Raw genomic sequence first — 144179 nt, 5'->3', positions numbered from 1 at the left:
ATTTTCCTGAGAGGAAACCCTACTCTGCATTAGTGGCCGTTTTCCCAGTGAATTCACTTTGAAGCCAGGGTGACCAATACCCGAAGGTCAGCCTCCACCCCAGAGCATGTCTGTCTCCATTCACTTGGGCAGGTTTTAGAGGGACCAGTGATAATGGGGTGGGGGAATGGGGGTAGCCTAGAGCTGAGAGTTCTTCCCTGTACCTTTCCTGCCTGACATTTCTGTCCTTCAATGGTGACAGTGACACTGTCTTTCCATCAGCAGGGAATGCAGTCGGCTCGACATTCACTCTGGAGAGCGGAGAACGTCACACTCCTCATTTCCTTGTCTTCTCAGCACAGCTCCAATGCACCTGTGTTCAATTTTAGCTTCAACATCTGTCCTTGCATTTCTGTGGGAAATTCATGACTGTGAGAGGGAGACCCCCAGGTGAAGGGATGATTCACCCTTTCCCTTGAGAATCTCAGTCTCCAACCTGCCAGTGAATGGGTCTTGATGTGGCTAAAGTAAGCAATTGAATATTTGTGCAGACAGTCATTTAGAGTATCTTGGTTGGGAGTAAAATAATAAAGACCCCAAAACAACTCCAAAAACCAAACAAAACCCCAAAGCCTTGTTTTGGACCACGACCCGTGCAGACCAGACAAACTGGGTTTAAACGGGCTGGTTGTGACATTAAGCTAAGAAGGCGGCGGTGAAAAATCACACAACACAGAAAGTAGTATCCAGAAAGTGGAGCAGGACGGCTCTTGACCTTAAGGGTCAAACTTTCATGCTGGAAAGAGGGACTGTGTGTTCATTGTCTAAGGGACATCAAAGGCAGGGACAAGGTTTCAAGGGCAGAGTCTTGCATCCTGATGTCTTGTGGTCAGCAGATTGATGGACGTCTTTGCAAGTCACACCCATCTCAGGTGCTGGGTGGGATCTTAGGCAGAGCCTGAGGGGGAGGTGCACCTGCATCCTGCGGTCAATCCCTGAGGGGGTGCTTCAGGGAGTTCACAAACCCATCCCCTCATCTGGGTGCCATGCGCCACAGTCCACACAGAGCCCCAGGACAGCTGTGACACCTTGTGAAGCTGCACAATAGCCCATCTTTACCTGGTTGCTAGGAGAATCAGAGTTGCAAAATGCAAAGAGGACAAGCACTGAGGTCCCCTGGGAACTCCCGGGAGTCCAAAAACCACAGCCACTGGCGAAGGGCCTTGCTAAGCCTGAAGCCACTAGCACCTTTCGCTGGGAGGTGCTTGCCCCTCTGGCTGTGTCATTCCACTCCTATCTTCCTGGCTGGCTGTGTGTCCATGTCCTGAGTCTCCTCTTTGCTCTCTTGCTCAGGGGCCACCTTCTCTTCTTCTTGGTCGTGTTTTCAATTTGTGCAGCTCTGTTTCTGACCTTTGGCGTCTCTTCCTCTTCCTTGCGTTCTTTGCACACAGGTGTGTGTATATCTGTGCAAGGCATAAGCCTTTTAAGAAACCCAATACAGTCGGCCCAAAGCCCCAGAGGGGCTTGGAGACAGATGAACAGCCTTGGCCCATTATTTGAGATTTGGTACCTTGCTCACGTTGCCATCCTATAAAGTATTAATAGACCCATTTTATGGATGAGAAGCCAAGTTCCCAGAAGATAGGTAACTCGCCCAAGGCCACACAGGTGACCTACTGTGAAGCCCGTCCAGCTGTAAGCCTTCATCCCTCCAGCACGGTGCCTGGGGAAGGGTGGCCGTGGGGGATGTGAGCTGGGGGAGGAACTTGGTCATTGGAGGCAGCACACCTGGGCTTGTGACTTGGCCCTGGGAGTCTCAATAGTGGATCTCTGAAGGCTTTTGCAAGGATTAGAAGCAGCAATGGAAGTAAAAGCACAGTGGCTGGCGCACAGTGAGTGCTTGGCCTGAGACCCTGGGTCACCCCCAAGTCTTCTCTTCACCTCACACACCCCCCCCCAATCCATCAGCAGGTCCTGCCAATCTTACCTTCAAACATATCCAAACTTCATCGCTCCTTACCACCTCCTCTACATGTAGGTTGCCACCTTTCACCAAGTGACAGACTTCTAACTGGCTCCCAGTGTCCGCTCTTCTTCCCTTTCAGCTTATTCTCTTCACACCAGCTGGGGGATCCTCAGGTCATGTTCCTCCAGTGCTCGAGGTCTCCATTGGTATCCCACCTCGCTCGCTGCTCAAAGCCAATAGCAGAGGCCTCACCATGGGCCCTTCAGGCTGTGTGAACTTCCAACTACCTATGAGCCAAGATCTTTCCAAGATCTTGGGAAGATGCAGCTCTGCCTTGGTGCCTCTGGGGTAGAACCTAGGACTCTGCATTTCAACCAAGCTTTCAAAGGATGCTGATGTTGCCAGGACCATCCAGAACTCATGTGGTCTGCACACCCACTTCCCCCCTTGTCTCTTTGCCCTTGCTAAACCCACTCACCTTCACTGCCCTTCTTGCGCCTCAAGACATCAGGTAAGCTCTACCTCAGGGCCTTTGCATATCCTGTTTCTCTCTCTCTGGGACATTCTTTCTCCAAATATTCAATTGGCTCACTTTCCCTAGGTAGTGGCTCCAGTGTCACCCTCTCAGCAAAGGGTCACCTGTCTTCTGTTCATGAAATTATACTCCACCACCCCCTAGTGACACTCTCCATCTCCATTAACTGTTTTATTTTATCAGTAGAACATACATCTGTCTAACATCATACATCTTACAAGTTTTTTATTTTTATTTTTGGCCAATCTTTCCCAGCTAGAAAGTAAACTTCAAGAGGTCACACGATCTTTTTTGTTCACCGCTGTATTGTCTGCTCCTAGAAGAGTGCCTGGTACATCACGGCACTTAATAAATATTCCTCAAATACATTAGTATTTGAATTTTGTTCTTGTTGTTGAGAAAGTGCTTGGTTAAGGTCAGTAAAAAAAAAATCCCAAAAGCACCTCAAAACAACAACAACAAAAATCTTGTGGCTAGATAGCTCACAAGAGATTCAGCAATTTCTTTGTAAACTGGGAATAAGGGTGGCCGTGGGGGCTGCGAGCTGGGGGAGGAACTTGGTCTTTGGCAGGTGTCTATGGCAGGGGTTCAGGTCCTGGAGCTGTCCTGAAGCAGAACGTGGTGGTCTGGAGCACAGACTGGGCGTGGGGTGCAAATGACCAGCACAGCTGGGGTGTAGGCTCAGGGCCGGCTCTTGCACACCCAGCGTGCTCTCATCCTCTCCTTGGTTTTGCTCCTTTGTTGCACGTTCAGGTTCACTCTCCAGGTTGAGCCTGAGTCCCTGCGTGTGCAGGACGCCCTTGGACCTGTCTGGTTTCTCCAGATCCTGGCCCCTGAGTAGGGATCCGTCATCAGGGCAGCCCTTCGACCTCCTCCGGGAAGACAGTCCCCAGTCTCCCTCTCAAAGGCACAAGTTAGTGCCCAGCCTCTTTCTATCGTCTTGCTGGTGAGTGTTGCCTCCGAGCGTCCTTAACTGCCAGTTCTGAATATTTCTAGTTAATGATGTGGCCTCCCTAGCCGCATCATGAGCCTGTTTATTTTTGATCATCTCACTTTGGATAATCAGCTTCCTCTTCCTTTTGAATTCATATCTCATTTGAAGTACACACACGCACACACACACATACACACACATACACTCTCTCTTACACACACATACACTTTTTCTCTCTCTTTTACACACACACACACACACACACACTCACACACACATACACACTCATGCACTATCTTGGTATAAAGTTTCCCAAGAGAACATGCATTGGGGTTTTTCTAGATTGGTTTGAGCCATACTCTGCAATCCTAATCACCATAGTCCTGAATTTTGAAATCCCCAAAGATCAAAATCCCCAAATACATACTATCTAGAAAGAATAATTTAAAAAATATTTAAAAGACATTTATTTATATTTTAAGAGGGAATTTATTTGAGAAGCCTATAAAAACCTAACAGAGCACTTTATAGGCCACTTTACACATTAATAATGTATTTTTGCAAGCACGGGTATTCTAACAATAGTCACATAGGTATATACAATATATGGGCAGATGAAATGTATTTACAAATAAATAGGTCCAAAATTGAAATATACAGACACATATCACTAGGGTGGTAATTGTGTGTCTCCAGCTTTATAACTGTGGTCATATAAAATCCTATGTTGAGCAACCTGAGATTTTTGATGAGATTGGCCCCCAGCCAGGATGGGTCACCACTCTATATGGAGTTGTCCAAAGAGCCAAGACCTCCAGAATTTAATTTCCATAAATGTGTGTGTATGAAAAGGACATCCCCTCCTTTGCTGAGGATAATTCAACATTTTCACATACATGCATCCTGCTTACCCATAAAGGTGACGTTGTGGTAATGCACTTTCACAAAAATAAATCTAGAGCTCTCTAAAAGTCTTTATGCAATTTACATGGCCAGTATTTGAAATGATGCAAAGATATTTTAAAGATTATATATGTATATAATATTATATATATCATTATATATAATATATCATATATATCATATAGTGAATTGTGAAAAATGATACTAACAATTTAATACTAACAATTTAAAAATTCGTGGGAAAAAAACTAAAAAAAAGAAAAAAGAAAAGAAAAAGGAAGAGAAAAAGGAAACAAAACAGAATATTCTCCCCCCAAAACAAAAAAAGAAAGCTTGACATATGAAAAAGTGTATCTCAGGGATAGATGAGGGGCAGGTGTATGGAGGGGGTCCTTGCAGGAGGCCAGAGGTGGCTTTTGCAGTCACATTAAGTATATTCTGAAGCCTTGCATTACTATTTTTACTTTCAATGGCTCTCTCCTGAGAGAACACGTTCACACTCCTGTTCCATATGGCAGACCTTCCCCACCTGGTCTGCTCAGATTTACAAACTAATCCCCCTTCTGGAAACTCCCTTGCAAACACCCTCAAAATAAAGCTTTCTGGGTTGCTAGGTATTTGTTCAACTCCAAGAGGCAGCTATCCTGTGTCCAACAGAAGGTGCACTAATCCCTCCTCCAAGATTCAGTGCTCCACCCTTCTTACAGAGCTTCCCACCTCAATGGGAATTGATTTTTAGGATTTCAACATTTGGGATTATTCCATTTGGGATTGTGTCGTTGGGGTTTATGACCAGGTTTGACTGGACACTGCAGTCTAAGTGTTTATTGGTCTGTCTTCCCCCATTTCTGTCCAGAGGGCAGGGCCATGGGCTGATCTCTCTCACCAGTGAATTCCAAGCACACAGCTCAGCACTTGGCACATGATGCCCTTCATGAACCGGTGGAGAAGGAAGTCATGCATGGCAGCTGAGAATGGTTCTGCTTTGCAGGGTGATTAGCGCTGGTCTCCATTCTCCATTACTTCAGGGATGTTTGAGCAGGGACCTTGCAGCCTCCATCCGGTATAGATCTTCAGCTCAGATCTTAGCTGTTGGATTAGCTGCCAGCAAATGAACGAGTAGCCTGCTGCCCCTTAATGGTGAAGTCCCCGGTGCCTTCTAGGAAGGCACAGCCAGAGAACCTCCCTGCAGCTCCTGGGTGGTCTCCACACAGGAAGTCTGCGCTCACTCCATGTCCCTTGGAGCATGCTGTCAGAATCAATAAACCAGGGATGGATTTGCAAAGACCTGTCATTTCACGTATTACGAGAGCAAACCTTTAGAAAATGAAGATTCCTTTAGACTCAGTAAACATCCGCAGGACAGGCAGAAACTGGCATTTAGAAAAAATCCAGCTGAGGCAGAGGGGGTGGGGAGAGCTGGGTGTCTGTCAAGTGAATGTCAGGCTGTCACCTCCAGACAGCTGGGGAGTTCCCCGAGTTGAGTGATCTGGTGTAACTTGGAAGATCATGACAGATAAAGAGAACCCTGGAATGGGAGTTGGATTACCTGGACAAGCCCTGGAACTTCATTTCATAATCAGAGTCCTTGGGGACCTCCTTGGATTTTGAAATAGGATCGTCCCAAATCTCCAGTTCTACAGCTTGAGTGTCTAAAGTCCTTGCGGAATTTATGGAAACCTAGGAAGATTTTTTTTTCTTGGTTCTCCCTCTGCCTTCCTGTGGATGCCGACTCCCTTTCCCTGTGCAACAAACTGGACCCCAAACTCAGCATCCTTGGTTGTCTCTCCCCCTCCCGGCCCCCCATGGAACTCACCCATTCTCACAAACATCTGTAGACCATGGGATGCTTCATCGGTGAGGCCAACAGCTTCATCTTGTTGCCATGGCGAGCGTGTGAGGTCCACAGTCAGCCTCCAGGTGTGGCTGAGGTGTCTGTGAACACAACACTGTAACCTCCAATGCCACCTCCCGTTACCCATCGCCAGTGCTGCACCTGAGACCCTGGGACTCCTGAGGTGCCGAGGCTGCCCAGACCTCCGCTCTGCCACAGGGGAAGTTCCTCGCTGCCTTTTGCACTCACCCCCTTGGGCTCCACTCTGTGTGCACACATCTTTCAGGCCCCTGAAACACTGGCGCTGGAGAAAAGTCCACTGTCTACCACGAGGTCCTGCGGGGGGTTCTCTTCCCTCTGACCACACAAGCAGGACCCGTATGTCTTCCTCTGCTCCAGGGCATGTTCATCTCAGGAGGTCCTTCAAGGCTGAGAGGTCTGATAAACATGGTTGTGGACAGTTTTGATCTCTGTCATGCTGGGGGAAACCTGGGGTGGATACAGCTCAAGGTCACCCCGGGGCCTCCCTTGCAAAAGAACAAGTGAACACCTGGCTTAGCTGTCAGGAACCCGATTCCAGAACAAACCAGCCGCGTGATCTTAGGCAGGCCACTCACCTTGCTGAGCTTTTTCCACTTAAAGTGGCCGTGAAGTCATGGATTCTCTTTCTTTCATGGGTTGTGGGAGGCTCAAGTGAGCTAAAAGAGCGAGGTCACAGACTTCGGTTTACAAAACATGATCTCATGATAAAGTGTTAGGAAAACAAAAAACAGACAGAAGGAGATTGCGTCCTAGTTTTTAGATTGGGGACTCTCCCTAGAGTCTGCCCAGAATGGAGGTGTGCTGGGGACGAGCTAAAATTTTGCCATTTTTTATTGAGGGATCCCAGGAGTGAATTCCAGAATCGCTCATCTAAGCAGGGAGCATTCCTTACCTTTGTGAGTGTTTAGTCGCATTCTCATCAAAGAAGTGTTTAAACAGGTGACTGAACATCAGGTTTATTTATTCTTTTTAAAGGTTGAAATGTGCACCTGGTGCTGTTTTGGTGACTCTGTGTCATGGGGGCCACCTCCTTTCTTTCTCGGCTCAGGCTGTCTGTGCACCCAGTGGACAGCATCTGTGCAGGGACCCTCACAGTTACCCGTAGTGACCAGTCCACGTGATGTAGCCAGATAATCAGCAGGAGGTTTGACCCAGATTTCCTCAGAGTTGGGGTGCCCATGCTGGCACCCCAGACAGATTTTGTTTTCTGACTCCCAACACGAGCTATTTCCTCCTCTGAGATCTGTCACCAGGAGGGTCTGCAGAGCCCCCCTCACTGTCTGCAGCATAGCGATTCCACTTGTGTCTGTGTTTCTCTTCTTTCTTCCCTCTGGTCTTATGACAGGAAATGGAGATTTGGTTTAGCAGCGAGGTGTCCCCTAGCCATCCACGTAGAGCAGGTAGTCGGAGGTAGCACCGACGACCTATTACCGTGTGATAAATTACCCATAAATGTAGTGGCTTAAAACAGCACACAGTTAGTATCCCACAGTCTCTACAGGTCAGGAGTCTGGGTGAAGCCTGGTTGGGTCCTGACCTCAGGTCCCTTCCCCAGAGCACGCCTGACCATTGTCTCGTAGCTTATCTGCTCAGGGCTCAGCTTAAACAGCCTGGCTCAGGGTCCCACAGCAGGCTGCCCTCTGGAGCCATGTCTTATCTGAAGGTTCTACTGGGAAGGAGCTGTTTCTGAGCTCCTGTGGGCAGCTGCAGGCTCATGGCTTGTGCCAAGTCCTTACTAGCTGTTGGCTGAAGACTGTCTTCAGTCCCCTGCCATGTGGGCCTCTCCATGGGGCAGCTCACAACACCAGCTTCCATCAGAGTGAACAAGCAAGAGAGAGAAGCCTCATCCCGAAGCAATCCAGCCCCCACTGGAGAAGATGCATGAATAGCTGAGCACCAGGCACAGGGGACCTGAGGACTGATTTTTCTTTTTCTTCTCCTTCTCCTTCTCCTTCTTCTTCTTCTTCTTCCCAGAAGTGCTTAACCCAGCCCTCTATTTAGAAGCAGGGTCTCCCCAAGTTGCTTAGAATCTCACTAAATTGCTAAGGCTGCCTTTGAACTCTAGATCCTCCTGCCTCAATCTCCCGAGCCACTGGGGTTGCAGGGGTGAGCCTCTGCGCCTGACTGGGGGGGCCCATCTTAGAAGCTGCCTTGTGCAATATGCACGGTTGGTGTCCCGGGGAGGGTCTGGGCTGCACGCAGACCTTGGGCTGTCTGGGTCAGATCACCTAAGGAGGGGATCACGAGGAGTGAGTGTTCAGAGAGGTGCTCTGAGCCCTGAGCGTAGGGCCCCCGACCTGGAGAAAGCAGAATCCAGGAAGGAACACAAGAGCGAGAAAAGGAGGCCCACAAGTTCCCATAGGTGGGACAGGCTGGGAGGAGCGCTGTCAAAGGGACAGGAAGTGAAGGCATCCAGACAAGGGAGCACAACCGCCCTCTCTCCATCTTTGGGTTTTAAAGAGGTGGTTTTCTAAGAAGAGGAGTCCTCAGATTTCTACAGGCCTTCCCCACCCCCAGACTGCATAAAGAGTCCATTAGATGGCCGTCCTGCCCTCCTGGGTCTCCTCTAGCTTCTGGCTGGTGGGGGAACAGGAACAGCTCAGGCAGAGGGCGGCCTGTGCACAGCAGACAGCCTGGGCCAAGGGAGTGGAGGCCGGCTGCGTCTGCACACCCCTTCCTGGGACCTTGCTCTGTGTGGCCTCTGGGCTGCTGAGTCAGTGCCAGAACTGCAGGAGCAAACAGTCTGACTGCGCGGCTCCCCCAGCTGAATTCCCAGACAGGCAGCCAAATGAGAAAAGGTGCAATTTAGCAAACAGAAACAAAGAAGAGGGGGAACGGCAGGCAGGCAAGGAATTAGCTACAGTGTGGGTTGTTTCCTCTCTTCCAGGGCATTCCCTTAGCTTGGTGTATACAGTGTTCCGTTATTCATCTAGTCAGTCGGATTTATTTTTTTAATCTTTATTTTTTTATTGGTTTTATTTTTTAAATACATGACAGCAAAATGCATCACAATTCTCATTACACATATAGAACAATTTTTGCATATCTCTGTATATAAAGTATGTTCACACCAATTCGTGTCTTCATACATGTACTTTGGATAATGATGTCCGTCATATTCCACCATCATTGCTAATTCCCTGCCATCTCCCTTCCCCTCCCACCCCTCTGTCCTATCTAGAGTTCATCAATTCCTCCCATGCTCCTTCTCCCTACCCAACTATGAGTCAGTCACCTTATATCAGAGAAAACATTCGCCATTTGTTTTTTTGTGTTTTTTTTGGCACTAGCTAACTTCACTTAGCATTATCTTCTCCAACTGCATCTATTTACCTGCAAATGCCATGATTTCATTCTCTTTTATTGCTGAATAATATTCCATTGTGTATATATGCCATATTTTGCCTACCAACCAAGAAAAGCCTAGGACTGGACGGTTACACAGCCAGAGTTCTACAAGACCTTTAAAGAAGAACTGATACCAATACTCTTCAATTTATTTCAGGAAATAGAAAAAGAGGCAGCACTTCCAAACTCATTCCATGAGGCCAATATCACCCTGATTCCAAAACCAGGCAAAGACACAAGAAAGAAAGAAAACTTTAGACCAATATTTCTAATGAACATTGATGTAAAAATTCTCAATAAAATTCTCTCAAATTGAATACAAATACATATCAAAAAGATTGTGCACCATGATCAAGTAGGATTCATCCCAGGGGTGCAAGGTTGATTCAACATAAGGAAATCAAAAAATGTAATTCATCACATCAATAGTCAGTATTGAAGAACACTTTTGATGCCTCAAATCCAGCATAGATGCTGGGATATCATGAGGTCTTAATTTATCTTTTTGTTGCTATAACAAAAAAACCGAAACTGGTAGCTTCTAAAGCAAATAGGTTGATTTAGATCATCGCTTTGGAAGCTGAAAGTTCAAGGTCCAGCAACTACATCTGGTGAGGACCTCTTGATGCATCATAACATGAAGGGTGGCATCACATGGAGGAAACACGTGCAAGAGTGAGATGGTACATGGTCAGGGCAGAAGTAAGAGAGCAAGAAGAGAAAGCCGAAGGGTTTCTTCAGCTTGTGGTAACCAACCCGTTTCCTGGAGCTCTAACCAACTCCTTCCTGCAAGACACGCATTAATCCTGCTGAGGTGGTGTCCCCCATGATGCAATTACCTTCTACTAGGCCCCACCTCTTAAAGGCTCCACCGTCTTTTAACACCCTATGCTGGTATCCCATAATATACCAGTCTTCCAACACATGAAACCACGCCCAGATCATAGCACATGGTAAGCAGAGGCAGAAGGGCCCTGTGAACAAGGAGCTCACGGTGTAGAAATGAAGACAGAATTTCACGGCCACACAAATACATAAACATAGAGCAGTGGCACTGACAACCTTAGTTGGGCTTCTCTGTGCTCTCTCCTCAGCCAGGTATGGAACTTAGATCACGCGCTGGGCTCCTCTTCTGCCCTTACTGGGCCTGGACCACCCACTCTTTGCTATAATCCCGCTAAGTTAGTCTGGTAGGCGTTCCCTGCCCCTTGATATATGATCACCCTCCTCGTAAGGGATCAAATGCTTCATCCCCACTCACTCCCTGATTGCCCCTGTCTGCCATCCGGAGAATGTTGTTCAATTGGTTTAGCAAGAAACCTCCCATTCTCCAGGTCTCTTCTTCGTCGTTTTTTTCATCTGCTCTCCCCTTAGTCCTGCTCATTGGCTGGAAGTTTCCACTTGTCCTTCTTGTTTTTGGAGGGGGCTTACTCTCCCCTCTCATGATAATCACGACTCCTTTTGCGATAATCCTAAATAAAGCCTTCCTGACCATTTTAGCAGGTGTCAGAATTGACTGACATAACTGCTGCAAGGGTGAAACCTGACTTTGTGGAAGCAAATGAACAGAATGAATCCTTCAGGGAGGCCAAAAGAAGGTGGTGCTATAGTTTGGATGTGGTTGGTCATTTCCCAAACTTGTGCTGAAATTTGGTTGTCAATGTAGCAGTGGTGGGAGGTACGGCCTTTAAGAAGGACTGATACCTTCCTCCTTTTATGGACTGATTCTTTATGAGAATTAGCTTCTTAAAATGTGTTTAGCTACTTTGTACCTTCCTCTTTTCCACGTGTGCTATGTTAGTCAGTTTTGTGTTACTGTAACAAAATATGTAAGATAATCAAATTATAAAATGGAAAGGTTTATTTTGGCTTGAATTGAGATCTAACCGCTTAAAGCAGGATGGAGAAGTTAGAACTTAACCAAAACTTAGAAATAAAGCTAAAGGATAACTGCGGGGCCTTTCAGTATCATTCTGGAATTTGTCTAAGAGGCCCAGGCAAAAGGGCCTAGCTTTTTTTTTTTTTTTTTTTTTTTTAACCCAGGGCCTTGCACATGCAAAGCAAGCACTCTATCAACTGAGCTATCTATAGCCCCAGCCTCTAATGACATAGCTTTCTAGGGAACTGTGCCTACAATTAACTAGTGAGTAGGGACCAAACAGTGCAGAGTTAGACATTAACTTGTAAAAGATTGTTAAGTTGCAAATTATTTTTTGTCCATTAGAGATGCAAACATTTCTGCCCAATAGAAAAATAGCTTAAAAGGATAGTTTTACAGCCCTGTAGGACAGTAAATCTTTTTGTCTATCTAGCTTAGCAAACTTACTTCCACATTCCTTTCCCAAGGAAACATACAAGCGCCTGTTCCACAATCCTCTCTGAGCTGGGCTTTCTAGCTGGCCCCTCGTCAGTCAGCAAAGCAAGTCTGTGTCAGGTGCTCAGTATACATTTGCATGAGAGTTATGTTTTTTCCCCATTTTTTATTTGTTCTTTTTAGAGCTACATGACAGTAAGAGTTGACATTATACATTACATGGAATATAACAATTAGGGTCCCATTTTTTATATCAAAGAGAACTTTAGGCCTTTGGCTTTTTGAGATTGGCTTATTTCACTTAGCACGATATTCTCCAGTTCTATCCATTTACTGGGAAATGCCATAATTTCATTCTTCCTTATGGCTGAGTAACTTCCACTCCTAGGTTTATATCCGAAGGACTTAGTATCAGCAGACTACAATGACGCAGCCACGTCGGTGTTTATAGCAGCTCCACTCACAGTAGCCAAGCCGTGGAACCAACCCAAGTGCCCTTCAACAGAGGGATGGATAGAGTCATGTTTTCATCCTTTAAAGCTCCCAGTTGGACAGAGGTGGGTCTCATGGCCACAGCCAGTGTTTCCTACTCAGCAAGGGTTGGGGACTGTCAGGGTCCACCTCCTGATATGGTTTAGACGTCTAGACTGGATACCCTGCTGTCTGTGCCCTTCTCATGCTTGGCTGTTTCTGTCAGGGAGGCCCCTTCCTTCCCATCCCCAGGCTCGCAACCTCAGTGTTGCCCTTCCTCCTTGGTTGGTCAGTTACTAAGCCCTGTCAATGCTCCCTGTGGCCTGTCTCTGGAAAAGAGCCTTCTTCTCCAATCCATGGCCACCACTCACTCCGGGTGCCAGGATCACGAGGACCTTATCAGATCCTGGTGAGTCCTCCCATTTCTAGGATCTTCCTCTCCAATGCATCCCCCAAATTATTGCCAAGTTCATCTTCTGTCACCACCCTGTTTAGAATCCTTGGGGACATCTAAGGTTGTAATCCAGACTCAATTCCTGGTTTCCAAAAGCTTTGTGTGGGAAGGGCCATGTGAAGGGCTGGCCGGTTGTGTTTCCTCCTTCTTGGAATCCTCAGAAGGGTCTCCCCACCTGGACCTCCCCCACCACCAGGGGCTCTGAGCATGGCTTGCCAAGCCGTGAGACTCACTATTAAACTGGTTAGACCACGAGGGGGCATCTGATTCCTAGGCAGCCAGCATGGGGCCTGACATCAAGGGCTGCCCAAGAACAGCCAGGGCTGGACGAGCCTCAGAATCAATCTGATCCTCTCCTGGGAGTCTCACTCCAGATGGGAGCACAGAGGAGAGTCGGGGAGGGGCTGAGGATGAGTCACCCAATCTGGGCACTGCTGTGGCAGTCATGGGGATAACAACAAGATGGCTGTGTCCTGAACTGATCTCCACAGTGTTGACCATGACCATTTTCTGTATTCTGATGCTTTGAGATCTGGGGCCTCACTGACCTGACAGGGACTGCTTGTCCCAAGAGTAGTCAGTCTTAGAGATGGCAATGACTTGCATTCCCCACCGCCACCCAAGCATGCCTTTCAGAAGCAAACCAACAAATCCAGAGTCCCTACCCCTACTACTCTCAGGACCACTGCGGACCTGCCCTAATCATCCCCAGGCCAGATTCAGACTAGGCGTAGCCCCTACACTCCGGGTCCCATGCGAAGTATTCGGCCTACAAATCCTGGGCCTGCTCAACTTGCATCCCCCTTCCCACCTCTGCCTTGGGCTCCTGCCCGCGGTTCCCCACCCTTCCTCTCACCCTGGTGAGAAGGTGGTCCCCAAAGCATGGCACCCCCTGTCCTCTTGGGAACTGTGATTAATAAATTAAAATCCCAATGGCCGTCTCTGCCTGATCTATTGGCTTTACTAGACCTTAACATCTCTAAGTAGCTCTATTTTAAAGCACTCAATTCTCACAGTGTGTGCCTATCTCTAGAGCTTGGTGACGTGCCTGTCCCAACTTTTCTTAGAGGCAGGGCTATGTTCTCTTGCTGAAGTACCCCCTCATTGTCTTAATAGATTCAACCCCCTTCACTTAAGGTAAGTCAAGTGTCCTTGTTGCTTGCAATCTTAAAACAAAACAAAACAAAAACAAAAACAAAAAAACCAAGGTCATCCACAGGGATGCCACGGCAGATCTGTATCGATTCTCCTACCTTTTCTTCTACTGTGTTTCTCAGACCCTTCAAATTCAGCCAGATGGACCGTCTGTGTCTTCCCCTATGTTCTGTGCTCTGGACCTTGTTAACACCGGGTCTCCCCCTAGGCATGCCCTCCTCCAGTCCCTCTGTGGGTTCCACCCCAGCTTCCTCCGAGGTCTGACTGGAGGTTCACCTCCAATCATGAGAGTCTCCTGTGATGACTTTCATGACTTCACCTTCATGGGCAATTGCCTCTTTCTGGGAACACCTGCATCATCTACCGCCCATATTCAATATTAACTTCTCAATATTCAGGAACTCTCTCTCCTCAAGGCTTTATGTTCTCTCAGTTCAGGGGCCAAGTGTTTGATATTTTGCGTGATGACAGGATGCACTTGATACCGAATAAATCTCACAGTCTCCCTTCTCGTGAGTTGTAGGATAAAATCCCCAGAGGCTGCAACAGTGGTTACCTTTAAAGCCAGGGTCTGGCCAGGTGAGGAGGCCAGGACTCTGCTCACTTCCAGTCTAGGCTGAACCCATCTGGGAGGGAGGGGGAGTCAGCCTGTGCCTAGTTTTCCTGAACTGAGAGCCTAATTCATTTCCTGTGATTCCATGACACTTGAGAAGATTTTTCTTTCTTTATCTCCTTTTCAGGCCTAGAAGGGAAGGTAAAGCACAGTGGAAAAAATGGAGAACCCCAAGAGGGGAGGGGGGCCACCAGTGAGATGGAGGGGACCATTTCCTGTGCAGAGGTTGGGTCTGGGCAGGAGGCTTGGCAATTGAGCGTGTTCTTCTCAGTTTGGTCCTGGGCTGCCCTGTTTATAATAAAAACATTTGGCTTGAATTCCACAGGCTCCAACTCCTGTTGTAAATGTTGAAGCGTTTCAGGCTGCATTTCCTTTCGTCCCCTGAGAAATTCTTTACAAAAAGCACAAGGGCTGAACCAAATAGTTCCTGGGATTGGCTCCAATCGGAGGCATCACATTTAGAGTCTGAACTATGCAAACAATTCAGATACTAAAAACCAAGCCCCGGATATACCTTTTAAATGGCAAACAATTATTTGCATCCAAATCCACGGACTGTGTCTCTTTAAATGTTCTTTCCATTCCTAGTACATGCTGTAATCAGCAGATGGCCTACCTTCCCCCACCACCCCCCTTAAAACAGACCCTCCTAATAGCTAATATCCTGCAGTGACCAAAGCCATTAGAAGGATTAGCCATTACTATCCTGTCCAGCAAACACATAATGCTCATGGGAATTGCCTTTTTCCCCTTTGCTTGTTGTTTTTATGGATGAATCAGAGCCCAATGGTGGGTTGAAAAATCAAAACGAGGAGGGCAGAGGGTTATGTCCATTCTTTCCCAGGGTACCTCCCAAGCCGACTTCAGATTTGTGATTCCTTTGTTAAAATGATGGCAGATGTCAGCCTGGTGGATAGAGCAAGCTCTAAAAGGACACAGACAGTACGCAGACCTCTGTCCCTAGTTACCATAATATCTAATACTCATCCTTTCCCAAGTGCGAAAGCAAATCTGTGCTCTGCCTGTTCACACAGTCCTATTTGTGCTGTAAAAGATGAGCAATCAGCCGCCCAACCCAAAAGCCACGTTGCAGGGCCCAGGAATGCTCTGAAACACTGCCACCCAGTGGCGCTTGGCAGCACAGCAAGTAAGCAAGGAACCCAGCTTTCCAGGCTGAAGAGGCGGCGGCAGCAGCAGCGGCAGCAGCAGCGGGCAAGGGGGCAAAACTGGCCCTGGAACAGGAAGTGGAGCTGCAGGAAAGCCCACTGTGTGGCACAAAGACACGAGCCAGTTTGGAGATGGCTAAATAGGGCAGGTGACAGAAACCCGGAAAAAGACAGCTGGCATATAAAGAGAGGAATTAACAAATGTAATGAGGTGGTACATCTGAGCAGTCTCTTTTCTAAAGGGAAGAAACACATGCTTTCTCTAAGCGAGAGCTGGAGCGAGATGATGGGAAGATGAGTCAATGGAACTCCTTTTGGAGTCGGCCTTATTTTGGATGAGTCAGTCTTGCGCATGTCTGGGTTCTTAAGGATCCTCAGTCTCTTCTGACCGTAGGGAAGTCACAGCAGCTTGGTTTCCTCACCTGAAGAAGCTGAGTTAGACCTCGAAATGAAGCCCTAACACTGTATGAATATATTATCTGAGACACCAAGTAGGCAAAAAATGCAGAGATACAGAAAATGCAAGAGCTGGGTCATTTGTGTGACTGGCAACTGCTCGAAGGGAGAACCTAAAATGATATGTCACCCATTTTCACCTCTTGGTGGTTCAGGACTTGCTGGGACAGTGCAAGGAACAAGTCACAAGCCATTGGGTGCAGGTGATTCTCAGAAAGAACCTGCCATTCAACCTTTCAGCATCAACAGATGAAGGCCCGTTCGCTCCTGGAGATCTGGAAGCTTCCAGCATATTCAGTGCATGTGGGGGAAGTGTCGAGAAGGAATTGGGATCGAAAAGGAGGTTGTACTCCATTAAAATTGAAGCTGAACCAGAAGCTAATGGGTTAGTAATTTAATACGTCACTCTTCTCAGTCATATTTTCATTTTAAAAAGAAAATTTCTGTTTGAGGGCCAAGCAATTCCAAAGAAATTAGATTCTGCTGGTTTGAAATGTAAGAATCCAGGCGGACGGTCAGGAAAATGCGTTTCTCCTTCCTTCTTATCTGATCGTCCCTGCCCTGCCTCAGTAGTGCATATTTCTTGGGAAAAAGCATATGTGATCACTGTTTTAAAGACTGTTAGAATCACTTCCGTATCCAAGGTCTGAAAGAAGATTTGGGCTCAGGCTCCATTTGAAGAAATCCAGGTTGTATTTCCCCCAGCATTTAGGGTTTGATGGTTTCTGCTTATCTAAAGTGCTCACATTGCAAACATGAGCAGCAGGGCTGGGGATTTAAATTCTGTCTTGATGGGAATTTGAACTGAAATGCTCTGCCCAGTGCCACTTTATAAGCTGGGAATCATCAAGCTAGCTACAAATACCTCGAGGGGTCCTTGCAGTTGCTCAACATAAATCAGCAAAATGACAGGCAATTGACTTTGAAGACAGCTCTCACATGGCTGAGTGGCTGGAGCTGCTGGAAGCAGATGAGGGCATTTTCCTGTAAACATGATTGTGATTAGCACCAGAGTAAACAGTGGATTGGGTTGTATCTGTCAGACTCCAGCTTGCTCTGGATTTTTCATTAGGTAGAAATCAACATGTGCCTCTGTATAGCAAAGTTGGCAACTCCAAGAAATAAGTTTGTATTTCCACACCTGGTGAATACTTCTGATTTCCCCAGAAGGGAAGCAGGAAGGTAACTTGATTCTGCCATATTTTCATGGAGAGTTAAAAAAATAGAGTGTGGGAATCAGAACCGTTAATGCAAAAGCAGTTCAGCTTGTACCCTGTACTCTTATGCTGTCTAGTGAAGTTTGGCAAAGCTCAGATTTTGGCTTAAATGGAAAGGTGCATATTGGAAAGGTTGACCTGATGCATATTGTATGAGGTCACCAACTCAAATGCTTCATAGGCCAGGAAAGTAGCATCTGTAGCTGAGTTGCCCTGAGGGGCCAAGGCCAAGAGAACGGGCAGGACCTGTCCAAGGAGGCAGACTGACCTCACTCCAGCAGGCATTGTAGCCAACCAGGGCAGACAGCCCTGGGTTGTCATATCAACTGTTTTGTTCAGAAGAAGCAGAAATTAGGATTTTCATGGGAAACACTAGGCATGCCAAACCAAATAGGTCTACAAACCCAAAGCATCCACCCTGTTTGTAACCTTGTTCAGGGTTATTTCTAAGTCAGATCCTTCCCAACTCGTTCAGTTTCTATCAGAACACTGAGGCATTTGAAAAGAGGGGAGTGGGGAGTTTTCGTTTAAAGACTCTCTTAGCAAGGGAGTGCAAAATCTACCAGCCACCATCCACCCACCCTCTGAATTTTTTTTTTTTTTTTTTTGATACCGGGGATTGAACTCAGGGTTACTCAACCACTGAGCAACACCTCCAGCCCTATTTTGAATTTTATTTAGAGATAGGGTCTCACTGAGTTGCTTAGTGCCTCACCTTTGCTGAGGCTGGCTTTGAACTCACTATCCTCCTGCCTCAACCTCCTGAGCCACTGAGATTACAGGCAATGTACCACTGTGCCCAGCTCTAGAATAAAAAAAAAATTATATATATATGTATGTATGTATTTAAGCTTAGATCTTTCATATTGCAACTTAAACTGCTTTTCAGTACTGGAAATTGAACCCGGGGCCTTGCCAATACTAGGCAAGCACTCTACCACTGAGTTATATCCGTAACTCTAAACTTCTATTTATTCTCAATCCATGGAAATGAACAGTTGCCCACCATCACTGGGATAATCATACCTAACACATGGAAATTTTAAACTCAATAGTCACTTAACAGAAAGAAGCCCTGGCAAATGTCTTGGAGGCCCATTCCCACAAGGTAGATTGTGCTATACGAAATGAGAAGAGTAGCTTCCGTGGACCTAGGATGGACAGGTTCTCTCCACCTCCAGGGATCCCCAGCAAGGAGAGCAGGATGAGTGTAGGAAGACATGTACGCCTCCTTCTGGTCAGCTCACACACAACAACCAGTGGACTCTCTCAAGGCAAAATACCAACTAGGACATTAAATTAGCCTCAGACAGTGTAGACATGGGAAGGGGTTCAGCAAAATGAAGACCCTGGAGGCTGGGAGCCAGGAACAGGTGTGTATGAGCTGGTTTTCAGGAAGCAATGAACCTGGGCCAGTACAGAGGCAAGGGAGGGGCATCTGGATCAGAGTGAGCTGGGGACCAGGACAGGACAGGAGCAAGCACTGTTCAGAAATGATAGATGACTTCAGGCAGAACTGTTGAGACGTTTTGCTCTCTTGGGGCAAAAATAATAATAATATTTCTCCACATAGGGACTTTGTTCCCCTATTGAGTCAATTTCTCTCGTTTCAAAAGCCACTCCCTTTCGTATGGATTCCATTCCTTAGCTGTCTTCTCTCATTTGGAAGACCATTTTTCCCTACCTCTTCCCTCTGAGTAACCCCCTACTCTAGAATGAGAAACGAGCCATCTGGGCTGGTTTGTGTTTCCCTGGGAGCCAGGAGGGGTGGAGGGGTGCAGAATCCAAACCCAGGACCCTGGGTGGGAGCTGCTGTCAGTTATAAGCTGTGACCAGCAAACGGTGGTACTTGGCAGTCTCCTCTGGAAAGATGATGTTGTCCTTAAATGCTTGTGGAGGTTGTGGAGAAACTGCCATGCAGGGTCACGAAGGTGAAGCCGATTGGGAACAGGGAACAGTGACATCTGAGGCGTGGGAAGCCACCGGGGTCGGTGGCCCACCGTGGAGTGAACTGGTGGCATCTGTGGGGCAGACTCAGAGGCTCTTGGGGCTGGAGTGCAAGTGCGCCTTGGCCTGTGGTCTGCTTGCTGATGGGTTTCTGCGCATGCGCGGGGAACCTCAATGAGCAGCAAAGACCCCTTCAGCGCGTGTTCAGTGCGGAGAGTACACGCTCCAGAGAGTGGAGAAGGGCGTGTGGGGGAGACCCAAGTCCTGGGAGGACAGCCGAGGCCTTGGCATCTTGGCATCGTGCTCCTTCATTCTAAGGGCATCAGAGAAGGGGCCTGGGAAGCAGAGGGGTGGTGGATGTTGGACCCCTGCAGATGGATGGAGGGAGGCTGAGATGAACGGAAAAGTCCTCAAAGGTGAAAAGAGAATGCTATTTCAGAGGGGAAAGCTCACTGGGTCCTGGAAGGCAGCTGTTGAATTTTGTTGAAAGGAGAAGGAACCTGTCAGGCAGCGCTGGAGGCTGCAGATGGGGTGCCCAGGGCGGGCGAGCAGGCGCCCTGCACCCCACGGTCGGTCCATCTTTGGCTCTGGGCAGGTGGGACCAGCCCTGCTCCCCAGGGAAACAGCGAGGCTGGGGTGGCACTGCCCAAGAGGGCCATCCAGGTGCCCGGCATGGGCCCAGAGCCCAGAGACAGGGACAGAGGACAGGGCTGCCCAGGGGGAACCTACCTGCGGGAAAGAGCCCAGCTCTAGAGGCAGCCGCCAAGCAGCACGAGCCCTTCCCAGGCCGCACAGGCTGCAGGGAAGCTCCAGCTGGTGATGCTTCAAAACAGGCATCTGCTTCTTCACTCTCCGTGGCTCCCAGGGAACTCGAGCCCTCCGAAGCCCTAACAATAATAATAGAAGCAGGTGCTGGGCAGAGGGCAGGGGCCAGGCGACCCGGGGCCTCAAAACATGCCACTTTGGTTTCTGTGCTTTGAATTTTCTCTTTCCCGCGTGAAACTGCTCAGGACCCAGGGCAGCTCCGAGATCCAACCAGGAAAATATAGCAGCACACAATATGTTGTTTTGGCAGGAAGCTATGAATTTTAGTAAGGAATGTCTGTCACAGGGGCTCATCCAATTAACTCACTTGTCGAGAAATCAGAATAAATAGTTTAGAGGAGCCGACGGCAGCGTTGGCTCAGCCCTTCCTTTCTTTCTGATTTGTTTTCTTGCTTGGGCAGGTCTGCAGTCACCAGGATGTACTGATTAAGGGTAGAGAAGTAAAGAAAACACATCTTCATGTGGGTTCTATCCTTGGAGAAAAAAAAAAAAGGGGGGGGGGGGTACTTTCCATGCATTTTGGACTAGAGAATTCTGGTGTTCCTCCTTACAGATCTGTGTTATGGAGTCAGGTGCGGTGTGGCACAGGCCTGAATTGCAGTGGCTCAGGAGGCTGAGGCAGGGGGATGGCAAGTTTGAGGCTGGCCTCTGCAGTTTAGCAAGACCCTGCCTCAAAATAAAAAGTAAAATAATCTGGGATATCCATAGCTCAGTGATAAAGCATCCCTGGATTCTAATGCCAAAGTTCCAAAATAAAAACGAAAAAAGCAAGAACTAGGAGGGGTTATAGAGACAACCCTGGGAAATTCCCTTGGGTCTCAGACTCAGGGCTGTCGTTGAGACTGAGACAAGGCCTGGGCTGACCTGAATGGAGAACCTTCCTTGCTCTGCTCTTCTTCCTGTGTTTCTCTGACTTCAGGTCCTTGCTATGGTGGAGATAAAAGCAAAGCCATTTTCAGAGTCTACACTCTAGAATTCAGAAGGAACCTAATGTGATGAGTGAGTTTTATGCAGCCAGAGGGTGGTCAGCCAGGAGAAGACTTCAGCTGCCGAGGAAAACTTTGGCCCACAGTGCCTACGTACCTTTTTCTAGCCCAGAGTTTCTGAACACTGCCTCCCCTCTAATCCGGAGGCTCCTGGCCTCCCCTTTCAAGTACTCACACCTCTGGGCTTTACCTCGGTGTTTCTCCTGTAGTGGAGGACGAGGCTGATCCAAGGCAAAAGTGTTGTTTAACTTTTGCTCTGGGAAGCAGAGTGCCTCCAAATAATGAGGACTGGAAGCAGGGGAGGACATATTCTCTGAAGCCTGCCACCTTCTCCCTAGACTGTCAGCCTGGAGTCACAGGCATAGCCTTCAAGGGCTGCAGACCAAGTTCCCCTTTGTGTTCTGAGCTGCTTGCATTTCAAAGGCTTTACCAGCGGATCTGTGAGTCATTCCTGGAACCTTCAGGAGTCTCCATGGTGACGGGGTTGAGTGGGCCTGAGGGAGACCGGCATTCACTCTACAAGTTCCTCTGTGCTGATGTTTTTTTCTTCTTTTTCAATAGGGACTGGGGCTGAGGTTTGAAGGTTTTTTTACTTTTTTTTTTTTTTAACAAATAATAAAATGGGAACTCCCCCAGCTCTTATTCTATTTTATCAAAACCCCGTTCTATATAAATATACATTCTAGTCTTTACCTGTCTCTGTTGAGACCATAAAAAAATCATGTGCTTGTTGTGTTTATTTATTTTTTTCTTTGCAAGTGTTTTAAAAAGGGATCTGCTTTTCCTGTCTCCCTCAGTGAAAAGGCTCTGGGTGAACTGCTCTGGTCTGGAATGGAGATGCCTTTGGCTTCTGCCCAGGGCTTGGAGGCCTCAATAGCCAACCTTGGTACCTGTAGAGGTTGACCTGGAATCTGCAAATGTCCACTTGTGGTCATATATTCTTACAGTCTCCAGTGATGTCCACATGTGTAGATCATGTAGAGTGTTGCTTCATGACGAGGACGTGTTTCGAGAGGTCAGTTGTTGGTCTATTTCGTCACTGTGTGAACCTCCTAGAGTACACTCTTACAAACCTATGTGGTGTGGGTCAATCACTCAACATGGTCTCTTGCTGCAGTTCAGAGACTCAGTAAATACAAGATGTATGGAGCTGCTGTCTTTGAACATGACATTCGGTTGAGTAAACACTTTAGTCAGTAGAAGTGCACTCTAAAATAACCATAATAAGTACAATAAATACATAAGCCAGTAACATAGTCGCTTATCACCATTACCAAGTATCACATACTGTAAATAATTGTATGTAATGTACTTTGATACGACTGCTAGTTCAGTGGGTGTGTTTACACCAGCACACAGCAAACATGGGGGTGATGTGTTGTGCCACGTGTTGTGTTGGATACAATATCTCTGGGTGATAGTGTTACGGAGCTGGGGGCTTTCAAGAAACTGAAGCAACTTGAAGACCCTTTCCTCAAACCCCAATTCTTGTAACCAAGTCAGAAAGATTTCAGATGTGTCACTTAGAGTACCAGGAATAAGTTTATTGAAGGGGTAGGAAAAGGGAAAGGGGACACTCCCAAGGAAAAAAGTGGGTCCTCTCACAGAGGAGAGGGACAGGGTGCCTAGCTGGCATTCCAGTTTTACTGGGGATCCCAGAGAAGTTTCCAGAGAATCCTGCTCAGGCCTACCTCTTTGACTTTGACGGACATCAGACTTTCAAGTACCCCACTTCCTTGGCAACCCTAGGTCACTTGAGCCCGTTCTAAGTAGATTCTTAACTATACATTCTTATAGGTTTTAGGGTTAGGAGGAACTACCCTTATCTCCCAGAGTTTCAGGATCTGGTCACAAAAGTCTCCTCCTTCAGGGTAACCTGGATTCCTCTTATCAACATTATTTGGGGCCTGCATTTCTCCTGCAGTGAAGGGTAGTTTGCTGAGGAATGTGACATATCCTGTCTATTGAGGCCAGACAGGGCTGAAGGTAGATTGCTTCTTGGCAAAGAAAGCATGTGGGGGTCAGCACCCTGGGCCCATTTTATAGAATTATTCTCTTAACCTCGTATTCTCACCATTCACACCTGTCTGTCCCTTAACAATAGGAGTTTTTTAGTTCCACTATAACCTTACAGGACTACCTACATATATGCCGTCTGTCGTTGACTGAAATAAATGACTCTATTTTGGGCATGTTAGGTATAAGCATTAGCATTACTATTTGGGTTACAATAATCTGAAAAATATTCTTTGGGATTTTTCAAGTGGGCCTAAATATTAAAAGTTGTCACCAATGTAGGGTGAACTGATCTGCATACATAAATATATTTGTATGATTTTGGGCAGGTTCAAGTCCTGTGTCACCTTTTATAGTGGTGAGTTTTCCAAGTATGCCCATGTCAGGGTGGTGATGAGCTCACAGTAACATTAAACCCAAATCCTGCTGATTGTGTGATCCCTCCAGGTTAAAGCAGGACATTCAACCTTCCTGATCTACCCTCGTGTTTCTGGGCGTCTCTAGGGCCATCTTGTGTGTGCTTATTTTTCAGGGTGTGGCCATATTCCTTGGGTGACTCTGGCAGGCTCTGTGTGCCAAAGCTTTGCAGTGAGCTGGCCCTGTGTGTGTGTGTGTGTGTGTGTTTGTGTGGATGTGTGCACACATAAAATGCCTTTCTCTGCTGTGTGAGCCCCTGAGAGGGAGCCGTATGCAAGGCTGCTTAGGTTTCCCTGGGCCAAACTTCTCATTTTAGCTTATAATGTTCTCCCTGCCTTGCCCCTAGAGTGGGCTCCTGGAGTAAGTCAACATCTTTTTTTTTTTTTCTAAAATAGTCTCTCTTACTACAGGTTTTTCTGGTAGTTCAAGCTCACTCGGGCTTCCTTTGCATTCTTAGGACATAATTTCTTACATTTCTGGGAGCCATGGAGACCTTTGGAAAGATGATAAAGGCCCAAACCCTCTCTCAGAAAAGTGCACACAGAGCTAACGTTCCATAGAGAGACCCAGGGGTTCTTGGCCTTCTGGTGGGAATCCTGCCTTAGGAGGAATTTTCCCTCATGGGGAGACTCATCAGTTGCCAGACCCACCCAGGAAGGGCTCAGCCCTGCAGTGGGTGTGGCCCAGGCCCAAGTCAAGGGACTCACAAGGTGAACATTTATTTTCCAATCTCATATGCATTCCCCTTGAGCTGGGTACAAGTGAGCATGGGACAGACATGATTTTCTCCTTGCCACAGTCTGGCTGGGCACAAAATCACGAGCCATTCAAGCAGGAACAAACTTTATTTCCAAGACTCCCGCGAATGCCACGCACACGGCCTTCTCCCGGGACACACTACACCAACAGGAAATCCCTCCTCCGGAATTCCCTCCTACCGCACTTCCCCAACCAATGGGAATTCTCCGGGAGTCCCATGAGAGCTCCAAAGTAGCAGGTGGAGGCGGACAGCAGGGGTCTGATCTCCAATTGAATGCACATCTTAACATAATCACTATCATCTCAACGGCTTGCTGGCGTCACCTTTCAACCAAAAATGCCATGTGTCATTCCTACTTGGCTGTGGCTCTCAGTATCTCCTCAAGGCTGCTCTTCTAGGTCTCTCGTGGAACTCTGAGAGGCTGAGTACCAAGGCTGTGGCACAGGACTCCAGCATCTGGTGTTCAAGGGTCCTAAACACAATGACTCTGGGAAAGATATTTCTGGGAGTCTTAATCTAATTAGAGTTTTTTTTTTTTAATCACACAATTAAATTTTTCTTCTTAATGTTTTCTCTGTTGTGAACTAAAATCTACCTAACTTTCCATTGTCCTGCTTGTTATCCTTCATCTTCTAGATGTTGGGATGCTATAGGTATTCAGATCCAGGGGCTGCTATAGCAAATGAATGCAACTTGGTGGCTTAAAACAACAAAAAATCTCCACAGTTCTGAGGTCACACTTTGAAATCAGTGCGTGGCAGGGCTGTATTCCTACCGAAGTTTCTAGCAGGATTCTTTTGAGTCTGTTCTAACTCTGCTGAGTCTGTCTGTCCCGTGATTGTGGCTATGACATCACTCCTGTTTCTGCTCCTCCTTCTTCCTGTCTGTCTCTATGTGCATCTCATGGAAGGACACTTGTCATTGGATTTAAGTCTTCTTGGCTAATCCAGGATGATTTCATTTAAAGATCTTTAACTTTCTTACTTATGCAAAAGCCCCTCCTTGCTTTTACTAGGATTGAACCCAGGTGTGCTCTTACCACTGAGCTACATTTCCAGCCCTTTTTAAATTTTTGACACAGGGTCTCACTAAGTTGCCCAGGCAGGCAAACCTTGGATTTGTGATCCTCCTGCCTCAGCCCCCCACGTCACTGTGATTATAGGTGAGCACCACCACCGTGCTTGGCCTAGGGCCCCTTTTCTAAGTAAGGTTACATTCACAGGTTCCAGGGATTAGAATGTGGAATATCTTTTCGGGGCAGGGGTGGGGGGTACCACCCAACCTTCTATAATATTGCTTCTTTACATCTCCGTGTCAGACACTGCCTGGCTCAGAGTCAGAGTTCACCGCTCCTTCATGTATTTGTTTCTTTCTGATGGTTTGGATTTAAACTTGGACCCAAGTGCTCTATATGCTGCATTCCCAACTCTGAATAAAGGGTGGAATGTATTTGAAATAAACTCAATGTCTTTGGCATTCCTTGACTATAAAAATAGCTGCCAGACTAATTAGAGTAAATAGTTTATTTCCCTTTGGGATTTCTGTTAGAGAGTATTTTATTTAAGTATGCAGGAATTACATAGGCATAAAGAAAATATGTTGGAAAGTCTTTTTCTTCTCAGAGCCTCAGTGTGTGAAAATAAAATTGAATTTTATTTACAAGATAGCTCTCATGTATGTATTTCATTATGTTTATGAGGAAAAGCAATACATTGTGTGTGTGTATGTGTGTATGTGGTACTAGTGATTGAAGTTAGGGGTGCTTTACTGCTGAGTTATGTCTCCTGCTCTTTCTATTTTTTTTTTTTTTATTATTATTCTGAGACAGGGTCTCACTAAGTTGCTGAGGCTGACTTGTGATCCTCCCGGCTCAGCCTCCTGAGTTGGCTAGAATGATAGACATGTTCCACTTAGCTCAAAACAATATATATTTATTTATTTATTATTTTTTTAATCTTTTTTTTTAAGAGAGAGAGAGAGAACTTTTTTTTTTTAATATTTATTTTTTAGTTTTCGGCGGACATACATCTTTGTTTGTATGTGGTGCTGAGGATTGAACCCGGGCCAGACGCACGCCAGGTGAGCGCGCTACCGCTTGAGCCACATCCCCAGCCCCAACAATATATATTTATAAGAGTACAATTATATGTTTATATACAGGTCACCTTATTTTGATTGTGCGGCTATTTGTTGACACCTAATAGTGACTTCCATGTGCCCATTTAGAAGATACATGTACAAAGATGTGACATGCTTTATCTTTCTTTAAAAATATATAGCTTGGTATCATGTTTCTAATAGAGAATAAATGAATATAATCATATTCTACCCTACTTTAGAGTACAAATTCTAAGCTTTTACATTAAAACGTACCATGAAGTATTCCTGACCTCACAATCTGGAACAGTTTTATTTGACAGGGTTAGAAGTGGCAATGAGAATAAATCTGTCTTTGCAAGCCAGAATTTTTTTTTTTTTTAAAAAACAACCTCTCCCTGTGTATGTAACTCACATGGTATGTAGCTTGCAATTTCCACACCTGGTCATATTTTATTTATAAATGTTTGGAATCTGGAACCCTCAAACAGGGAAGATCTAAATTCTTTGTCCCTTATTCAGAGTGAAAATTAGTTCAAGTTGCTTGATTTTCATTGTTTTTATTTCCTGTTCTTTTAAATATAAGTCTCCTAGGCACAGGGCTTTATTAATCATTTTTGATCGTTTTATCCATTTTCCAAGAACGCGCCACAGAAGCATCACAAAAAAGAGTCAGGGAAAAAGCGAGCTCCCTGTCTGCAGAGCTCAAAGCATACCACACACATTAGGGAATGGCTAAAACACATTCAGCCAATCAAAACACCTCATCCTGCCAGCCAAGTTTAAATGGGAGTGTGCGAGTCTTGAGGTTGAAGATGCATTAACATCATGACTTTCAACTTCCCTTAGTAATAAAACCCAGCAGCAACACAGCGTCAATCAACAAAATCAGACTTTGCTAAAAGAGCCTGCACTTCAGCCCAAGGGAGCCAGAGTCCATGTCAGAGTTGAAAGGATGGTTGGGACGGCTGCCCTCCTGTTGATTTCTCCATTCCACAAGGACTTTGCAATTCTCTCTTTTTTCTGGATGTATTTTTAGGTCATACACAAATAGCAAATTCATCAGCAAAAAAAAAGTACTAGCCAACTGATCAACCACAGAGTTAGTAAGTCTCATTGTTTCAAAGTACTTTGTGTTTTACTTTTGTGTGTGTTTGTTTTATTTTTAAACTCATTGTCAGCTGTGTGTTTTTAAACTGAGTTGTTTGAAATGCAAAAGTGGTCCTGTATAAAAATGAGCTATGACCTATGTTGTATCAGTGTGTTTTAACACTGCATTAAGCTTTTTCTTACCATCTGCTAATTGCAGATAGATGGGGAACTACTTAGCTATTAACACTGGCTTTTCTTGCATATCTTTGTGAGAGAAATTTGCAGCTTTTTTTTTTTTTAATAAAACTGGGCCCAGACAAAACAGGGTGGAGAGAAGAAAAACTGACTCTAGATTCCCAAACCAACTGTGTACAAGTACAGAAATCAGAGACCTCAGTGCTGACACATCTTTGCGGGTGTTGTGATGCAGACTTTTAAAAACATGATTTATTAAGTACCTTTAGTACACCTGAGTTTTGGACCCTTCCTTTCAATTTGCCAGATACAAGGCAGCAATATAATTTATTGTTAGCTCTTTCAATTTGTCAGATACAATTTCTAGCTAGCTCTTCCAATTTGCCAGGTACAGGATGGCCCTATCGTTTATTGACCATGCAAGGACCTTCCTGAGAGTGGACAGGGGTGATGGACAGCAGGTGTAAGCCAGCGCTTTCTTGCAACAGTATGAACCAGGACGTCTAGATATATGCAACTCTCTGATCCCCTCGGCCACTACCACCAAGGGCTTTTGAAGACTGCATAGGTTTTGGAAATGAGGCAAAATTTTACCTGCTCATTGTTCAGATAAACTCAGACATTTTTTCTTCCTGGTCCATCAACTCTTAGTAACTTCCTGTTTCTGGACCCGAGGATGCTTTATTACATCAAAGTGCTTTCTTTGCTTAGACTGCTCTGTTTGTCTTCCCCATCTCCACTGGTGGAGAGCCCAGTGATTCCTTGGGACCTTGCTCAACAGTGCCTCCCCTGTCACTTAAGCTCCTAGAGGGATGAATTTGAATCCTCCTTAGGAAATTTACCTCCTCCTATTTTGATACATTTTATGTATAGTATCGTGTTTACTACTGAACCAAGAGGAGGGGCTGACCACAAAGCCAAGACTACACAGTTCTCATTGAAAGAGTACCCCTCATTTTAACTATTTTGCATGAGTCTTATTTTAATTCTGGTGTTTTGGCCATTTTTTTTTCTAAATTGCTGTAAGAAACAAGCACACCAGAAGATTGAAAGTCTTGTCCTATTTGGCTCATGCAAGAAACAGGCTCATGCTATTAGGACTCAAATGCCAAATGTTTCCACTTAAGAGCTGTAAAGTCTTAGGGAAATTATTAACCTTTCTGTTGTGCCTGTAAAATAGGAATAATAATAGTACCTACTTTCTAGGGTTGTTACAAGGACTGAGTCCTCATGGAACAGAGACTAACAACATTAAATACTCAATATCTTAGTGATTTTTATTGTTCAGTCTGCATATTTGTTGAGGCTTTATTCACATTTTTGAATTACATTGAAGCTAAAAGAAACCAAGAGTTATCTGCATGTATAATATAATGAGGTCAGATGTCCACCTGCTCATCAGGTACACCAAATGGTTGCCACTGGGGAACTATAGCCTTGATGACCCAGAGGACACTTGATGGAACAGAATGAAGAGTTCCCTTAAATAGGAAGGGTCGACCAGACCTTCCTCACTCTCTCAACTTGAGGTCAGAGAGTCGAGGTGCTGGTTGTCTACCCTGCTGTGTTCTTATCTGTAGAACAGGGACAATAATAATGCCTACTCGTGGGCTGAAGTAAAGATGAAGTGAGATCACCTATGGCAACCACTGGGCATAGAGTCCAGTGCACGCAAAGCTCTTGCCATCTACTTGTCGTCGTTCCTAGCAACTATCCTGAAACACGAACCCATTGCTGAAGGCGGTGTGTGCAGTGTACTGGGGAAAGTGTCTTCATATTTCCCCCAACCCCTGGAACCTGGTGGCTAGCTCCACCAGGGGACGTTCAACCACACACTGAGAATGCAAAGCCTCCGCTTGGGTAAGGAGACTACCTTTCCCCTCTCTGGGAACACACAGTGTGGAAAAGCCAACATCAACAGCTGGGAGAGTAATTAGGTCAATTCTGATGCAAGACTGACCATTAGCAACAGAAATGATGGCAAATTAAGGCCACTGGCAGGCAGGCTGGAGAGAGCCAGGAAATTGTTAGTAATTGCCAAAGAAAGGATGTGAGCTCCCTGAGACCCTGCTGGGAGAGGGGGGCTGAAGGCACCCACAGTCCTCCTGGATGGGGGTTCAGAGCCCGTGGACTTTCATTAGCATGGTTATTGCCTCCTGTATCCCTAAAATGACCCACCAGATTGTAGTCACCTAAAGAATTAAGGGACACACAGTACTGAGTTACATCTCAGGGAACAAAGTTAGTTCGCTTCCAGGTGCATCTACATCTAACTCCTACCTCTGTGCTGTTCCCACGTCTCCAAGGAGGGAAATCCCGCCCCCACCTTTTGTTGCCAATAATATGTAATTTTTCTTTATCCATATCCTTATTTTTGCCTCTTCCTTGTTCAGCTGTGTTCATGCAATGATAACTAGCGTGGTTGCTCTCTCTTACAGCAAGTGCGTCTTCAGAGAGTCCATTTTCACCTAGATCTTAACCTTCAGAGTTTATTTCCACTTGGACTGTGGCTATTAAAGTAGAAACTGTGTTTTGTGACCTTCAGTCAGGGCGCCAGCTGTGTCTCCACCCTTTCCCCTGGGGTTTGGAGAACCACACAGCCTTTCTGCAATAGCCTTGTTTCTGGAATTCAAACCTCCTTCCCAGCAGGGAGTGACTAATGTTAATAGCCACCTCATGCACCAAGGGTTACTGGGCAGAGCAAGTGCTCCTTGGAGACTTTCAAACACTGACATCTGTCCTTGGAACCAAGGTTGAATATAGTTTTTTTTTTTTTCTTAAGTTCCAACTTTGCCCCAATTCCTCTTCAGCTCCATCTCCTTTACTTCTCCAAGGATGTGATGAGAAGATTTCAGAAGTGAGCACAATGGCAGTGTCCATTACATCCGGGCCAAGTTCCATGAGTAATGAATGATGTTACAGGAGGCATGACTTCAGGGTGGAATAAACTCACCATTGGCAGAAGCTGCCCACCATCACCATTTTTTGCTCTGGCCAAAGTAGGTTTCCTTGGCAGCTTAGGAAGGATCCATACTGGGGATGGGAAGGCAGTGAGAGAATCTTCTCTAGCATTCCCTGAATCTGTCAGAGCCAGCTTTATTCTGTGCTACCACTTCACCCAGAAGTCTCGGTGGGACTCCAGTTTTTTGAGGCTGCCACTGCTCCCAGGTTGATGGATTGGAGGAGGCAGGGAGCTGGACTCCCCAGCCAGGAACTAAAGAAACTTGAGACTCCTATAATAATTTGTACTGGGATCATCACAGTCTGTACCCTCTTGGTCTGCCAAAAACATGACAAGGACTTTGACCCTCGGTCAAGTGACAATTCTGTGATTTAAAAAAAATGGACGGAGAGGGATAGAAGGAGAGGAAGAGAGAAACTATGAGATGGACTCAGAATACACAGGAGAGGATGCTTTCTTAAAGTATGCTGTGGATTAGGTCCATGGATCGACTTTGGTTTTAGGAAAATTGGTAAAAGATCCAAGTTATTTTGTATGTAGGACTGTGTTTTTCTAGCAGATCCAGGAGGGGTCGAATGTGAGGGTCACACATGTGAGGGGATTATGAGCTGACTCATCTCAACAGGGCAGCCTGGGACAGTTTGTGGCCTTCCTGAAGCTAAACTGAAAGGCAGAGGAGACAGTGAGGCTGGGGCCCTGGGTGTACCCAACAGGCGGAGGTGGTGGGATGGGGGATGGCCCTGGTTTACATTCAAACTGGGTTTGTTGTTGACTTTATATATATATTTTTTTCTGCCAGGAAACCTGGAATCTTGGTTGCCTGGCTACCTGGCCGTGCTGGGGTGGATAACTTCATTTTATTGTATTCTTGTAGTTGTCTCCATTGTGGACAATTGGAAACGGGAGGGAACAATACAGGGACAACCAGAGTTCAATGTCCCTTTGTTGCTGACATCTTCCTCTTGGAAAAAGACATTGATTCATGGCTGAACAATTCCTACAGACAAAGATAAAAACATCCTTTTAGTCTCTTAATTCCTTTCTGTTTAGGGGAACTGAATGGTTTCCATAGGCTATTCAGAAAATGGCTGCTAGAAATCAGTAAAAAAAAAAAAGAAAAAAAAAGTTAATGTTTTTATTTCTTTCTCCTTCTCCCCACAGACTAGTTCAACATTCTTGCTTGAGGCCATATGGAGTGGATACGCCAGGAGGAAATGACATACCTCTCTCTGTTTCTACTCAACAGGCTTTTTACTGGGTAAGTGGTCCTTTTGAAGTGGCCTTTTCCTTACCTCGGATTCTGACATGAATAATTGTTTAATTGCCTTTCAGTCTACACAAGATAAGGAACCATGTCTCAAAATTGTCTGATTCTCTTAACTGAAACAATATCCAAACCACCAGAGCAGTTTTGGAAGAAAAGACTTCCTCACATATGTTAAGCGTTTCATTCTTTCCCAAGTGCTTTGCACCACATTATTTTGTTAAACTGGATAATGTATAGGAAAGTGCTGTGTAAATTGTATCACAGAACCAAAAAAAAAAAAAAAAGCAAGATTTTTAGGACAATTATCAACTTGATTTTCCATGTAGGACACTGAGGCCCGGTGAGGGAAAGTCACAGACCCAAGTTACAGTAGGGAGGTTCGCCCTGGCTGGGGTCTGTTTTGAACCCTGGATGGGCTCCCTCCTCTGCAGAGGATGCCCCTGACAGGGGTGTTAAAGAGAAAATTATGGCAAATCTTGTTTTGCAGGTTTAATTGGCTTTCTTTGCCATTCTAGAATCCCGCAACAGTTTGGACTAAAAATGTTTCAGAATGCTCACCACGTGGGCAGGTGGTATTTACAGTGAGAGAAAAGGAAATGAGATGCAGAAACTGAAGTGAGGTAGAGAGGGCCTGATTGGTGCTTTCAAAGGAGGGCCACTGGTGATTGGCTGAGATGGGCTACTTCTTCCGTGAGGAGCCTACATTCTGTTCACACATCCGTTAGGCTGCATAGGATTAGGCAGGAAGAAACTTTCAAACCAAACAAATCTGTAAGAGCCTTCCCCAGTGGATGGTCTGGGTCCTCACCAGAAGCTTCCCAGAGGGTGGGGCCTGAAGCCCTGTCCTTGGGGCATTTCCTGACCTGGTTTACATCCCACTGAACCTGCTGTCTCCCTTCAGACTAGTGACTTCACTTTTTAATCTAGTTCAGCTGCTGCCCATGAGTCTTCCACAGACTTATTTTTGTCAGACTGGGACAGAGGAGTTGTTGCTTTCCTGAGCGGGTGAAAATTTCATCTATCTATCTATCTATCTTTTACTTAAAGAAAAAAATATTGTCTCTGAAATGAGCTCACAATGAATTACCATATTTTTAAAAAGGTGCTAAAACCCACCTCTCTTGTGGGGTATTTGACAGGAGTAAACATCAAGGATGAATAAACAACATGGATCAGAAGAGAAACTTGTTTGGACTTGTTTGGACTTGTTTGGACTTTGCAGTAACTCAGTGACTTTTTAGTGCTGGTCACAAGATGACCAGAGAGTGTGTCTATGTTAGATAAGTGGATGATATAACCTTTTTGAGTGTGGATGATGTAACCTTCTAAGTTGTGGTCATAGGATAATAAAGTAGTCAGGCAGTATGCTTATGTTAGATAAGTTAGGTGTGAACAACTTGTAAAGTATATAAGCGCGGGGGAAACTCCATGTAATTGCTCACAACTAACTCTCGTCGCCTGAGAGTAAGATCGTGCAGTTGTGTGCCAGTCACCTCGTGTATTGCTTTGTGTGGTGTGCGAATAAACCAGCATTTCAAAAGGCAATCGAGTTCGTGCTTGGTGTTCGCGTACGTCGCGGTCCGGGGTCCAGTGCAGATATCCGGAAGGGAACTCCTGGTAACCAGACAAGGCTGAGAAGCTGCTCGTGACAGTTGGCGTAGTCGGCAGGATACGGAAGAAGAGCTCCGGAGCAGGTAAATATAACCCACATGGCAATGCACAATTTCTTCTACTGAAAACCTAGAATGACCGTGATCGTCCGGCGTCTAGGCTGAAGGTGGAATGAAAGGGGAGTGCCCCCACCAAAATCCTTAGGAGGACGGTGGTCCCTGTGCATGGGGTGGCTTAAGGAAAGGATAGAAAATTGGGCACTATATAGCTGGCATCAGGGAATAAGTCAGATACCTTATAAGATAGAAACAAACGGGTTTATTGCTTGGAAAATTCATGTAGCTAAACTGAGGATCCTCTTAAAAATAGCAACATGGGCTTCAAGGAAGTAATAAAAGGATTTAGGCAGAAATGTAGAATAGGAGAACTAAAGCTCGAGCAAAAGGAATTAAAATCTCAATCGCCATGGCGAGGTATTGAAAGAATTGTTCAGGCAAAGATGCCTGAGTTCCAGAAAGGAACCACAGTTGAGGTAACATTAAGTAATCCTCAGACCGTCCAGCCCATAATGGAGCGGGCTGACAAGAAAGAAATCCCGGGAATATTATGTAAAATTATAGATGATATAGATGATGACAGGCTAAGAGGCAAAAGGTTAGTAAAAGAAGCCCTTAAAAATGGAAGTAATAACCCATTTTTGAAAGACATATTGGACCAACTGGAAGCTCCTGATAAGGCCAGCATGCCAGTTTCAGTAATTAAAACATCCACACCCGGACGGGGACGCCCAGATGGGTTGGAACAAGTTATTGAAACTAGGGACTTAACTAGACCTGAAATGGTTCAGTTAAGGCAAGATTTTTCACAGAAAGGTCAGACCGACGGAGACTTTTTGTTTACAATTCATAGTAAGGGAGGCGAGTCTATAAGACTCGCAGGCAAGGAGATGCAGGTGGTTAATATCCAGATAGACAATCCGAGTGTTGCGGACACTTTAGCAAAGAATATACAAGAGGACCCTGACAGGGTACGCACACTTTGGGATTGGATTGCAATAGCCTGGGCAGAGGCCATCCCACATATAGATTGGGGTGCCTTTGAAGGCCAGGTACAGTGGAAGAATCCCAGTGAAGGGATTAAGATAGTAAAGAAGTTAGCTATTTTTAGCAAAATTTATAATCAGTTTCAAGGATCCCCTTTAAGTGCTCACTTAACAGCCGCGCTTAGGAGAATAATTATAAAAGGAGCACCAGAACAGCATAGAATGATGTTGGCAACCATGCTAGCTGGAGCCAACACCCTATGGGATGTAGTTGAGTTCTTAAAACAGCATCGAGAATTACAACAAGAGCACAAAATGTCATTTCAAGCTGCAATGTCATTTCAAGCTAAAGCCCGAAACCCAGTCTGCTTTCCAACGAATAGTAACGGAAATATTAAATGTTACCAGACAAATGGGAACAGTCAATGTTTCCAGACAAAAAACTTCCGTCTGGGAGGCCCGCCTGGCCAGCGGAGCCTCCCAAGAAACAGAAATATGTTGGGAAATGGCAAAGACTGGAGAAAGGTGCGACCAGGACAAGCCTGGACACAAGGAAATGTTGCTGTAAACAACAGGCAGATAGGAAGCAGAATGAAGCCACAAAGGCCGGTGCCGCGAGGAAATCAGGTGCAGGGCCAGAGAGGAAGGTTTGGTTTAACAATGCCAAGGTTTGGAACACCCAGATGGCAAAACAGCCGGACACCCGGCCGTTCATACAATTAAAATTTATAGTTGATAATCAAGAATATACAGACTCCTTCCTGATAGATACGGGAAGCGAGGTAACAATAGTCAGAGATGATTTTGTAAATAATAAACCAGCTAAGGAAAAAGTTATAGTACAAGGAGTATCTGGACATAGGGCAGAAATGAGAAAAGAATGGGTAACATTTAAAATATATGATTTGGATTATACAATACAAGTGTTGGTAGGCAAAGTTCCACATGGAGTATTAGGAATTCAGGAAATCAGGTTATTGTATGGTGAATGGTTACCTTTGAAGAGATTAAAGTGTTTTGAAACAAAAATTTTAAGTCAAGTAAAGATTGATCCAGTAAAATTGCCCCATACTCCACCAGTGTTTACTAAACAGTATCCTATTAAAGGAGGACACGAAGAGATTAGCGCCACAATAAAGGAAATGTTGGAAAAAGATATAATAGAAAAGGCATCATCATTTAAATATAACAGTCCAGTATGGCCTGTTATGAAACCTAATGGCAAGTGGAGATTGACGGTAGACTATAGGAATATAAATAAAGTAACCCCTTCTATGCCAGGTACTCTTCCAGATGTAGAGTCTATTTATGCTCAAATTAGGAATTTTTCACCTACTTGTTTTTGTGCTATAGATTTGAGTGATATGTTTTTCGCTATCCCATTAGATATTAAGAGTAGAGAATTGACTACATTCACTTGGGAATCAGTACAATATAGGTTTAAAAGGTTACCACAAGGATATAAAAATAGCCCAATTATAGCACATGTAACTTTACAAGAAACGTTAAAGGACTTTCAAGATAAAGGAACTACTAAGTTATGGTCATATGTAGATGATATATTAATTGCTGGGAAAGATATGACCGAGTTAAATAAGGTAAAGGACGAGGTAGTTACATTATTGAAATCAAAAGGATGGTCCATCAATCCTGATAAAATTCAGGGTCCAGCCACGTCAGTTAAGTATCTGGGGGTGGTGTGGACTACAGAAGGACCTAAGGTTCCAGATGCAGTGATAAATAAGATTTTGGCTTTACAGTCACCAAAAACCAAGACAGAGGCTCAGCAGGTGATGGGCATTTTGGGATATTGGAGATTACATATTCCATATTTGCAAATGATTCTGGCTCCAATACACAGGGTATGCAGGAAAGCTGCGGACTTTGTATGGGGACCGGAACAGAAAAAGTCATTAGATTTAGCTAAGAAATATGTTCAGACATATACCCAATTGTATGTACCTCAACCTGGTGAAGAAATTATAATTGATATAATATATGCCAATGACTTTGGAAATTGGGGCATATATACTAAAAGTAATAGTCAGACTAAAACAGTTGGGTTTTACTCCAAAAGATTTCCTTTTTCCGAAAACAAATACTCTTTCTTTGAAAAAACAGTGTGGACAGCTTATACGGCGGTACAGAGTCTAGGTTTTGTTTTAACTAATAGAATAGTTACATTAAGAACTCAGATACCAATTTTGGATTGGGTACGAACTAAGGAGGAAGACTTTAGAGGTTTACCCATGGAACAAAAAGTGTTGAAATGGAAATGGTATTTGTTAACTATAATTAATGATGCAACAGTGTCAGGGAATAATAAGACATTAAGGTTATCAGAATTAGTTTTTGCTCGGCCTATGGTAGAAGTACCGGTAGAGATTAAACAACCAAAGACACAACCTATTGGAAAATGGGGGGCAGTTGCTTCTCATAAAAATGCATGGTTCACAGATGGATCAAGTAAAGTAGTAGGAAATGTCACTAAATGGAAAGCTGTGGCATATCGACCAAGTGATAAAAAGATCTTAGTTAAGGAAGGCTCGGATGCCTCAGCACAGTTAGCAGAACTCTGTGCAGTAAAATTGGCCGTTGAACAATCTATCCATGAAAAGAAAAAGTATATACACGTTTTTTCGGACTCATGGGCAGTTTGTAATGGTATTGCCATATGGTCTGCAAAGTGGAAGGAATCTGATTATAAAATTAATGGAAAAGATGTATGGGGAATACATATTTGGAAATTTCTTGCGGAGGCACCTATACATGTAAAGATAGCGCACGTTGATGCTCACACAGGACGTACAGATGAAATATCCAAATTTAATAATGTGGCAGACAAATTGAGTAAATTTGACTCCGAAGGGCTAAAATTGGTGAATAAGGCCCCTTGGAAAATATCAGATAGAACAGATACAAAGATTCGGTTAAAACGTGACCCAAATTGGCATATAAAACTTCCTGAATTGAATGCTGATATTTCGGATGATGAGATCCGACAATTGCATAAGGAATTAGGACATATTGGAACACATGGAATGTTCCAGTGGTTTCAAGGAAGAAATATAAAAGTCACCTGGGGAGCATGCAAGCGTGCGATATCTGGATGTGAATTATGCGCATCCTCGGTACAACGTTTCCGGAGGAATCCACCCCATAATAGGCCGTCACCAAGAGGATTTAATGAAAAGGTACAAATTGATTATATTGGTCCTTTGCAGAATGGAAAATATGTGTGTACTATGGTAGATTGTAGTACCGGATTGGGACATGCATGTGCAAGTAGACATGCAGATCAAAGCTCTACTATGAAAACTATTTGGAGCTGGTGTGCAGCATATGGATGTCCTTGGAATGTGACTTCTGATCAGGGTTCTCATTTTACTGGTAGAAATGTTCAGAAATTAGCTAACGTTTTAGGAATTAATTGGGATTTTCATTTGGCCTATAACCCACAAGCAGCAGGAAATATTGAAAGGTTCAATGGATTATTAAAGACTAAATTGTGGCAGATAGGACAAGATGTGCCATTTGACAAGGCAATACTGATTGCAGTTTTTGAACTTAATTCTAGGCAAAGACTGCACAGGAGATCACCCTTTGAGGAAACATTCCAAAAGGACATCGATGTGCAGGCAGACGGGGACCCAAACCCAGATAATATAAGACCATATAAGGTGTGGATACGTAACAGAAAAGATAACTCTGTGATTAAAGGTGAGATTGTATCACACGGACAAGGAAATACCCTATGGGTATCAACTGGAAAAGGGGACCTCAGATTAGTAAAAAGCCAAGATGTTGTCACTAGGTAAACGTTTGTGTGTTTTGTTTAACATATGCTTTGTTATCCTGATTGTATATTCTTGCTTGTTTTTGGGTGGATATTTTCATTGTAACGAATGGCAGACAGCTCTTTTGAATGGTTCTACTTGTTTTAATCATAAATTGTTGGTACGAGATTTGTTACCCTGTTATGTACTTAATTATACACTATGTTTCTGGTAATGGCACCTAGGACTTTGTTACTTTTGCTATTTTTGCTACTTTGGATAGCCCTGCAGTTCTATTCAGTAATGGGAAATCAAACTACAACTCCCACTACTTTTACTACTACAACTCCATATTATTTTGGTATCAGGAACATTAACCTGACCAAGTATTCTTACAAAAATTGGATCTTCAATTATATTAATTTCACTCATTCACTTCAAGAGTGTAATAATTCTTGTGCAGTAATACCACAATATTGGAGAAGTAACAAATTCCTACAAAATTTTACTGCTATTAGATACCTGTTTTATCATAATTATGCATTTTGCCACCATTATAACAAACACTCCGCACCTAAGGAGTGTGACCATTTTTGGGACATCAATACAGTTGGGGTATATAGCCCAATGTTTAGATCTAGTGCGGATGGAGGATATTCTAACAAATATGAAACTAACCCCCTCCGATGTCATCTGGTACCTGGGATTATGGATATGTGGTCTTATAAGCCACATTTTGTGTATTATTATAGGAAACTTGGAGGCAAACCTTTAGTTAAAAGCTATAATGCTACAGCAGCAGTGCTTAATAATCCAAACCTTACTGTATATACTTTTGAGGAATTTACAGAAGAGAATGACTTTACATGTATAAAAGCAGCAGAAAAAGATGTTGCATCACTACCTTTTCAGGTTTGGGTGTCCAACAAACAGAATGATTATAATTTATTTGATTATGAATATGAAGAATATGACTATTCTTCATATGATGATGGAGAAGAAGGAGGTTCTGATGAATTTACAACTACAACCCCACGAACAACTACGTTGGGGATAAATTTGTTGCCATATAATGATTCTAAGGAAATGTTGGATGAGTGGAAAAGATTACCTAGACATTTACAAGGAGCTAGACCGTTGCCTAGATGGCCGCAAGTTTTAGTTGAACCCTACGGGACATGGTGTCCAAAAGAGTTACAGCAGTATCTAGATTCCATGAACACTAAACAAAGAAATATGTCTATATATATTGAAGATGTGCAAAGCAGAACTCATTTGAATTATACCCATTATGTTTCTTGTGTAGCGGATTTTCCTAATTTACCTATATATGGAAAGTTTGAGATCCTACAGAATCCTGATAGATCCTTAGAAATACGGAACCAATCTTATCTTACTATAGATAATTGGTGGAAAGTCAATACCTTAGGTACCGCCACTTGGCGATCACCTGTTGTGTTGACCGACCCTTTACCACAGCCATTTACCCATAACTTGGTTAAACCAGTGGCCACGCCTCCTAAAATAAAGGACAAAATCGGGTATGTTTGTATCCGCAGCATTTTTGGAGACATGCTTAACCGAACACAGGGACAAGCATTTATTGGTAGAGTTTGCTTCCCTGTTGATTCAACCTTCCTTAAGTGGTGCCAATATAGATATTATTATAAAATTGGTAATTATTCATCTGTAACTTATAAGATTCACACACAGGCCTGTAGGCTGGGTCCGGTTTACAGGACGACTGGGGTATTACATCCTAAATTTGGAATGTTTAATCACTCTAGATGGCTATTATTTGAAAACAAAACAAGGAGGTATGTCTTTAAAAATGCCAATAATGAATGGGACCTCTCAGAGATTGTGGATAGCCCGAAATTGGGACAGAGAGTGCATAGTCCAGGGTTACATGATTATAAATTCACCGTGGACAAATACATTGTTAACCAGACAGTATGGAAAAACTACACACAATATTATAATATATTTAATTGGACATGGTGTTATAATTTTAGCAGACAAAATTGTGTACAGAATCCTCTTCATGCTGTATATTTGAATGCCTCTCATATGCATCTTGAGGTGAATAATACGTGGCATAGGTTTGATAATCAGTCCTGGCAACCTGTATTGGTTGTCACACCTAAGGATATTTTGGAAAAACACTTATATAATGTTACATTTCTGCAGGTAGATTATACTTATAATGGATCCAAAGGAGAATCTTCAAAGTGGCCTTATTATAAATGCCAAGACTGTACCTTTAAGTTTTATGATAATTTCTTTGGGACTTTGATTCCCGTGTTTAATTTGAGTGATGACAAAATCAGAGTGAATGTCCATAATATGTCAATCCCGATGGGAGTTGATTCTAATTATGTGGACACTAAAAATGTTAGTTTAGCTATGGAAAGATCTATTTGCAGATGGTTTCCACATTCATGGCAATATGTGATTGGTATTCATAGGTCTATTATGCATAATGATTCCACGTACTATGATATTCCTCTTGATGTAAATATAACTGGAAATGTTTCCAAACATTATGAAGGTGGTAATGTTGTATTAGGCAATGAGGAAAAACAAACGAGGAATTATACTTTACATCCAACAGTATATTCTCTTGAATTTGTACCACCAGATTTGGATGAAGTTACTTTAGTGAATTACAAAACAGAAACTTACCTGGTAAATGCTGATGACTACTGGTCATTGAAGACTGGGTGCCCTAGAGCACAGCTCTGGGATACTATAATTAGATACCATGTGGATGTAGCAGATAGAAGAACTCTGAAATGGTGGTTGACACAAGGAATGGATTTCTCTACTTGGTCTAGTAAAATATATCCAGGAAAATTACCTTATTACTGGTATATGTTATTACCAGGAAGTGACAATGAATGGAATCTTTATGATATTGTAACACATGATGTTTTACATAATAATACTGATGTGTTTGATGCACATGCAGGTAATCATATTATATATAGTACAAAGATGGATATGCAGAAATGCTACATGGAACCGACCTCTTTGAATCCTTGTTTAATCGATAGAGGAGGATTTAATGGAACCAAGGGATGGGTTACTGCCCATTTCCCAAGAGCGGTCCTCTTCCCACGCAAGGAAAAGGACGGTAATTTTATGAAGACTTTAGAGGCTCCAGGATTTTTACCTTTATTACATCAGCCAGTTAGATTTTTGATACAACCACAAGTACAGCCAATTGTGTTACGATTGTCTGTTAGTGATTTGTTGAAAGGTGAAACTGTATGTCCTTCTTTTGAGTCTACTGTGTTGCCAGATTTGTTTTATTCAGTTCAAAGAAATGCAGCAGGACGAAGACCTTTGCAGTTCGCAGCGATTGGCGCTTTCCTGGCCGGAGCAGCTTTGGGGGCAGCGATCGCTGGAGCAATGACGGAGGAACTTCGAGTGGAAATTTCAGCTCTTCGAGGACTTCAGAATAAACAGAACTTTGTTATCTCACAATTATCTAAAAATCTGCACTCCGCATCTTTACTTATGGAAAGACTTTCTGCAGAACAGGAACTTTTGAAACATCATGTTGATTCACTAAGTAAGGTGATTGAGACTATGGATGCATCATGGAATGTACGTATGAAACAATTGGAGGCAACTCAGGAGTGTGAACATCTGCAAGCAATGATCACCGCGGGATTAGAAGAAATAAGACTGTTATTTAGAACTGGCATAGGCATGGAAACTGCATCAGCTATAACCATATTAGATCCTACAAAGGATTCTTGGTGTGAAACTGGTGTTTGCATGATTAATTTATGGCAAATGTCGACATCTAAGGTTGTAATAGGATATCCAACTAAGGCTATACCGAAGAAAATTGGTAAAGATTGGATAATACCGTTTGATAAGTTTTATTGGTTAAAATGGAACAATATATCATATTATGTGCCTAGTGAAGCCACTTATGCTATAGGTAAAACAACTATTATAGCATATGATCTTTTCTCAGATGAACCTAGGACTTCTGATATAACTATATCTATGCCTCAGGCTACTCTGTTCGATCTTGGGAATTTTAATATGTTGTCTTGTTATCCTGAACCTTACAAGGTTCGACGATGGCAAAACATCTCTTATAGTGATTCTTTAAGTTTGAATGCTGGTTGTCATGTACATACTAATGTTATGATGATGGAACATATGAATCTAACTGTTAAGAAACATCTATTTAGGTCTAAGAGTTTTACTGCTACGCAAAACTTACGAGTCCTGACTCAGGTGGTTTATATGTCTAATCATACTTTTGGGTTACATTCTTTTGTACCCCAACCACCTCTGTCAGAAGAATATAAAAAGATGATAAAGCAACAGAGGCAGCCAAATCCATTTATGCTTCATTGGGAAAGGAAATTGAGACAGTACATAATCAAACTACTGAACTTCTCCAAAGATTCTCAGGAGAAACTCATAAAGTTAAAATGTTAGTTGATTCTGGATATTTGATTCCGCGTGACTTTCAGTATACTTATGATTGTAGTTTTGTAGGTTTCTTTAGAAAATTAGTTCATGCAGATGTGAGTTGTATTATGAGATGGAATCCTTTCCATTGGATTAAGGAAGGATTGCTATATGTATGTTGTTTTGTATTATTAGTATTATGCATTAAGGTTTGTTTAAAGATTAATAAGTCTGCAGGAAAGAAAACTTACATTAAAATGGATAAACTTCAACATTACAGAGACCATGAAGCGAAAGGCACTAAGAAAATTAAATCCAAGAAGGAGAAGGACGGCAAGATCGAGGAATTATTCTGAACAGTTGCACTATGCAAATTGTCATCTTTGCATCGAATTTCATGTAAATACATGGTTTTTATATAGTGCATATACACTGTTTGGGCAGGAACGTTTTTCTTTTTTATGTAGACTAGTAACCTTACGCAGTGGACCATGGTGTCCGCTGGATAATAATTTGGAGGGTATTGTACCTTCTTTATGTGTATTCTTAAATCATGTTTGGAACTGTATTCCTAATATTAATTCACACTGTAATGTTTATTGTAGGTATGATGTACACTCGTGTGTTAAGGGTTTATTTGGATTGTTCACGGAAGTAATGAAGTCTGATCATGATTTGTTGACACAGCAATCTAATGCATTTGCTTTTTACATTAATGGGATTATTTCCCTTAGCTATGATAGATCATCGTTGTTTGGTGATGAGGTATTATGTAGGAGTTTTGCGCAATGCAGACGGAGGAAGACGTATAACCCTAGATCTTTGTTTGATATATGCTTAAGGAATATCTGTAAGCCTTATTTTGTTAAATTGTGGACTTATGTCGATTGTCACCAAAACTTACCCAGACTTGGTTAACGTTATAGAATTTCTTGAGGAACTATGTCTGTGGACCAGATAATCATCAGACGGATATTAGGACGCAAATTGAGGAACGACCTGTTGTTCCGGAAGGATCGCATGACTCCAATTCCGATGTTCTTGGAAAAAGATGTTGATTATCCATTTATGATAATTCACAATATGGTGATAGATTTATCGTTAGTGAAGGATTTGAATTTTGATGTTTATTCACGACTGACACATCCTTTTGTGCCACATGTGAAAGCTCCCTTTTGCTGTGAGATTCGTGCTATGCTTCATCCTTTTCTACACTCCTGTGTGGTCGGTGGCTGCATGGATGCCGTGGATTGCATCTTCCAATCTGAAGATTGGCTCGAAGGGTTGCGACAGCCCATACGTCTCCCCGAGGACGGGCAACTTCCGAATGGACGACCTAAGACAGGGGACCGTACTTGTCGCTTTGATACATCGGCACCATCAGTACCATCGGCGCCTCCGTATCAAGGGGGTGGAATGACAGGAGTAAACATCAAGGATGAATAAACAACATGGATCAGAAGAGAAACTTGTTTGGACTTGTTTGGACTTGTTTGGACTTTGCAGTAACTCAGTGACTTTTTAGTGCTGGTCACAAGATGACCAGAGAGTGTGTCTATGTTAGATAAGTGGATGATATAACCTTTTTGAGTGTGGATGATGTAACCTTCTAAGTTGTGGTCATAGGATAATAAAGTAGTCAGGCAGTATGCTTATGTTAGATAAGTTAGGTGTGAACAACTTGTAAAGTATATAAGCGCGGGGGAAACTCCATGTAATTGCTCACAACTAACTCTCGTCGCCTGAGAGTAAGATCGTGCAGTTGTGTGCCAGTCACCTCGTGTATTGCTTTGTGTGGTGTGCGAATAAACCAGCATTTCAAAAGGCAATCGAGTTCGTGCTTGGTGTTCGCGTACGTCGCGGTCCGGGGTCCAGTGCAGATATCCGGAAGGGAACTCCTGGTAACCAGACAAGGCTGAGAAGCTGCTCGTGACAGTATTCCATTCAGGTTCCTGTTTGTTGGGAGACAACCTGGGACAGCACCCCTGGTGGCTGCAGAAATCACAGCCGACTGAAGCTCCCACCACTTCCCACCCTCCCACCGCTGGTCAGGGTGGAGCCCACCCCAGGAGGCAGCAGGACACAAGGTACAGGATTTTCTTTTAAAAGAAAAAAATTCAAACACATCAAATTGTACAGAGTTTGAGAAAAGAACGATTAGAAAATCAGGCAGCCCTTAGGACCAGAAGGGGTTCACAGCAAGTCAGCTGCAGCCATATGGTAGAACAACATTTATGAACAGAAAAAGGGAAGTGAGGTACAGTACAGAGATTGGAAGTGGGGTACAGAGACTGCTAGTTGGTCCCCAGGCTTTCGCTATTGGCTGAGACTTAGCTATTTGTTACAAAAGCAAATTTCTAAGATAGGTTTTCAGTTTTTCCATGTGCTTACTCAGGTGGCAGTTCATTATGTAGGACTCTAAGGAGGCTCCTAAAGCCCACATTTACTTTGACTCAACACCCCCAAGACCAGAGAACCCTGCAGGGGATGAGACTTACCCTGGGAGAAAGGGCTTCCTCACTGGAGGTGAAGACTTAAAGAGACTTTCAAGGGCATTGAAGGACACAATCAACAGAAAGGAAAGGTGACCCATACGAATAAGAGAGAAGATATTTGCAAATCATGTATCTGATAATGGATTCATATTCAAAATATGAGGAACTCCTGCAGTTCTACACCAGCACCACCAATGATGAAAAAAAAATCAGCAAAGAGTTTAAATAGACATTTCTCCAAAGAAGAAAGCTCCCACCACTTCCCACCCTCCTACCACTTGTCAGAATGGAGCCCACCCCAGTAAATAAACACATGAAAAGATGCTTAGCATCTCTAATATTAGGGGAACACAAATTGTAACTACAAGGAGCTCTCACCTCATACCCGTTAGGATGGCTATTATAAAAATAATATTAGAAAATATTGTAGAGATAGAGAAACTGGAACCCTTGTGCGTTGTTAGTAGGAATGTAAAATGATGCAACTGCTGGGAAAAAAAAATATATATATGAAAGTTATACGTCCAAAAAATGAACCGTAGTATTCCCTATCACTCAGCAGTTTCTGTGTGCATATATGGCAGAATTAAAAACAAGGACTCGAACAAATATTTGTACACTTATGTTCATAGTAGCATTATGCATAATAGCAAAAGGTGGAAATGAACCAAATGTCCACTGATGATGAATGAATAAACAAAATGGGGACTTATTGTTTACTGAGACAGTGTTTCAGTTGGGAAATTGTATCTAACTAAAAGTAAACACTATGTAGTTTTTTTTTTTTTCTAATTCATTTCACTCAACAAAATGCTTCTGAAAACCATTCATGTTCTCAAACAGTATTAGTCACTCATTCCTCTGTATTACTGACTGTTCACTGTATGGATACACACAAAAGAAAGCATCGTGTGTGACTCCTCTTATAGGAGGTACCTAGAGTCATACAATTCATAGGGTCAGAAATTAGGATGGTGGTTGACAGGGTCTGGGGAAAAGAGGGAGTGGGGGGAATGCTTAATGAGGATAGAGTTTCGGTTTGGAATGATGAAAAAGTTCTGAGATGTTTTGGTGGTGACAGTTGCCAACAGTGGGAATGTAGCTATTGCCATTGAACTTAAAATGGTTAAGATGGTAAGAAAAGAACATTAAAAATTATTTTTAATCACAATTTAAATCAACTCTGAAGAGAGAGAGAGAGAGAGAGAGAGAGAGAGAGAGAGAGAGAGGAATTACTAGTGAGATGGAGGTGTCTGGAGGAGAGAGAGAGGCTCTGAAGTCCTCTCTAGGGAGGATGCTGTCTGGGTGCTGCTCCATCGAGGCAGAGGCTGACTTGCCCCTTGGAAGAGGAACCCATTCCTGTTCCGAGCTCTGTGATAGAAGATCCATTCAGGACCCCTTTCCAGAGGGTGCTTGGTCTGGGAGATAAAGGAGGATAGATCTGGCCATGCTCATGTCTCAGATGGGTCATCTTTCCTGACCCACTGAGATGGCAGAGAGGACAGACCATGCCCATTAGGGACTGTAAGGCCAACTTATTCACATCCTCCCTCCAGAGGATAAGTGAAGTTAACAACCTGTGAGCAAGAGAGTTGGACGCTGCTCTGGTTTGGACAGTGTCCACAAAGACTCGTGTGTTAAAGTTTTGGTCTTCAGTCTCATGCTATTGGAAAGTGGTAGAGATTTTAGAATACGGGGCCTGTTGGGAGGTCTTTAGGTCTTTTGGAATGAATCTGAAGGGGATTGTAGGTCCTCAGCTGCTCCTTTTACTCTTTTGTTTCTTGGTTATCAAGTGAGCAGTTTTCTCCACCACGTGCTCCCCACCATTGCTATCTGGCAGTACCATCAACAGCCCAAAGCAATGAGTCTGCAAGTCTTGAACTGGAAACTCCAAACCACATGCCAAAAATAAACCTTTTCTCTTTATAAATCAACTATCTCAGGTATTATATTATAGTGATAAAAAACTGATGAACACAACCACAGAGCTGACAAATGAAAGAAACTTTCCTTCCTTCCTTCCTTCTTTCTTTCTTTCTTTCTCTTTCTTTCTCTCTCTCTCTCTCTCTTTCTTTCTTTCTTTCTTTCTTTCTTTCTTTCTTTTTTCCTTCTAGGACTTTTTGAACTTAAAAAAAAAAAACACCCACCACCAACAACAACATAGCAATTGCTTCCAAATCCTCTCATACGCACAGTCATATGTTGCATAATGACATTTGGTCAATGATGGACTTCACATATGATGCTGACTCCATAAGATTATAAAGGAGCTGGAAAACTCCTATTGTCTAGTGCTGTGATGGCCATTGTAGCATCATATGCAGGACTCAGTGCATTTCTCACATGCTCATGGTGGTGCTATGTAAACAAACCTACTGTGCGGTAGCCACATAAAAGTGTAACTCATACGATTACATACAGAACCTGTTATAATGATAAATAACTAAGTTATTGGTTTGTGTATTTACTTCTATTTATTTGCATTGTTATTTTGCAATGTACTCCTGTGACACATGTGCTGTGTTACACAGCAGCTGCCTCATGCACCTGTTTACTGGTCTCTGTGTCACATCATTTTCTCTTGTGCTTCTTTATAATCATGTTTCCTTCATCATGGCCTTGGGGAGCACTAGGCAATACTATATATGCCAAATAGCCTAGGCATGTGGGTGCTGTGCCCCCGGAGCTCCTGTGTGCACACTCCACGATGCTCCCACAACTACAGAATCGCCCAATGGAGCGGTTCTCAGAATGTCTCCTCTTCACCAAATGACACAGGACTGTATATAGTTTTCCACTCCATACTTACTAGCCTCAACTGTAACTTTTGCTAATTTCTTTGCTGGCCATATTGCTGCTTCTACTACTGTTATTCCCTTTTGATGAAGTTTTCTTCAGGATGGACTATGTCTTCTCATTGGTAGGGGAGATGCTTTCTCAGATCAGATATATCCCCCTCCCCAAAAAAAAAAAACAACTTGATTTTTTTTCACACCTGAATGATATTGTGACAAGGCATAGAATCCTAGGACAAAGTCACTTTTTCTCAGCATTTCAGGAACTGACTACTCCACTGTCTTCCTGCGCTGAGTGTTGGTGATGAAGTGTGACATGAAACTGATTCACATTCTGTGGTGGTGACTTGTTCCCCCCCCCCCCCCCCATGAAGAGAGAACTCTTTCTTTATTCTTGATATTTTGACATCTTACTCCAATGTCGTTAGGGGTGGATCTGTTTCATTTTTGTTTTTAACTGCATCCCGTTGTGTCTTTCCAGGGTGCTTTCAATTTGAGGGCTTCTGTTTTAGGAAATTCTTCTCTGTCATTTCTTTAAAGTTTAGTTCTGCCCTCTTCTCTTAAATTGTTCCTTCTGGAACTCTTGAAAGAGGACTTTCTGACCTCCTGAATCCATAATTCTTACTTTTTGTTCTAACTTCCCATGTCTTTACCGCTGTGTGCCGTTTTCTGGGCGAATCCCCCCTCCCTCGCCTGTGTTCTTGGGATATTGAGTTCCCCATATCCACGATGCTACATACTGACACCATTTTCAGACTGATGGCCGAGGGGTGGTCACGGCTGCCTCATTCTGTGCTCTGTTCTATTCACAGTGACGATGGGAAGCCACCAGGGTGGCTCTGTTCTTTCTCTCCCAAATAAATACCCTGCCTCCTTGGGCCCAAGCCATCCTGCTGCTGGATCCCACCCACCAGATGGCTCACATATTGGAGGCTGTTTCTACCTTCTGCGGGACAACCCTTTGCACACATCCTAAGCTGTGTTTTCTCCTCTTCCGTGTAAATCTTTTAGTGTTTTTACAGACTTCCAGTTTTTAGTTTCCCAAGCCCTCTTTTTTCTAGTTTTCTGAGTATTGTAATGTATATTTTCTATTATGTCTGAAACCCTAGTGCTGGCAAGATGGCTGTGGTGTGTTTCAGTCATTTTGAGAAAAAGAAAGCTTCATATAAAGCCTGGAGTTCAAGGTCTAAAAGAGAGAAAGTGAGGCCTAGTGGTTAAGGCAGGGGCAGAGACTCCAGAGACCTTCTCCTTCACAGCGGCCTGTGAGGAGGTTGCAAGGAAAACCTTTAGATTTTTAGTCTGTGAGTTTATTTGCAGAGAACTGTCCAATTAAGAACAAAACCATTGGCCTGAGGCTGCATCTCTACTGTGACTTCTTATGTAAGGAACTGTCATCTAACCTGGTAAATAAACAAACGGAAACCTAACTTTTGTAACCCATAGCCAGACTCAGCCAACCACATGCAGCTGAGCTTCAGCCAGGCTCCAACAGCCAACAGATCAGACCAGATCCAAATAAGATAAATGCCCTACCTGGAACCAATCAAGTTATGTTTGCACTTTAATAAAATTCTGCAGCTCATGCTGCTGACATGGAGCTCTCTGAATTTCTTCTGCTTCTGAGTGCTGCCCGATTCATGAATTATTCTTGGTTCAAGTAAGCTCAGTTATATTAATTTTGTCTGAAGCTTTTCTTTTAATAGAACTGACATTCTCTGAGCTCAATAAATTCTCATGCTATAGCTGGCTGTGTTTACTCAGATCATCTTTCCCCCAGGTTCTGTCTAAAGACTTAGTAAGGTGGATTCCCATCCCTCCAAACTAGAGTATTTAAAACATGCAGAGAGGATCATGCCTGGGCTCTTCCTGTGGAAGAGGTGCTTTGTGATTATTTTATATGGAACTCTTCTGGCTGGAATATGACCCAGATGCCAGAAGCATGGGTGAGGGTCACTGTTGTCTCATGCTCATGTAATGGAGCATGGTTGAACACAAAACCCGTTGAAGCTCCTCTGTGTGTTGCTGTATATAGAGCCTCCCTTGGGGCCTTTGAGACAACTTCACTGGAGAGTTATAGCACTTTAAAACTTTGAAGGATTTAGTCTTTCTTCTATTTTGGCTTCTATCCCAACCTTATTTTGGTCTTGGGGAAACACAACCATATCCAGATAACTATTCAGAGTTAAAAGACATTTTAACTTCCTAGAAAAATCTTTTTTTTTTTTTTTTTTTAAAGAGAGAGGGGGGAGAGAGAGAGAGAGAGAGAGAATTTTTTTTAATATTTATTTTTTAGTTATTGGCGGACACAACACCTTTGTTGGTATGTGGTGCTGAGGATCGAACCCGGGCCGCACGCATGCCAGGCGAGCGCGCTACCACTTGAGCCACATCCCCAGCCCTAGAAAAATCACTCATCATATCTAACTAATGATTCCAGTAAGGGCTCCAAACAGGGAAAAAAAAATTTAAATCCTCAAAAATGTCTATCATTAGATTGGCAAATTTTTAATATATCAAAAATTTGCTTAAACGAGATGGCCATTATTTAGAGTTGAATAATGGATTTTATCAATAAGTCTGTTCGTTATCTTATTTTTAAATGTCCTATTTATGTATGTAATCTTCACTTGTCATAGAAAATCTAATCATGATTTTTTTTTTTTTTTCTGAATACTGAGTTTTTAAGTTGTTGCTGATCATCAAATGGACTTCTGGCGGGATTGTTGCCTGACTCTTGCTTCAAATCCAGTTAATCAGGAAGTTTGTTCATCATCCCTTCTCCAATCCTGTTCTTTTCCCAGCAGCCAACTGCTTCCCACTGGGAGGTTCCAGGAATTTCACTTCCTCTCCTGGGTGGAGCCACTCAGAGCTTTCCCTGCTTCGGAACACAGAATTGGTTGTAGGGGGAGAGGGACCAAGCTATCAACACACGAGCATTTGGAGGACATTTAAGATCCAAACCATAAAAATGTGACCCTCAGGAGGCCCATAAGGAAGAAGCTTCAGATTTGTCTTGGAGAGGTTGTGCAGGAATGTTCTCTTTTCTTCCCTTCTGGACTAGAGTAGGGAAGTACACAACCCTAAGAGTTGCTGGAAGCAGAGGAAGTCTTAAGGGAAGTAAGCCTTAGAATTGACCTCAAAAAGGTCAAAGGGAAGAGCTGGGGAGAAAACAGGTTAGTGCTGAGCTACTGGATCAACCCACATCTTCCCGGACTGGAACCAATCACTTCTTTTCATCATTTGAGCCATTTTGAGTGTATTCTAACTGACATACCGTAGTGTCATTCACCCTTAACGTTAGGGTTGTGGGCTAGGGTTTGAGATTAGGGCTAAGGAGTTGAGGTTAGGGTTGAAGTCAGTGAGCTTGGCCTCTGACTGTGGAGCCTGTTCTCCAGGGGATGGTCCTTCAGGGATGGACTAATTGCTGAACGAGGAAGATGTTACTTCTGAGGTCCTTCATGCCCAGATAGCAGCACATACCAGAGGGGTTCTGCTCCACCCACATATGGGCCCTGATTCCTGAGCACCGTCTCATCTCCATTTAGCTGGAAGTCTGGGAAAAATCAGGTCCTCCCGGAAAAGTACAACACGTCCCTTTCCCCTTAGCCTCGGAGTTCAGTCTAACCCGAGTCCACGAGGGATGAGAGGGCTGGGAGAGATGGCTCCTGCTTCCCAGCCACAGCTCCATCACTGTCACAGAGAACAGATGTGACATTGTCCAGTGGCCTTTCCACTGAGCATCTGACACGTTTTCTTTTGAAGACTGCTATTTTTCTTATATTTAATATCCTTATTAATTAGGAAAATTAGCTTTTGAGGATATAACTTGCAAATATATTTGTCCAAATGTGCCATTTGGATTTAAGATTTCTTTTTTCTTTCTTTTTTTTTTTTTTTTTTTTTTTTTGTGGTGCTGGGGATTGAACCCAGGGCTTTGTGCATGGGAAGCAAGCATTCTACCAGCTGAGCTACATCCCCAGCCCAAGAATTTTTTTTGTAATTTAGAAATTTAAATATTTAAAAATAATGTGAAATATCCACCTTATAGGCTCACGCATATAAGTATGTGCCATTTTTGTGTTTGGCTTCTTTAACTTAGCATAATGTTTTCAATATCCATTCTTGTTGTAGCATGAATCAGTAAGTACTTTGGTCCTTTTATAGCCTAATAATATCCACTATTTATTTACGCTACTTTTTTAATCCATTCATTCACAAGTTGATGGACATTTCATTTGTTTTCACTTTTAGGCCATTATGAAAAACAAACATTCTTTTACTAGTTTTAGTGTGGACAGATCCATGTTTTCCCTGGGGGACTGGGGAAAGGATGCTGAGGGTGGTGGGACACAGCCTTGCTTCCCTGAGAAGGGGTCTAGCAAGGGTCTACTTGACTTTCTGCCACCATGAAGTTGTCCTGCTTTTGTGACCAGAGTTCTCAGCTGCCAAGTCCCCACTTCCACTCCGGGCAGGGTCACAAAACCCAAAAGTCATCTGAAGACGGCAGAGGCTCTGGGGCCTGGGGTGTCTGCTATCTCTTTTCCATGTTACTTGGTTCCTCTTGTCACTGTTGCCATGGGGAAGCCACAGTACACAAAATAATAAATAAATAAATAAATGAATAAATAAAGCAAGCAAGCTGCGTGTTACCTGGGCTAAATGCACTCGCTGCTTTGGTGGGAGAAGCCAAGTATGGCACACACTTTCTTGGTTGACATTTGACTACTGCAGTCCCTCTTTGCAGCCCTTTGTCTACCTGGTCTGCACCCTGAAGATGCAAAAAAAGGATATACATCTTTGACTTGCTGACCATCATTCTATATCTTAAGTATGGGACCAGTTATCAGCAATGGAAAATAAAACTAGAAGAAACGTCCCTATCAAGCCAAATTTTGCAAGGAATAAAGAAGGGAAATAGGAAAATTCTGATGCCTCTTGCTGTTCAGCACGCTCATTTCCAACGCGCCCGTTGTCATGTGGCCTTCAGGACAACCAGCAACATCTACACTCATGAGGCCCTGGAGCAGCTAAGTGTCAAGGTCAAGAACTTCAGAGACAGGTGGACTGATGTGTTCTTCTACCAGCAGGACATCATCACCCTCCGGGACCTCACCAGTTTGGACAAGTTCCATGTCTCCAATTTCTTTTGTTAAAAACAGTGATCATGAAAATTACAGACTCTGATAAGAAAAGGCCAAAACAAGACCCTTCTTATTATTTGAAAAACACAAAGTGGATACCTGAGAAATCCTGCAGGGGCTCGACTAGGAGTTCAAAGCACATGAGATTCTTGAAGCCACCATGGAAGTCTCAGAAAGTGGACAACACCGTCTCTGGGCGGATTGCGTGGGGCTTTGATACACTGACAGCCTTGGAGAAGGTGGAGTGTGACCCCCACCACTGCCTTGAGGAGTAATTCCGTGCCACCACTGTTGATGCTCAGATTGCCCATCAGAAGTTCTGGGAACTTCCAGCAGCAACAGGGCCAGTCACTGGGGAGCCTGTTAGAATCACGATGAGACCCTCCCACCGGACGGACGCAACGATTCTGCAGGATAAGCAGAGGGTTCCTCACCAACACTCTGCTGCCTCCTACTTGTGACTAAGGAGGTGGTTGTACTGCTCTCAGGGCCTGTCCTTGTGCTCAAAGACTCGGATCCACAGTCAGCAACTCATCCTGCCTTCCAGGCCAACTTAACGTCCCTCCTTGACCCCCTGTCCTTTTGTTAAATGTGTCCAAAGAATGAAAACAAAGAATACCTGGTAGCTAACAGACATACTTTATTGATGACACATTAGTGTACAACTCGACAGTTTACAAATCATATTAGTCTACTTTATTTCCACAACATCTCCATAGGATTATTCTGAAAAGCTGCTCTTCCCCTCATTTTACATGAAGAAAAGGGAGCAGGAAGGCATTGCCCCCAGTTAAACAGATGGTTAAGTAGAAACAGCAAGTTAAATGCGAACGGGAAGTGTGTATATATTTAAAAGTTGTATTCTCAGCATCATTTATGGTACTTGTCACCTAGATAAAGTGCATGTTCATTGAATGAATGAACAAATCAAAGAATGGAGTTGGAATCATAAAAAGATAATGGGTTTGTTTTTCATTATTGCTACAGTTTGAATATCATTTGTCCTTTCTGAAACTTGTGTTGAGATTTAATCCCCATTATGAGGTTTTAAGAGGTGGGATAAGGTGGAACCTTTAAAAAGTGACTTAGGGCTCTGCCCTTGTTAATGGATTGTGGCGTTCATGTGGTTAATGAGTGAATGGGTGTGGGTTATCTGGAGAGTGGGTGCACACTAAAGCCAGCTTGCCTGGGTCTCTCACCCTTCCTTTTTCTTGCTATATGATGCCCTGCACTGCTTTGGGACTCTGCCATCAAGAAGGCTGTCACCACATATGGCCCTTCAACCCTGGAACAGAACTATGAACCAAAATAAATATCTTTTCTTTAAAACCTACCTTGTGTAAGTCTGTAGTACTGTGTTATTAGTGGCAGAAAATGGACTAAAGCAATGATCCACTCATTTTTCCAGAAAATATTTACCAAATGCCTGGTATGTGCTAAGTATGAGCTTAAGTGCTCAAATTCAATACTCTTTGTGAAAGCATTCCAAGTGCAAAGAAAAAAAACAGAACTGTTGATACCTTTAATGTTCTATTGCCTTTTTTAAAGTTTCAAACAGATTTTTATATTTAAAGTCTTGAACTGACTTGCTAAGGAGATTCCTTTGTTAAAATCCATTTTGTATAGGCTATATGGAGTTTCACCTTGTTTACCTTGAGAATGGGCACTTCTCAGGTAGAAAGCCATGCCAATTGTTTTATATTATAAGGGCTTAGTACAGTCTGACCTTCTCAGAAATATTGAATTATATTCTTCTCAATCTAAGTCTCTGGAAGTATGTTAGGTTGTCTAGTCATTCAAATTTATGGTGAGCCATTAAGAGTTGAATTTACTATTTCAGTATGCATCATAGTAGGCAAAAAAAAAATCTATACTTCTTAGGTGAAGGCAATATATAGATTTGAGACTGTCAGACTGTAGAGTAACAAGAGAGTAGAAGGAAGATCAGTCTGCAGAAATGAGGGGCTAACTAATCAGGAGAATGGCCTGACTTGTAGCTCCCCAGGGATGGGATGTAGACCAGAAAGAAGACAGGACCAAGTAATTTAGCTTCTTATATTACATGGAAACTTTGAAAGATTAAATTCATGGAATTGATTAATAAACATTGTTTCAAGATTTAAAAACTCAGCATGGTTCAATTTCTTCTTTCCCTGACCTGCTCAGGAAACAGAAAAGTGAAATGCATGTTCAGTGTGTTTTGAAGGTCAAGTTTGGCAAAGTCAGCCCTGAGAAATGCAAAGAGGAAGAGCTTTGGAGTGAGACCAACCAGGGTTCAAATCCTGGCTCTGGCAATTTAGGCAAGTTATTTAGTCTCTCTGAGATCCATTTTCCTCATCTGAAAAACGGATATTATTTACTTTAGTAGGGTCAGGGATGTAGAAAATGGAGGCTGTTATTTTGTACCTTTTATGAAAGTAGGAAAAATTGGGCCTCATTAGAAAAAGTGTTGTCACACTTATTTCCTGCCTTTCTTAAAAGAAAAAAGGATGTCTCCTAGAGTGTTAATGGTTCAGAAAGAAAAACGAAAATGAGGAACACATGGTACTTTTCAGAGACTCAAGATTTCTTACTCAAATTTAATCATAATTGCATAATAAGAATGGAACCCTGCCCTCTTGTATCTCTTATTGCTAGATTTACTAGCTTCATCTGAGAAAACAAGGGAGGCTTTAGTTCATATCCTTGAATGCCAACCCAAATGTCTCATGTTTCTGATAATGTTCTTTGGGGCCTTGAACAAACTAGCAATAAAAGAGATGGAAGACTGTGGATTATTCATTCATCAGTTTCTATCTTTCAGAATCTTTAAGAAGAGTTTTTTTTTTTTTTTTTAAACTCTTCTCTCATAAACTTGGTTGTTTTCTCTTGGGTAATTTTTCTTGTCTTTGAAATGTCCTGTCACATGTCAATGGAATGACTTGCTCTTTGCTCACAGCGCTCCCACTAGCCACTCCCCACACCCCACACGGGAGTGAATGGCGGACAGCATTCTAGAGCTCGATTGGGATGAGTTGAGGCTGCTCTGGGCAGAGCCCAGGACAACAGGGTGGAGCCTGGACCTGGCTTGACACTTGGACCTATTCCTTATCTGCATTTTTTTTTTCCACAGCAGGGCGAATGTTTGCAAATATTGTGCAATAGAAGTAGCTGTCTTGCATAATACTAAAAAAGTTGGCATGAGGTTTACAGACAATCAAAACAACTTAGGCAATTGTTTTCAGCTGAAGTACTTGATAATTAGCCACATCTTATTTTTTTAATTCATAAAAACCTAACTCTTTTTTTAGTATATAAAAAGTCAACTCTGTGATATTCTAAATACCTAAAGTGACATTGGTATGTTTAAACCTCGTGTTTATCTTAAACATCCCTGTGCCTTATTCAGGAACCTTAGCGAGCTTATCAGTCCTTCAGAATCAGGGAAACTGACAGCTGAAGATTCTCACTTCCCCGGGTCTTGGGAGAAATTCCCAAACTTTTCACTTTTGTATATCACTCTTTTCATATCTTGCAGTCAGAAGACGTATTTATTCACAATGTAACAAACAGAAGAATTTCTTTTTAAATTTTCCTATTTTAGAGGAGGACATCGATGTTCAAGGCAATTAAAAGATTTTTTTCATATATTCATTAGTGGTTTGGATGATGATGATGAGTTTGTAAAATTACTGAGTCTAGAGGAGAAACTACATGTATTGGATTCAAGTTGCAAAATAATTGAAGTAAATTTAATCTTTCAGTATAAAAATGAAATTATAAATGTGTCAGAAGAAAGTAAAAAATAATGTTGCTATAATTTGGAGGGAAGGTAAAGAAGGACTTTATAATTGGGACACCCAGAACAAAAATCATGATGGAAAATATTGGTGGAGTTGAATACTGAGAACTTATATCACACACATACCACACTTGTGCGCATGCACGCGCGTGCACACACACACACACACACACACACCTCACACATAAATTGAATGATGAAAGTATGATTTGGTGTACTTTGGCATTTTTTAAACAAAAAAGTAAATGATAAACTAAAAAAAAAAAAGAAAAAAGGTAAACATCTTTATAAAGAGCTCTTACAAACCAATACAGAAAAAGATGGATCCATATGTTAACAACACACAAACAGCAAATTCACAATGGAAAAAAAAATGGCTAATGAACATAAACAAAATGTTTACTTTTCCTGGGACCAAAAATTTAAAACAATAAAATTCTCCAACCTAATAGGAAAAAATGAAATAGAATGAAAATACCTAGTGTTGTTGGCAAGGATATATGGAAAATAAGCACCTTCATATGATGGCATTGAGAATTTAAATTAATACAACCTTCTGGAGAGCAATTTGGCATTATGTATCAAACTGCTTTTAAAAAGGCATAATATCTGACTCAGCCTAGGGATGAATTCCCAGCAAGTAATTGAACGAGTTGTCAAAGATCCAAGCACAACAATTTTTCTAAATCACAATGTTTTTGTTTATAATAATGAAAAATAAGAAACAGCTTAAAATATTGACAATTTAGGGTCTTATATATCATAATCAACTCATAAAAACATTACCAATGCTATGAAAAATTTAATAAATTTTTTTTTTAAGAAAAATGCATATACACCAGTGAATACATGCACACACACACACCAGGGGGTGTGTGGAGAGAGTAAGAGAGTATGTCACTGTTCTTAATGCTTTTTACATAGCAATGCATTTAATCCTCACTGCTTTATTATAGCAGGGGATATAATAAAGTCCATTTCACTAAAGAGGACACTGAGGCAGAAAGAGGAAAGCACTTGCCTGAAGCCAGATAGCTGGCAAGTGACAGAGACAGGATTCAAATCTAGGTCCTGTGCTCTTGAGTCCTGGCCATGGACTAACCCTGCTATCCCAGGTGAAATAATATCCTCTCTGTGCTCTGCTTGACACAGGTATAGGCTTGGGAGACACACTGGCCAAACATCGGTACTGACCTTGGGTAGGGATGATTGGAGGGGTTTTCTATTAATTAAAAAAACGAAATCAATATTTTCTAATTTTTCTGCACTTAGCGCAAGTTACTCAGTGGTAAAACATTAAAGTTTTTGTTTTTTTTTTTAAAGTTGAAAAGTTGAGGAAATATTCATTCTTCCCTGCCATCCTGTTCCATTCCTTTGGTAATTTAAAGGTCACAATAAAACTAAGGAGGCCTGGCTCAGCTTCCCTTAAACACAACTAAGCTAAATCCTTGATTGTAAGCCTCACAAAAAACACAATATGTGTGGGAGGGATTTTTGCTTTTTCCATTTCATTTCATATCTTCCTGAACATTCTGTGCCTGTCAGTTTTTTCTCTAAAGCAATTATTCCACAAGGCCCAGCATTCCAGAGACCTGATGCCCAGACCCTGAGTTCAGGCGCATGGTGTGAGGCCCATCTTCCACCACTGTCAGCCTGGCGTTGCCTAAGATCCTTGTTATTTACGCTCAGTGTTTTCTCAAGTCCTAGAGGACACTGGTGTGAGGAAAATTCTTGGTTTTTTCCCCTAATTCAACACAATTGTGCCTCTTGCGATTGTAACAAATGCCAAGAGGGACTAGAAATAGTACAATGTTTCCTGGTATTAAAATATATAAATTTTTAAAAAAGAGAGAACCGTAGGAGTTATTTTTTTCTGAAATTGGCATCAGCTTTAACAACTCCTTGTTCTCATTTGGAAAGAGGTGGGCCTAATAAGATTCTTCAGCATAATAATGATGGTGATGGCTGCTATAACTCTCTGGAGACTGGTCCTGGGCCCCACCTCATGCAAAGTGCTTTGCACACACTAGTTTAATGACTGCTCTTAGCAGGCACGGGTGAGAGGTAAGGGCATTCCCACTTTTTGCAGGGCTTGGTGGCTCAGTGGCTGGACCATAGTCACAGAACTCAGAAATGAAAGACCTGTAACTCAGGTCTGTCCAGTCTGCCCAAGTTCAGTCTCTGCCTGACCATTGAGAGACCAGAGGTGACTACTGATGATGTGGAGAGCTAGTGTCACTTCTCACTCCTCTACTCACCCTAGAAAGCACCAGAGTCAGAGGTATGATCTGTGTTGTTTGTGGAATGAATGAATGAATGAATGAATAAATTGAATGAATCAATGCATGCATGAACAGGGCCACCACCAAAAAAGACTGTGGACAATTAGAAAAAAAATAAAGACGTGAACATACTTTATATACAGAGATAGGAAAAATCGTGCTCTATACGTGTAATAAGGATTGTAATGCATTCCACTGTTGTTGCACATTTAAAAAAAATAATATCAATAAATAAAAAGACCAGTATGTAAAGTTACTCTTTTTTAATTTAGAAAAGATATTTCTCTTAAACAGAAGAGTAGGAGGTCTGGGTATTGGTGGTGGCTCTGATTCTCTTTTGGTCTGAAGTCTCTTAAACAGGAAGGTCCTTGAAGTTCTGGAGAGAGAAGGCTACGAGCGAGCGGTGTAGAGAAGGAACAACTCATCCTAGATCCCAGTCTGAACTCCAGAGCAGGGAATGGCAACCGTTTTCTGGAAGGGGTCAGGCAGTAAATGTTTTGGGCCTTGGCAGCTAGGAATTCTTTACTGCCACTCTGCAGTTCTGCCTCTGTAATATGAAAGCAGCCATATGCAAATGAACATGTGCCGCTGTATTTCAATTAAACTTTATTTATGGCCATTGAAATGTGAACATCAAATAAATTTCATGTCATAAAATATGACTCTTCTTTAGATTTTCTGTGGGGTGCTGGGGATCAATCCCAGGCCCTACTCATGCTAGGCAAATGTGCATACGCTCTGCCACTGAGCTACACTTTTTTTTAAAAAATTTTTGCTATTTAAAAATGAAAAAAAAAAAAAAAGAAAGAAAGAAATTCTTCACCATGGTCATATAAATGCAAGCAGCAAGCTGGGCTTGCCTGGGGACTATAATTTGCCCACTGCTGCTCTAGAGGCCAGGCACACAGAAAGAGGGACCTATCTATCTTTTCTTTTATGTTGGCTCAGCTGCTGCTGTGGATAAATATTTGTGTGCCCTCAAAATTCATATGTTGAAGTTAATTACCAAAGCGATGGCATGAGGAGTTGGGGCACTTGGGAGATGACCGGGTCATGAGGATGGAGCCCTTATGATGGATTCAGTGCCGTTATAAAGGAGGCTGGAGGACATGCGAGGACACAGCTAGAAGGCTCCATCTATGAAGCAGAGATCAGCCTTTGCCAGACCAGGTCTGCTGGTTCCTTGACCTTTGATTTCCCAGCTTCCACAAGTGTGAAAATGTTCCTGGTTTTTATAATGTTACCCACGTCTAAGGTGTCTCATGAAAATAACTCACACCAAGATAATAAGGTGTTTCATGAAAATAACTCACACCCTTGGAATGGCAAACTTTTATGAAAAGTGCTCCATTGTCCCATATGTGTGATTTGGGAAGCCCTCTATGTATCTGTTTGCTCTTCCAGAAAATGGGGGTAAGAATAGTCCCTATCCTGAAAGGGACTAAATTAAATAAGATCATCCATTGAAAACACATAGAATGGCACAGAGAACTCTCACTAAACATTAGCTATTATATTAGCCATTACCATTATTACTCTCATGGTTGGTGCTTTAACATGGATGCAGAAGGATGTCAAATCCCTACACCAGATTGGCCCATTTGTTTCTTCCAGGTATAACAATGATGTTGAGTGCATAGTCGGAGTCCACTGGGTCCATCTCTTGTCCTTCCCAAATTGCTCGTTTTAGAGTAAGAAACTCTTAGAGTTTGGAAGGGATCTCAGAGCCTTCTGGTATACCCCTCCACCATCCAAGGAGGGAATATTATCTCAGCTGTCATTATAAAGAGCCAAACTTTTGTTTTGCATGTTTTTAATAAGATGCTAGTCAGGTACAGCTACAAGAGGAGACACAAGGAGATGTTCAGAAAAGAACAGACTTTATTATATTCACAGGTCCTAGAGATGGGGCCACAGCAGGCCACATACAGCCAGCCATGTACAGTCACATGGGAAAGACACCAGGATGGAGAGCAGACAGCAGACAACAGTGAGAGGAAGCTTTGGTCATGGCCTTTATTGGCTTCTTCTCCAGAAAAGCAAGGCAGGGCAGGATAAACAGTTTAGGATGGGTTAGGATAATTATGGCAGACTTTGGGCTAACCAGACTGGTTTCTAGTTGCCTGGCATCTGGCCTTGGAATGAGTAAGGCAGAGGAAGATTGCCATCTAGGGTGCGTGGGGTAACTAGAAGAGTCCAGCTCTGCACTGGTGAGCTTGCTTATCAAAGGCATGATCCTGAGTCAAAGGCTGAGTCCAAAAAAAAGAAAAAGAAAATATTTACAATATACCCTCTCAAATGCAATTTCAACTGCATCTAACCTCATTAAGATTTCTGGACTCACCCTTGGTTGCCTCCCATACCTAACCAACACTTCTGTTCCTTGGACTTTATTGCCTTCCACCCTGACATTCTCCTACATATCTGGTTGTCCTCATGTCCCCATTCTTCCTCCTTTATCACTTCCTCCAGAAGTTATTGACCACTTGTAGCTTTGAAGTCCCTGGAAACAGGTGTTAGGGGACAGACAGATGAGGATGGTGAGAACATGAGGTTAAGAGAGTAATTCTATAAAACGGGCCCACATGCTTTCTTTGCCAAGAAGCAATTTACCAGCAGCCCTTCCTGGCCTGAGTGGACAGGATACGTCACATTCCTCAGCAAACTACCCTTCACTGCAGGAAAAATGTAGGCCCCCAAATAATGTTGGTAAGAGGAACCCAAGTTATCCTGAAGGAGGAGACTTTTGTGACCAGATCTTGGAACTCTGGAAGGTAAGGATAGTTCCTCCTACCCATAAAATCTGTAAGAATGTATGGTTAAAAACCCAATTAGAATGGGCCAGCATGGACCAAGGGGACCTAGAGTTGTCATGATAGTGGGGACTTAAAAGTCTGATGTCACCATGCTGTCAGCCAAAAGTCAAGAGGTGGATCTGGCTGGGACTCTCTGGACTTCTTCTCTAAAACTAGAGTGCAGGAGAGGCACTCTGTCCCTCTCTTCTCTGAGAGGACCCACTTTCTTCTTTGAGAGTATCCCCTTTCCCTTCCTATCCCTTCAATAAACTCATTGCTGTTACTCTGAGCAACATGTCTGAAATCTTTCTGACTTGATCACAAGAATCAGGGTTTAAAGAGGGAGTCTTCACACTGCCTCCGTTTCTCGGAAGGCCTCCAGCTCCATAACACAGGAAACAGACCTTAGTCACCTTTAAGTCCCCATCTCCTTGCCTATGCAAGCATTCAACCAGTGCTTGTAGGATCAAATGGTACCCTGCACGCACCCTTGTCCCTCACTGACCGACTCAGTCTTCTCATTTGCAGTTCCTTTGGACTTTCTCCATGAGACACTCATGGCTGTATCCATATCCTAACCTACATTTGCTTCAGTGCCCCACAGAACTGAGTGTCCAACCCACCAGCAATTAAAAAACGTAACGAGGGTGCCAAAGAACATACGTAAATAGGGTCAACCCCCTGGCCTGGGAAGGCTTCCTGATGAACGCTGGAGGAGTGTTTACTTGGGCTGAGAGAAAGCAGTGAACTCAGAGAATAACAGCCAGAGCCCAGTGAGGTCAGCACAGAGGGAAAGAAGGAAAATTTTCCATTCTAGTTCAGCCATGACTAAAGTTGTCAGGAATCAGTGCAACAATTACGGATTTGAACTTATTTGCATGAATAGATCTCTTTGCAAATCTGGGCCTTTATTTCTCCATATGTTCCTACTTAGGTTTTCACAAAACTTCAACGGTTACAATTGCAGGAAAAAAAAGATCCAAAGCATTTTCAGTAGATTTTGTTCATTTATTAAACACGCAATAGTACTGATTTATGCCAGGCAACTGTTCTAGGAATTTAATATGTAACCATGATGCGATGCTGCTTATCATACATTTATTCATTCATTTAAGAAGAATAAATTGGATAACTTCTGTGAATCCACATTGTGGGACCAAAAAGGCACTAGATGTAGTTATTGGTGGTGTTGTTTTCCTCTCATGGGTTTAGCGGGAGAGAAGAACAAGCCAATCAATAACAACACTTGTAGTAGATGGAGTGATAGCAGCAGGCACAGTGTGGGTCAAGGAAGGGGGACAGTGTGGAACAAGGAAGGGGGACATCTAATTTAATCTCTAGTAGATGATGTTTAAACGGTCTTAAAAGATGAGCGAGGGTTTGTAAAATGAGGGAAAAAGGGCCACAACGCAGGAACAACCTGGGCCCAGCATTGAGGGAAAGCCAGTTTACCTTCCAGAGGATGGTAGGCAGGTCACGTTCCACAAGCCTCAAGCCCGGGGTGTGTATCTGAGGGTGAGGGGGAGTCTTGTCAGCTTGGGCTGCCATCATGAAGTACCAGAGACTGGGCAGAAAAAAAAATCAAACAAGATACCCAGAAATTTAATTTCTTGAAGTCCTGGAAGCTGAAAGTCCAGGATCAAGGTGCAAATTCTGTTTCTGGCTGGCCTATGGCTGCTTCACACTGTATCACACGTGGTCTTTTTCCTTTGTGCCCAACCCCCCTGGAGTCTTTCTCTTCTTATCGGGACACCAGTCCTATGAGATTAGGTTCACACTTTTGACCACATTTAACCTTCATTACTTCCCTAAACCATCTACAAATAGAGTCCTATTTTGTAGTACTGGGGGTGGTCAGAGCTTCAGTATATGAATTTGGAGGCAGGGGGACCCCATTTGGGCATAACACATGGGGAGGGGGATGGAGAGCAGTGAGGGCTGATAAGGTAGCTTCTGAAATAGTCCAGGCAAGAGAGATAGAAGACTCAACAAAATCAACATGGAAGGAGTGGGAAGGCAGCAGGAGATGCCTGAAATTTTTGGAAGCCAGAGCCAGCAGGTAGAGGTTGCCAGTTGGCCACAGGACTGGGGTGGAGTGTTAGGAGGATGATAGGGGAGGGAGGGGGTGGAAGGGAGAGGGTTCACTCTAGGATGCCTTCAAAGTTCTGGGTGGAGGCATGGAGATGCCTCCCTGGAAGAGGAACACAGGAGAAAAAGAACTTCAGTGGCAGGAAGATTTCCCATTGGAGGTGGCCTTGGAAAAGCACGGAGAGACTGGGCAGAGAGCTGGGTAGATCAGTCTGAGGATCTGACAAAATGTCTGGCCCGGAGCCTGGGGAATCATGGGTTTTATGGGTCACTGGAGTCAAAGGCTTAAACAGAGTCACCTAGGGAAAGGGAAGCTGGCAGGAGGATGGAATCCTGGAACTCAGGAGAAAGATCAGAAGACAGGGAGCTGACACTATGAAGTGAGGGTGTGCTATGTGTCAGGCACTGTGCTAGATGCTAGGCGTGGGCTGTCACCTCACTGAACTCTTACAGAAGTCCCCTGACGTAGGCATCAGGCACACAGTGAACATGACACTATGTGCCAGACGCTGCTCTGAATGCTTTGCAGTAGCTCATTACATCTTCACAAAGCCTGCTGTCTACACAAGAGGAAATGGAAACACACGTGAGTGATGTGTTCAAGTCAGAGAGCTAACGTGGAACTTGAACCCATGTAAAGTTACACCACAGCCTGAGCTTTTCACTGTGCTGCTATTCTGCTATTCTGTGTGTATTGCATGAATTTTAGAGTTGAGTAAAACCAGGATCAGAGAGTTTGAGAAATTTGTGCAAGATGGCGTGGCTAGCAAATACAGAGTTGGTTTCCAACTTTAAAAGCTTTGAGCTTTTTAATAACTTGGTGCAACTTCTTCACAAGCTAAGGGAGGAGAGAACTTCAGGGACAAGTGTGTTAAAACAGAAAGCATGCGTAAGATTTGACAACACGGAGGCTACCAGCACTACATAAGGTGGGTCCAGCGGTGCCATGGGGAGGGGTCAGGGTTTAAAGTCTTGGGGAATGAAAGGCTGACAAGGAATGCAGACAATTCTTTCAGGGAGTTTAACCACAGAAAGAAGACAAGACATGGAAAAATAGCTATAAAAAGGAATGTGGCATGTAAAACTGTATAAAGATGAGAAAGACCTATAGGTATTTGTGTGCTGAGAGAGAATGGAAGAATGAAGTTACTGGTGGCATGGAATTGGTTTCCAACCTCTGTGTTCAGTAGACTTCAGTCAGGGTCTCTGACTTTGACCAACTTTGAGCCTTTCAAAGCTGAGAAGCTGAGCCTGAAAGTCAGTGATGTCACTAAAGCACAGCCAATAGCTGTTGAAGTCCATCTCGGCTGGGACTGGGCAGGGCTCTGTAGTAGACTTGCCTTCCTTGACCTTACTAATTGGGAAAGTAAGTTTTGTAGCCATCATGTTGTTGCTGAGGGTATACTCTACCAATTGATCACAGATGTGTTGTAAGCAAAATATAACTAGATTTTAGCATCGTGTTTGGATATGGAGCCAGAAGATGAGCTTATGCTGATCTGGGCATTCCCTCTGTCATTGAAGATGAGGGCAAATCCTCTAGTCACTTCCATATATTCAGTAAAGCACTTTCCCTGGAACACAGCAGATGCTCAATTACCATCTGTTGAAATAAACTAAAGTGGGTTCAAATTCCTATCCTATCACTTATTAGCTAGTTTGAATATTAAATTTCTCTCAAAAACCCATATGCTAAAGGCTTGCTTCCCAGTCTATGGTGCTGTTGGGAGACGTTAGAATGTTAGAGAGGTGGGACCTAGGGAAAGGAAGTGTGGTCACTGGGGATGTGCCTGTTATCATGAGCCAGCTATGCCATCAACATGGACCAAACATGTTTGCGCCTTTCCGCAATGTCAGAATTTGTTGAATAGCAATAAATTCACAGGTTATACCACTTTCATTGATGGCAGTTCACCAAATACTTTGTGGGTCACCTAAGAGTCACTAGCTGGGCAATCATAAGTTCTTTTATTCCAATCTTAATTTATAATAATACTCAATATAACTTAATTTGTTATGATACTCAAGTCACATATCATACTTTACAGTGTGTATATATATGTTACAGAAAGGTTAAGAAAGGATTAAGGCCACCATAAAGGTTCAGGAGGCTAAATTGAGAGTAAAGACAGATACAAATGCAGAGAGTCACTGTTGGTGGTCAGGTAAGTTTATGAACCAGCTAGCTTTTCAGGTAAAGAGCTGTTAAAGCACAGGAAATGAGTCTAGGTCAAGGTCCAAAAGGATGGCAGTTGCAGACCATTAGCTTGAGATGTCAGCTTGGAGTGGGTCCTGCATAGTTGTCATAGGTAGGAGAAACCATGCTCTGTTGAAGCCCAAAGACAGAGATTTGGAAATTCATTGCTGTGGCAATTTTCTTGGGCAAGGCTCATGACAGGGAGTGACTAGGAGATTGGGTCAGGGTGCTGCCATGTCCAGGGGTTCAGGTGCTCCTCCTTTTATGGGTCTTGAATGAGGGGTTATGGTATGTTCAATAAGGTCTTGGGCCTGGTTTTTCCAGTATGAGTTTGATACACCCATGCATGCATTCATGTGCTTCTGATTAATTCAATAAGTTCACAGGTGGCCATTTTTATTAGCATAATTGATTTATCAGTTTGTGTTTATGGTTGTGCCAGGCAGATGGTCATTTCTTACTTGTACAAACAAAGTGTGGAGTCATTCAATCTCTACACTTAAACTCAAAATGGAGTCGCTGATGGCAAACTATTGCTTTATAGAATAGAGTAACACAGTTTAGGAATAATCCGAGAACTACTGCTCTATACATTGTGGACTAACTCAGAGCAGGGCACAACCTGCTTTCCATGCTCTTGAAAGAGATGTTAAGACCCTCTTCCAAGCTCCTCTGGTCTTTCCCTTCACTTTCCAGATGCCATGAGCTGAGTAGCTTTGCTCTACTGTGCACTCTCTGCCATGATGTTCTGTCTTGCACAGGTCCAAAAGCAACCAACATGTCAACCGACCATGAACTGAAACCATGAGCCAAAATAAGTCTTTCCTTCTTATAAGTTATTTAACTCAGCTATTTGTTACAGCAACAGAAGGTTGACTAATACATACCCTTCCACTTCTCTGGAAGCTAATGACCCCATCTATGAGCTAATGACTTTCAAATCTCAATCACTAACCGTGTCATCTCTCCAAAAGTCCAGCCCTAGCTAACTAGCTAGGTGCCTCCTGGACTCTTTCACTTGGACATATCATAAGTAACTCAAAATTACAATGTCCCCACCTGAACTCATTGTCTTCTCTTCACAAACCTGCTCCTTTTCTCAGAACACTACCTTCATTAATGGTAGCACCATCTGCCTATGTACCCAAGAGGAAGACACTAAATGTCATTCTTTCCTCCCTTCCATTTATTTGCTTATGAAACCCTGCTGACTGTAGCTCAAAAATGTCCCAAATTTGTCATCTCCATTCCCATGCCTTCTGTTACTTCAGACCTTCATCATTCTTGCTAGATTATTACATCCATCTCTAAGTCTCTCTTCTTCCTTCAATCTTTTTGTTTGTTTCAAAACAGCCAGATGGCCATAACCAAATGTATCTGTCTTAACTTGGGCATAATTATATTATTTTCTTCCTTAGAAACACTGAAATCTCCCCATTGCCTTAAGGACCAAATTCCTAGACAATTCCGAGTGCCTGTCATAATCTGGCCCCAACTGCCCTTTCTAGCCTCATGTGTTATACAACTCACCTCTCTCACTGGACATGTGCTCCACTTTAGCCACTCAAAGTTGACCGCTCTTCTCCAAACAGAACATACCTTCTCTTCTGTGCAGAACTGGTCCAGAATCTTTCCCAACTTCTTATTGAGGGTGCTCCTTCACCCGGGAGCTCTCCAAAACCATTCAAAGTCCAGCCCCTGCCTCATCTCCCCTGAGTATCTGTCCTGGGGACCCCTGGCAGAATCAACCACTCTCTAGAACAGGTGAAGAGAATGGAGATCACTTAAGTATTTAAGTGAGATATGGCTGGACTTTCATTTGATTTAATTAAGCCTAAATAAGGGACCATGCTGGAGGCACCCAAAGACAAAGATATTTTCTAAATTTCACTTAACTTTTGGGTTCTACCTTAGAGATCTAAATCACAGTAATTTGGGAAGCCTCAAAACTGGGCTAGATTATCTTCCTATATTGTTTATGTTTATTTGAGGCACAGACTTTTCAGTTAGTGCTTTCTTCAGTTGTTGGAACACTAGCTGCCTCTCTATTAGACTGTACCTTAGGGGATGGCAGGGATTGTGTCTGCTCATTTTAATCTCCTCAGAATTTAGCTTACTCTCTATCCACTATTAGATGCTCTGGAAATAGTTGTTTAATTAAATTGAGTGACATATTCCTCCTTTCATAACTCAGGAGGATAATGAGCACATAGCTAGCACTCAAATATTTATAGACTGATTGAACAAATGCAAGTATTCCGGGACTCAAGGAGTTCATAGACTACTGGGGGGCAGGGGAGGAGGAAGACATCTAGGGCCCTTCCAGCTCCAGTCTGTGGCACACATTGGTCTCGGGTCCATCAGGACAGAAACAAGAGAGGCAAGTGGTGAAGTTCATGGCGCATTCGCTTGGACCTTATCGAAAAGCGAAAAGATGATCAGTGGAATTTCTTAGTGGGAGGAAATCTGAGTATGGGAACCAGAATCAGGAAAGTCTGAGAGGAAGAAAATGGAAAGCATGATCTGGAGGGGGAGGGCAGAAAACTGAGGCCGAAAGAGCAAGGAGGGAGGACAACTCCAACTCACAGTGGGGCTGGGCTGGGGAGGAAGCTTCAGTCCTGCTCTGGGTCAGTCCCTGGGTCCCAGTGAGAGCGTGGGCCGGGTACTGTGAGCCGCCCTCCAGTTGGTACCAGAGGGGTGGCGCCTTAGGAATGGGTGGGTGCTGCGCGCCGCCCACTCGGGGCCAGGCCAGGGCAAGCGGGGAGCTCTCCCCACCCCTATCCCCCCGCAGTGTCCTGCAGGCAGGGCGGGGCCCAGCGCGGGGTTGAGTAGCTGACCCCGGAGGGATGACTAAATCTTGGCTGCGAGCAGGCAAGACAGGGCTGGAGCGTGCCAAGTTATGAGACGACGACGATAACTCGGCCCCCAGTGTCTGGGGTCGTGCCGGGACCGGGAGGGGCGCGGCGGATGCCTGGAGTGCCATAAAAGGGGCCGCGCGGCGCGGGGACCGCTTTCTGCTGGCAGCGCTCCTAGCGGGCGGGCGGCAGCTGGGGACAGTCAGCCGTCCCGGCGGACAGAGGCTACCTGGACGGCCACTGCGCCCGGACGCGGGCAGGCGGACAGAGCGATCCCGGTTCCAGCGGACGCCGGCAGGACGCGGGGCCCTCTCGGGGGACAGTCAGGTGCGGGCTGGGCTGGGCGGGGCCGCGACGCCAGCAGGTGGGGCAGCTCCGATTGACCCCGCATGGCGGCGGCGGCGTGCGAGCCGATGGCCAGGCCGAGTCTGACCTCCATCTCGTCGGGGGAGCTGCGCAGCCTGTGGACGTGCGACTGCGAGCTGGCCCTGTTACCTCTGGAGCAGCTGCTGCGCTTGCAGCCCGGTGCCTTCCAGCTGCGCGGTGACCAGCTCGTGGTGCCAGGGCCGGAGGAGCCCGCGGTCGCGCGCGGTGGCTTCAATGTCTTTGGCGACGGCATAGTGAGACTCGACGGGCAGCTCTACCGCCTCAGCAACTACATCAAGAGGTGGGTGATCTTGCCACGCGTCCTGGCCAGCCGCCTGATTCCCGAGTACTTCTCTGCTCTATCTTGGACCCTGCGAGCCCTAGCTATCCCGTCTGTCCCCAATCCCGCCTGGACCCTTCCCGTTTTGTGCTTCTTTTACATGTTCTCATTGCCAACATCACCTAGAACCTGTAATCTCTCCCCACCTTGGCTTTTCTGCCCTTTGCACAGATATTTTTCAGCTGTAACTTGAAGCAGATGAGCACCAGGCCCAGCGCGTGGGGACGCGCAGGGTGGGGGTGCTGCAGATTCTCTGGGTCCCCACCCAAAGCATATAACTGACCATCGCTTTTTCCATTTTGGCTTCTTAACAAGGTCAGATGAGCTCAGATTGAGGTCACACCCTGAAGGGGATGTTTGCCGTGCAAAAACTCACACCCTGGCTCAGTCTGGGGGTGTGAGTGTGGGGTGGGGAGGTGCATAGTTTCAAGCACTGCTAGCTTTATCCAGTGAGAAGACCCAATGGGGAAGCCCACAGAAGTTCAAGATAAAGGTTTCATCAACCAACCAACCAACCACCCAACCAATCAGCCAACCACCCAACCACCCAACCATGGTGTGGAAGGAAACCAAGCCTGGGGAAGTCTTGCCCAGGGCTGTTGAATGGGCAGATAAATTATGAGGAAATAAGTTAGCTTCCTGGAGTCTGGTGCAGAGTTTGGGCCAGATCTGCAGTCTTAATTGAGTAGATGTGCCCAAAATGCTGAACTCTTGTGACCAAAGTGACTGAAGCACTTGGGCAGACCTGAAGCCTTAGGGGATGTGCTCCATCTAGCTGAAGCAGGCTTTGTGTGGCGGTGTTATGGGTGGTGTGAGGACAAATCAAACGTAATTCTGTCATCTCAGGCCTTCAAGGGTCATCCTGTGGAAAGAGATTGCAAAGCCCTCTTCTATTCATGCTGTAGGGCCCAGTGCTCCAAAGAGCCAGGTGCTCTGCAGTTTGAGAGATGAGCGAGCCAGCAAGCTCTTAGATATAATGCCTTTGCTCTGGGAAAGAGCACTGGGCACACTGTGTGTGGGATGGAGCAATGAGGGGCAAACACAGAAAATGAGAAATTTTGAGTTTGTTCTTTAAAACTGCTTGGGTGGGGGAATCAACCTTGCTTTTTCCAAACAAAGATAGTGAGGGCTTTGAATGCCTGAAAAAATCATTCAGCAGCAAGAATTTTTTCATTTTTAGTGAAATGAAAATTCCAGTCCATGAGCAAGGGATAGTGGGAGGAACTGAGTCAGAAATCAGATTTACAAAAATTTAAAAAGAAAATAATAATTATTTTTTTTTTGGAGAAAAGGGTATGAATATTTTTAATAGGCAGAATTAATTGGAAGCCATAGGGTAAGGCTTTTGAAGAACCAACTGCCCCAATCTTAGCAAACAGTGCTACAAAATTTAGAACAATTTTGAAGACTGCTTTGAATTCCTCCTACGTAAAAGAAAACTAAACAGCAGTGGTCTCTGGGCAGTTTAGAGTTTAGAATCAACACCTAGGCCACAATGACCAGCTGACACAGACTGGGATACAAACACTCCACACAGTTGTTCTGCATGGGATAAGCTGGTTGGTCAGTTGTGTGAGGGCTTTTGCACCCTGGGAAATATCAAGGAGGCGTCTTCCTCTGAGGGACACACTATGGCAGGGGAGAGAGATTGTATAACTGGGTGTGCAGCCCTAAGGATGACTAGGAGGGGATTTGGTCTAAATGGAGAGAAACTTCTAGAAAGAGAGGGAGGACTAGGTTATGTGCAGAGTGAGAGAGATGTTTTGTCCTTGTGAAACTGGAGGTGGGGAACGTACTAAATTAAGATATCTGAAGTTGCTATTCCTCTGATCTGCAAAAGGTCCCCAGTTGTCTTTGTGGTTGCATGAATTTATTCCCTCAAAATATTGCTGCAAAGCACACACACACCACACACACACACATCTCCATCTTTCTCTCTGCCCCCATTCCCTTTCCTCCCTACTTTTCTTCTCTCTTCCTTTTTTTTCTTCTTCTCCAGCTCTGACAAGTTTTACTAATGAAAATACCTGTAGGATTACTTTTCACCAGTCTGTTCAGGTGTACTTCAAAAACTCAGATCATCTGGGTCAGTGTCAGCCTGGGTACATCCTCCATACTATTCTCCACATGCTGGGCCCAGTTCCATCTCCTTCCCTCCGTGGTGTGGGAGGCACCTGCGTCCAGGGCATAGCACTCTGCATTTTCTTGAGGCTGGGTAACTGGCAAAGACGATCGACTGAACAGGCTTTGCCTGTTCTGGTACCTTCAGAGTCTGCTTGTCCCCCAACGTGTACTTCCACTTGTCTTAATGAGCCTGGAGCCCACGGACTCCACAAAGAAGCTTCTTTGTGGCCACCCCATTCCTGCCTCAGGTGTGGGATGGCCTCCAGCCAACAGTGGCTTCCTAGACTGTCAGGGATAGAGAACGGCAAAGTGCTGGTTCTTAGACATTCTGGGTCATACAGTTTTTGAAAATTATATGCAGACCTTCTCCTCAGAAATTCAGATGAATTCCCAATGTGACCATTCGGGTAGTTCATGAGATCCTGGGTTCAGGTTAAGAATCCTAGCTCTATTAATGAGGATTAATTAGGATTCTCCCTATTTAACACGTATTCTTGGTGTGGAATAAGCCCCTAGTATAATCCAGGACCTCCAAACTGTGTGCTGTACCTTTTACAAGGTCCTTTCCCCTAAAAGGCTTTGACAGTCACATGATTTTCTTGCTCAGAGAACAAGAGGATGATTTTGGTCCTACTTACTTAGATTTGTTTTCTAATACGTACTCATTGTTTCTAAATACATACCTGCTAAATAAACCATGGAGCCCTAGGGTGATGGTATGATTTAATAATGGCCACCAAGAGCTATAAAGCTCCCTTGAGAGCCTGCTTTAAACATATTTGTCTTCCTTTGCAGCATTTGTGGCAAGATCTTTATAGTTATTTTTTTCTCTTTCAAGCTCTGGACTTCCATCTATGTTATCACAAAAGCCTGCTCAGAATACCTGATGTATGTAATTCTTATCCAAGAAGCTATTCATTCAAAGTCCAATTCACCATTAACTATCTCGCGAGCACACACGTGCACATGTGTGCACGCATCTACAAGCACATTCCCATCCTTTTTCCTGTAATGCATCCTCTAAGTGACATGTAACGGCTACATCTGGCAGAGAGGACCTCTAATTCCTTCTTTCGGCTGGTGCCTTGGCATGAAAGAGGTGGCTTAAGTAATCAAAATAAGTGCAAGAATCATAATGGTGGCGGCTAGTATTTACTTGAGTACCAGGAAAGGTGTAAAGTATTTCACAGATATTATCCCACAAAAGTTTAAAAAGTCAGCACTATTTTGGTTGACATTTTTTATCGACAGGAACATAGAACTCAGAAAGATTGGACAATTTACCTAAGTAAGATGCTGGGGGCCATAGACCCAGGCCTTCTAAGTAACCCTGTATGACTGCAAAGCCGATGCTTTCAGCAAATTGCCACTACCTTGAAATAATTCTGCCTTCCGGTAGCCCACAGCAGCTTCTCACACTTCTGGAGCCCACAAATTGATACCTGGGATTCCATTTTGTATAATCAGCCTAAAAGAGGGTGTAAGTGCTCAGGTTTTAAGGATGACTCTTAAGAGCCAGGGTTTAACCTGTTGCTGCCCGCAGCCATGGCTGTCAGGGAGATGGATGACAATCACAAGCCCCCTGAACCCTGGGGCAAGCTGCCTGGGCAGAGTACAGCAGAGCTGGAATGGGGCTTGTGCGGTAAAGTAGGGCTAGAACATGCTCAGAGGGGGAGCTGGGTGAAACCTCACCCCCGCCTCACAGAGGGAAGTGCCTGGCTCCATGTGCTGGCCCAGGCCCTGTTGTCACAGCTCTGGGTGGGGCTTGAGGGTGGGTGCGCTGTCCTGTAATCTCTCCTTCCCCTGGAGTCTCAGATGTGGAAAACTGCCCAGCGCAGCAGCAGCCCCTTTGCAAGACACTTCATGACACTGATGAAATAATACCCATCTGTGTATTGAGCTGTGATTTTTAACAAGCGTCCACAGGAAGTGGGGATGAGTGTGAGTGCCGGGTTCTGCACTGTCCCAGCTGAGTGAGCCTGGGGACAGACTTAATCACTCTGAATCTCTGCGTGACTCAGTTTCCCAGATTTTAAATGGGAATAATAATCCCCTCAACTTTACCAGGTTGTTTGTGTAATTCAAATGTGCTGAAAAAATATATATAGAACTGGCACATGCTGACAGATGTTAGTTTTTATTTTATTATTAAGTAACTCCATAAGCCAAGTGTTTTGTCCATGTTATTTAATCTGCTAGCCTCCTCATGGAGTATCTTTTGTTAGCTCATTTTTATAGGTGGAGAAAATGGATCTCCTTCAGGCTAAACACTTGGGTCGGGGGGTGCGGGTCTTGGAATGATGCTCAGGTCTGAAGATTCTAAGCCACCGGCCATGCTGCCTCTCCTGGCTTCCTTCCTCTGGAGCCTCGCTCTGACTTCCTGCCACAGCCTGGTCTACTTCCTACTCTTAGCTCACCTTGTCATTGTCTGATGCCTGCTTGTCTTCTTGGATGCAGCCAAGTCCCCAAGGCTTGGCTAAGCTGTGACTCCTCCTGGGGTTCTTGTCTTCCCTCTTGCCCAGACCTTGATGGTGTGTTTGGACTAACAGAACCATCTCTCTTGGAGCATCTGTCTCACCTTAATAAATGGCTCTCACCCCAGGCCTCTCTCCCTTGCTCCCTTGCATTTAAGTAACCAGGACACAACCCACTGGAGCTTGGACACAGAATACAAGGAACTATACATTTTTTTGGCATTTGTACATTTGAAGGATTTACCAGTTTGTAAGTCTCTGAGTGGCAGGAATTGTGTCATACACCGGTGTTTCTCAAAGTTTAAATAAGCATGCAAGTCTCCTGGGGATCTGGATAAACATAAATTCTGATTGAATAAAACTTAGAAGGTACTCAGATTCTGCATTTCAACAGGCTCCCAGCGACGCTGGTGTTTTTGGTCCAAGGATCACACTATGAGCAACAAAGTTTTATACATCCATCATTTTATATTGAAATGGTATATTTTATCTGTCTCTCCAATAGAATATATGGCTCTTGGACATAAAACTGTTTCCTTCCTCATCTTCGTATCCTCAGAGCCCTACACATAGTAGGTGCTTAGTAAACACTGATGGCATGCATGAATGGATCACGTTCTGCCCCAGTGCAGTGTTTCATATACACTCCGTATCCATAAACTGCTTAGTCAGTGAGAGAACGAGCAGGTGTATCCTGGATTCAAGCCACAGATGTCATATAGTCATAAATCTGAAACTTTTGCTTAGTTTCACTACCACTGGGGCAGAAGGAGGAGGGAAAGAAGTGAAAGGTAAGGAATTGTTGGAGAGCCTAGGGGATGAGGCTGTGCAGAAGGAGATCAAACAAACAAACAAACAAAAAACTGGAAATAGAAGCTTGCCCCCCAAAGTAGACTATCCCTGCAAACTTTCGCTTAGTGTCCCCGCAAAGGGTTATGAACACCACAATCAATCTGTGGGGCTCCTTCACAAAAGCATTTGCCGTGTGTGCTCCTTTTTCCTCTGCTCCACTTTTCATACATTTTTGCCTTTGTCTTATCTTCTTTTTAATTGTGGTAAAATGTACACTGCATAAAGTTTCCTATTTTAAACACTTTTAGGTGTGCAGTTCAGTGGCGTGAAGTATTGTCACACCATTGGGCAACCCTGGCCACCATCCGCCTCCAGAACATGATCTTCCCACACTGAAACTCAACACCCATAAAACTACAGCTCCCCATTCTCAGTCCCCCAGCCCCTGGCAACCACCAGTATTCTACTTTCTGCCTCTATGAATTTGAATACTCCAGGTATCTAATGGAATGGAATTATGCAATATCTGTCTTTTGTGACTGGCATATTTTACTTAGTGTAATTTCTTCAAGGTTCATTGATGTAGCATATGTCAGCATTTCTTTCCTAAGGCAAAATAATATTTCACTGGAGGTATAAACCACATTTTGTTTATCCATTCATCTGTTGGTAGACATTTGTGTTGCTTCTATCTTTTAGCTATTGTGCATAATGCTGCTATGAACATGGATGTTCAAATACCTGGTCCCTATATTTAATTTTTTTTGGGGGGGCAAAGTTTTTATTTAATTGATAAGTAATTATATATAATCAATATACATATATATGTATATTATATATGAGGTTAAAATGTGATGTTTTCTTATGTTTATCTGTTTTAAAATATACACACACATGCCCACCCCCTTGGGTGGAGGTCGTGGGTTTGGATTCCTATTTGTCTTTGAGCAATAAATTGTTAGAGTCAAAAGACATTTGGGGCAACTTTCTAGACCATGCTAGTGATGATGTGAAATTTGAAGGAGACTGAAGGTGGGTATCTTAGAGGACAGTGGATCTTTCAGACACTTCTAATTTCGATGGAAGCAAAACACAATGCTCTTTTTTGGTTTCAGCTATTAGAGGTTGCCTCTTTAAGCTGTTCTCTCTAGCCTTCCAAATGGAAAAGATGAGGAAAGAAGTTGGAGCAGGGAAGTGGAAATTCTTGCTCATTTACCTTTCAGATATTCATTTTGTTCTCACTTCCTGGTAACTCAAGTGAACACAGCCCAGTTGGGAGTCAGAAATTTACAGAACTTCACCTTGTAAGCCAGCCAAGTTGGTCAGGATGAAAAATACTCATAGTGTTTACTAGGATCTATTATGGGCCCAAGGACATGAGTTCATGTTCCCCAACATGCATTTAAACATCAGGCTCAAGGAAATACTATTTTGCCCCTTTGACTGATGAAGGAGCAGGTTCAGACAAGTAACTCACTCAAGGTCACAGTGAGCTTGGGACGGCCCTGGGAAAGAGTTCACACAGTCAGCGAGTTAGGACATGAATTAGGTCTTATTTAGAATCACTCTGCTTCCCCTGACATTGTCTTGCCTTCTAATCTTTGCGCTCAAGTCAAACTTAGAAAGTTTTAACCTAGAAGCATTTTGGTGCTGGGGTAAAAGCAATGAAGAAATGAGAGTTTAAAGGAACTGTCTATCTTAAACTGTTTGATTTTCATCCCTAATGGTAACTTCAGCAAATATAATAAATATTCAATACACAGAGGTGATATTTGCATTACTAATTCAGAAATATTCATGATTAAAGATCAAATAACCAATCCCTAATGTACTCTCGTAAGGTTCATCTTAAACCAGTGATTAAATGTCAGATACTTGAATATCTACAGGACTTAACAACTAGATCCTCTGATCTTTTCATATTTTAGTGACTAAGGTATCCAAACTTTGTAACAGTGAATTTCAAAGGAATGTTCACATTGACTTATTTCACTGGAATGTTAAGGTATTTAACAATTGGACCATAACTGGCAGGCTGGAATGGGGAAATTAATGAAATACAGTAGTAGTTCCCCCCTTATTTGTGGTTTAGCTTTCTTTGATTTTAGTTGCCTGTGGTCAGAGAATATTAAATGGAAAGCTCAACAAAAACATAACTCGTAAGTTTTAAATTGGACGCCCATTCTGAGTAGCATGATGAAATCTCCTACTATCTATTCCTTCAGTGCCCAGCACATGAATCATCCCTTTGTCCTGTACTACCCACCTGTTAGTCACTTAGTTACTTTCTAGGTTATAAGATCAGTACTTGTGGGTAGGATTTGGTACTATCTGAGGTTTCAGGTATTCACTGGGGATCTTGGAACTTATCTCTGGAGGATAAGGAGGGCCTACTCTAGTTCTTATTTGCAGTCTGGTTAGAGATAAGGAATTTATTAGGTAAGGATCTTGCCACAATCTCTTGTCTGTAAATTCTGGCATTAAAGCTCTGGGATAAGCAGGTTTTCGCACATGTGTGATACAGAAATAACTGACATAGTCTATGATGAGGTTTACAGCCCATTAATGTTCTTCAAGTACCTCCAAATCATCAAAGGAATATTAAATTATGTCACACATACTTTTATTATTCAGGCACTTTATTAAATTCAGACTCCAAAATGAATAATTCCTATAAAGGTTATACATTAAACTCAATATGTGACTATCCAGAGGGCCCCCTTCTGTGATCATCCAAATAATCACTTGTTGAGTCTTATAGCATTAAAAAAAAAACAACACATATTTTGCAGAATTCTGGTGGAAACTGATTATTCTTACAACATTGATAATTTCCTTCCTTCCTTCCTTCCTTCCTTCCTTCCTTCCTTCCTTCCTTCCTTCCTTCCTTCCTTCCTTCCTTCCCAGGGATTGATTAAACTCAGGGCGCTTAACCACTAAGCCACATCCCCAGCCCTTATTAAATATATATGTATATATTTTTTCAAGAGACAGGGTCTAAATAAGTTAAAGGGGCCTTGCTAAGTTTCTGAGGCTGGCTTTGAACTCCATGATCCTCCTGCCTCAGCCTCCCAAGCCTTTGGGATTACAGGCATGAACCACCACACCCAACTAACAACGATCATTTCTAAGTTGAGATTGCTGTATTTTTCCTTTAAGTTGTGGGTTCATTGGAAGAAAATCCAGTGAAGTCAGATTCATCAATGTCTCCGATCAGATATCAGTTGATTTTTATAGGCAGAGGGAAATATTGCACTGTCATTTGGTCATCAAAAAAGTAATCAAAACTATAGATTTTCTGAGTGTATTGTACAGGCGCTACGCACTAGCTCTACAGAAGGACCATGGGATTATGGATGTTGGTGTTTAGAGGAATCACCTTGGGGAAAGGTGCTTATGTGACTGTCGACTCCATGATAAATGGGTAGTGGGAGGATGTGCGGCCTGCCTTGGATGGGTCACTGGTGGTGTCTGTCGCTCACACCTATCTTTTTGATATTGACACTGCCTGTGGGACTTGTCCCTTTTCCCTCTGTCACTACAAGTGTTTCTTTCCCTCTTTTGTCCTTTGCCTCCCTTTGTACCGCAGACCTCAGCTGCCTCTCCTCACCCTCTTCCCAGGCCACTCTGGGCTGCCCTGTGCCCAATCACTGACAGCTGAATGAGGACGAGGGCAAGTCCAGGAGGCTCTCTTCCCTGTGCGTTTCCTGGGCTCTGAGCTGCTCGGCTGTAAAGAGGCACCTGTGCCTACTGGCGCCTGGCACACCATGGGGCTTGATGAATTGTTGAGCCAATGGATGAGTGAGATGAACCCAGAAGGTGCTGGTTTTCTTTTTCCTTCCTTCTCCTTTGCTGCTTTTCTCCAGGACCTTTTGAAGTTGGTCCATTGGGACAAACAAGGATGGGAGGATTCTCTCCCAACTGATAGGAAACACAGCTGCCACCCCCTCAGTCTTTTGAGGAGCCCTCTCCACACCCCATTTTCATGTTCTGTCCAGATGAGGTTGAGGATGGAGAAGGGGCAAATAAAGAACTATACAACACCCTGGTCCACATTTTTAACCCCACCCATTCCCTTGGTATGTATGCTCCTTCTCCATTCCCAGCCTCTTCCTTCCTCCATCACAGACCTGCACCCCCTTTTCCTGCTCTGGAACACTCCAGTTCTTTGTCCCCCACCAACCCCAGGACCAGCCCTCCAGCGACCACCCATGCAGAAGGGTTTGGGAGGCGGAGATGACTTTCAGAGCCTGGTGAAATAGAATGCAGGAAACATTTCAGAGGCTCCATCAGGAGCTACAGTCTACAAGCTCTCAAAAATCAGGCCTGACAATCCAGCAGAAAGATAATGGCACAGATTTCTAAGAAATCAAGCTGGGAGGCAGCCAAGCAGAAGCTGTGTTTTTCTGCCTCGGGGTGGATATTGTCCAGCGCGCTCTTGACCCGCGCTTGGTCGCTGTCTTGTAAGCAGGCCTCTCCGTGGGGTTGTGGGAAGTGGGCACCGGGGAGGAAGGCCAAGTCGGTTGTGTGGCCACAGCTCCCTGCGGCCACCCTTGGCTTTCCAAGGCTGTGATTTTCATGTCAAGGCGTGGGAAGGACAACCCCTCGGAAAGAAACGCCCGGAGCTGTCTGCTCGCCACCAGATAGAAGAAGCAACCACGGTGCAGCCAGCAGAGCTGTCAGCTCAGCCAGCCGGTTCACTCCAGCAGATGCTCACAGCTGTGTCAATGGGGAGCCAGCTCCGTGTTTCAGAGGGACTGTGGCAAAGGCGTCCTCCAGCCGCCGGCTGCCATTCAGCCTGTCTGCATTCACACAGCATCCGAGCTTGTAGTTAGAAAATTAGCCATCTCCTGGAGGAAGCTAATTTGCACTTGGATCTTTTTTTTTTTTTTTTATAGCAACGGAGGTAGAGACATGGAAAGGCTGCTTGGAAAATTTGTAGGGCAGGGAGACAAAGCTAACATATTAGCTGACAGAATCGAGACTCAGAAAGATCTTTCTAGGCCGGAATATTGAACTAAAACCAAAGAGGCTAAATTTAATGAGGATATCGGGGCGGGGGGGGGAATCCAACAGTAGTTTCATGTTTTTAATTGTGCATTGTCTGAGAGTTGAGGACATGTGAATTAGGAATGGTTCATATGAATATTGGTTGATGTGTCATCTGCAGAGGGGGCTGGGTCTATTTTGGGATTAGAGGGGGAAGTAAGAAAGAGAAGGAAAGGAAAAATCCCAAACCTACTAGTTAAAAAGTATGAATCCACGGAGAAGACCTATCCAGTTCTACTCACTGAGTTTAGTTCTCAATCCAGAGGGACTGAGAACTCTTACAGCTTCAAATGAAGCTGTTACCAGTTTCTGGTCCCAAACGATAGATAGAATTGGTCATCATCTAGTAAAGACTCCCCTGAGAGCCAAGAATTGATATTAAACCACCCTAAGGACCGTGGCTACCTTTCAGTTGTACACTGGACCCTCAGCCAATCAGCTATGACCAGGAGATTCACTTATACTGTCCAAAAATATGGTGACCTCTGAAAGGATACATTTTATGGGACTTCCCACAAAAGGTCCGTGGCTGTGGCAGGCATATATCCAATATATTCTCATTTTAACTGAGGTGGGAGAGCATATTACAGTCCTAATTATCTCTGCTTTCTCATAGGTATGTGGAACTGACCAACTACTGTGATTATAAAGACTACAGGGAAACTATATTGAGCAAACCAATGCTGTTTTTCATTAATGTACAGACCAAAAAAGACACCTCGAAAGGTAGGTACATACATAATTTTGGTGTGGTTCTGCTTGCTGGGCTGTGGGCTGTTGCAGGCTGATGAGGGAGGAGTGAGGCATGGACAAAGCAGGATAGATGTCAGCTCGTGACAAAATCAGCAGCAAGGAGCCTGGTGTCTAAAGCACTGCTCAGGCTTTTGGAACAAACCCCAAATGATCCTAGAGCAGAAGCCACCCATCTCTGAACTTCTTTCCTGTTTCCTGTCCAGGCAGGAAGTAGTCTGACATTCTGAGCCTTCAAGGGTTTCAAGGGTTTCTAAGCCTGGAGCCATGAGGATCATCCAACTATATGTCCGAGGCACACTCTAATGTCATTATTGGCACTGTAGGTCTATAGGTCTTAACATCCAAATGGGGACATTTTGAGCATGAAAGTCTTCATAGTTAGTAATCTCGGTCAAAGACATAAACTGAGATTGACTCAGAAAAGTAGGGTACATGGTTATCCTACCTATGAAGTACATATACTATCCCTATTTTATAGATGAGGAAACTAAGATAAAATAAATTGCAGTTGTAGATGCTTCAAGTTTCATGTTTCTGTATTTTAGACACAGAATTTCATGTTTAGACACATCTCATCATTGTTTCTTCCAAGAAAGCAGATTAACTGGTAACGACTCTATAACTCAAATTCCAATATGAGCATGTCTCCATTTTCCCATTTTCTTCCTGCTCAGAGCGACACATGGGTAAACTCATGGGAATAAGGTTCTGTGGTAAGGGTAGAATTTCTTCAACCTGCTTCTAAATGTCATTCTTAAAATGAGTCCAAGGTAATAAGAAATGATCTACAAATTTCAGATAGACTTTCTCAAGCATTCACTCTCATCAGACCGGGGAAGTTCTCTCTGCTCATATCATAATTCACAGTCAGGACACTCTCTCTCTGCAGGAGAGGCCAGAACAGAATGCACATAACAAACAGCGCCTGTTTGAGTATCTGAGCCCTGCGTGTCCTTTGGCTTGGTGATGACCAGAGAGCCAGTAGTTCTCTTGGAGTATAATTCACAGCTGTGTCAAGTACACTTCCCGCATTGATCTCTCAGGAGGAAAGAATGAGTGACCTCTCCATTTTAACATTTTGAAAGTACGGGATGGTACAAAAAGGTCCTTGTGGGGAGTCCTACAGAAAGTACACAGCTGTAGCACGATTGTTGTGGAAGGAAGTACAGAATCTGGTTAATTTTGAGAAAAGTTATAAAATGAAGGTATTTTTATAGGATAGAAATGTAAAGTGATAACGTTTAGAAACTTGTGAAAATTGCAACTAAGGTAACTTGTCTGCCCTGCCACTGTTTTAAACTGCACTTATATGCAAATTAAAAAAGCCACCACTTCATTAAGACAATCACTAATGATTTCCAGAATTTTGGCATAATAAATACACAAACAGACCCGTCTGAAAATGTGAAGGGCCTCCTCTGCAGTTGTGTAGTGCACAACCTGCCCACCCAGCCCAACTGGGGAACATGGTAACCCTGGGTCTTTAGAGTCTAAATATTGTGGTTTATTTGTATAAAATACAACAAATTACAAATGGTTTGCTTTTTGCTTTATTTTATTCATTTATTTGTTTTTGGTACCAGGGATTGAAGAGGTTCTTAACCACTGAGCCACATCCCCAGCCCTTTTTTATATTTTACTTAGAGACAGGGTCTTGCTAAGTTGCTTAGGGCCTCATTAAGTTGCTGAGGCTGGCTTTGAACTCACAATCCTCATGCTTCAGCCTCCAGAGCCACTGGGCTTTTATTTATCTCTTGTCTCCCAAAAGATATAAGATTATTTACATCTGAAATACCCAAAAAATAATTTGGAGGAAGGCAAACAAGTAGGAAAAATAAGAAGATTCTTTGAGAATGCAAACACGTGTTATTGGCACTCGTTTGTTATTGCCTCTGAGCCATCTCAAAGCCAGTACCAAATGCTCAGTTCTCGAAATCACTAGGAGATTTTGTGAATGGCTGGTCCATGCCTTTAAACAGTGTGAAGTGGGTTTTTTGGTTTCTCCTTCAGGTATGTGCTTGAGTGATTAAAGTCATGGAGCTTCATTTTGGGGACTAGAAGAGTAAGAGATTCCAAATTTCCTAATAAGTAAACAACCTCCCCTTTGCTTATATTATGCAAGTTGAATCGAATCAGACTTAAGGGGTTAATAATACAAAACAAGATAAAAATAAAACAATAATAACAGGGGGAAGAAGTGTCTTCCAGGACAGAGATGTGGTGCTATTTAAACACTGAGAAAGATACTTTTTCTCACTTGAGATGATGTTGGGTCAGGAGCAGGAAGGAGAACCAATCATGAGTTGCCCTGATGCTTAGAACCCTAGCCTCGCCATTTGGCAGGAAGAACGCTGGGGGTGGAAGGCACAGAGTAGTTTTCTTCCCTGGACTTAGCTGATTTTCTGCTGTGCAAATGAGAAAGTGTTGGTGAGAGCCAAGTTGTGATTTAAATGTGCAGCAAGGCTGGGTCATAAAAACCGTTTTCTTTTCCCATGCTGGATACGTGCTGTGGGAGCACAGTTCTCATTTGCAATAATTATAGAGTGGGACTTTTGATTTCTGAGACATAAGTGCAAGCTGCAACTTGCTTCTACAGTAGCCCGGAGCTCCCTTCAAATCTGCAGAACTCTCTGGAACATTTCTAGAAATCTGGCTAGGTGTTGTGGTAAGGGTCTCAGGAAGCAGAGAGGGAAGGTTATCAATGGATAAAATCTCCAGAGAAGGTGGAGACCCCTGCTTCAGCAAATCCCGAGAAGGATGTTTATAACACAAGTATATACTTTTGAATTCTGCTTGCTGATTTCTAGAAAGGACCTATGCATTTCTTGTGAACACAAGGCACCCCAAGATAAGAAGACAGATAGAACAGGGGATGGACATGGTCATCTCCTCAGTGATCGGAGAAAGTTACCGACTTGAGGTAAGACTTAGCCTGTGAATCCAGGGCTCCCAGCCACACGGAAGAGGCCCAAGAACTCCCTGCAAGAACTGTGTCTCTAGGGCCTTCTCTGAACTACAGTAAGCGGCCAAGATCACACGGATGCCTGGAACTTCACAGAATACCACACGTTATGTAACTATGTTCTGTTCTATACCTACCTAAGACGGAGTTTAGCTTTAAATTAGCTTCAGAAAGAGATTAACAACAACTAATAATAAAATCCATCAATTCCAATAATAATAATAATAGAAGAATAGTAGTAAATAATAATAATAAAGTTATTTAAAACATAAATCATCTTTCTGGAATTTTCCATTTACTATTTTCAGACCATAGGTAACTGCAACTGCAGAAAGCAAAACCATATTTTGTTCTTTACTACATCATTATTGCTACCAATAAAGTGAGCTTAGTTTCTCTTTTCTTTAATTTTTTTTTGTAGCTGTAGATGGATAGCATGCTTTTATTTTATTGGTTCATTTGTTTATGTAGTGCTAAGGATTGAATCCAGTGCCTTACATGTGCTAGACAAGCACTCTGCCACTGAGCTACAGCCCCAGCCCCCAAACAAATTTAGTTTCTACTATCAACTTATTAGAAACAGAATATTAATACATGTAATTTTGGCCAAGCAGTTCAAAATCTTATGATACAAAAGCAAAGGTCTGTTTTTTTTTTTTTTTTTTTTTTTAAATAAAGACAACTGTTAAAAGGTATCTGTCAGAATGAAAGAGAGAATGTCATATTTTGGAGATTTGGGTAGTTTTTATTGATTCTAAAATGTCTACATGGTAATTATATCCACAAAGTCAATTAAATGTTTCTCTGTCTTTCAGTTTGATTTCCAAGATGTAGTGAAGAATTTTTTCCCTCCAGGAACTGAGGTGATTAATGGAGAAAATTTGAGTTTTGCGTATGAATTCAAAGCCGACGCCTTATTTGATTTCTTCTATTGGTTTGGGCTCAGCAATTCCACTGTGAAAGTGAATGGTAAAGTTCTGAATTTGTCGAGTACAAGTCCAGAAAAGAAGGAGACAATTAAGTTATTTTTGGACAAAATGAGTGAACCTTTAATCCGAAGGAGCAGTTTCTCTGACCGAAAATTCAGTGTAACTTCCAGAGGTATGTTAAAAATCCTCAAGGACAGGAGGATGCTGATCAATTAAAGGGTGAAAGAGGCAATGGGAGGGAGCAAGAGGCAAGACTTATTAATAAAACAGAAACATAACGTCACCTGATTCAGAAAGGACTGAAATGGCTCTCACCAAAACCAGAAGCCAGGCAGTGTTAGCATGCACCTGTTGTCCCAGCTACCTGGGGCACTGTGAGGGTTGCTTGAGTCCAAGAGCTGGACACCAGGCTGGGCAAGAGAGCAAGACGCGGCCTCAAAAAAAAAAAAAAAAAAAAAAGAGAGAGAAGAGAGATAAAAGGACTTTTCCTTTTAGTCTTCTGACATAATAATTACATTGTGCAGCCTACCTCAAAAATAATCTTAAAGATTATCATTAATTCAAATGAATATTAATGCCCAATTAAATATCATTGGCTTCTTAACATTATAAAATAATGCTTCTTTCCCTGTGTGCATATTCTGGACCACAGAATGTTCACTTAAGCTGCCAGTCGGGGAAGTCTAGATGGTCGTGGTATCTATCTTTAACAATTCGTAGAAGGGTTCTCCAGATTTTGTAAGACCACAAAAGAAAAAAGAAAAACTCTTGAGAAGGTTTCATTTAATCAACTAGCAATGGCATATGGTGGATTCTTGATTTTGGTATCCACGCGGCTCATGCAGATGGCACGGATCATGTCTTGTCTGAGCCTGTCTTTTGCGTAGCCCGTTCTCTCTGCCTCATGCTAGTCTGGGCTGGAGAGCAGCTTCCTTGAATCGGGATTCTTGTTGCTAATTGCAGGAAACCAACAGTCTCTGTAAACTTGCAGTGTCCTCAAAGTGAAGATGGGAAATAGAGATTTTTCATTAATTGTGTTTAATGACAGTTGCTTTCTTCCAATGTTTATAGCAAAAACTCTTACTCTCAGCTGTTTCTTATTCTAGAAGTGATCCTTCTCTTAATTCCTTCATTTCTCCTTCTCTCCATCCCACTCTCTGTTAACGTCTGTCTCTTCATCTCTGTTCTCTGTGTTTCTCTGAACCTCTCTCTCTCTCTCTCTCTCTCCCCTCCCCACCCGCTCCCTCTCTGTCTCTGTTCCTCTGCAGACCTCTGTCTCTCATGCTTTCCATATTGTTCTAATCCATATTCCTCTGTCTGGGACTTTGTCACCAATAAGCTTTGCGCTCTGCTGCATTGCAGCCATGTGGAGACGGTCCCTTACGGGACAAGATTAACTGGCCCTTCTGTGACAGCATCACCCTTGTCCAGTCCTTCTCTGGTACCCTCAGTCTCACCCAGTGGCCACAGCAGCCTGGATAACTTTCCTGTTTCACTGTGGCTGTTCTCTGGCATGTAACCTACCTCTGGTGTCCACTGTCATCTTGGGGACACCAAAGTGCATGTGAAGTTGGCAGCAGTTCTTTGAAAGTTTACCCTGGACCATCCCTGAGTCCACTTCAACTCCTGACCAGAGCTTCCTGAGAGCTGTCACATGCACTGCAGATGGCATAGCTGAGATGTACCTGCTGGCCTGGCAGGCAGACTGAACTTGGCTCCCAGCCCCTGGGCAGAACACCAAACCCCTGATGCTGCTAATACAGCTTCATCCTGTTTACAAACTGACCTCTGGCCTGAGCATCTATTTTTCAAATGTGAGACTTTTCTGTTAAGTGAGAGAGTGTATGAAGCCCATTGCAAATCTCCAGCCTGCAGGAAAGCAAGTGACAATCATGTCCCGCTGATAAACAAAAAAGCAACACATTTCTGTTTAGCCTTTTGAGTTTTTCCGTGGAAGCCAGGATTCTCTATTAATTATTGAAATGGTTATGTTGTATGATTTTTTTGCAGTGCTGGTAATAATGATTGCCTTATTTACTGTGTTTTTTTTTTTTTTAGGCTCAATAGATGATGTTTTTAACTGCAGTCTGTCACCCAGATCATCTCTGACAGAGCCTCTTTTGGCAGAATTACCATTTCCAAGTGTTCTGGAATCTGAAGAGACACCAAACCAATTTATCTAATTGGACTGAACATTCTAGCTGTCACTTTTATGTTGCAAGCCTGTGCCAGACTGCAGGTTGAGGGGACGAGAGGAGGTGGGAGGTGGGCACTTCCACCCCTTTGCCAACTCCTGGCTCCCCCATGGCTTCTGTGGGGGGCTCCTTTCTCCCATTTCCCTGGGTGTGATGCTGTGGCAGGCCCAATGTAGCTGGCTTCCTTCAAGGCTACGGTTACCCGGATGGAAGGGCTTTGGCTTGTGGCATGCTTTGAACATTTCTGCAAACAGGCAGAGGAAGCCACAGGGTCCTGCCACCCTGAACTTTGCTCAGTACCCTGGCACCCTGGGAATTTTCCTGGAAACCTCTCTGGGAGTCCTCTGACTTGGTTGTCAACCTGTGATGCTTCATAATTCAGGGTTTGCTCTCTGCTTGAGACATCCTTATCCCTCAACCCAGAAAGCATGGGGTTCACAGTGCTCTTCTCTTGCAAACCTGGTGAGTAAAAAACCTGTGCCATCTTTCATCCAGGAGGCAAGTTTGTTTTTCATCCTGCCTGTGTGAAACCTTATAGGAAACATTCAAGGTAAGGTTTGCTGAATGACTGGCCAGGCAGATAGGACAGTAATCCTGCCACCCACAGCCTGAAATGGGAGCTCCCTTGGCCTTTCTCTTCTCCAAGTGGCACATGGAGAATGAGGCCAGGTCGTATAGTACCAACTATGACAGGGGAAGGATAAGGTACATGGCACTATCCTCCTTACTGAAAGTGCATTATGTCAGTTGGGCATTTAAAATAAGCTTTTTGCAATCCTAACATGAAAAGAAAAATAGAAGAAATCTATATAATTACCATACTACATTTTCTATCAATATATTTTTCATCTTATAGCTATGATGGAATTCTTCAAAAGGAAAAAAAAACATATCCTACATATAAAAACTTGCATGAATGGATCACTACATTTGCTCATAATGAGGGAGACTTATAGGTTCTGAATATCATTTTTCTGTCTTTTTTTAAAAAAATGTTCCTGTATTATATGTTTGATAACACTACTGATGGTCCTGACATTTACATTTGAAATGTTATGAGGTACATTTGCACAATTAAAACTTTTCCTAGCATTCAACCTCGAGGTCACCAATTCCTTTGTGATTTGCAGGTGGTGTCTTTGCGTGGTGTATTTGCCTTATAACTTACTAAATGACAATAAGAATTGTTTTTAACAGTCACTTTCTCAAGAAGAGCCTTTGAAGAACAGGGCTGTAAAGTATTTGGAGAAAGGAAGATCTGATACTGATCTTTCAGAAAAATAGGAAGAAATGCTTCTTAGTTGCAGGAGAGGATGAGCATTAATTTCAGTAAAAAAAATGCAGAACATTAATAATAAAATAAGTTTAATACCAGTGCAAACAAACCTTAGGTGGATATCGAGTATTAAATGCTTCCCAAAGGAAATAGAAACTCTTCACAAAATTGACAAAGGATTTTTTTTAAGTAGCTGAACTGAGAAAAATGATTAGTAATTACCTCAGGAATGAACTAAAGATCTGGAAGGTTTCTTTCATCATTAAAATCATTTTAGTTGACTCTGAACCAAATGCATTCAATTTCCACTTAGCCAAGTTTTATCAACTGCCTATAAGGAAATATGCACTGTGCTACCTACTGTATTTTATTAGCAATATTATAAAGAAGTGACGTTGAGAAATCTGTAAAATTGATAAAAAGTCCAGGAAAGATCTACCTGGACAAAAAAGGCCTCAATCTCATACACATGTGGCCCAATGTGTATGTTTTAACAGTTTAAGATCAATAGAAATCTATAGGACAGTGCTATGGTTGGATATGGTTTGTCCTCATCAAAACTCATGTTGAAACTTAACCCCCAAAGTCAAATGTCAATGGAATTTAGAGGTGGGCCTTTGGGGGCGGTAATTAGGATTAGATGAGGTCATGATGAAGGAGCCCTCATGATTGTATTAGTGGATTTGTACATCCAAAAGAAACCCAAGCAAACTTGCTCTTTCTCTCCTTCTGATGTTGGGCACCTCAGTACCTATAGAGTCCCCACCTGCAGGAGGCCCTCACCAGAACTCTAGAAGATGCTGGCACCATGCTCTTGGACTTCAGATCCAACTCAACCTCCTTCCTTTTAGAAATTTCCTAGTCTCAGGTATTCTATTACAGCAACACACAACTGTATAGATGAACTATATAGATGAGGACCTAAGCAATTTGTCTATTTGTTCAGTTCATTCATTCAATACGAATAATTGAGTGTCTGTCATGATCTGTGCCTTGCATCGAGGTGATCCTGGTGTATAATGGAGCTTAAAATTGACCCTTGTTTTCAAGGAGTTTCCAATTGTATTAAAAGAAGATAGAGAACCACCATTTGACCCAGCTATCCCACTTTTCCGTTTATACCTAAAGGACTTAATATCAGCATACTATAGTGATGTAGCCACATCAATGTTCATAGCAGCTCAATTCACAATAGCTAAACTGTGGAAGCAAACTAGATGCCCTTCAAGAGATGAATGGATAAAGAAACTGTGATATATATATATATATACACACACACACACATACATACACACACACACACACACACATACATACAACGGAATATTACTCAGCCTTAAAAGAGAATAAAATTATGGCCTTTGCAGGAAAATGGATGGAATTGGAGAATATCATGCTGAGCAAAGTAAGCCAATCCCCCGAAACCAAAGGCCGAATGTTCTCTCTGATAAGTGAATGCTGATCCATAATAGGGGGCGGGGCGTGGGGAGAATGGAGGAACTTTGGGCAAAGAAGAGGGAGAAGAGGGAATGGGGGCAGGAAAGATGGTGGAATGAGGTAAGCATCATTACCCTAGGTGCATGTATGACTGCTAATATGGTACAATGCTATATCATGTACAACCAAAGAAATGAAAAGTTGTACTCCATTTATGTACAATGAACTTAAATGTATTCTGCTGTCATGTATAACTAATTAGAACAAAAAATAAAGACAGAGCAAGGGTGTAGCTTAGTGGTAGAGCACATACTTAGCATGCACAAGGCCTTGTTTTCAATCCCCAACACCAAAACAAACAAGCAAACACACCGGGGTACAGGCTTACAAGAACAATAAAATATGTGCTACAAGAGAAGTTCCAAAGGGAAAATGCCCAAGATACCTGTGATCCAGTCTGGGCAATAAAATTAATGAAGTATAACAGCAAAATTTAGTTTAAAACAAACATGGATCGATTTACCCAAGTGATTGATTTATACAAGCTGTCAGTGTCCTTGGAGGCTATTGATTTATTCCAATAAGAATGCAAGTTCAGAAATGATTTACAGAATGAAGGAGCTGTTTTTTTTCTCATTACCTGATGGAAATAATTTGATTTCTGGCTAAGGGATAACACTGCCCAACTTGGTCACCTGCATTAATTGTCAACTTGAATGTATGCTTACTGTTTTAAATATCCAATCTGTACTTGGAGAGCAAAGTTATGACCCTAATGAAGAATTCTAAAGAATATGTGTGTCAGATTCTGAAGGGAGTTTCTAAAGAATTTTAAAAATGCTTCAAGCAATGGAAGCATCATTAAAATAAATTGCTTTGAAGAAGAGAACATTCATGTGCATGAATGAATATATACATTCGTTGGTAGAACAGATTTAAAACAAGTGTCAGCACTTGCGTAGGTTGATGTTCACTACTTGCATAGACCTGAAAGGAGAACTAACAATAGAAGCCATTGATAATAACCCAATGGCTGGCCCAGCCAGCTTCCTCCTTAAGAGTTCAGAGAAGAGAAAACCATAAGAACCAGGGGGACCACATGGACCAGGAAGGAGGTCACAGTTAAAGGGGACTGATAAGATTTTGATAGATTTAATAGTCTTAACTTGATGTTATGGTTTTATTTGGATGAAACAGAAATAAATTTGGTGAATTGCAAGTTACAAGCAGATTTTAGAATGTATCCCCATTACACTAGACTGCATTAATAAAATAGAGGATATCATAGAATTTTCTGGATTTTTCAATAAGATCATAGTAATTATCCTGGGACTACTTATCCACAACCCCTCTTCGTGGCAGCTATGATCTGGATGACACCAAGAACATCTGAATCGGTGATGGTTAATTTTTTATGTTAACTTGGCTGGGCTACAGTGCCCAGATATTTGGTCAATCATTATTCTGGATATTTCTATGGAGGTGTTTTTGGATGAGATTGATTAATATTTAAACTGGTGGGTTTTGAGTAAAGCACTCTTCCCTCTCTTCTGTGGGAGGCCACATCCAATCAGCTGAAGGCTGGAACAGAACAAAAATCTGCCCCTCCCCTAGGCAAAAGGGAATTCTGCCTTTGGATTTGAGATGCAACTTTAGCTCTTCCAGGTGTCTCCAGCCTGTTGGTCTATCTTATGGATTTTGGACTTGTCAACCTCCACAATTGTGTGATCTAACTCCTTAAAACAAATCTCTCAATAGGTTGGTAGATACTCCATATTGGTTCTGTTTTTCTGGAGAATCCTAACATAGTCCTTCAATGAAATTGAGAATATGTTTTGAGTTCATCAATGAGAGAGAGAGAGAGAGAATAAGAAATATTCCATTTTTTTTTTAACATGAGGACACTTGAAGGAAACATTGCATATTACATAGCTGTAGAAAGTCTTTTGCATAGTCAGGCATGGTGGCACATACCTGAAATCCCAGCAGCTTGGAAGGCCGAGGCAGGAGAATCCTAAATTCAAAGCCAGCCTCAGCATCTTAGTGGGACCCTCTCTTAAAATAAAAAATGAAAAGTGAAAAGGACTGGGGATGTGGCTCAATGGTTAAGCACCTCTGAATTCAACCTCTGATACAGAGAGAGAGAGAGAGAGAGAGAGAGAGAGAGAGAGAGAGAGAGAGAAAGTTCTTTTGCTCAAATATAAAAATTGAGGCAGAGAAACTTCACTGAGTTTCTTTGTACACAAGAGAGCTGGACATCACCTTCTGGGCTTTTGGAAATAGGCACCTGTTGATTTTTGTTTACACATCCTTCATTAGCTTGTTCTCCTAATTCTCCCTTCAATATTTTCTAGTCTCCCTTTCATTCAGGAGATGACCTAGCCAGCCTCCTGTATTATCTAGAGCAATGCTTCTCAAACTGTGCCAAGGAATCTTCTGCAGGTCATGTGACAGTGCAGATCTGGATTCAACCCCTCTAGGTGGGGCCTCAGCTTCTGCATTTATAAAAGATTCCCAGGTGAGGCTGAGGCTGCCCTCACAAGGCTTTAACTTGTTGTTATGGTTCTACTTGGCTCTAAGTCTGTCTCTCTCTAACTTTGTGAGTCACCTAAGAGTCTTGGTAGAAATGCAGAAGCTCAGGCCCCACTGGACAGAGTCCATGTTCTCACAGATGCCCAGGTGTGAGGTGGTCAGGTGCAGGAGGTAGCTCTAGAGTATACCTGGGCCCCTCTAGTCTTTCCTGAAGCTTCAAGTTCTCTTTCCCTACTCCTTACTCTTGGTCTGTGAACTTGTTTACTTCTTTCTGTTTTAAGTAATTCTGCTTCCTACATATTTATTTTTCTCTCCACCTGTTGTAGGCTTTCTTCTCTTCGACAGCCAGAATTTGAGTATTCTATGCTTGCTATCTCCTCAGCCTTGCCCCCCATCCTTGTCTTTAGCAGTTCACATCATGTTCTCTGTGTGTGTGTGTGTGTGTGTGTGTGTGCAGAACTAAATTTATTGTCATAACTTTAGTTGGAAACAACCAGTTAACTTTTAACCCATTTGATAAAACTATTCTCAATTGTTTTGGATCAATGAGAAGCTTGTACAAGGCATATTTGTAACATAGATGTTTTGATTTCTGGATGATTAACTTATTTTGGCAGGATGATATGGAACTTTGCTGCTCCTTGCCCTGGGAAAAATGTCAGAATTTATTCAAACTTGCGACCAGGCCTGTTCACTCTGCTGTTCAACCCACTCAATGAATCCTCCACCTGCTCAGGTGAAGTCCCAGCTTCTCAGTGTGACCTGCAGGGCCTTCTTCCCCTCTAGCCTCTTCTCAGTTTCCCCCTCGATCTTCTCAACATGGTAACATCAAACTTCAGGGCTTTGGGTTCCGCAGGCTATTACAGGCTCTACCCATATCACCTCTCCCTCTTCACCTGGTCAACCCTACACATCCTCGAGGACTCAGCTCAAGCATCTTTTCTTGCAGGAAGTTATCCCCAGGCTCTTATCATATCCAGGGCTTTGCCCTTAATGTCCCCAGACAGCTCATTTTCAGTGCACAGTCAGCATTAGTTGAAGGAAAGAAGAAATAAAAATAATAATAAAAAAAACCCAAAACCTTGCACTCAATCATGAAAAGGGATTGCCTCGGGTGATCAAAATTCAAAGGCGGAAACAGTGCCATACTACTCACAATAATGCAGACCCTCACTGAAACCACATTTTGAAGCAGAAATGGGAGACTATATTAAAAGAAAAAAAAAGGATCAGAATAGTAATCAGACAAAAGAACAACACCTTCGATTTGCGTGGTCTCCTATTGACAGATTACGGTAAGGATCGGTATCTTGACAGCTCAGCACGGTGGTGCTAGTACATTCATTGTACAACAAGGAAACTGAGGCTCACAGAGGTACCTGCCTTACCCTAAGGGGTCGAAGAGGGAATATGACGGTTCTTTTGCATCTCCCTCGGTTCAGTGCATACCCCACCATTTCAGCTAATCCAAGAAGAAACAAATGTAAGATATTAATAAGAATTCACTTTTAAAATTCTATATACTAACTGCTCTATTTTAAAAACACATTTCTCTTAAATTATGCTATGCTAATTAGCTCTACCATTTCCAGACAGTTAATCTGTTATTGGGTGCGACTTTCTTTAATTTAGATGCCACTACTAAATCTTAATTTAGACATGTTCCTTTAAATAACATTGACAGAAGTCTGCCTTCTACTGAGTTTCACCATTCATTGCTCGGAGAGTCTAAGATTTATTATATTCATTTGCCGTGTGGATGGGTCTCTACCCTCAGAAAATTCTAGTTTAGCTCTTCACTTTAGAGATGTTCCTTGCATATATGTTTGGGGTCTTTGGTTGGATGTCTATTCTGTCTCCTTTAATAAACTCCCTTGTTACATCTCCCTCTTTACTAAGGCCTAGGATAGCCCCTCTTAGGATGCGGGGCTGTTGTCGATTCCTTCCTAAACTGTTGCCAGCGGTCCCAGTGTGTTCCTTTGTCTCCTCACAGGAGTGAGTGGTGGCTCTGTTCTAACCTGGAGCTTTTCAATAGTTCTTCAGCACCGACTACGTGTCAGATTACCAGGGAGTTGCCAAGAATATGAAAATAAAGGAATTTCCTCATCCAGTTAAGCATCCCTAACACACATGGGAGTAGAAGGCACCACTCAGTCGATGGGGGATGTGGAGGAAGAACAACTAAATTGATAGTCACAAAGCACTATGATGGGTGCCAGGATCTCATGTCCTGCTAAGGAGATCTGTGACACATAGGTCCCCTCCCCTTGGTCTCTAAGCACATTTTTCACTTGCTGCTTTCTCCCCTGATTTGTGAGCTGGGATACTATGGTTTGGCTCTGAATAGTGTCCCCCATCCCCAGTTTCCTGGTCTCCATGGTGGTGCTCTTGGGACTTTCAGGAGGTGGGATCTAGTGGGAGGTCCTTAGGTCTTTGGGTGATCTGTTCCCCAGAGGCACTGTAGGACCACTGTCTCTTCCTCTGTTTCCTGGCTGGACACAGGATTGCTGGTTCTGACATCCACTCCTGCCATTGGCTTTCCCAGCAATAAGGAGATGCAGTAAAGGGGCACCCTTGCCCAGCCTGTTCTAGGCCTTTGAAACCTCCAAAACCATGAGCCAAAATATACCTCTCTTCATAGGTAGCCTTAGTCAGCCGTTTCCTTGTAGTAACCTGAAACTGACGGATACCCAGGATGACCCCTTGAATAGCATGGAACATCATAGAATCGATGCTTCTCAGGCCACACTGGTGATTTAGTCAGATCCATGACAACTTTCCCCCCATTTGCTTAAACTGAAATCTATGAATAGATGAAAATTATCAGTTGAAAGACTGACATTCCAGCAGTTGGAGAGGCTGAGGCAGGAGGATGGCAAATTCAAAGCCGGCCTCAGCAAAAGGGAGGTGTTAAGCAACTCAGTGAGACCCTGACTCTAAATAAAATATGAAATAGGGCTGGGGAATGTGGCTCAGTTGTCAAGTGCCCCCTCCACCCCCCAAAAAAAAAGTCTGACATTACTTTCTGTTTAATTTCTTCCCCCTTTTTTTTGTTTTCTGTCCCCAAATATACAACACAAGAATTGGGAGAGCTCATTGCAAGATCTATACAAATATACGGAAGTAAGGTATCCACAGGAGAAGAGGCAAGGATTAGCTTTCTGCATCGCATCTTTGCGCGGGCCTGGTCTAGCCATCTGGGTCTCCCGACTTAAGTTGCCCAGTACCAGACCTGCGTCTCCATGGCGACGCGTCACAAAGCAGCCGCGTGCCGCCTGCAGAGCCAAGTAGGGCTGGAGCCTCAGCCCGGCTCCACTGCCTCCTCGGCAGGATGGCCCAGCCTGAGTTCATGGCTTCGTGCCCCTCTTTAAACGACCACAAGCTCCAGCCAAGTAAGATTGTCTACCCTGCCTGTCTGCAGACAGGGTTGGGGTCTTTCCTGGGGAAGGGGTAGCGTCCAGCCAAGGGCCTTCGATCTTTAAGGGTGTTGTCTCCCTCTTGGGGATGGGCCCCACTGAGGGACTAGGGACGGCTGGGGAGTCGGGGAGAATGACCATGTTCATGACCTTGTCCCTCTCCAGCCCTTCATACTTGCTGCTAAACCTCCTCTTTGACCTGCCGGTACTTCTTTCTAAAACATCCAGGACATGCCTGCCTAGGAAGGGACCCTAGGGTCAAAAGCAAAGAAGGAGCAGAGAGACTGGGACTCTCAGAAGAGAACAAGATGGGCTTGAGCCCCGCCCCCATGGAGGGTCTGGGAAACAGCCAAGAAATAGGGTTTGTGGTTTGGGGGAGCTAGGTGGTTACAGATGGAGCTAAGGTCTTCAGCCGCACCTTCTGAGTAGGACCATTTCTCTTTCAAAGAGACTCTGTCTGTAAAGATGGGGAACTCTGCATCCTCGTTTTTGCTCCCAGATGCAGCAGGTTACCAGCTCAGCTTTTCGTGTCTGCGGGGGGAGAGCCGCTCTAGCTGTGACGCTAGTGGCATGATTACTGTGTAGTCAGCTACACCGTGGCCTTTCCCTTGGCAATAATGGCCTGTGGCTGCTGTCTAGCTGGGTAATTGTGGCTGCTCGCTGGCTCCAGAGCAGGGAGGAATTGTTCAACTGCAAATTCCCTAGAATTGTGCTCCCGTGAGAGTGAGTGAAATGTGTACTTTCATTTCAATTCATTCTTTGTAAATGAAGAATAGAAAGAGGAAATACTTAATTAGCACAAAAATATCAAATATACTCAGTTTCCATATAATGTCAAGGTAAGCAGAGAGGAGAGAGAAATGCTTTCCCAGGATTCCTGAGGGGTCTCCTTTTAATTTCCTCTTCCTTTTCTAGCTATGCTGTCTTGGTTTCTTTCATTGTCTCCTCTCCCTGTCCTTGGCTGGGAAATGCCAGAGTCTTCCAAGACTTTCCTTGCGAATTGGCATCCTCCACGAGTGGCCATAAGCTGCCATAAAGCTTTAAGTGCTTCATAAAGGTGCCTGTGACTCTATTCTGTCTCTAACTTAGATCTTTCTTCCAATTTCCAGACCAAACTATCCAGCTTTCTGCTAGACTGTTCCATTCGGATGTCACAGAAAGGCCTCTAATTCAACATGTGCAAAATTATACTCCTTTCCTTCTCAAACCTTCCAGGCTTTGAGAGACCAGTTAGGAGGAGGGTCCCAGCTTCTGAAATCAGAAGCGGAGGCAGCTGCTTTGATATCTCAATATGATCACCAGATTTCTTTCATTTGGCCATCAAGTTTTCCTTTCCATGGGCAGGTGTGACTCTTCCCCTCCAGTGTGGGGTCTCTGAGAGCCTCTGTGTACTACTCCATCTTCCACTGCTCGGACATTCACCTTCTAAAAGGTGGGCTTGATGTGGCACTGCTCAATTTTGGTCTAAAAACAGGATAAAGTGGTTGACAATGATGGTTAACTGCTGATGAGCAGTCTCTGTAGACTGGACACTCAGGTGCAGTTTATTAATTTCTCATAGCTGCTAGAACAGAACCACAAACTAGTGGCTTAAAATGACAAAAATTCATTCTCTCTTGGCTCTGAAGGCCTGACATCCAAAATCAAGGTGTACACAGGGCTGCAACCCCTCTGGAGGCTCCAGGGCAGAATCTTTCCTACCTCCTGCTTCTGCTGGCTGTCAATATTCTTGACTTGTGGATACATCAATGTGGAGGTCACATTGCCTTCCTCTTCTAAGGACATTTATAATTGCATTTCAGATCCATGAGTATGATCCATGATGACTGCTTTATTTTGCAATCCTTAATTGCATGTGCAAAAAATCTCTTTTCCAAATAAAGTCAGATTCACAGGTTTCTGGGATTTAGGATATGCACATATCTTTTGGGGTCCATCATTCAGCATACTACAAGCATGTACACTTACCAATGCCTTTAATCCTCAAAATAAGGTAAGGTTAGGATTAATAGATGTCATCAATACCTGCCTTGTCCATCAGAATAAAACAGCATAATATATATGGAAATACTTTGTAAAGTATAATACATATACATATTAATTATATTAGTTTTATAATATTTTCAAAGCTTTATGAATTTATTTTCATAACTGTGAACACCTTTGGTGGGTCCTAAGTTGAGCAGAGTAGGCTTAGGCACAGGGGGCCCCACTGAATTATCCTTAGTCATTTCCTCTTTATTTCAAATTTCAAATTTGCGTTTGAAATTTGCTGTCTCGGATTCTCATTCTGCCTGTTAAATCAGCCAAGAACATCTTTAAGTTTCCCTGTCAAACTTCTACCAGATAAAGTACAAGTTCAGAAAGCTGTCTATGTGGTGAAATCTCTCCTTGACCTGTCCTTGCTGTCCCCTCTTCTCCTTTGAGGAAGAATCACATGCTCCTCATGGTTCCTGTGACACACAATCTTAATCTGAATGTTCATAGGATACATAGCTCCTCCACTAACTGTTAAGTTCTCCAAAGCCAGGACAAGATGTGTGTCCCAGTGCGGAGCACAGGACCTGGTCCATGGGAAGGCACAGGAAATGAGAGAGGAAGGAAACTATCAGCAAGACAGAAGTGAGAAGGGTAGAGGGAAGTGTGGTCTCTGCAGAGATCCTTCCTGGTCCTCCTAAAAGCCCAAGGCAGAGGTTCCAATCAAACTAAAGGAGGCTTCTTTAAGAGCAGCTACTCAGGATTTTTTTCCCCTTCTCCACATTTGTAATTCTTTTCACAAAGATCATTTAAATCCACTATTGGAATAAAATGCTTTCAAGCCTAAAGTGATTCCCACCAAAGCAGGAGTCTCCAAGGATAATGCCAAGGCAAGAGTTCTCCCTCGGGGATGCTTCTGGGTGGACACGAAGCTTAAACCAGTGTGAAGGCAGCAGGGAATAGTCACAGATGAGCAGATCCCATTCCCTGCCTGGGGCCAGGGCCTGTTAAATTAAAAACGACCTGGCTGGGAGAGATGGGGAGATGAATACTAAGAAGTCCACAGATGACAGAAACCGTTAATGTTTAGCCAGGGCTGTCTATGCTAGGCAGGAGGCAGATAGCTTTTAAGAATATTGGGAAATTGAAAGATAAAAGGATACTTTACTGTCATTTTAATAGGATACAGGCTTGGAAACAAATTAAGGCAATGGGAATAGCTCCAGTATTCTTGGGATGAGATGATGAGATCCTAGACAGTACCTATTCAAAAATTAGAGACATTCCAACCCAGTTATTTATGAAATGTAAAAAGCAACAGGTAACTGCCCAGATATTAAAAAAATGAGAGAATGAGTACATTTAAAATATATATAGTAGCCCCCACTTATGCACTCCCAGTGCATAGCCCTGGGTAGCGCTGACTCCATACATGAGCATTGTGATACTGCAGCTACATGACTTAACGTGCAGGTAGTGCATACGGTGTGGACACGCTACACAAAGGGGTAATCACATTTCCAGCAGGATGGAGCTGGATGGCATGAGATTTCATCATGGTGCTCAGAATGGTGCACAATTTAAAACTTCTGAATTGTTCATTTCTGGAATTCTTCATTTCATCTTTTTGGACTATTGGTGTTGATCACAGGTATCTGAAACCATGAAAAGTGAAACTACAGATAAGGAGGGACAACTGTATTCTCAAGTAATTTGGTGATACCTTGTTAAAAATAGGGAGTTGGGGTAGATCGGCTTGGGTGCTGCTAAATTCTCAGCTGGTATCTTTCTGGAGCCATCGACAGTATTTGCCATGGATGATTCCTCCCTCCTTTGGAAGCACTTTCTTCTTTGGGCTTTCAGGACACCACATGCTCCTGGTTTTTCTTCATGCCCAACTGACTGTATTTTTCTCTGGCTGTTCTTCTTCTTGACCTTCGAGTGCCCAGGCTTCAGCCCTGGACTTCTCTTCCAACTCCACTCTGTCCCTCAATGCTCTTACCCACGCACATAGTTGTCAATAACTTTTACACCACTGAATTTTACAATCATTATTACAAAGGGTGAATTAGCATTGCACCAGGAGTGTTTTGCCCCCAAGACACTGTTAGTCGGGACACTTGGTGTAATATGAGCCCATTTTTGTAAAACAAAATGGTGAGAACTAAATCACAATTTGCCTCTGTATTTATATACGTACACATAAATCCTCATGTGATTGCATATACAAGTATGGAGAGAAGCAGACAGGATTGTTAACACGGCCTAGCCCAGAAAAGGATAATGAAGGGTGGAGAGGAAAAGCAAAGAGGTGCCCGGGGTAAGAGCTGGCATGTCTAATATGAACTCCTGTGTATAAAATCATTCCGTATGTGCACAGATATACCTGATGTAATGGAAATGGGTCACTAGAAAGCAATAATGAGCAAAGATAGAATTTCCAAGGACTTCCTCCTTCATGGATTTTTATGTTTGGCTTGAATTCTTTAAAACAGCGGGTGCGAATGCTTGGGGAAAACAATAGGCCATTCTTATTTTGAGATAAACTCAGATAATTAAGTTGTGCTTCCCTTCTCTCCTATTCCAGGCCACCACTTGGCCTTTATGGCTCTTTAGACTCTCATATAAAATCACTATCCAGAAGGTTCCTGTCGTTTGAGAAATTATTTTAATTGTGCAACATTCAAGTGAGATATTCGGGTTCACCCCACTGAAAACGGCTTTATTGTCCTTTCAGCAGGTGGTACCGACTGGGATTCTTATGCCACCAGGATGAAGACAGATTTCACCCGCAAGACAGGAGCAGTGCCCGCTTTGATCCGGTAGATCCCCCTTCAGTCAGCCCGACAGACACTCAGAGACTTTGTTCACTTGTCTTTTCGGATTTAGAATCCTAAACAAATAGAGTAACTGGAGAAGGCTTATAAAAATGCAGTGGAGTAAGGCCATTGTGCTCACGGCTCCCCTCCAAGCGTCTTGAAAGTTCCTCCTCTCAAACAGCAGCCAGACCTCCCACAGGACCACCGAGAAAATGGCCCCACTAGTTCTTTATGATGTTACTGCACATTGCGTTTACCACTGACCCAGCATTTAGGTTCACTGACGACTGTGCCACCTGAGCACCACGCATGAATCAAAGCCACTCCCTGTTATAGAAGCAGGCCTCCACGGCTGAATGAATGGCTGAGTGGATGAATGAATGCTTGCTGTCCCTACTGTCACCAACACTCATCTCTGGAAGCTGAAGGAAGGGCACAATCCCCCTCTCCTTACCTGCACTCCTCCAGCTACAGCAGTGTTGGCTTGCAACTTCTCCACTCCCACCCAAGCTGAGGGCTGTGGGGATTTCTAGCCACCAGCTGCCTCTCTGAGCTCAGCAGGAGGGGAGTGCCAGGATATCCCTTTAATTGCGTCCCTGTTAGGTAGGTGTGAAGTCGGAAGGAGAGCCTTCCTTGCTTGTGTTGACTCTGTGAATTGTTTCCCAAAAGGAGGATCTTTTCTCCTTGCAAGTTCAAGTTAGTGAGAAGTCAGATGAATTAGGGGCACGTCCAAGCCAAGGCTGACCCCCGTAGCTCTGCCCCACCCTCACCCTCAGGCGAGTAACAAATCATCCACAGCTCAGTTTAATTGGTGGAACGGGACTGATGATCCCTAAGGGAGTGTTTTGAGGAGGAGGACACAGGTAAAGGACTAACACAAGGGGGTTACTCAGTAATTTTCTTTCATTTCCCCTAGTAAAATATGATAGGCTCTCAAAAGTGCCAAGCTCCCAGACTCCCGATTTCTGAGTTACTGGTTATCCCACGGGGCCACAACTAACTCCTTAATTGGGACATTTATCATTCGATTGAAATAAATTTGCCAGGTTCACAGGCGGTAACAGTTTTCTAAAGAAGAAGCACTTGGGTTAAAAGCCAAAAATAAAGATGTACTTGGAGAATCTAAGTCAGTGATTTTCAAACTCACATTTTTTGTAAGTTCTCATACATTTAAATAGCTGCAGAAAATAAAACTTCCAGTCCATCCTAAATATTGACATTTTAAAATAAAAATTTTAAATACAACCAATGCACAGTCTAAATGCCCTAGCAAATTAATACTCATTAGGATTCTTTTTTTTTAAAAAAAATACTCAAACAAGCTCTTTTTTGAAAACTCATTTCATTCCTTTTCCTTCTTCCACTCCACTTCCTCAATAGAATTTTCCCCTGCTATAATATATTTTTTTGCTTGAAAGCAACTTACGGTCCACTCATAGTTCTTTGCAACTGTTTCAATATTTTAGTTGAAGTGAATTTTTAAACATGCTATGTGACTTTAAGTATCATCATCATTATTTTTAGTACCCAACTGCTCAGAGCAATAAATAAATTACAATGTTAATAATAATAATAATACTAAATACAAAAATTAATTTTTGAAACTATATCCCCACCACTATATATCTATTTATGTATATATTTTTCTTTCCTTTTTTTTTTTTAGATGAGGTCTCCCTGTGTTGCCTAGGCTGGCCTCAACCTCCTGGACTCAATCCTCCTGCCTCAGGCTCCCTAGTAACAGGGAGTCTAGGTGTGCACCACTAGGCCTGGCTTAGAACTGCATCCTAAAAAGATAAATGGGCAGTTTTGCTTTCAGTTAGTTCATGCATCCAATTGTGAGTGTTATTATTTTTAGAATGACCCATATGTAGCATCAGTTTTTCTGTTTCTTTTCTTTTTTCCATTTTATAGGTGTTAGACTTGAGAAAGTTTATTCATATATATGAAAAGGAGCTTCAGCATAGCAGTGTCATCCAGTGCTCTGAACTTTTTTTTTTTTTTTTTTTTTTTTGTAGTAATAGGTAGGTATTCAACCCAGCGGCATTTTACCATTGAACCACATGACCAGTCTTTTTTTAAATTATTTTTTTTTATTTGTTATTTTGCAACAGGTTCTTCCTAGCTTGCTTAGGATGACCTTGAACTTGTGATCTTACTGCCTTAGCCTCCTGGGTGAATGGGATTGCAGTTGTGTGCTACTGAACCAGGCTCAGCACTTTGAACTCTTTCTTTGTTTTTGCTGAGTCAAAAATCACAAGGTGATTTTAATGACGGATCCTCCTCCTACTTGGTGGAGTACTCCTCTGATTTTATTGAAATCAAGTAATGAGATGATTTGTCATCCACTTATTGAGTTGTTCCCTATTTCAGTTTCTGAGAAATATCCCAGAAGGCATGGCTTGAACAAATGACCATTAAGTTACACCGTTACCCCCTCCCTCGAAGGTAGCTAGCTTGCTTAATATTATATGGTTTGGAACACAGAAACATTAATTTCAATAAATGTTTTCCAACACAATATTCTTTGTATAAAAGACTTTTATCATCACTTACTTTAAATATATTCTTATCAAAATCTTGGAGCTGAAGATTTAGCTCATACAGTTTATATCGCCTATAACTAGTTGGTTAAGTCAGTCCTATTTGTCAAACCAATGAGCGAAATTTGGTTCACTCCCTGTCAAAACCTACCTACTCTTTCAGTTCATATAAATGTTAATATATGTTTTGAGGAATGTTATGAAAATAACTGAAAAATAAATTATTGGATATATCTTTTATAGGGAAGGTTATAAAAACAGGGGAAGTAACAAAAGATTCAAGTCTGATAAATTAATTATATCTAAGTAACAAAAATAATGCATAAAATGTGCAAGTTATCTGTGAAGCAAGGGGTCTGATAAATATATGCTTTTTTTTTTTTTTAAAGTTAAATGTGTTCTCATGTCTGCAGAACTCTGGTGCTTGACTTTCAATAATCATTAAATTATAGTCACACGTGAAAGGAAGAGTTTCATTGATTTCATCAGACATCAGGCATTTCCTATGCATTTAATGAAGGAAAAAGTTATACAGTGTGAAAATTAATTGGTCTGACAAGCCAGCATATGTTTTTACTTACTGTTAAGTATTTTATTTTTAAATAATTTTTTATAGCATAAAAGGAAATAAGGATTGGCTACACTGGAGTAAATATTTCAAAAAATAAGATTTAAATACCTTACTAAGTGATGAATACAAGATCTGGAAAAAAAAAAAACCCACAAGATTTTAATCTACCAGTTTTACCCAGTAATCTTTAAAAAGTGTGATGTCCCAGAAAAGACTCTAGTTATATTTAAAGCGATCATCATCACCAACTTGTACTGCTTCCCCACTCGACGTGCTTTTCTCTCCAGCTAATGACATTTCCCAGGGATTTTTTTTTTTTAAGCTGAAAAAATGCTTATCTTTAAGTACATGAGGAAAAAAGCCATTTGGAGCATTCTGCATGCTCTTAGAGCCTCTCCCTGAAGATGGATGAGTAGTTGGCAATTAGTAGGAGACAGAAAACTGGGCAGGACTTTGAAGCACGCCTACCAAAATCTATAACACCCCACACAGGTGGCAATACCCCGGTTACAGCACGATCCCTCACTCTGCAGAAACTCCTAGATAAGACAAGCCCTGGACAAGGGTGTGGAGCTCCAATGGCCAGGAGGCGTCTGTGAAATGGCTCTGGCCAAGCTGCCCCTCTCTGGAGGCAATGCACCCTAGAAAGATCCTACTGATAATATAGGAAAGAGAGCCCTGGGAAAGGGGCGTGGTAAAGAAGGAAAGGACTTGCTTGCATAGTCAGCACACCCCCCACCCCTGCCACCGATCAGGCAAACATAATTTAGGAAAAAAAATATTGAGAAATTGAGATCTGAAAACTAATTCCTTTAAAGCTATTTCTGTTGAGTCTCTTTTGGAGAATTTCCAGTTTATATCTGAATGACAGGAAAATCATCAATCATCCAGATGTGCCCAACTTCCCAGATGTTTGTTTCTTTCGAACACATAAATCTGCTCAGACTCTTAAATTTTTTTTTTAAAGTCAATGTGAACTATTTTAAACACACACAAAGGAATAAACACAATCACCATCTATGACAATAAACATACTGGATTTTGTCAAGATAAATTCAAGGCATATCATTTTAATTCTGAATATTTTCTATGTATCAAAATAGAATCCCAAAATCGGATGCTTTAAAAATATAATTTCATTATTTCATCCTCAAAAAAAATCAATCCCTTAGTATCGAATAACCAGTCAGCAATCAGATTTATTCCAAAAATTTGTCTCAAAATTTTCAAAAGGTTTGAAGTAGAGTCCAAAGTCCACACATTACTTTTGGTTATTATGTCTCCTTTCTCATTTAATCTACCTCTGCACTTTTTTTTTCCTCCCTGACCATTTTTTTTTCTGAAGAAACAGAATCATTGTTTGGAATTTTTCTGATTCCATCCCCATCGTGTGTTTTAAAATATTTCTCTTCTCTTCCATTTCTTGTAATTCAATATTCTGCAGTCTTCATTTGATTCAGATTCCATATTTTGGCAAAAGCATTTAATAGGTGGAGGTGAGTATATTCAACCAGAAGTACATAATACCCGGTGAACCCCTCCTTTTGAGTTCTTGGTGACATGGCTGATCATTGCCTAGATGCATCATTTCATTGAGGACTTGCAAGCCAAAAATGAACATCCTAATTTGCTTCTTTTTGTCTCTGGAATTAATCTTTTCCTTACCAACTATGTGGTTAGATTGAAGTAATTTTTGTCTATAATAGTATCTTTAAAAAATATAATAAACTTAGGTTGTTATTCTTAATTTCATTTTAGATCCCTGTACATTTGCTAAAGCCATCCTAAGATTGTCACAGAATTGTTTCTTATCAGGGGAACCCTCAAATTAAATTATATCTGGCATCAAGTCTTAAGTTAACCCATCTTTAAAAAATATATCATTAATCAAATGATTTGACATGTGCACTGTTGTGAGATTTGGCATTTAATCCCTTACTCTATTTTCTACTTTTTTTGTAGTCAAAAAAGTATCAGAAGATTAGGATATGCATATGCACTTAGTGATCCCATTCTGAATACACAATACAGTGACGAGTACGTTTGGAAATCATATTCTAAGGAAAATACCATAAAAAATGGGTCTTCAAGAGGATTAAGGAGACACAAAAAAGTAAGCCAATCAAGTAAGATAATAGCACTATATGTGTCGAATTTAATACTGTGTCAACAATCCATGAGAATAAGAGTTTGAATACGTCACAAACACTCTTCACTTTCTTCTGTGATGAGCTATATGGTCCTCTGGGACAATATCCTTCCTACCTTCTCATCTTTATTTCTAACTATCTTTTCTCTATCTCTATTTCTCTGTTTTGTTGCAGAACATTTTTATCATCCCAGAAAACGAAACAAAACAAAACAAAACAACTCATGCCCATTAAAGAGTTACCCCCCCCCAAAAAAAAAAAAAAAAATCCCTGTCACCTTCCCCTTAGAAACCACCTATTTGCTTTCTATCTCTATGAATTACCTATTCTGGATAGTTTACATGTGGAATCATACAACAGGTGACCTTTTGTGCCTGACTTCTTTCACTTAGTGTAATATTTTTGAAGTTCACCTATGGTGTGGCAAGTACCAATACTTTCTGTGATTGAATACTATTGTATGAATAGGCCACAATGTATTTGTCCATACCACCCTGTTGGATGTTTGGGTTGATTCCACCTTGTAGCTATGGTGAATAGTGCTGCTATAAATAGGTAGGCACAAGGTGTTTTGTGCTCTCTCAAACCTCCCTGACTTGTATCACTCTTGCCTTCCTCTAGAAAAGCCTTTTCCTTTCTACTAAGGAGCACTGCCCTATATTTCTTCAAGGCTCATTTTAAAAAGAGCCATCTCCCATCCTCTGCCGGAAGAAAAATAACCATTTTTTTTCTGCTGTTTTCTTGGCACTGTACACCCTTCTTCCATCTCAGTCATAATAAAAGGTTTCATTTACCTGGTACCTAGGATGAGGCTCTTGCATGCATTGAAGCGATGACAAAGTAGTAGAATGGACAGTATTTGATGACTATAGGGATGTGAAAGATGAAGAAGAGAGAGGGAGGAGGATGTTCATATTTCTCTCTCGGAGGCTGGGTGTGTGCTGACGCTGTTTTCTGAGCTGGAACAAGGTGGAAGACCAGGTTTGATGGGGAAAGGAATAAGAGGGAATGGGAGTTCTGGTGAAGATCTGTTCGGTAGACAGGCAGCTGCACATAGAGGTCTGTAGCTCCTGTGAGTGAGAAGCTGGAGAGGTAAACTTGGGAGTCCTTAGAACACACACACATACCCCATCTAACTTGGTTCCTCATGGCATCCATTCATTACCATCTATATGTGTCTTAAGTATTTTCATTAAAATCCTAAAGTAAATATGAGAGAGTTAATTACAACATTATGCTGTATTTGTATGCATATACATACAAATAGGCATATGATTTTCATTTATCTAAGTGCTATCCAAGGCTCTCACCCTGAGAGGTAGCATGGCTGCCTCCCTGTGTTCTCTCAGCCAATGAGAGCTGGTGGCCAACTGTCCTTTGTGCTCTCAGCCAATGAGAACTAGTGTTATAGATGGTCCTTTGTACTTTGAGCCAATGAGTTTTGGCAAGCCAGATTTGTTGACCCTACTGATCTGGTCACTGAGAGCCTCAACAACTGTTACCAAAGAGAAATAGCAATATAATTTCAATATCATTTCCCATGATCTTGCTGAACACCACTTAGAGAATGGTCCACGAGATGCACCCTGAATCTGAATCCTAAAGGCTTTTTAAATGGCACTGTGGGTATGTAATCAACAAAATCCAGACTTGGAACCTCTATGCATCAATAGCTGCTTCAATAGATGCTGGCATATTTACAATTGGTTTCTTCAGTAGATAAATGATAAGAGAAAGAAGGGGATTAAGAGGGAACCTGAAGATTAAAAGGGACTTAAAAGATAATTTGGGGGCTGGGGATGTGGCTCAAGCAGTAGCGCGCTCACTTGGCATGCGTGCGGCCCGGGTTCAATCCTCAGCACCACATACAAACAAAGATGTTGTGTCCGCCGAAAACTAAAAAATAAATATTAAAAATTCTCTCTCTCTCTCTTTCTCTTTAAAAAAAAATAAAAATAAAACTGTGTCCTTGCCAATCTTTAAAAAAAAAAAAAAGATAATTTGGAACAGTATGTATATATAACTATTCCCAGGAACTTGGGCAAAGAGAAGGGTTTCTTTACAAGGTAGAAGAAATAAAGACAGCTACCCAGCAGAGAGGAAGTCACTGAAGTTTCTAGAAGTGAGGGTCGCTGGAGTGCTGGGCTGGAGCACACTACAGGGAACTGGATCTAGCTACCCAAGTGGGTTGGGTCCTGCTGGCAGCACTGCAGATACTCTCATCAGAGATGCCAGGGCAGGTGTGGCGGATGGGAGTTGGTGTGCAGAGCTTCTCTCCTGACGGCTTCCATTTTCCTAGGGAGCTAGGGAGTGAGGTCATGAAAGAGGAAGATGGCAGCAGGGAGTGCAGGTTTCAAGTTTTATAATCATAGAATTGCTTTGGAGGTAAAGAGGAGACAGTGCCTTTTCTCCCCTGACCCCTACAGGTCTCTGCCTGTGAGTCAGGGTTTCTCTATGGGATGTTTCTCTCTGGGACTACCAAGGGGAAAGCAGCCACTTGTCTCTGCTCTTTTGGGAACAGGTAGCCATAACTAGAATAGTATGGGTTTTCTCCCTTTTTTGGTCTTATCTGTGGGAGAATTCTTTTTAGAAGCACATTTTTTTTGGTGCTTGCAATCACATTTTTTTTTTCATCAGTGTGAAGAGTCAAAGAAATGCACAACAGCTAGGTAAACTAATGGATCCCATTAACAGGCTCCTTGCACTCAGGCAACCAGAGAGTTCTAACTGGATATAAAGGATTTCAGAGACTATGTCCACACCAGTGCTCGTATTCTTGATTCCATTAGGTGAATCTGTATCAGTTTTGTTGAAAATTGTATTTGCATTGATAGGGCTACATTGAATGGACACTACCTCCAGAGCAACTAAGTGAGACAAGAAGGGGCTGCGTTCCTTGGAAAATTCCTGCTTCTATGGAAGAAATTAAGAAGGCAATAGCAAATCAGTTTGTTTCCCACACCAAGAGAGATTTTGTGGATCTAGACAAAGGTAAACGTGTTTGTTTTCCTCTGGAGCCTGATCATGTTCTGGTCAGTGAGTTGCAGTAGTTAGCCGCATGGTTGTGGTCCCTTCCCTTGAGGAACTCACAATCTAGACATGAAACAGGAAATGTCATGTGCAAAAACAGTCAAGCATAAACAGGTGCATGTTTTAAGAAATGCAGGTTGCTGTGGGCACAATATAAAACATCATGAGATGAAGTGGGAGGTAGAAGTGGAGGTCAGGAATGTCTTCCCTTCTGGACCTGAAGGATGAAGAGGAATGAGCCAGGTAAAGATGTAGGGGGGAGAGTGTCACTTTTGTCTTGTGAAGGCATAGAGGAACATTTGAGGAACTAAAAGGACTTCATGTGTAGAGATGAAGTCAAGGGCAAGTGGGAGGAATGAGAGAAGAAATCAACACAGGCAGAGAGAATTCAGTTTGAAAGGGCGATGTACAGGAGTTTATCCCAGGAGCAATCAAAAGGTTCATATTAGAGTGGCGATATAGTTCAGATGTAGACTCTAGCATGAAGGGGGTGGTCCTACTGAGAGGAAGGAGGCCACCAAGAGGTTGTCAAAACAGTCCCTGGGGGAGAGCGGTGCCTGAAGCAGGGCTGTGCAGTGGGGATGAAGGAGTGGCACCAGCAGGATGATGAGATGGGCACTTCAGTCCACATCATCATGGTGGAGGATGGTTTACCTGTTTAAGACAGTGTACCACCAGTGTCCACTCCAGTGTCTGATTCATCATAAGCATGAAAAGAAATATTGGTAGAACAAATGAATGAACATAGGGTTGAGTGACTGATGGATGAAAGGGATAAGGAAGTCAAAGCAGCCAGCTGTCTGACTGAGGATGGGATGGGATGGTGTGGTACCTTTTGTAGACAGGTATAAAAACAGTAGAGGGTTAAGCAAGGCCCATTTCATTTTCTCTGTAGGTAAGAGGTAGAGTCTAGCACTCTCTTCATGCTGCCTCCTAGAAAAACACATGCCTCTCTCTGGAATTGGACTTTGGCTATACAAATCTTCCCCTGCAAGAATCCAGATTCTCCCATGATTCACTTGGCTCTGCCCTTAGGATTCTGTAGCTGGAATAACATTTGCCTTGGTTTTCTGTAGGGCAAATGGAGATGATGCGATAACTGTCGCCATTTCTCAGGGGCCTGAAATCAACTTTGTGGAGTCAGACCCATTTTCCAGAAATGAATATATACCCATACAGTGCAATTTTGGTCTTTTATATAGGCAAGAAATTTGCTTCATGAGAATTCATGAAAATTGATCGTAGGTATTTTAAAACTCTTCCCTCTAGTGGAGAATGCAGTGCTCTCTGATTGGCTGCTCCAAGCCTTATGACAAAATGGTGGTTGGAGCCTGGTGCTCTCCCACCTCTTTGGTAAGAACACATGGCCCTGAGGAAGCTTGACAGCCATGTGGATTTTAAACATAAACTGAGGAGCACGGAGGGCCCCCATCTCCCTGAGACTCTGGAAGGCAAGGGAGGATCACAATGCCTATGTTGTCCTCTGTCTCCACCTTCATTCCTGTCCCCTCCGTCTCAACAGCTCAGTCCACCCTGGAGAACTCAGGATGCTCCTCCCCTCTCCCTGAACAGGAGCTACTCTGCTCCAGTTTTCTGGCTTTTCCTCCTACGTCACCCTTCCGTCTCTGGTCGTCCTTGTCCACCCCCCACCAGCGTTTACTCGGCTCTAGTGCAGTGTTTAAAATACCAAACAAGAACAAGAGCTTTTCCTGACTCACATCTCTGTTTGGCAACTGTGCATTTCTCTGATTCTCTTCACAAAAACTGCTAATGTTTACTCTAACCCCTAAGTTTTTCATAATTTAACACATTGAATCTTCATAACAAGCTATGAAGTTATCACCCCCAATCAAAGATGAGAAATCTGACTCAGAGGGGGGAAGCAACCTGCCCATGATCACCCAGCTAGTGACAGGTGCAGTCTAGGATATGAACCCTGGTAGTCTGGCTCCCCTTGTCAAAACCACATCCCTAGCTGAGCACACTGGTGCATGTCTATTGTCCGACCTACTCTAGAGGCTGAGGTGGCAGGATTGCTTGAGTCCAGGAGCTCGGGACCAGCCTGGGCAATATAGCAAGGCCCCATCTAAAACAACAAAGCAAACAAAAACAGGAACATCTACGTCTTTCAGAGTTAAATTATATATGCTATTTCCAATTCTTGTTGATCACTATTTTTAAGACTAAAAGTTATTTTTATTAAACAAATACATGCATATATTTAAGTGGTTACTCAGACATATAAAGAAATCACAATGGTTCCTGACCTGCCACTCTCCACCGACACCCTTACCTGCCATTAGTGATCAAATTTAATCCTCTTAACAGTTTCTTCTTATGTGATTCCCCATAATTTTAATACTGCTGCTATTTTTAAGTCACCAATTTTAGGCATTATTACTGATCCTGCTGTAGGTAGTGTTGGATCTGGTACTATAACTATTTCTCTTTCCTCCTCCATTTAGCCTTTCAGTAGAATTATATTCCAAATTTTTGGTTACATTATATCATTACTGCTTACATTATGATTATAATGACAGGACGTATTATGATCACATAATATGATATGATTATGTAACATCACTGAGCCAGTGTGTATTACATGATTATTATTTTTTTATTTGTTTTTACCATTTAATATTTGACTTTGTTTCTACATACCTTATTTTCTATGTGCCTTTCACTACTTTTTTCCCAAATACTTTGTCATACACTTGCCAAGATTTTTTCCAAACAGTACGTTCTATGCGTTCTAGTAGTTCTCCTGGAGATCCTCTGATCCGCCCCCCACCCCTCTCTCCGCCATCATTGTCCTCTAATCTAGGCTAATTGAGTCTAGATTATTTAGTCTAACCATTAAAATATATGCCTACATTTATTTTATGAAAGTAACTTTTAATTCTTAAAAATAGTGATCAACAAGAATTGAAAATAGCATATGTAATTTGACCCTTAAAGGAATTTTAACTGTGAAAGACATAGATGTTTCTGTTTTTGTTTGCTTTGTTTTTTTACATGGGGTCTTGCTGTATTGCCCAGGCTGGTCCTGAGCTCCTGGACTCAATTAGTCATTCAGTAGATTTGCCACCCAACTGGGTCCCAGGACCTTCTTTTTCATCATTCTGGAAATTTTCTTTTGTATCTTCCCTGCAATAGATCCCCCGTTTCCTGAGTCTACATCTTTCTCTTTCTTATCCTCCTTTTATTTTGCTGAAGCACATCTTCCAGTAACTTCCTACGAACAGGTACAAGGGAGAAATGTTTTTGCCAATCTGGGAAAGTCTTTTTTACTTTGCTACATCTGTTTGATAGTTTGGCTGGATATAGATTCTGGGTTGATGATTATTTTCCCTCAGAACACATTCTTCCAAATATGTTCTAGCATCTAGGATACAGAAGACTGATGCTATCTTAATTTCTGATCCTTTTGTATTTTTTTCTTGGAAACTTTTTTAAAAAGTTCAGAGCTTCTTTGGCTCAGTTTTTCAGAAGATAAATTTCTAGTTAGGAAGTGTTATGGCTTGGATATGAGGTGTCACTGGAAGGCTCCTGTATGAACGCAGGAATGTTTGAAGTGAAATGATTGACTCCTGAGAGCTGTAACTCATCAGTTCCTCCTAGTTTGAATGGACTGGCTGATACCTGCAGGCAGGTGGGGCATGAGTGGAGGAGGTGGGTCACTGGGGGTGTGCTCTGCAGGGGTGCATCTTCCCTGTGTCCCCTTTTCTCGTCTCTTTCTGTTTTCCAACCCCACCCTGAAATGAGCAGCTTTTCTCCACTGGGCTGTTCCCCCATGATGCCCTGCCTCCTCTTGGGCCGAGAGCAATGGAGTTGGCCATCTGTGGACCGAGACCTCTGCAACTGTGAGCCACAAATAAACATTTTCTCTTCTAAGTTGTTCTTGTTGGGCATTTTGGTCACATCAGTGCAAAAGCTGACTAAAACAAGAAGTGTCTTGTCTTAGTCACTTTTCACTGCTGTGACTATAGGACCCAATCAGAACAACTGTGGAGGAGGAAAAGTTTATTTGAGGGCTCACGGTTTCAGAGGTCTGAGTCGGCTCCATTCCTCAGGGATGAGGTGAGGCAGAACATCATGGTAGAAGTGAGTGGTGGAGGGAAGCAGCTCACATGATGATCAGAGAGCAGAGAGCAAGAGTCTCTACTGCCAGATACAAATATGCACCCCAAAAGCCATACCCCAATTCCCACCTCCTCCAGCCACACCCTACCACTTTGATTACCATTCAGTTAATTCTTATCAGGGGACTAATTCACTGATCACGTTAAGACTCTTATAACCCAAACACTTCTCCTCTGAACCTTCTTGCATTGTCTCACATGTGAGCTTTTGGGGGACACCTCACATCCAAACCATAACATGTCTTAACTCATTTTCTGCTGCTGTAACAGAGTACCCAAGACTGGGTAAATTATAAACAAAGAAGATTTGGGGCTAGTGGTTCTGAAGGCTGGGAAGTCCAAGATTAGGGGCTGCATCTGGTGAGGGCCTGCATGACCATCATAACATGGTGGAAGGCATTGCATGATGAAAGAGCACATGAAAGCAAGAGAGGAAGGGTGGCTTCCAAATTTATCAAGAGTCCACTCCTGCATTAACTAACCCAATCCCCCATAATCGTATTAATCCCTTCTGCCCTTGTGACCTAATCACCTCTTAAAGGTCCCACCTCTTCATACTGTCACTGTTGCAACTACATTTCAGTATGAATCCAGAGGGGACTTTCAAACCACAGTAGGAAGGGGCCGTCATATGACTGCATGGGTTAAGAAGGTGAAGCAAGGACCCACTCTGCATCCAAGCTTCCAGCCAGGCCTCTGATTCCAGTCCTGAGCTGCCGCAGTCTGGCTGGGCACAAATGCCGCAGTCTGGCTGGGCACACAATCACGAGCCACCACACAGCTTGTAGATTCAAACAGCAACTCTTTATTCCCGAACTCACACCAGCCGTCTACAATCACGTTCTGGGGAAATCCACGTTCTCTGCCCAAATCCACCCCCACTGGGCTTCTGTCTCCCAAAAAATACTGTCTGAATCCCGTGAGAACTCAAGGGGAACTCAGGCAGCAGGATACGCCCTATTCCCAGCAGGAATAATCTTAAACCTGGAACCACCCTAAACCCGGATAGTCCTAAACCGGGAACGCCCTAAACTCGGATCCACCTTGGTCCTTGAGCAAGGTCACCTACATGCAATGTCACTGCAAAATGTCCTATTTCCACGAGTCCTTCCACTAAGCAGCATGGGGTACACTGGCAAGGAAATTGTCATACCTACTTGGCTAATGGCTCCCAGCACTGAGCCTCTCACCCTGTCTTCCACGGTAGCTGTCATATCCAAGTCTGAGCCTGCTGGAGTTCCATAGAGTGGGTTAGCTCATTTATCTGTTATTTCCTTCTGCAGTTCCTAGGTTTCCACTTCCTCTGCTTTGCTCATTCAGTTACTGTATCTTGTTTGCTCTTCAGCATCTGGCCAAGTGTCAACATTTCTCACATACAGTCACTCTGGTGACGTTTGGGCATGGAAGAGTCCTAAATGCAGGAATACAGTGGAGACAATCCACTGGGTTCAATGTGAGATACTGCCTACCCTTTGAATTTTCAACCCCCTCCAGGTTGGGTTTTGTCTCCATCCAGTTATTGAAACTCCTCTTGTCAAGGTGCTCGATGGCCTTTCATTAGGATCTTCCCATTTGTGTCTTTCCCAGCCCGTGAGCAGCAGTCAGTATTGCTGGCCACTCGCTCACTCTTGGAACACCTTGGGACACCCTTCTCTTTGAACTTCTGTGTTGTCACCTTCTCCCTGTGGTTTCCTATTTCCTGTCTCTTACTTTCTGGTCATTTGTCCATTTGGTATCTGCTAGAGGTCCTGATTCCTTAAATAGCAGCTATCCTGGACTCCCACACTCGGGTCTCTCCCCCAGACCTCTCAGTTCCATATATTTGGAGAAGTCTAGGAGGGTCCCAACACATGGCCTCCTTTCCCTCAACTGATCTTACGTTACCTGTTGGACCCTCCAGTCCCTCCACCACGAGGCAGATGGATGATCTTTAAACATCTAGACTGGATCCCGTTATTCTATGCCTTCTTTTCACTGACTTTCTATCACAGTTTGAATAAAATCCCAGTTTCAGTTCCTTCTTTGGGTTCCTGTTAGGCCTTGCTTACTTCCTTACCTATGTTTCATCCCCCTCATTCCTGGGGAATCCACCTTTTTTAAGTCCTGAAAGATGCCAACTTCCTTCCCCTTTGGCCAGTGCGTCTTCCCAGCTCCTCCTGAGGCTTTGCTTTTCCATCCCAGTTTCAGCGCCTCCTCCCCCATGAGGCCACCTTTTACTTCTTTATCTGAAGGGACCTTCGTCTCATTTCATCTAGCCTGTTGCACTTTGAAGTCATTTGTCCCTGATTCTTGTCTTGTGTTGTTCTTGTTTTACTCCTTCGTCTCTGATGCAGTAAGTTGCCCACTCGGGGCTTAGTGCAGGGCCTGGTGGATGCAAGAAGCCCAGGACGTATTTGTTGAATGTCAGAGAGAATATACGGGAAATGCCCTTCTTGAGATTATAGATGGGCATGGGGTCAAAAGACCAGTGTACCTGCAGATAAACTAAAAGGATCCAGAAAAAAACATTGGAAACGCCAGAATTCTTCAAGATGTCTTTAGGTTTTCATCAAAGTTGTCCATTCAGCGAATCACCATTTCCCCCAAGTGCTAGCAAATATTCAGGACCTGTCAAGACTCCCTCCTAAATTTCTCAAATCCAACTGTTTCTCTTGCTGCCCACAGTCCTGCCTTAGTGTTACCGGTGTCTACCTTGGATGACCTCTGATCCAATTCCCTTTTCTAGTTCCTTCCCCCAACCCACTGTGCATACTACAGTCACAGTGAACTTCTGGAGGTGAAAACCAATGTCACCTAGGCTCTTTGTCCCTTTAGAAACTCCCCCATAGTCCTCCAGACAGCAGCTAAATGCCTTAATCTGAATAATGGATACCCTTGCCCCTGTCCAGCCTCCCCCCAGCCTCCCCCGGCCTGTCCCCACAACCCTCTTGAGACTGCACTGCCGCCCACACTCTCCGCAGCCTCCTCCTGCCTGCACGCGTTGTTGCTTCCTGTGCAGAGTGTCCCCCTTCCTCCTGTCAGCATGTCTTCTCACCACTGGAGTCTACACACAGGTGTCATTTCTGTCCTGGAAGCCTTCTCTGGTCTCCAGTTTTGTCTCAGTGGCTGTCCCACCTGTTTTCCTAGCCCCATTCTAACCTCTTTTGGAGGATTTATCACATAGTATTGCATTTATCACATAGTATTGCAGTTATGTTCTGTGTGATTATTTTCTCTAAGACTTTAAGCTTCTGAAGCACGGGGACTGTGTCTTAGCTTGGTATCCTCATTATTGAATATTGAATTAAGGCAAATGAATGAGAAGTACCAAAAGGTGCTTTTTTGTATGTTGTTTGGTGGTACCTGGGGATTGAACCCAAGGATGCTTCACTGTTGAGCTATACCCCCTGTTGTTTTCATTTTTAAAAATTTTTGAAGCAGAGTCTCACTGAGTTGCTCAGGCTGCTCTCAAATTTGTAATCCTCCTGCCTCAACCTCCCAAGTTACCAGGATTATAGGCACATGCCACCATACCCAGCAAGATGCTTGTTTTCACATTCACACTTGGAGAACTTGGCTTTGATGAGTTAGAACAGTTGGTAAAGACACTAGAACCATATCCCACTTGGCTTTAGAGTATTGCTGCCAATGGTCCTAATTGTTTTGAATGTTCCTTGCTCTACATTACTTTTGGCTTGAGCCTTTCTGCGGAGGTCTACCTGATCTAAATGGGCCGGTTTCCTTTTTTAGGGAAAATTTACTGGTTTTCAAGTGGAAAGAAACCAAAGGGAACTGAGCCTCTGAGGAGCACAGATGACCCCTTGGGAGAGGCCTTCAGCCAGCTTAGCTCTGGATCATGGTTACCTCATCTGTCTCTACTTCAGCACCAGGATGGGGGGCTTCAGTCATTCATTTGGCCCCTATGTATGAAGAACCTCCCTTCTTAGTAATGCCTGAAGGAGCTCATTAACAAGAAATTTTTATAAAGACAACAAAAGTATTAGCTGAGAAATACTAAGCCCAGGCTACGGAGGAAGATTATACAGTCGACTGGGAGTTACCTTACACATATATCACAGAGGCAGTTGCCAGAGTGTGGTTCAAAAGACATTAAGTGCTAATCCATAACAATTATGTTTCCGGTTGGTTTTTGTCATTCACTCATAAATTTAGTAAATATTTAATGAGGTCTATTAATGTGATAAGTACAGAGAATAAATGAAGAATAAAACTTAATCTCTGCCTTCAAAGGAACTTAAAGTATGTGTAGGTCCTGAGTTGTGCCTTTTCTAGGTCCTCATCTCCACTGATCCCACTTCTGTGCTGGTCCATCCTGGTCCATGTAAAAAGACCTCCAAGACTCTCCCCAGCCAGCTCCCAAGTCACTTCTCCATGTCACCCTCAACTCCCCCTCCTGCCCAGGGCACCGTGCACTCTGCCAGCCACACACCAGGGGCCCACTGTATGTTTTGCCCCCATGTTGACCCTTTGTCAGGGCCCCTCCCAGGGTCTATCTGCCATTCGTCTTCCTCCTCTTTCACTCTTCTCTGGGCTTCCGTGGCACCCTGTGCAGAGAGAGCTCTGACTCAGTGATTCCTAAAAACATGGGGAGTCTGTTCACAGTGAAGAGCCTGGCACTCCCACTTCGGGAGCTGCTCAGGTCTGAGATGAGGATCTGCAGGGATCTGTTCTAGAAACCCTTCCCTGGAGATTCCGACATCTCCACAGTTCCTCCTGTTGTGGTTGCAAGACTTATCGCGTCCCATATCTATTGGTCCTGGAGATATCTCTTTAATCACACTGGTTTGGGGTTGTCTGAAGGTAGAACAATGACTTCATTATTAATCACCTTGGCAAGCAGCACAGAACACATCTGGGGAATGAAAACATTTGCTATTGAATGGTTGCCCTGGGGGACAGGGAGAGAGACACAGGCATGATGTATTTCAACATAAATTTGTTTTTCTCCTATAAAGCTATTAGTAAATGGCAAAAAACAAGTTAGAGATGCAAGTTACTGGGAACAATACCAGATGGTTTTCCAAAGTATCTCCATGGGCAGTTTCTGAGGTCATTTTGAGGCTATTGAGCACCTGCATCTTTTTTCTCCTGGGTCATCCAAAGTTAGAGGCAGCTTGGTGCAATGAACTTCACCTTTGCTGGTCTAGACAGAGAGCTTATTTTTAAAAAATCAGTATTTTAAATGTTGTCATGTGCTGGAAGATGCAATAATGTATCCTTTGATACACAGTGTAGACCAGTAGATGCCATTGTATGAACCCTTTGACATACAGTGTTTATTAGAATTTTATTTGGAAAAGACCTATTGAAAATTAATTTTCAAGAGAATTGAGTTTAGTGTCAACGAGCATTTCCACTGTTTAGACATTGCTCATGAAACCCATCTTTTTAAATCTTTATCTTTCTGAATAAAGATGGTGTTTTATTTTTTTTTATTTTTTTATTTTTTTGTTTTTTATTTTTTATTTTTTTGGTACTGGAGATCGAACTCAGTGGTGCTTAACCACTGAGCCACATCCCCAGCCCTTTTTTATTTTTATTTTTTTAATTTTTTTATTGTTGGCTGTTCAAAACATTACATAGTTCTTGATATATCATATTTCACAATTTGATTCAAGTGGGTTATGAGCTCCCATTTTTACCCCATATACAGATTGCAGAATCACATCAGTTACACATCCATTGATTTACATATTGCCATACTAGTGTCTGTTGTATTCTGCTGTCTTTCCTATCCTCTACTATCCCCCCTCCCCTCCCCTCCCCTCCCCTCCCCTCTTCTCTCTCTGCTCCCTTTACTGACATTCGTTTGTCCCCCTTGTATTATTTTTCCCCTTCCCCTCACTTCCTCTTGTATGTACTTTTGTATAACTCTGAGGGTCTCCTTCCATTTCCATGCATTTTCCCTTCTCTCTCCCTTTCCCTCCCACCTCTCATCCCTGTTTAATGTTAATCTTCTTCTCATGCTCTTCGACCCTACTCTGTTCTTAGTTACTCTCCTTATATCAAAGAAGACATTTGACATTTGTTTTTTAGGGATTGGCTAGCTTCACTTAGCATAATCTGCTCTAATGCCATCCATTTCCCTGTAAATTCTATGATTTTGTCATTTTTTAATGCAGAGTAATACTCCATTGTGTATAAATGCCACATTTTTTTTATCCATTCATCCATTGAAGGGCATCTAGGTTGGTTCCACAGTCTAGCTATTGTGAATTGTGCTGCTATGAACATCGATGTAGCAGTGTCCCTATAGCATGCTCTTTTTAGGTCTTTAGGGAATAGACCGAGAAGGGGAATAGCTGGGTCAAATGGTGGCTCCATTCCCAGCTTTCCAAGAAATCTCCATACTGCTTTCCAAATTGGCTGCACCAATTTGCAGTCCCACCAGCAATGTACAAGTGTACCCTTTTCCCCACATCCTCGCCAGCACTTGTTGTTGTTTGACTTCATAATGGCTGCCAATCTAACTGGAGTGAGATGGTATCTTAGGGTGGTTTTGATTTGCATTTCTCTGACTGCTAGAGATGGTGAGCATTTTTTCATGTACTTGTTGATTGACTGTATGTCCTCCTCTGAGAAGTGTCTGTTCAGGTCCTTGGCCCATTTGTTGATTGGGTTGTTTGTTCTCTTATTGTCTAATTTTTTGAGCTCTTTGTATACTCTGGATATTAGGGCTCTATCTGAAGTGTGAGGAGTAAAGATTTGTTCCCAGGATGTAGGCTCTCTATTTACCTCTCTTATTGTATCTTTTGCTGAGAAAAAACTTTTTAGTTTGAGTAAGTCCCATTTGTTGATTCTAGTTATTAACTTTTGTGCTATGGGTGTCCTATTGAGGAATTTGGAGCCCGACCCCACCGACTGTAGATCGTAGCCAACTTTTTCTTCTATCAGACGGCGCGTCTCTGATTTGATATCAAGCTCCTTGATCCATTTTGAATTAACTTTTGTGCATGGCGAGAGAAAGGGATTCAGTTTCATTTTGTTGCATATGGATTTCCAGTTTTCCCAGCACCATTTGTTGAAGATGCTATCCTTCCTCCATTGCATGCTTTTAGACCCTTTATCAAATATAAGATAGTTGTAGTTTTGTGGATTGGTTTCTGTGTCCTCTATTCTGTACCATTGGTCCACCCGCCTGTTTTGGTACCAGTACCATGCTGTTTTTGTTACTATTGCTCTGTAATATAGTTTGAAGTCTGGTATCGCTATACCGCCTGATTCACACTTCCTGCTTAGCATTGTTTTTGCTATTCTGGGTCTTTTATTTTTCCATATGAATTTCATGATTGCTTTCTCTATTTCTACAAGAAATGCCGTTGGGATTTTGATTGGCATTGCATTAAACCTATAGAGAACTTTTGGTAATATCGCCATTTTGATGATGTTAGTTCTGCCTATCCATGAACAGGGTAAATTTTTCCATCTTCTAAGATCTTCTTCTATTTCTCTCTTTAGGGTTCTGTAGTTTTCATTGTATAAGTCTTTCACCTCTTTTGTTAGGTTGATTCCCAAGTATTTTATTTTTTTTGAAGATATTGTGAATGGAGTGGTTGTCCTCATTTCCATTTCAGAGGATTTGTCGCTGATATACAGGAATGCCTTTGATTTATGCGTGTTGATTTTATATCCTGCCACTTTGCTGAATTCATTTATTAGCTCTAATAGTTTCTTTGTAGAGCCTTTTGGGTCTGCTAGGTATAGAATCATGTCATCTGCAAATAGTGATAATTTAAGTTCTTCTTTTCCTATTTTGATGCCTTTAATTTCTTTCGTCTGTCTAATTGCTCTGGCCAGTTTTTCGAGAACTATGTTGAACAGAAGTGGTGAGAGAGGGCATCCCTGTCTTGTTCCAGATTTTAGAGGGAATGCCTTCAATTTTTCTCCATTCAGAATGATGCTAGCCTGAGGCTTAGCATAGATTGCTTTTACAATATTGAGGTATGTTCCTGTTATCCCTAGTTTTTCTAGAGTTTTGAACATAAAGGGATGCTGTACTTTGTCGAATGCTTTTTCCGCATCTATCGAGATGATCATATGGTTCTTATTTTTAAGTCTATTGATGTGGTGAATAACATTTATTGATTTCCTTATATTGAACCAGCCTTGCATCCCAGGGATGAATCCTACTTGATCATGGTGCACAATTTTTTTGATGTGCCTTTGTATCCGAGTGGCCAGAATTTTATTGAGGATTTTTGCATCTAGGTTCATTAGAGATATTGGTCTGTAGTTTTCTTTCTTTGAAGTGTCTTTGTCTGGTTTAGGTATCAGGGTGATGTTGGCCTCATAGAATGAATTTGGAAGTTCTCCCTCTTTTTCTATTTCCCGAAGTAGCTTGAAAAGTATTGGTATTAGTTCCTCTTTAAAGGTTTTGTAAAACTCTGCTGTATACCCATCCGGTCCTGGGCTTTTCTTAGTTGGTAGTCTTTTGATGGTTTCTTCTATTTCCTCAATTGATATTGGTCTGTTTAGGTTGTCTATATCCTCCTGACTCAATCTGGGCAGATCATATGACTTAAGAAATTTATCTATGCCTTCACTATCTTCTAATTTATTGGAGTATAAGGATTCAAAATAATTTTTGATTATCTTCTGTATTTCTGAAGTGTCTGTTGTGATATTGCCTCTTTCATCCCGTATGTTAGTGATTTGAGTTCTCTCTCTTCTTCTCTTCGCTAGCATGGCTAAGGGTCTGTCGATTTTGTTTATTTTTTCAAAGAACCAACTTTTAGTTTTGTCAATTTTTTCAATTGTTTCTTTTGTTTCCATTTCATTGATTTCAGCTCTGATTTTAATTATTTCTTGCCTTCTACTTCTTTTGCTGTTGTTTTGCTCTTCTTTTTCTAGGATTTTGAGATGAAGTATGAGATCATTTATTTGTTGGTTTTTTCTTTTTTTAAGGAATGAACTCCAAGCAATGAATTTTCCTCTTAGAACTGCTTTCAATGTGTCCCATAGATTCCGATATGTTGTGTCTGTGTTTTCATTATTCTCTAAGAATTTTTTAATTTCCTCCTTGACGTCTTCTATAACCCATTGATCATTCAGTAACCTATTGTTCATTCTCCAAGTGATATATTCTTTTTCCTTCCTTCTTTTATCGTTGATTTTCAGTTCCATTCCATTATGATCAGATAGGATGCATGGTATTATCTCTACTCCTTTGTATTGTCTAAGAGTTTCCCTGTGACATAATATATGATCTATTTTTGAGAAGGATCCATGTGCTGCTGAGAAAAAAGTGTAACTGTTTGATGTTGGGTGGTATATTCTATATATGTCAATTAAGTCTAGGTTATTAATTGTGTTATTGAGTTCTATAGTTTCCTTATTCAACTTTTGTTTGGAAGATCTGTCCAGTGGTGAGAGAGGTGTGTTGAAGTTTCCCATGATTATTGTATGGTGGTCTATTAGACTCTTGAACTTGAGAAGAGTTTGTTTGATGAACATAGCTGCACCATTGTTTGGGGCATATATATTTATGATTGTTATGTCTTGTTGGTGTATGGTTCCCTTGAGCAGTATGTAGTGTCCCTCTTTATCCCTTTTGATTAACTTTGGCTTAAAATCTATTTTATTTGATATGAGTATGGATACTCCTGCTTGTTTCCGAAGTCCATATGAGTGATATGATTTTTCCCAACCTTTCACCTTCAGCCTATGTATGTCTTTTCCTATCAAATGCGTCTCCTGTAGGCAGCATATTGTTGGGTCTTGTTTTGTGATCCATTCTACTAGCCTGTGTCTCTTGATTGGTGAGTTTAAGCCATTAACATTTAGGGTTATTATTGAGATATGGGTTGTTCTTCCAGCCATATTTGTTTATTTATGTTACTAAACATGGTTTGTTTTCCACTTTGATTATTTTCCCCCCTTTAGTGTCCTACCTCCCACTGTTGGTTTTCATTGTTATTTTCCATTTCCTCTTCCTGTAATGTTTTGCCAAGGATGTTTTGAAGAGATGGTTTTCTAGCTGCAAATTCTTTTAACTTTTGTTTATCGTGGAAGGTTTTAATTTCATCTTCCATCCTGAAGCTTAATTTCGCTGGAAACACAATTCTTGGTTGGAACCCATTTTCTTTCAGTGTTAAAGATGGTGTTTTATAATATGCCCCCGAACTAAGGCTTTGCCAGCAAAACTGAAGGGTGAACATAACTAAATGAGTTGGCTTGTGGCTCCTCTGTCATGTTTGTGAAACTCATGTTTAATCAGTGCTTCATTTAATGATGGTATATTTAATGAATGTTTTTAGTTAGATTATTATTTCAAACAAATAATGTTATTATCACTAATAACAATGATGTCCCCTAGCCCTATACCAGATAAGCTTTCAATGGTTCTTTTCCAGGTGATGAGGATGACACATACCACCCCATCTGGGGTTGTTAGGTTAAGCAAATAAAAATATAAGCTGCCGGGCTGGGGATGTGGCTCAAGTGGTAGCGCGCTCGTCTAGCGTTCGTGAGGCACTGGGTTCGATTCTCAGCACCACATAAATGTGAAATAAAGATACTGTGTCCACCTAAAAACTAAAGAAATAAATATTTAAAAAAATAAAAAATATTTAAGCTGCCCAGTTAAATATGAATAATGATATATAGTAGATAATGATTTTTACATACTTATATAGTAGATAATATATTTTTACATACTTATATGAAAAAAGTATTCATTGTTTGTCTGAAATTCAAATTAAACTGGGCATCCTGTGTTTCAAATGGCAACATGAGTCATATCCAAAATTTTTGTCCCTTCTCCCTCTCTGCCCCTCGCCCCTGCTCCAGACACTGGCAGGGGGATAATCAACGCCTTCTGTGCTCACAGAGCAGAACAAGGGGTACTCTAAGGGGCAGACAGATATATTCACTAGGGAGCATACCCTACCTTCTGAGAAAGCAGAAAATAATTTAAGTTTTCATAAAAAGCACACTGACCATTCTTCTAAATACAAGAGGCGTGTGTGTGTGGGGGGGAGGGGTCTGTCTGGCAAATTGGAAGCTATTGCCAGAAGCAAAATGGAAAGAAATGCTACTCAGAAATAGGTTACAAGGAGTGTTTTTTTTTTTTTCTTCCCTTTTCCATTCTACCCCAGCTCAGGAGATTAAGAACAGTTCTCCGGTGTGTGTAGACTGGAAAAAGTACCTTCCCCGGCCCCCAGACACTGAATTTCGATGGAATTACCAAATTCCAGCTAAAATTCCTGAGTCGCAGGATTTTAGCTTCCGATATGGATGCTACTCAAACCTGTCAGCTGCTTCTAAAGGTCTAGGTAAGTACACCTTTAGTTTTAAAAATAACTCCATAGATCCTGTAGATACCACGCAAGGCTTGCTCCCTGGCACACACGGAAGCCGATACCATGGCACAGGTCTTTGCACAAAGAGAGAAATTTATTGTAGATCAGTCAACAAGGGGGTGGGAGGAGGCCTACTTAGATCTGTCTCCCTAATGGCCCTTAGCAAAGGAATTGAAGGGACCCGGGGTGAGGAGTAAGAGGGCTGCCTGGGTGTAACGCGGAGTCTTTGTGGAGCAGTCTGCACCCTGCACACCAGGCCCGGTGTAACTTGTGGATGCTTTGTGATTGGGCCACTTCCTGTCTCTCCTTTATTCTGGTCCATCCTGCAACTGCCATCGGAGCCCCTGGGTTCTAATTGCCGTAGATGAGGCTGGGTTCCCTTTCTTCAGGTTTCACTGGTAGCAGACTTTGGGTTCCTCTTGGCTCTCGAGGTCTGAGAAACAGCATGCACAACAATTTTTAGAAATGGGCAGTTGCCGTTTTTTTGTAGCCCAGTTTCACTATCCCTTTGCTCCAAGATTCCTTGATGCAGCAGCCCCGGCAGCCAAATTTGATAATGGTCACAGGGAATGGCCATGATCCTGGCGGGCAGTCCGAACCTTGCTGGGTTCAGAGGGCACCCTCCTTCCCTCCAGCGTCTTCAGATTTGGCACTCATCTGCTTGAGTGTTCTTGGGCAATCCCGAAAGTGTTTAAAAGTTCCATGACCAAGTCCCCTCCAAGGTATTGGTTAAGAAGAAAACTTGGTGTCTTCTGAAAAAGAATTGGGACCAGATAGTCCCTGAGACAGAAGAATTGCAGAATGGAAGCCTAGCATCCTAGGGCTAAAGGGTAGTCCAGAAGTTACCTCATCTAGAGCCTCAGGGCACACGTGAATTGCCTGCACCCCATCCTCGCTGAGGGTTAACTCGCCCCTCCCCCATTCAGGGTAGTGCTCCATGTTCCAAGCCTTGCACTGTTCCCATGGCTGGAATATTCCTGCTAAACTTCTAGTCATTGATTCTGCTTCTTTTCATGGAGGTTAACTAGTAGCAGAAATCTATTATTCTGTAAAAAGGTCATTGTAAAACTTCTTGGTCTTCTTCTTTTCCAGTTAAAACATGTTCAGACCCTATAGACACTCATCTCAGGAAGGAGCATCAAAACCCCTCAATAGTTTGGTCCTTCCATTTGGCCAATGGCCCCTTTAATAGACTGGAAACAGTATTGAAAGTGTTTCCAAGGTTTACCAAAAACTTGAGAAAGTTGTAGGAATTGGATTTTTGTATCACGTCTTCATTTTAAAAACATGTTAGCTCCATAAGTATCAGAATCCACATTAGAATAACAATATTCATTATCAAATGTAAGTGCCTTGGGGTTGTCCGCACCTCTTACCTCTCCTGGTCTGAACAGACAGGACAGTGAGGGCTGGCTGTAAATATCAATGTTCTTCCAAACTGCTCATCCCAAGACTGATTCCCAGGCCCGGAAGGAGGTCTCTTAGTGCACCAACCCAGGTTTGCACAGGACATGTCCTGAAAGACAAAGGTGTTTCTAGGAAGGTGGTTGTTTATTAACCTGGTGGTGCCCACTGCCATCCCAACACACTGACCTGCATATGAGCTCACGTCAGAACAACTTCTTTTCTGAAAACAATGACCAGACTCGACATTCTGGCCATTGTGTCCCCCCATCCCTCCCTCTTCTAATGGCAACAGTCTGGAAGTCTCAGCAGCTTTGTGCAGCTCCTAGTTACTGGAGGAATCAGACTCACACAGCGCCTTAGTTTCCAGCGTCGTGAAGTATGCAAAGTGATGCAGAGTGACCTCCAATGGCAGTCAGGGTTGCCAGAGGCAGGTTCTAACAAGGGGGACAAGAGTTCTCTGCTTGGGTAACAGCCGCTGCGTCTGTCCTTCCCTTGTGTTTCTGTAGTCCCCTCCGTGCTACACAGCTACATGAGGACCCAAGAACGTACAAAGAAGCAGACCACTTACCAAAGTGACTATGGGAAGGACCACCTGGACTTCTTAATGATCTTGAACTCCATCACGCCCTGGCAAATCAGTAATTACCTTAAGACTGTTTCTGACAAAGGTAAGATGGAGTCTAAAGTTTCCCATTTCATTTACAGATCGTAGCACATTGCTTTATACTAAAATAGCAATTGTCCCCATTTCTAGCCATAAAAAATTGCTTTAAAAAAATCCCCAAGTGTAGAGTAAACCTCAACCTATTGAAAACTTTTTCCCTAAGAAGAGGCCCCAGTGACTTCATTCCCACTTATTAAAAAGGAGGTAGAGCTTTTCACTAATTCCCAACCCATTTTGCCTGCAGTTGAATTATTCCAGAATGGCTTCTCTTTTTTCTTCCAGCTAATTGATTTCTCTAGTGGATGACTGTATTATCTCATGTTTTGTTTATTTTTCCCCCACTATTTCCAATTTGGTGGCACATTTTTGTGACAGCTGTTGACAGTACCTGAGAACCTCCATTATTCACACCTGCCAAAGAGAGCCATTCCATTTTCAGGATGGCGTCGTTCCTCCTCTTCATAACGCTTACCCATACCCAGGCTGAGCGGGGGTGGGGTGGAGATGGATTTGGGAACATCGCAGGGGTAACTGGTTGTCCGACTGAGTGTGTATAAAATATGAACTTGGGGACTGAAGGAGTGTGAGGAAGCAGAGCTCTTCCCATAGCTCCCTCTGTGAGGGGTCACAGACCCCGTTTAAATACATGCCCCAAGACGGATGGAGATATATATATATATATATATATATATATATATATATATATATATATATATATATATATATATTTTTTTTTTTATATGAACTAGTGTATCAGGCCCATTAGAAAAGTTAGAGTTGAGGAAGTTAAAAACAAATATAAATAGAGGTTCTGCTATTTTCCCCGGCACCCAAAGGGTCATCTCCTGCACCCATATTTGTGCCCAAGGGCATGTGGCGTCATCAGCTCTTTCATGCTCCGTGACCAGGCCTAAGGTCGGGACTTCCCCCAGCTCCTCTGCAGCCCTCCAGCTGCTCTGTCACCACCTGCTTCTCTTGGGTTCCCAGTTGTCCCCAGACAGACACATGATTCTTCTGAAGTTTGCACTGAAACCCTTTGTTTCTGGATTTTCCTGCTCCAAACAAGATTGAAAGGGAGGGGTATGTGCATGTGTGCATGCCTGTGTGTGTGCGCACACGCGTGTGTCTAGGTTGGGGAGAAAAAGCAGGTATTTTCCTACTCTTAAAAGTGCTTGAATGGTAGGTTTCAGGGAAACCCGAAAAGCAGATGTTTTGCCTCATACTGAGGCAGAAGTGGATATTTTCAGGTGGGATCCTGACGCCCCGAGCTGCTTTCTCACTCTTTGCTCAGCTTTGTGGCAGACATGTAAAACCATCCTCTGTACTTTACAAAGAGCTCATTCCACTTCCAGGAGGCACATCTGTGGGAGCCTACAGCAGGACTGTTTCTGTCTTTCCCTAAGCAGATGCTTCCTTCTGCCCAGGGACTGGCCAGAGAGTTGCAGCCACCACTTCTGCCATAGTGGCTGCTGGGCACCTTGGTTTCCTCTCTGTGTCGTATGCAGCCTGAGCCTTGGTGATGTCCCCTAAGGGTGGAACCTCTGCTCAGCCTGCATCTTCATCCTTCAAGGTGCCTGGGTTGCCTGGGGGCAGCACTGGGGACAGGTACCTGAAAGCTCATGGCCCAGCATTCAGCTATTTTTGTGCTGACGTGGGCAGACGGAGGAGCTGCTTCCTGTGGGTTTCTCATCTCTCTTCACTTTAGAATGGCTCACTCATGCGTGCTGGCTGGGCTAGACACTGACTAGCAAGTAGGAGGCTTCCTTTGCATCATGCCCCAAACCTCTTGTCATTTTCTAATGTCAGGGGTGACACGGATGCTTTTCAGCTGGTGAAGATCTCAGAGGTGCTTTTTTTTTTCCTTCTTCTTTTTTTGATGGTACTGAGTGAGTAAGCAGAGAATAAAACACCTGGCAGATGTGGCAGGCTCAGTTATTATCAGCTCAGTTTGAATCATTTTACTGGATTACCCTTCGTGGGTCGTAGGCCTGATGGAATAGGAGCCCAGAACAGGAATATTTTGAGAGAGAGACAAAGGGTGGAAAGACCAACCTTCACCTTCAGTAAAGGCCTGAGACAGGGTGGAGAATGGTCTGGAGAGAAGGAAAGGTGAGGACAGATAGGGAAGACTCCAGGAAGATGAAAGATACTGGGGAAGGAGACAGGAGGAGAAAGTAGCTAAGGGGAACCTTCTATTCCCCATTAACTCTGTTGCCACATTTGGTACAAGTTGAGCATCCTTCATCCAAACATCTGAAATCCAAAGCTTTGTGAGCACGGAGGTGATGCACAGGTGGAAAACTCCACACCTGGCTTCATGAGATGGATTGCACTTAAAACCCAGGTGCACCAAAAATATTGTATAAAATTACCTGTGGGCCATGTGGATAAGGTGTATAGGAAGCACAAGTGAATTTCATGTTTAGACTCAGGTCCCATCCCCAAGATATTTCATTGTATTTATACAAATACATTCTAAAATTTTTTAAAAATCAGAATTATGAAACACATCTGGTCTTAAGCATTTTTGATAAGGGATCCTCCACAGTTCATTTGTGACTTGAAGAGATGGGATTAGATCTGTTTAGTGACCAGTCTGTTTTCCAAATTGTTTTAATCCCTAGGTCTGATTCAGACCACCCAAAACCTTATTACTCTCTTTGGGTGTCTGTTATCCATTGGTAAAGATTCTGTAATTTACCCATTTTTTTCCACTTAAAAGATAAAAATATCTGGGGCTGGAGATATAGCTCAGTTGGTAGAGTACTTGGTGCTTGCCTCACATGCACAAGGCCCTGGGTTCAATCCCCAGCACCGCCAAAATTTTTTTCTTTTAAAGATAAATTTTCTGAAGTCTGGTTTTCTATGAAATTTTTAAGCTACTACTCCTTCCCCATCTTTTTTTTCCAACCAAACTCCTGTGAATAGGGCTGTCAAGAAGGTATTTCTTTGTAGTATTAATTATAACGAGGTGACCAGCAACCCCAGCAGGGTAGGTTCTTACTCAGGAGGTATGAGCTGCCTGGGAAAATAAAAGGTCTGAAATAATCAGTAAGAAATAAAAACAAAGCCAGAAATTAGATATAAAAAGGGGAGCATCTGATGGGTCTTCCAGTCCTGATGGGAGCTAGGACTGAATAACTGAAGAAGGCCCCAATTCTTTAGTTAAGTGGGGAGTACATCAAAGGCAGGGATAAAGTTTCAGCGGGAGGAGTCTTGGTTCCGTGCTTGCTTCTTGGTATGGTGGGGGTCCTTCAGTAAACAGGTTGAATGGCATTTTGGCAAGTCATACCCATCTCTCCATCTCTGGGAGTCTGTGTGGCTCTAATGGGTCAGTATCATCTCCATAGCTAAGCTAGAACTTAAATGGTGAGCTAGAACAGGGTACCACATGGGTCGGGCGTTCTCAAGCCAGTGGATTCTGACTGGGAGTTCCCAAAACCAGGCTTCCCTGCCTAATGGTTTCAACATCACTCAGTTTATGCATGGGTCATGGATGACTTCCAGTAATTAAGAATGCACTTGTTGGGCTGAGGATGTAGCTCAGTGGTAGAGCACATGTGGGACTTTAATCTCCAGTGCTATCCAAAATACATTTATTTAATCACTCAACAAACTTTATTAATTGAAGACCTATAATGTTCATTTGATACAAAGATAAATGATGAGTGAAAAATAAACCCTCTTATTGGGAAGCTTGTTGCCCGGTGTGAGAGACAGACATGTAGTTTTAATGTTGTAGGCTGTAGGCTGTAAGCAAGGGATCTTTGGTTATATGGGAAGCCCATGTGGGGTACTCTTAACCCTGACAGTGCACAGGGGTTCAGGAAATGAGGAAAAGCCACTCAGAAGAGATGAATCTAGATGCACAATGAGAAGAGGCAAGGCCCTTTCTAGCAAAGGGAATAGCATTGATAAAACCATGTAGACACGAACCCGCATCTGTACATAATAAACATGGGTAGCCCTTGAGTTACAATTGGCAGTCTTTGGGGGTAGTTGTCAACTTAAGTTGACATTATATTTTACACAATCTCATCCTTTTCACTAATGCATGCCATACTTGATTCATCTTGTATGCATATCTTTGGTAATGGAAAGAGGGAATTTTTTCTTTTGCTTATTTTAAAATAAAATCTTTACTATAAAGTTTAAAACTAGAGACAGTGCTTAAACTGAAAAGAATTGATGATAGCAGTTGTGGATGACATGGAGCAATCATGGAGCAATCAGAACTCCCAGACTTTGGGGGAATATCAAACAGTATAATCACTTTGGAAACAGATCAGGCAGTGTTGAACATATGACTCTTTCATGACTCAAAAATTCCTCTTCTGGATATTTACCTTAGAGAAAAGAAAGCACAGGTCCTCAAAAAGACTCATATGAAAATGTTTATAACCCCTTTATTCTCAGTACCCCCAAACTGGATACGACTCAAATCCCCATCAGCAGGAAAATGGATAGATCAATTATGACATATTAACATAGTGAGAATAAAAAGGAACAAATTACTGATGTATACAACAAAATACATGAGCCATAAAAACATGCCGAATGAAAGAAGCCAGACACAAAACACCACCTATATGATTTCACTGATGGGAAGGTCTACAACAGGCAAATCTTGTCTTTGATTAAAAGAAATCATAACAGCAGCAGTCTTGAGTGGGAAGAAACAGGGAGGATCTTCTGGGATGGTGGGATAGTTGAAATTTTCATGTGGGTGTGGCATATAAGTGTGTAAATATCAGTTGATCCAACTGTACATGGAAGATCAGTGCATTACTTTTTATAGAAAGGGAACCTCAATGGAAAAGTACAGGCATCAAAAAAGTATGGGTAAGGGTAGAAGCTGTTCAAAATTAAACATGAGACTGCAAAGACAAATAAATGCAAATATAGTTGGAGAGAAAACACATGCATATGTGTGCATGCACGTGCGCACGTGCGCGCACACACACACACACACACACACACACACACACATCTAGGGATCTAGGGTCTCCCGCTGGCTTTTGTGACATTGAGCAGGATGATGTAAACATTGAGCTTAACACGTTATCCCTTGCACTCTTCTTCTTTTTGGCTTTGGCTGCACACATGACAATTTCTAGAAGTGAACCAAATTTTACAGCTCCACTCTGTATTGCTGACAAGACATGAAATTAAAATTAGGGAATCACAGATGTTCAGAACCATACAAGACTCCTCCATTTCATAGATGAGGAAGTGGGAGCCAGGGAGCTTGAAGGACATTCCCAGGGTTCAACAGTCATCTCTCAAGAATAACAAAACACACCGGCTTTGGTGGATAGAAAAACAGGCTAGCTTCTGTGAAACTTTAGGTGTAAGTCTCAGTTGTTTATCACCAATGTTCATTACCGGACAGCCAGGATAAAGGGTAGGGCTGTTAGAGGTCTTTGATGGGCCAGGCATCACCTAGGTGCCTCACACACATCCTTAATCCATCCCTACGGGAGGGTAAGGTAAGTACTGTGGGCTGTATTCCAAGATGAGGGGGAATGGAGAAGGGGAGAGGTTAGTGGCTTGTTAACACTGGCCAGCACAGCACTGAGACTTACTTCTGTTCCATTCTAAAATCTTTCTAATACCTTGAATATTAAATTTACTCTTCTTAACAATTATGCATCTGTACTTCTTTAGGTATTAGACATAATTATCCTTTGATTCTTTTGATTTGCCATCAAATTTGTAAATCTAGTACGATTATCAGATATTCGCCTCCTTCCTAGAATTTTTCTATTTAGCATTTAAATACTTGCATGAAATTTTCATCCAGATTTTCTTCTTCGTGATTTTTCAGACAGAGAAATTCTTGATCACTTTATCCATTCTCACTGTGGTATCAAGAAAGAAATGAAAGAGGGAAATTGCTCAGTGAAGAAAACCAGAAAATCAGTGGAAGCAATGGGGCCTACCTAGAAAAATCAAGAAAAAATGGATACATATTACTCCAAATGCATTGTGATGGTTTTGAGCCTGTGGATTTGTTTTGTTTTTTAATAATAAAGTCATTTAAGGCTTCAAATTTCCCTCTGCACATAGCTTTGGCTATATCTGATAGATTTTGATATAATGTCTTGTCTTTTCCCTTTGGATCTTAATTTTTTGTTTTCAATTTTGATTTCCTCTTTGAACCACGATTTGTGTGGAACAGATTTATTAACTTCCCAATAACTAGAAGATTTTAAAAAATATTCTGATTGTTGATTTATTTTTTAAATGAAGTAAAATAAATGCATCTGCTTTGGGAAGTTTATCAAAGTTTTTTTCAATGCCATTCATCCAATATATGATTAATTTTTGTGTTACATGAATATAAGGGAAAATCTTAACTTGTTGTACCTTTCAAATATTGTATATCTTTGCCTTAATTGTATACTTGAACTGTCAAATTTTGAAAGAAAAATATTAATATTAGAAACTTTCCACAATAAATAATTTTGTCAATATCTCCTTGTATTTCTGGGATTTTTATTTTATATGTATGACAGCTATATTGTTTATTCTATTGGGGTTTATGTCTTACACAGAGCTTCTTTGCTGATTAAGTTTTCCCCTGTCTTCTTTAACCTGGTTAATGCTTTTGGGTTTGAATTGCATTTTACCTGATATTAAAATGTTGCCATTCATACTGTTTTTTTTTTAACCTTTGCATTTGCTTAGTACCTCCTTGAACCCCCTTTACTTTCCAGTCTTTCTTTGTAACTTTGCTTCAGTGTATTTATAGCAATACTTCAGGCCTGAGTTTTGAATCATAATTAATATGAAAATCATTCTTTTGACAAAGTTAGTACACAGTGATTGTCATGTTTTACGTACTGGGTTTTATGTTTTTCATACTATTTTTTGTTCTTTATTCTTTGTTCTCCTTTCCTAATTTCATTTTTCCCCCTCTAGTGTGAATTTTTAAAATATATTATTTTTCTTTATACTTATAGTCTTTAACACATATAGTCATTACTAAATTTGGATTCTTCCACCAGTATATAAAAATCACATAATCCCTATGTTACCAGTGCCTTTTACTTCCCCGTTCCTCCCACCCTTGCTTACCGAGAAGAGAACTTTTGTTTTCCCATTTAATTTTGTCCTTCCCACTCCATCGTCTGCGTGTAAATGCTCACACACGCACACGTGCGCATGCGCACAAACACACGCACACTCGTGCACAGGCATACATAGTTTTGCACGCTGAGAGAGTGTGGAATTTTGTTTTATTAAAGATTATTTTTCTGCTTAAAACCTATGACAGATTTTAGCCACATTACCCATGTTGTCTAGCTATTCGTTACTGTCATGGTTTTCTGCTTCCCCAGTTTTTCTGTGTCACGAGCTCCATATTCTGATTTACTCTCCTTGGTTAGAATATTTTCTATGTACCTCCTCTGGTGGGTTACAAGATGGGCAATACTCTTAAACCTTACTTGTCAAACATATGCTTTTTGGCTAGATATAGAATGAGTAGGACTTTTTCTTATTTTCTCAGAGTTCCCAGTCACTGTGTTAATTTTCTTCTGGTTGAAAATATGATTTGTAAGTTTTATTCTATTACTGCTGTAAGTGACCTGTTTTTTTCCCCCAAAAGTTTATGATTTTCTCTTTCCATCATAGCATTTCAGTGTTTTTTTTTAATTGATTTTAGTTTTTAAATACATGACAGCAGAATGCATTACAATTCTTGTTACACATATAGAGGACAATTTTCATATCTCTGGTTGTATATAAAGTATGTTCACGCCAATTCATGTCTTTGTACATGTACTTTGGATAATATGTCCATCGTTTTTTGACGTTCATCTTTATCTGAGATCTTTCTCTAGCTTTGGGAAATTTCTTTTATCTCACTTGTTTTTATTATTACTTTTCTTCCCTCTGTCTCTTTCCATGTTTCTTTCCTGAACCAACAATCACATCAGAGCTCTCAGATTTTCTTTTTGTTTACAGATTTCTATTTTTTAAGGTTTTTTTTTTTTTTGCATGAAATTTCTTCCTTTTGTTGACTCAAAGCATCAGTTTGATTCTCAGAAGCGGCCGTTCATAAATCAGGGCATCGTGTTTTATGGAGCTTGAATTTCAGAAAGTCTTCTTTTTCTCTGTACTTGAATCCCCTTTGAGTTATTATGGTTTGTTGAAATGACTTTATTCTTTGCCTTCTCCATCGACTCTGCCCTAATTGCAGCCATGTTTCTGACGGTGGCTCTTGTCTTCTCCATCACCTTATGGATACCCAGAAATGGTAGCGTGGCTTGTCCTTGCTCTCATGGAAGGTCAGTCTATTGTGGTCTCTTTGGTCAGAGAAAATGAGCCTCAGGGGAAGAATGGCTGGCTTTGGCTTAGTGAATGAGCTGCAAAGGAGCCGGCCTTAGAGAGAAGAGTTCCGTTACTTGCTGACATGCAGGTAAGAGTTCCATTCTGCTTCCTCCAAGTAGGGGATGAACAGCTCTCTCAGCTGCACAGAGTGGGAAAAGTTTATCTCATGATTTCATCTTCCACCAGGTTTTCCAGGGTCACCAGCCTTGGACAGATCCTCCAGCAGCAAGTGGGTAGCTGTGACCCCGTAGAAGGGGTCATCCCACATCTACCCATGTGGGGCCTGCCAGGATTTGCAAATCTGAGATCACTGCCTGGGATCCAGCAGACACCTCTCTTGCATGGCTTGGAACTGATGGCTGCAGCGTAGCACCAGGGTTGAAGGAAAGTAAAGCCTTCACCCACTCCAAATCTCTGGAGAATTCACAGCTTCAGATATGCCCAGTACCTGTGTCCTAAACTGTGTTCTTCTGCTACGCCAACATATCCAAGATGGGGAATGCATAAAGGAGAGAGATTTATTTCTCACAACCTGGAGGCTGGGAAGTCCAAGGTGCTTAAGATGAGGGCCTTCTTACTGTGTCATAACATGGCAGAGGGCATCACATGGAGAAATCAAAGGAATACACTAGCTTGGGTCCTTACACCTCCTCTTATATAGGCATTAAAGTCATCATGGGACCTCCACCCTCATAACTTCCTTTAAACCTGATTACCTCCTGAAGGCCTCTCCTCCAAATACTGTCAAAATATGAATTGAAAGATTAAATTTCCAGCACCTGAGCATAAAGCTGCTTTTATGTCTTTATTAGAGTGTTAGGACTGTAGCAGTAGTCACCCAAGAACTTTGCATGGATTCTCTTAGTTTAATATGCGTGGTGTAGGACTTCTCAACTGTCTTCACAGCACCCATGCTAAATCATTCTATAAGAATCCTAAACAAACATGACATGAATATTTATTTAATACCTACTGTGTGCCAGGAATTGTTTTAGGTGATGGGAAAATACCCAGAGCTTATCTTCAAGTAGAAGCCTCTTGGGAGGCTCCTACTGAGAACAGATCCTATAAGCTGAGGCTTCAAGTGGGGAGGAAGAGTTAGCTAGGTAGAGATGGGGCAATAGCTTTCCAGGCTTGGGGAGCAACAAGGAAGTGCATTGAAAAGGAAAGACCTTGAAATGTCCTAGAAACCTGCAGAAGGCAGAGTGGCTGAAGTCTAGTGAGTTGGTCAGGAACAAGGGACAGAGGGACTGTTATGCACAAAAAGGTCAAGGAGACTTCAGTTGAGGCCTGGGGGCCTTCATATTCCTGAGATCATGGGCCCTTGTATTCTACTTGCTGTATTCTAGAATGTTTACTAGATTTCTGTTGAGTCAAGTTGTGGATCACCCATAAACATGACTTGGTTTTGCACTAACCGTCTTTCAAACTGGGGGCAAAGCTTTGTACAGGACTCCAGTTGTTAGCCGTTGGGGACATGTCTGTGCATGCATCTTCAGCTGACCACCAACCTCCACATCCAAGTGGGATCCCTGATCACTTAGAGGATTTTTTAAAAAATTCTCATACATTAATGTTCACTATTTGTGCTGTAAAGTTCTATGGGTCTTCACAAAATCATGGTGCCATGATATCTACAACTGTAGCACCATGTCGGATGACTTCACTGCCCTAAAAATCCTGCGCTCCACCATTCTCGTTCTCTGCTCCTCTCGAAATATTACTCCTTGGAAGATGGTTTTGGTGCTTTCAGGGAGGAGAGCTGAGAAAAACCAGCAGCCCCTTTGTCCTGAGGCTCCCCGCCAGTGGGTGAGGATTGCCATCATCCGTCGGGATTTAGAAAGCCATCCTATATGTGGGGTTGTAGAACTCAACAGCGACTGGCCAATCTAGAGCCAGAAATTCTCTTTACCATACATACAGGATTGGGGTGCACACTGACATATTTTTGCTTGAGGTATTGTGGTAAATTGAATTGTTGTCCCTATTCAATTCATCTCTCTGTATCCCTACCCCTGGCTCTGTAACCTTGTATCCCTTCCTCATAAAGACACAGTGTATTTCTCCAGCCTTCAGTTGTGATCCTGGCCACATGACTTTCTTTGGCCAATGGATGTTAGCACACATACCTGGGCTGCCAGTGGGTTCCTGGAGGAGGATGTGACAAGTGGAGGAAAGCCACCCCAGGCTGGCCCATCCCGGGGACCCACAGACAGTGGGAAATAAATGCTTTTGGTTTCATGACACAGAAGTTAATGGAGCACCAGCTGACCAATGCAGTATTTGTTTAGATGAGATATCCCTGGAACACTCAAAATGAGAAGGAAGCCTTGGTTGTACAAGTTCTCTTAAAAATATTAAATAAGTCTAATCACCACTAACAAACGTGTGTTTAAAAAATGATTGTGTTTCAAAGTAGGAGAGTGTGGTGCTGGTGAAAAACCTGCTACATGGTGAAGGCATTTTAAACACTGGACATCTCAAAAGTTCTCCCGAGGCCAGTGGCTGATGCTTATTTTAATGTGCAGAAGTTGTGAATGATTGCTTTAATGGGGTTCCTTCTCAGAGAAGATTGGAAAGATTGGATCAGCCATGCTTCTCATGTGAATTCATTGCCTCCTACTAATACCTCTATGATTATATTTCAAAGAGAATAGTTTTTGACACAGTGATTCAGAAATATTTTCTCTTATTATATCCTTTCATGGCTCTTTAATTTTCTTTTAATCCTCCTACAAAACTTAACTCCTCAAGGCACCCTATAAAATACATTTATATGTATTTTATTTAAAATATATATACATAAATACACACACATAATGTATTATACACACACATGTGTGTGTGTGTGTGTGTGTGTGTGTAGGGGGGGGAGACTCTGTGTTTTCTAGAAACCCCTCGAGAAAACTTAGGTAAATATGTTTAACTTGTTCTATTTTGTTTAAAAAAATGCTTTCATGAATGGAAAAGTTGAAAACAATGTCACTTTAAACCAGAGATTGCAGTAATTTGTAGATATATAAAATAAAATGGGTTGTTCCAATGGGAAGTTCGCACCTGCTAAAGTTAAGTTGGTAGTTCAGTCAAGGTCTTGGCAAGCAACACGATCACCCCATTTGTTCCAAATTTTGAGATTAAGTGAAGGGATCACCTGCTGAGAATATAAATTAGGGTAAAGCTCCCAGAGACTGGTGACAAGAAGGAAGCAGTTACTTTCTCGGGGTCTGAATGGATTGGAGCCCAGGGAGATCCAGAGCTATGGAGGAGCTGCTGTCCCCTGGGAGGGACTGAGCCACTGCTGGACACATGAGACAGGAGAGTCTGGAGAAATACCTCAGCTTTCCTTCACCTTCCCTCTGATACAGTCTCATCTCCTGCCAATGGCCAAGTCTGCTGGAGGGACCTAGTCCATTGGAAGCCTTCCAGCAAAGTCCAGAGAGGGATGGAGTCCAAAGAGTCAGGTAGCTTTTGGTGGCACCCAAAAGACTAGAGAAGGGTGTTAAAGGGTTGTGAAAGCCAGGCAAAATGTAACCAACACAGCTGGCCAAGCTTGCAGAAACCGAACCAACACAGGAGTGTATGACCAAAGACCAAATATGGTTTGGAATGTAAGGAAGCCTCCTGCTTGGGAGGGAGGAAGGAAGGAAAGAAAGAAAAAGAAAGACTGCATTCATATCCTAGGAAATGCTAGCCGTTATACAGAAGGAAAAACAACTCGTCCCTCCTGCTATGTACCTCCTCTGTTGGCATTTAAGTTTGAGACTTGCTTTTGCAAATAGTAACTGTAGCGCCTGTGCCTTCAAAAAAGATCTGGATCTTGTCTTTTTCAGAAAACCTTTTCTGACCCTTCCGACAGGGTTAGGCAAACCTCCACAGAAATCTCATAGCACCCTGTGCGTGGCTCTGTGACTGCTCTCTTCAGATTTTATTGAAATTATTACTGCATTATTAAGAACTCTGGAGTGCATGACTATGACAACTTAAACTTTATCTAACATCTCTTTTAGAATATATTTTTAAAAGATCTTTTCTTCTAGATGTCATGTTGGGCCAGATACAAAGATAAAGGACACAATAACTATTCTTAAAGATATAGGAGTTTATGGCTCAAACCAACAAACAAATGTAATAAAAACGTATTCTTTAATTAGTTCAGAGCAGTGTGCCTGCTTGGGGTTACCCTCTTATCCTCATCCACAGCCGTATGGTGCCGAGGGCGACTGGAGATTACCATGCCCTCCCTGGACTGGTACCTCACCAAGGATGCTACCCTCTGCCTAGGATGGTCCTCAGGAGGAGTGTGGGCTGAGCAGTCTTTTGTCTGTTGTTATGAGGCTGTAAGAGGACACCTTCAGAGCTACCTGTAGTCTTTCTTCCAACCTTTTAAGGACAAACAACTCCAGAGAATGGAGACATGAGAGAGAATGAACGAATGAAGGAGAGGGAAAGCTGCTGAGATTGGGGTGTCTGCTCCTGAGCCATCTGCACCCCAGGCTTGTGCAATTCATTTCTGCACTGATTCAAGCTGGACTGAGCTGGACTTCTGCCACTTGTGATCAGTGAAGTTCTTAATAATGCAGAAAAGGTTTTCTGAACAAGGTAAGACCTAGATCTTTTTTGAAGGCATAGGCGCTGCAGTTACTGTTTGCAAAAGCAAGTCTCAAACTTAAATGCCTACAGAGGTACATGGCAGGAGGGACGAGTTGTTTTTCCTTCTGTACAACTGCTAGCAGATCCAGGTTCTTGGGTCCAGAAGTGGCGGAAATGAGACTAGACCCAGAGGAATTCAAACTCAGGCAAGGACTTGAGGCATCCGCTCAAGTAAAAAGGGAGACACAGAATGTGTCAGTGCCCCCCCCCCCCAGCCAAGAAAGGGGGCCCATTTTTATGAATCCCTGCAGCTGGTGGGAGAATACATAGATGGGGGGTGGGAGAAAACACATACCTGTGAGTAACAGGCCAGGGCCCTGGGAGTTGGCCAGTAGCCCTCTGTGATAGTTCCCTGATGGTTTCTTTGACCTAGTTTGTCCTCAGAGACATTATGGCTAAGGCATCCTAGTTTTTTATTGTTGTTGTTGTTTGTTTGTTTGTTGTCATTGTTGTTAACTTTTTTTTAGTTGTAGATGGACACAATACCTTCATTTTATTTATTTATTTTTTTATGTGGTGCTGAGGATTGAACTCAGTGCCTCCCATGTGCTAGGCAAGTGCTCTACCACAACCCCAGCCCCAGCATCCTAGTTTTAATGATGGTTTTTGAAGTTTGGGTGAGGGGTTAACGGAAGAATGGGTGCCATACTTGGGTAATAGCTATGTGTTAAGGCCTCAGGAATGCATCTGCCCATTGTCCCTGAGGTGGTCCCTGATGGTCTCGCCACCATCCTCATTCAACATGGAACACTGCTTTGGCTGGGTATGTGGAGATTTCGCCTCAAACTGAGCAATTTTCCAAGACCAGATGCCCCACAGTTTGGTTCAATGTTGACACTAACTGGAGGTAGCTTGGGCCGGTCAGGTTGAGGACATGTTCCCACAAAGCAGCCCCAACTAATGCCACTGGAAGTAATAGGTCCCTGCCGCAGTCTGGCTGGGCACAATCAGGAGCCACTTGTCAAAAGAAACTAACTTTATTTTTAGAACCACACACGCCAAATAAAACAGCCTCTCAGGAAAAACCCTCAGAGCCTCAACTGCCACCACCGGCTTTCCACAAGCCTCTCTCTCCCACACAAGCTTCTCTCCACCTCCCACAATCCTCCTGCTCTTGAGGCCGATTGGCTGGGTCACGTGGGCGGAGCCAAAAAAGTCCCCCAATGAGCAGCTCCCTGGTCTGAAAGGGCAGGGAAACAGCCCAATGAGCATCACCGCAGAGGAGCCAATCAGCTAGATGTTGCTGGGGCCGCTGTGAGCCAATCATCAGCCGGCAGCTGGAAGTTTGCTGGGGCCCCTTCGGCTGTGGCTCTCAACAGGTCCCCAGGTCATCTGCAAGTTCTGTCCAACTTGGCTACAGATGGGAGGTTCCCAGGACCCTCTCTGAGGTTCTGCTATTTGTTAGAACACCTCACAGAATGCAGGGGAACACTTCCATTGCAGCTTACTATGACGATGTCACAGGACAAAGAGCCAGATGGAGAAGGACATGTGCAAGATGCATGGGAAGAGGGCTTCTGCACTCTCCAGAAAACCACCCCTGGGCACCTCAACGTGTTGTCCAAACCTGGTCCTTTGGGTTTTTAATGGAGACTTCGTTACGCAGGGCAGGCATGATCCATAATTACGTGATGGGCCATTGGTGATCAACCCCCCTTCAGTCCTTCTCCCTGCCTTGGGGGTAAGGCTGGAGGTCACCATCCTCTCTCATGTGGTTGGTTCCCCTGGCACCAGCCCCCATCCTCAGACTGTCCAGAAGCCTCCCTTTCCCCATCAGTCATCCCATTAGCATACCAAATGACAATTATCACTTCAGGGATTTTCAGGAGCTGTGTGCCAGGAAATTGGACAAAGACCAAAATATGTATTTCCTATTTTAAATAAAAATAGCATGAGGAGCTTGAGTGAGGGAAGTGGGCCAGGAGAGAACAGTGAGAACTGTGGCAAAATTGGGAGTGCCTTCCCTTTTTAAGAGGGGCTGCTGCAATTCACAGTAGCTAAACTGTGGAACCATCTAGATGCCCTTCAGTAGATGAATGGATAAAGAAAATGTGGTATATACACACAGTAGAATGTTACTCAGCAATAAAAGAGAATAACATCATGGCATTTGCAAGATAAATGGATGGAATTGGAGAGTATAATGCTAAGTCAAGTTAGCCAATCCCAAAAAACCAAATGCTGAATGTTTTCTCTGATATCAGGAGGCTGATTCATAGTAGGGTTGGGAGCAGGAGCATGGGAGGAATAGATGAGCTCTAGATAGGGCGGAGGGGTGGGAGGGGAGGGGAGAGAGCTTGGGGGTAGGAAAGACGGTGGAATGAGTTGAACATCATTACCCTAGTCATGTATGAAGACACAAATGGTGTGAATATACAACCAGAGGTATGAAAAATTGTGCTAGATGTGTACTATGAATTGTAATGCATTCTGCTGTCATATATAGAAAATTAGCATAAAAAATACAAAATAAAAAAGAGGGGCTGCTACCAACCTCTCTAGTTATTCTTGCCCCCTCAGCATGTGCCAGACATGCGGGACTTCAGGAGAAGCCAGAAATGTGTTCTTGAAGTTTCCACAAAATAAAATTCACAGTTTTTGCTGGATGTCAGGTATTTTTGTCACAGTGCTGGAAAGCTAACACAGAGTATGTGGCCCAAAGTTTCGGTGCTGTGAACTTGGTCATAGCACTGTGATGTTGAGAGGTAGTGGGATCTCTGAGAGGTAGGGCTCATTGAGAGGTTTCAACCCCGACCCTGCTCTGTACTCTGGCTTCTTATCTTGGGATCTCTTCTTTAGGCAAGTGCTCCTATAATAATGACATCTACCATCAGGCGATACAGCCAGGGTCCTCTCACCAGAATTGGAGCTATGCTGTTTGAACTTTCTGCTGCCCAAATTGTGAGCTTAATAATTTAGTTTCTTTTCTTTATAAGTTTCCTGTCTTGAGTATTTTATTATAGTAACAGAAAACAGATAAATACAAAAAAATTCCCTTTATCTTGGGCACCTATCTGGGAGTGGGATTTCCATGTCATATGTATGTTTAATTATGTAAGAAACTGGCCATTCAAGGTTGTATCATTTCGTGCTTTTTTAGCACATATGATTGTTACAGTTGTTTCCCATCTACATCAGCAATTAGTATAGTTGAATTTGATTTTCTTTTTCTGTGTGTGTGCTTGTTGCTAGTCTAGTAGGTGTGTGATTATATTTTAATTTGCATTTCCCTAATGAAAATGATGTTGATGAATTTTTGTACAGGCTTTTAAAATTTATTTTATTTTGGGACAAGTTCTCACTAAGTTGCCTAGATTAGCCTTGAACTTGCAATCCTCCTGCCTGTTCCTCCTGAGGAGCTAGTATTGGAGGTGTGTGCCATGGTGCCCAACTTTTTAGGGTTCTTATTTTTGAATATGGGGAATTATGTTAAAATTAATATTCTGGTTACAAGTTTTTTGACGAAAGTATGATTTGCAATTATTTTTTCTTCATCTGTGCCTTCTACCTTTATTATCTTAACAGTGTCTTTTATAATGTAAAAATCAAAACCAAAGTCACATAGATTTTCTTTTCTGTTTCCCAGAAATTTACAGGTTTAGATTTTACAGTTAAGTACGTGGGTGAGATGTGATTTAAGGTTCAACTTATTTCATTGTTTTGCATGTGAATGTCTACTTGTTGCAGCAACATTTATTTAAAAGACTATCCTTTCTCCATTGAATTCAGTTGTTTTTTCATCTTTGTCAAAAATCAGTTCACTGTATTGATGTGGGTTTAAATTTTAACTCTGCCATTGATCTATGTTTCTCTCCTTCACTAACACCACGCTGTCTGGATTTTGCAGCTATGGAAATCTTAAAGTCAGGTAGTAAGTCCTCCTTGTTCTTTTTCAAAATTATTTTTGCCATCCTAGTTTGTTTTCTTTTCTATACAAATTTTATAATTAGCTTGCTGATATATATATATATATATATATATATATATATATATATATATATATAAAACCCAAAGATTTTTTAAAATTGAGATTATATTGAATCCATAGACCAAATTAGGAGGTAATTCATATAATATTGAGTTTTCCAATCCATGAATCCTGAATATCTCTTTATTTTGGTCCTTGATTTCTTTCATCAACAATTTATAACTTTTAACACATAGATCCTGCACACATTTTATTAGAGTATTTCATTATCAAATTGCTATTGAGAATGGTACAATTTTTTGAATTTTGAATTCCAGTTGTTCACTGTTAGTGTATAGAAAAGAAATAAAATTGATATTTCAATTTTAATACAATTGACTTTTTACTGATATTTTACCCTGTGACCTAACTAAACTCACTTGTTAGCTTAGAAGTATTTCTGTAAATTCCTTGTGATTTTCTATGTATAAAATCACATTATCTATGGATAGAGATATTTCTATTTCTACCTTTGCAATCTCTATACTTCAAGTTTCGCTGTCTTATATACTTGTGCTAGCAAACACCTCACGTATAACTTTGAATTGGAGTGATGAGAAAAAACACTCTTGCCTTGTTACTCAACTTTGAGAAAAACTATGCACTCTTTCAACATTAGGTATGATGTCAGTCGGGTTTCTGTAATTATAACAAAATGTATTGAGACAATCGACTTAAAAAGATGAAATGTTTATTTTGGATCATGGTTTCAGAAGTTTCAGTCCATG

At 42.7% G+C, this 144179-nt stretch overlaps 2 protein-coding genes and 3 long non-coding RNA genes across 8 annotated transcripts; 3 read left to right on the top strand and 2 right to left on the bottom strand.

The window, feature by feature from the left end:
* Positions 1–33090: 33090 nt before the first annotated feature.
* On the top strand, positions 33091–44649 carry LOC139705454 (uncharacterized). 4 transcript variants are annotated; one of them, XR_011707412.1, is made up of 4 exons: positions 33091–33645; positions 38182–38284; positions 43101–43219; positions 43747–44649. It is a non-coding gene; the product is annotated as an uncharacterized lncRNA (long non-coding RNA). The 4 variants fall into 4 exon arrangements; XR_011707411.1 differs by having other exon boundaries at positions 38182–38324; XR_011707414.1 differs by lacking the exon at positions 38182–38284.
* Positions 41542–43815, bottom strand: LOC139705456 (uncharacterized). The gene is made up of 2 exons (XR_011707416.1): positions 43725–43815; positions 41542–41836 (listed from the first exon to the last, which is right to left on the bottom strand). It is a non-coding gene; the product is annotated as an uncharacterized lncRNA (long non-coding RNA).
* A 16552-nt stretch (positions 44650–61201) lies between the features above and the next one.
* LOC139705455 (uncharacterized) lies at positions 61202–69083 on the bottom strand. The gene is made up of 4 exons (XR_011707415.1): positions 68981–69083; positions 67925–68149; positions 63562–63673; positions 61202–61563 (listed from the first exon to the last, which is right to left on the bottom strand). It is a non-coding gene; the product is annotated as an uncharacterized lncRNA (long non-coding RNA).
* Positions 69040–88337, top strand: Medag (mesenteric estrogen dependent adipogenesis). Its single transcript, XM_027928703.2, has 5 exons — positions 69040–69916; positions 81011–81120; positions 83955–84067; positions 84925–85210; positions 87097–88337. Exons 1-5 carry the CDS (start codon positions 69639–69641, stop codon positions 87219–87221), a joined length of 912 nt encoding a protein of 303 aa, XP_027784504.1. The 5' UTR covers positions 69040–69638; the 3' UTR covers positions 87222–88337.
* Positions 88338–95809: 7472 nt separating this feature from the next.
* Positions 95810–132443, top strand: Tex26 (testis expressed 26). Its single transcript, XM_071611760.1, has 7 exons — positions 95810–95870; positions 100609–100693; positions 105767–105917; positions 108789–108945; positions 124223–124399; positions 126340–126501; positions 132325–132443. Exons 1-7 carry the CDS (start codon positions 95810–95812, stop codon positions 132441–132443), a joined length of 912 nt encoding a protein of 303 aa, XP_071467861.1.
* Positions 132444–144179: the final 11736 nt, after the last annotated feature.

This window comes from Marmota flaviventris, chromosome 4 (assembly GCF_047511675.1).
Source record: "Marmota flaviventris isolate mMarFla1 chromosome 4, mMarFla1.hap1, whole genome shotgun sequence".
In the NCBI taxonomy this organism is placed as follows: Eukaryota; Metazoa; Chordata; class Mammalia; order Rodentia; family Sciuridae; genus Marmota; species Marmota flaviventris.
Note: the sequence above shows the minus strand (reverse complement) of the source record. Positions and strands in the feature narration are given on the sequence as shown.

What these genes read in the sequence shown, in the direction of transcription:
- Medag (XM_027928703.2), top strand. Translation starts at nt 69,639, where the DNA reads ATGGCGGCGGCGGCGTGCGAGCCGATGGCCAGGCCGAGTCTGACCTCC. An exon ending in CTCAGCAACTACATCAAGAG is followed by an intron (nt 69,917 to 81,010) that starts GTGGGTGATCTT and finishes GCTTTCTCATAG; the next exon opens with GTATGTGGAACTGACCAACT. An exon ending in GAGAAAGTTACCGACTTGAG is followed by an intron (nt 84,068 to 84,924) that starts GTAAGACTTAGC and finishes TCTGTCTTTCAG; the next exon opens with TTTGATTTCCAAGATGTAGT.
- Tex26 (XM_071611760.1), top strand. Translation starts at nt 95,810, where the DNA reads ATGGCCCAGCCTGAGTTCATGGCTTCGTGCCCCTCTTTAAACGACCAC. An exon ending in GCAGTGCCCGCTTTGATCCG is followed by an intron (nt 100,694 to 105,766) that starts GTAGATCCCCCT and finishes CTTTTTTTGTAG; the next exon opens with TCAAAAAAGTATCAGAAGAT. An exon ending in GATTAAGGAGACACAAAAAA is followed by an intron (nt 105,918 to 108,788) that starts GTAAGCCAATCA and finishes TTGCATTGATAG; the next exon opens with GGCTACATTGAATGGACACT.